Source organism: Xenia sp. Carnegie-2017, unplaced genomic scaffold (assembly GCF_021976095.1).
Source record: "Xenia sp. Carnegie-2017 unplaced genomic scaffold, XeniaSp_v1 HiC_scaffold_24, whole genome shotgun sequence".
In the NCBI taxonomy this organism is placed as follows: domain Eukaryota; kingdom Metazoa; phylum Cnidaria; class Anthozoa; order Malacalcyonacea; family Xeniidae; genus Xenia; species Xenia sp. Carnegie-2017.
In genome coordinates this window covers 12,559,987-12,670,648 of record NW_025813487.1, presented here as the reverse complement: position 1 = coordinate 12,670,648, position 110,662 = coordinate 12,559,987, and the positions used below count along the sequence as shown (strand labels likewise).

Genomic DNA, 110,662 nt, shown 5'->3' with positions numbered 1-110,662 from the left:
ATGAAATTATTGTCAAACGGGACATTTAATCACTAATAACCTGAAAGCATGGGGGTTTTTTTGCAAAAAGAATTAAATACAAATAATACAAAATTAATGTGTCGTAGCGTTCAAAAATCCTACATCTATGTTGGCAAAAGTTATAACTAGTGCTATATTTAGTTTAGCAGGGAGATATATTTAAAAAAATTGCAAAAAAAATATTAAAAGTTTCTTAGCAGTTTAATGCACTGAAATACATCAACGACTTGGACAACTTTAACGTGATTCACAAAATGGAAAATGTGCCACAATGATCAAAACCATCACTAGAATAAAAAGAGAATTTTTCTATAATTATCATATAGATTGAATTAACAACACGTAAAAAATTGACTTTCGAAACACAAAGATTAAAGTTTGTTGCACAGTTCCCTCATTCCCCTCCGCCGTGCATGAAGAAAGAAGAGCTTTATTATTTGCAGGATTATGTGAGTTGTTAGGTGAAAATGCAGTTCATGTTTACATGACCTTCACACAACAATGACAGATCCTTTGACTTCAGCAGTTCTTTTTAAACCTTCCGCTTGAGATAAAACTTCTGCGAAACCGGGATTACTGCTGTTAAAAAACAAGGAATGAGGTTAAGAACAAACTGCTCATTAACAACTTGATTGTCCTCAATTAAATTTAACCACCTTTACCTTTGTATGTAACAAAAGGATGTTTTTGACAATTGAGCTACCTGACATACATCTTTTATGTTTTGTAAAATCTTGTGTACTTGCTTTTACCCCATTTATTCTTCATCGTTTATCACTACAGCCGAACACTACGTTCCTAGCACTCCCGGTCAAATTGTGATGAAATTCAATAACTCGATCATTTTGAATGTTTAAAATGAATATTATCATGACGATAAGAAGGAAAAACAGGAAAGGACAAGAACAGCACCATTTTATTAATACTAACATAGTTGGTGACAAAGTCAACTCTATCCACTAAAACTCCCTGTTTCTCACGTCATGTAAATTCATGTGATAACAAATGTACGACTACATCACGAGGAATACTATCGAACGATTTACGCGTGTGGAAAATTTGAGTTATCATATCAGCCACTTTAGCTAAATAAACATATAATTTGTAAACACAACCGCAGTACTTGAGTTTTCTTATAGTGAATTAGAATATTCTATTGATTCTAAAATATAATCCTCGTCTACAATGCCAAATGATCAAATCGTACTTCTAGTGCCCACGTACAGGGGTCTCATATTGTGATATCATTGGTAATTAAAGAGAGAGCAGATTGAGTAAATGTATTATAAAAAGAAGTCGAGTAGCAATTTTCCTTTCTAAAAGCCAAGTTCTTTATTATTTCAATACATACAAACTTTCTAATAAAGTTTTATGTACAAAGCAAACGGTCATTAAACCAACCTATAGTAGGAAAATTGAAAGTGAGCAACCGCCGTGGAATGTTGGCTTTGAGCCTGTGATTAAATTAGAATTTAAATTTGAATTCAGAACTATTCACTCACGTCAAATGTTGTCAGTAGTCGACGTATAACTCCAATACGCATTTTACTGCACGCTCGTGTAGCAGAGTTTGAATTGATCCTAACAAAAAGAATAGCCAACACGACAAGAAAAATGACCAAAACACCAGCCACAATTGCACCAATAGTCAGGGGCGGATCTAGGCCATGGCGAAAGTGGCTTGAGCCACGGTCAGAATTCTGCCACTTAAGTTTTTCCAGGGTTGACTTTTTCATGATTAAAAATTTTGCTCAAATACAGCAAAATTCGATCAAAAGCAAAAATTGAATGAATTTTGTAATTTTTTGTCAAAAATTTGTGTTAACAGAACAAAAACTTCTTGTTAATAAATTAAACGTCTTGTTAAAATAGTATTATCATCCAGTTAAACTCTGAACTGTAAAATCACCGAAAGCGTCTCGAATCTTGCCGAATACGCCATGAATATGCTCGGAATATGTTCGTAAATTAGAGCCTGCAATCTCAGAATGAAAAGCCACGGTCAGCGTTCAAAAAATTTCGCAATATTTGCTAAATATAGTAACCTTCAGCCCATTGAGCTCTATAAGACCTGGAGGGGAAACGTCAACAAAATTACTATAAATTATCAGCGCGCGGCCGCGTGGTCAAAAACATGGCGGATTTTGGTTGTCAAAGTCAGCGGAAAGACGCGGGCTCATAAAATGAAATTTTTTTCGCCCACCCGGATTTGACAACCACAATAGCGATTATATAAAATATCAATGCCAAACACAAAAACTTTTAGAAATTTTATCTTTAAAACATGTTGCAAACTTGTTTGGTAGACGGATGCTGAAGTAATGCCAGAAAAGGAAACATTTCATGATACCGGTAAGCAACGTAAGATTGTTTACCATTTAAAGTGTTCAGTGTTTTGTTTTAAGTCAATACTTGAAGTGTGATTGTAAATATTTTGTGAATGTTTTTACTCCTAAGTTATAATTTAAGTTATGTTTATCCATTCTTATTTGTTCTTTACTTAATCGCTTGCTAGACGAGGCAAAGCAACCAGTTCTTATCGAGATATGCATATCTTAAAACTCCTTGTTTCAACTGAGTTGAAATGGAGGATTTTTTCATGATATTTTTCTGAAAATATGAAGCAAATATTAAGGACAGAGCTGTATTGAAATCAAATGCAGTGCAAGATTAATTAATGAGCTCTTTGGGACATGTCGTACAATAAAAAATACCTGTATTAAACAGCTAGCCTGGACAATTTGACAGATTATGGACAATCATGATGATGGTGTGTAATGGTTTGCTTTATGCTAAAAGTTTTATGAATGCCATCTGGTGTTTCTGTAAATAAATTGTTTGTTACACAGTGTAGTAAACAGGTTAGTACATCAAAATCAAGATAAAAACTACTTTGTTCAATAATGTGCCAAATTTTGCTCCTACCTTGAAATATTTGCTCAAGCAAAGCTTATCATGACATGCATGAAACATTAAATACAGTACTGCATCATCTGACAAAGTCCATATGTTTTTCAATTCCAGGTGATTAAAAATTCACATAAGATGCATTGGTTGCAATGAAGTTGAATGTGGAAGAAGCAAAAATTGATGACAAAGAACTTTTTATGTCTTTTGAAGAATTACGATATCATTTAAAAGAATAAGAGTAGCAATCTAGTCAAAGAAGCCACATCGGCCTTCAACATGAGACTTTTCCAATTATGTATAGTTATTTTGTACAAAATACTATTTTAGATAAACTTGATTTTTAAGTCATTTACTGATATTTTTACCAAAAGACAAAAAGAAAAATTCCAAGGCATAATGTAAAATTCAAAAATTTGTCAAGTTGTTTGAACCTAGAAAAAATTAGTATAGGTAACTGTAATTTGTAAGGACACAAGAGAAAAGTAGTGCAAGAAGGTTAGCATTTTTGAGAATTAATAAGTTCTTGACATACATTACACAAGGCCATAATATTATAAATAATGTCTGTATAATAACAATTATACAACATGCTAAATATCTTCACCTACATTATAATTATTTAAACAGGTTTGCCTTCATGCAGCAATAAGAAAAGTGTTATGTCAGAGAAACCAATGCACTTTAATTTAAAAAATCGTATTTTCAATGGGAAATTAATGTAGTTCTGTTCAATAGTAGATCCATGGTTGTCAATGACAATCCAGTTACTAATATCTTGGCTCAAAACAGAACCAGCAACATGATTATAGAATTTTTGAATTTTGTTCTTTTGCTCTCCTAGTTCGAGATATTTTCTTCATAAGTTCTCAGTAGATTTATCAGAATATCATAATACCTTATAAGACACCCAGAATCAATCCTACCAAAAAAAACTCAAAAAAAAATACATACCTACTTATAATATATTTCCAGTCGACTTAAGTCGTAGGGGTAAGCTAACTTTTTCTAACTCCTTTTGGACATTTTAACTAATATTTACCCATCTATTCAAGAAAGACAGTTGCACGAAGCTGTTAAAAATAGTCAAAACACAAGTATTGCGCATGGGATTATGCATTAAAGCTTAACGACACATTGACAGTGTAAAGAATGCCGTTTGATATTTATTTCTAACATAGCTAAAGCATTACTTGACAACATATACGCTATTATATTTGATTTACCTCATTTAAATGTGTGTGTCTATTTCACAAAATCTGAAGCATTATTTTCAATATTTTATGCTTACGGTATCGTGGTTGTTTTCGCTGGTTGTCATTGATATAAGCAGTAATAGAGTTCCGGATTCGGGAGGGAGCGAATGTTAAAAATTTTTCTCAAAGTGGAAGTTTTGACAACCAAAATCCGCCATTACCGCCATGTTTTTGACCACGGGGTCCAGGCCCCTTTGCCCCTCCAGTTCTTATAGAGCTCAATGCTTCAGCCACGGTGCAGCGTTGCAAAGAAATCACAGGAAACGTTTTGGTCATGTGCGCCACGGTGAGCCACGGTGAATGTATTTTGATTGCGCAATAAATACAAGTCATATGCAATAGCTCGATTCTTGTCGACTTGCAAAAACGCTACTTCTAGTTCTACTCAGTGATTAGGATCAATGGAAACTTCTAAAAAGATCGATTTTCTTGAAAAGCTCGTCCAAACCTTTCAGCAAGAGAACGCTTGCGAAATTATTTCTGGTGAATTGTCTAACTTGAGGCAACACTTTGGTAAAATAATCAACGAGGAAAGGCTTCGTCGTATAAATTCTACTGGCGATATTATGCTACGAACTTGTTCATTTTCAAAACTGCTGTTCCCTGAAAGCCAAATTGAAAGATCAGGACCCAATGTCCCTGTTAGGTAAGAATTTACATGTATTGGGGTATTAATTTATATTTTAATTTACGTTTGACATCTTGGCCTGAAATATATGATCAATCCGTTAATTTTCAGCTATTCATACTTAGTGTATCATGTAAAATATATGTCTAAAGCTGTCATTATTTTGCATACTCAGTCTGTCTAATGTACGGCCTAAATAATTTTAATTGTTACTGTCTGTTAAAAAAAAATGTTTTACTTCAATATTAGTCAAAGCTAGTCCTTTTTAAAACACAATCAATAATGTATTATCCTTGTCTTCCTGGCATTTTATGTTATCCCCTGGTTAAAGAAACTAACATATCATTTTGAATAACTGTTACTTTCTTTCGCGATTTATATAGAATATTGATGCTATAGTAGATGGAATAAATAAGTCGTCTGAATCCTGTTCGACATGCCTAGACTAGTTCCAAATCTTAGACTATCTGCCTGTGACTTTGACTCTATCATGATGTTACCAAATTAACATAAAGAGAAAATAACTTTCTCAATTTCAATATTATTAGTCTATCTTTAACAGTATTGGTTACCCTTATTTATTCTAATGTCAGAGTCAGTCTAGCAGATTTGTTTCCAGGTAGAACTTGGTATAACAAAGCAGCCATTGATACTTAAATACTAATTTTTCTTTTAGCACTTTAGCCAATGGGAATTGTCTGTTCAATGCATGTTCTATTGCATTAGTTGGGAATGAGACTCTCTCTATTTACTTGAGATTCCTAACTAGTTTTGAAATGTTTGAGAATGCAAATACTATTCTACCCATCCTCTCATCGAGTCCCAGCATAAAAATGGTGCATTCACTTCACTTAAAAATGCCTTTGCCATGTTTATATCCGATGCAGCTCTAACCTCTTTAGAAAATGTGAATGAAATTGCAGCAGTTTTACAAGAAGAAGTGGAAACAGCAAATAATTACACCTTTTCACCCTTGATGTGTATGTTTTCTTTGTCCACTGTAATCCAGTGTGCTATTCAGTGATACTACCCAATTACTAATGATGCTGAAGTGAAAGGAAATTGGGATTTGTTGGCTAAAATGTTCAATTGTACATTATAATCAAAGATTTTGTTGATGGAGTGCAATTGACTATGTCCATATCTTTCGTTGTGCTGCGATGCCACCTTCTTATTTGGTAGATCAAAAATCCCATCCACCAAAATCATTTTGTTACTTTGTTTTAGAGGACCACCTTTGAACATTGCTTTTATTAATCTTGCCATCTTTACGGTTCTTGGATAAACATCTTTGTTGCTGTTGGAAGAAGATCACCTTTGAACATTGCTTTTATTAATCTTGCCAACTTTAGATTATTGGATAAACATCTTTGCTGCTGTTGGAAGAAGACTGCCTTTGAACATTGCTTTTATTAATCTTGCAATCTTCGATTGTTGGATAAACATCTTTGCTGTTGTTGGAAGAAGACCACCTTTGAACATTGCATTCATTAGTCTTGCCATCTTTATGGCTGTTACAAAAGGCATCCTTGCTGCTTTTCGAAAAAGACCATTTGATGGGGCAACAAAGATGGGAAATTATTTTTTTTAGTAGTGAACTGTCTTTTGGTTATTCACTGCAAAAATTACATGCTTCATCTTTATCTCACTCCTGCGGCAACAATCCTGTGATTACAGAAAGGTACGGAAACTGCGTTGATTTTATATCAGACGCCACAAGGTAAGTAAAATTTTTATTCTTCTATCCGAACAGAATTAAAAAAATGGCGATATTAGAAATTTTTTTAGATGAGATTATATCGAAAGTATTGTTATATTCTACATTAAAAATGCCGGAATTCGCTTTTCCAAGAGTCTAGATTTCAAAATTTTCTGGGGGAGCATGCCCCCAAACCCCCATAGCGTTGGCTCGCGCCGAAGCTCGCTACAACACAGGTCAGCCAGAAGCTGGATCCGCCCCTGATAGTAGCTCCAGCATTTCCACTGTCTATACGATAAAAATGAATGACGAAGAAAAACATAAAAACATTAAGTATACAAATGATGAACAAAAAAAGTAACTCATGCTGCTCATCTATAAACAATACATGGGTACATAAAGGTATCAATAGGTTACTTGATAATACATAACGTGTGGAAATGTTTTACTTGGTGGTTAGTCTGTTTATTATCTTTACAACTAAAAACTTATACATTATAACTTATGCCTTCCATCATCACAATGAATGATTCCAAAAACATAAGCCGAGTTCTTTTAAATTATCTCACAAATAAATACGTGCAACGGCAAACCATTTGCCAGATTTGAGTCTTATGGAAACTTACAAGCAGAAATATAAATCTTTTGATAAAAAGCACCAAATGATGTTGAACTTTTAAATCCTGAAAAATGGATGGAGGGAATAGCAAACAAAGCCATCATTTGTTGTTCTGGACCACACCATTATTTTTGCTATTTCTAAAAATTTATTTTTTTAAATTGCTTTGTCAAAGTTATGATTAAGAATCCTGAACATTAAATTTTAATTTGCTTTTTTTTCAAAAGTCAATTTTGTGATTTTACACATCTCTTCAAATTTGAAAAGTTGTAAAGCCACAAAAATCCTTTTCTATCGGGGCAACATTTTTGTCCAACAAACCCTGCAGTTTTTTTACACAGTACGTGTTATAAGTCACATATAAGGTGTAAATTTTATAAACTGCATGTTGTTTGTCATAAATTTTCCTTTTTACAAAGTACGTGTTGTTATAGTTAAAGGGGAACTCCACCCTCACACAATGTTGGTCTTTAAACTTTGTCTGTCCCGTGAAAATGAATATGCGGCAATTTTTTTGTTTGTTTGATTCAATATTTTCACAAAAAATGAGTTGAAATGCTGCAGCTAGGGCATCCGGTGCGTGGGAGCGGAATATGTCAGCGGCTTGTATTTGACGTCATATCGTCAATTGCTGCTCAAAGCTCTATGTAAAGTCAATGCACAGACATAACAAACTTGCGTCAAAATGCTTCTAATCAAAAAATGTTTAGTCAGAATTTTTTATTCATAGGTATATACACAATCAACTTTTATAGCTTACATGCAAGTATTGAGCTAGTTATTTGTATTCTGTTTTAATAGAACGATTTCACATCTATAAAGGCCATTATCGCACAGTTTCCGCACTACATATAGATTTTGAATGTCGATTAATATTATTTTTTAAAAAAATACGAAGGATTATTAGTGTGGAAACTGTGCTGTAATGCCGTTTGCTTCGTTTGCTTGTCCTCCGAATTCAATCTTAACAACAGTTTCCACTGATGTGAAACCAGTCTATTGCCATGAATAACATTGAATAATAATAAAACATGGTTACGTAATTTAGATTCATTATGGTTAGAAAATAATCCTACATAAAACCATTGTAAAATCAGCCTTTCGTGCATAGAATTTAGGTGTAGTTTCCTTGACGTAAAGTATGAACTTATAGTTTCCTAATTATTTGTACATAATTTCCCTTTTTCAAGTCACATTTGGGACAAAAATTGCCAGTGCTATGAAAAACAAACACCCTCATATTGATGTGTGGCATTTGTCTAAATCTGTCACAAAAAAAAATAACAAAGTCTAACATTAAGGGAAATGATGAGTTGACCCATTGGATTAAGTCCATTTCTAATCATCTTTGGTGGTGCTCTGCAAGTTGTAACAAGAATGCAGAAGAATTGGTGGAAAATTAGAAGTCTATCTTTAACCAATAACAAGCATTTCTGGAGAGGGAACACATATTTTCATCAATGTTGCCACCAACAATTAACAGAAAGAGAAACAAGCAGAAAAAGTTGTTATCTCCTACTTCACAAGCATATATTGCTTCAGAGAAGGTGATTTGTGACAAGAGGCTTCTAAAAGACCTGTGGAAGCTATCTGAGTTTTGTCACACAGGAGAGTTGGAGGTTTACCATTCCCTTTACTGAAATACTGCCCAAAGCGAGGGCATTTTTCATTTCCTGGAATGGTAGCCCGCACTCAGTTAGCAGCATTAGATCACAACAACAATATTAACCGTGATAAAGCAGTCATTATTCAGGCACAAACTAAGGGCAAGACCGTTACAAAATGATTTTGCTAAAACAAAGAAGCAATGGGTTGTAAAAGCAATGAAAGAAAAGAAAGAGTACCAGTACGTTGATAAACTACTTGCCGAGGTTGTGAATGCATGCAAAACTGAGGAGATTGAACTTGTACATCATGGCGAGAATCTTCCAAAGAACATTTCTAAATCATGTCCAACCAGGAAAGAAGTACTTGTAAAGAAACATCAGTCTAGATTTGCATAAAATGTCAGTGGTAATGCAAGGTTTTGCCATGCCCATATAATATGATGTTGAATCAGGGAAGACAACTTTTGTACATTCATTCTTAAATATTAACATAGCAAAACCAACATAGTGGAAGCCTTCAAATTGAAATTCCTCTGCCGGGCCAGGTGGAGGAAATGTTTCTCTAATGCAAGTAACTGCACATGATAGCAAGACGACTCTTACTTCTCTACCCAAGATACCCCAGCACCATCTTGTCAACTGTCTATATGCAATATGGCGGTACAGTTTGTCTTCGGGCCATCATATGCTACCTCATATTGCTGCTTGTACAGGTACCAAGCTGTTTGTAAAACCCACCTGTTAAGACAAACCGACTCAAAACCAGGATGTTGTGTAATGCACAAAGGGATTTCGGTGGTCTCATTCGTTTCTACTGCCTCTACATTTTTGTCAACAAATATTGGAAATCTCTTTGCAGCATAAACATTTCTCGTTATTGTCCATTATTTGGCAGTTACCATATTGACACCTGAATATGTTAAAAGAAAGGATCTTGAAAAGTAATTGTCTAAATTTCAATAAAGATTGTATCTTACAATAAAAACTTAAAATCTGAAGTATTATGTGTGTGTGGACGTGGTCAACGTCAAAAACTGAAAACTTTCTTTCGAGATCTAAAGAATGGTCTAGAATAATATAACATTTTATTGCTCACCATTCAAGATCGTCGCGCCGAGGTTCATCCTCAATATACACAAATTCCTGTTCTTCGTTGTCCTTAAACTGGTGAGCTTCTTTGTGTTTATCAGCCGGCCATTCGGGCTCAAACTGACTGACCTGTTAAGACAAACCGACTCAAAACCAGGATGTTGTGTAATGCACAAAGGGATTTCGGTGGTTTCATTCGTTTCTACTGCCTCTACATTTTTGTCAACAAATATTGGAAATCTCTTTGCAGCATAAACATTTCTCGTTATTGTCCATTATTTGGCAGTTACCATATTGACACCAGAATATGTTAAAAGAAAGGATCTTGAAAAGTAAATGTCTAAATTTCAATAAAGATTGTATCTTACAATAAAAACTTAAAATCTGAAGTATTATGTGTGTGTGGACGTGGTCAACGTCAAAAACTGAAAACTTTCTTTCGAGATCTAAAGAATGGTCTAGAATAATATAACATTTTATTACTCACCATTCAAGATCGTCGCGCCGAGGTTCATCCTCAATATACACAAATTCCTGTTCTTCGTTGTCCTTAAACTGGTGAGCTTCTTTGTGTTTATCAGCCGGCCATTCGGGCTCAAACTGATATGGCCGAATATTGTTTGCTGGATTGTCTTCCATTTCACTATCGATTGGTGAATTAGGCCGAGGTTCTTCCAAAAAAGCCATTAAAAGCGATTATTTTTTGTGCAAGGCTGTGCGTTATTATTTTACTTTGTTGTTAACACAACTCCAAATCGGTTTGACGATATGACGTCAAAATAATTTCCGCTGACGCTTTCTTTGCCCACGCTGCTAAACCTCAAAACAGCTCAAATAGCGCACTTGAAGACGCGATTTTGTCAAAACTAAAATAGCTGATGTAAAAATTTCAAAATATAGTAACCTTTGCATAAAAATGGAACTTTTAAGACCAACATTATGTGAGGGTGGAGTTCCCCTTCAAAAATACCTATTTATCAAACAATTTCCGTAAACGGTAAACAACTTACATCCATTTATTTTTTTTTTTTATAAACACGAACAAAATACTTTGCATTTGCTTTTAAATAGTTTATATCTAAATGCTGTTCCTCGATGGTATAGTTCATTAAACACATTTCATTCTCGCAATGTGTAATACAAACAGTGTAACTGACTATCTTTCCGTTTCTTTTGTTCTTATGAGGTGGCTTCTACGAGACTATTAGAGAGTTTACGAAACTTCACATTTTGACGACGACGCCGGGAGTTAATGCTAGTGCGCATGCTTCTTAACATTTTGGCTGCTTCCTTTGGCGACGACGCCGTGAAATCGTCTTCTTTGGACGCGTCCTGCATGTTCAAGATGGCGGATGAACATCAAAACACAAAAAGGTAGGAATCGAACAGTTTTAATTGTTTAAAGCCTTTTTTAGCAATAAGTTATTGTTATGTTCAGTTTGTACTGAGATAAGGGTAAATTATTTAACACACAGAGTACTAAATCGATTGTTTTTCAAATATTACAACTCAACTAATATTTTATTATATTTTTATATACACGAAATATTATATATTTATAATTAGTTTATTTGTTTCGTTTCCTTTGCATTCTTAATTATTTTTGTAATTTTAGCAAAAAAGCAATGACTTGGACAAATGAATATAATGAAATTCTAGTTCGTGAAATGTATTTATTCCAACCATGGAACTTCAAAAAAGGATCACAGCAACGAGGTAATGCATGGGAAATGATCAGTGATTCCTTAAATGATATGGATAGCCCAAGGTTTAACGTGACGCAAAAGTCTGTTCGAGACCACTACACTTTACTTCAAAAGCAACAAAAGAAAAGATTAAGAGAGGAGGAAAAAGCTTCTGGGATCTCTCCAGAGCCATCTGCAGTAGAAACTTCCATTGACGAAATTATTCAATTGTTCAGAAATAGAGATGAAGAAGAGAAAATTTTGGAAAAGAAACAAAAACAAAACTCTGTTGCAGAAGTAGAAAAGGCTGTGGAAATGAGACAACAGTCAATGGAAACATTAGCTGAAACTTACAAAAGAAAATCTCAAAGTAAAGATGGTGAAAAACCTAAAGAAGAATGTCATCCAATGGAACTGAAATCATTGCCTATTTACAACAAAAGTCAAGAGTTGATGCAGAACTTAAAAGAGAAGAATTGATGTTGAAAAAAGCTGAAGCTGATGAAAGAAAACAACAACAAAACAACATCATTTCTCAACAGGAAGCTCTCACTAAAGCATCAACTGCAAATTCAAAACACTGCTTTACTAACATTGATGCAGAATATTGTTAAAAAAGACTGAAATGTTTTATTAAAACAGTGCATATATTTTTACTTGAGAGTAGACCAAACTTTTTTCACATACATAATTTACTGTTATTGATATTATAAATGAAACATTCATAAAGTTATCCATAACAAGAGTATATTTGAGAGATGTTAAAAAATGTTCCTGATGACTTAACTCTGTCCATTAAACAATTAGTCAACTTGATAAAATTGAATATTTTTGAACTTTTTACACAAAATATTCATGTATAGATGGAGGTTGAAGTTCAAAAAACTGTGAGGTTGTAGACCCATAAAAACAGCATCTTGCATTATGAAGTAAGGTACAACAAGTGTACATTTTCCCTACTGCACTAAGTTGTATTTTTAGGTTCTTTTTGAAGTCAAGAAATTTAAAATAATTAACTATGTCCCCAAAAATCCATTCGACAGACACTCTTACACTGCTCATTGCTTTGTTCCATTGTTGTTGTTGAGGAGTTATTCTTGCTCCTTTAAATGGGCATTGTAGTTGAGGTCGATGAGGATAAGCAGGGTCACCATAAATGCAAACAGGAGTTTCGTTGCTCAAATGATCCAGCTGCTGAAGCTTATTATATAAACTGGATTGGGCAAGCATTGCGCTGTCATGGCGTCTACCCTCCACAGGACCAAAGAGATTAGCCACAAGACCATTTGGAACAGCAACTGACTGAAATTTTATGGCATGAACTCTTTTATGGCCATTATAAAGAACTCTTTGATTTTGACCAGATTTAGAAATTGGACGTACTGTCCCATCGACAAAACCAAAATAATTTTCTAAGGCACCACTCTTCTGAAACACTGCATTACAAAATTCTTGAATGTTGCCTGAAGATAACCATGGTTGATCAAATGTTAACAGCAAGCGGTTCCACTCCATGTATAAAAAATTTATGACAGCATTACTGATCATACAGAGTTGAGGGACTGGTCTACCAAATCTTGGCAACATATCCAGGTATCGACAAGGGTAGGCAAAACGTTTCAAAAATATGCACAATGCCTCAACTCTATCAACCTTAAGGCCGTTGTAACATGTAATAAATTGTGGTAGCCTCAAAGCATCCACAAGAGTATAAATGTGTGATTTCATAAACCGAAATTCTGCTTTACACTCGTCGTCGCTTAATTTATCTAAATCAAACTCTTCGTATTTCCAATAAGGCAAATCCGGACTTTTAGCAGTATATAAGTTGAAAAGCAAAATAAAGTCTTCGTCGTCGATTGATTGATCCGAATAAGACATAAAAAGACGCTCTCGAATTGCTCTCCACTTCGGCATTTTTTGTTTTTGAATTTTTTTGAAAGCAATGTTTTCTGATTTTATTCCCGCCAATTATTTTTCCGCTGAGGCGACGTTGTAAATTTGCGTAAACTAAAAATACGCTTGCGCCGGCGTTGTGAAACACAAGACGTCGCCGTCGCGAAAAACAGTGGAACGTAAACTCTCTATTAACGAAGTAATGACGGGGACAATTTCAACATTTAAAGGTGGACCTTCGGGAACTAAACAAAAGTGAAAACGCATTTTTTATAGATTTATGCTAAACGGTCAACTTTAAATAGAAATTCTAGCCAGTGTACTCTATCATTGCTAATTTAATTAAAGGGACAGTATAGAAAAACATGATTGATACAAGTGCCGACCAGCACACGATTTGAGCTTTCAAGATTCGTCCACGACAAAAGTAGTTTCTTTCTTATAGCACAATTAATGCAATCACAGCCGTAATGAATACACATAAAGTAATATTAGCTCACCATATTCAGCAGTTCTAAAACTAGCTGTAGTTGATCTACCAACTCCTTCAGAGTTGCCAGCGGTTACATTTATCATATACGTTGTGTAAGGGAAAAGATTCTCTAATTTGTAAGTTTTTTTAGAGTTGCTTCCCAAGTTTTCTTAAAAACAACGACAGTATCCTTCAGCACTATTAATCGAACTTTAGTCAGAGGATTCAGGACATTTGTGCCAAGATTATCACCAGAGTTTGTGGGATCTTTTCAAGATATCTTGTGGTATCTTGATGAGACTTTGGTTGCAGTAAGATGTGTTGGTTTGTCTGGGAGCAAGTCTGTGTGATAACAAAAAAAGTATAAAATTTTATCCGATGTAGCCTTTATATGAAATCAGTATTCTTTTTTTTCTACATTAACAAGGGTTAAACTTAACTGTTGAAAAAATCTTGCTTAAATAAAGCTTTTTCAACAGAGAAAATAAGTAACACTGCAGCCGTTAGCGAATAAACGAATTTAAAAAAAGTTTTATTATAAAGGATTATTTAAATTGAAACGAAGCTTTCTTTACTTTCTTGTCCTCGCTGTTTTGTAAAAGTTGGCATTCACTTCTGTTTTCTTTTTGTTTTCAAAACTTTTGATGTTTGCTTTTCAATATTTGTTTAGATTTGTAAAATTACCCGTAATGAACCCCGGTTTCAATTGTTACTAATCAAAGACTGCATATGGTCATTGTCCACATTATGTCATTAACAGCATATGTAATAACATGGTTGCCACGAGATCTTTTGTTATCACATAGACGTTTACTGACGTATTTCCTCATCATAATATTCACTAGGGACGTTTAGACTAAATATCCCTAATGCATGAATAATAAAACAAAACGCCAATTCTTGGATTGCATCCAATCTTCAAGGAATTATGAAACAATGTGACCCACCCACGTCGGGTGGTGTCAACAATGGCTTTGATAATATGTTCTCTTGTATTTGACCATCAACATGGTGGCGTGACGTAACATGCAATCCACCTATATTATTTTCAAATTCTATGTCGTCATGTAAGATTTGCTTCGGATTGCATCTTCATTTTTCCACAGCTTGATCATTTTCAATTCTGCTCAATGAAAAAGGTTAACAGCTTGATATGTTAAGCATGTCCCGTGAAACCAAAATAATTCCAGGGCAAGTTTACTAAGTTGAAAGTCCTTTCGCTCGACTGTTTTTACGTCGTTAATTCTTCAGATTGAAACACGAGTAATTTTTCCATATTATTCAAAATCACTATACTTGAAGCATTACAAACCTTTGTGCCTCATAATTTATGTCGTTGAGTAAGAACAGAAATCGTCTTTCCCTTGCATCAGAAACTTTTTTGTTTCAAGCTAACAGTTAGCTCAGCTAACTTGGGCAAACCAGTGATCAAACATCAATAACTTTAACAATGATTAAACTACAGTATATGTAATTGCAAAGCAAATTGTACATAGCTTCACTCATCCAATTCAAAAACAGAATTCACAATTGAGTAGCTAGATGAATAGTTTATTCCATTGCTGACCATGAACAATGTATGCTTCAAACATCGATTATTGTCAATATTGGAAAAGGTGAGCTCAAAATTGGATATGTCATTGTCAAACATAAGAGTCTAATGAATTGATTATTCCCTTCGCAAGCTTGTTATAACAAAGTAAACGCATGCTTTCCTGGATATTAGTGATTAAATGTTCTCTTAAGCCTTAAGAGGCTTAGAAAAATTCCGTCAGGGTGCGCCGTTCTTTTCGGCTCGGCTTGTTGGACATTTCATAACTTATGTCCCTGAAAGCATGCGTTTAGAAAATAATAAAAAGCATTAAATACAAACAATACAAAATTAATATATTTCATATTGTATGAATTGATCCTACATAAGTTGGCAAAAGTTATAACTAGTGCTATAATTAGTTTAGCAGGGAGATATGTTTGAAAAGAGTTGCAAAAAAATATTAAAAATTGACTGAGTCAACTCCATTTACTACAACTCCTTATTTATTAAGTCAGTTAAATTCACGTGATGACAGTATGTACGACTATATCACGAGAAGTACTATGGAACGATTTTTGAGGTAGAAAAAAATTGTGTTGTTATATCATCTACTTTAGCTACCTAAACAGATCCTTGGTAAGAGCTACCATAGTAATTCAGTTTACTCATAGTAAGTTAGAATATTCTGATGATTCCAAAATACAATCCTCTTCTACAATGACAAATCGTACATCCAGTGCCTACGTATACACACAAGTCTAATATTGTGATACTCATTGATAATAACCAATTAGACAGATTGAGTAAACACATTGTAATATGAAGTTGAGTTGTGATTTTCCTTTCTAAAAGCTAAGTTCTTTATTACTTCTATACAATTTACAATCATTCTTAAATAAGTTTGATGAACAAAGCAAACGGTTGTTAAACTAACCTATAGATTGAGACATGAAAGTGAGTAGTTGCCATAGTGTGACTGCTTTGATCAAGTAATTAATTTAATATTGAATTTAAAATAAGAACTATTCTTGTCTTGCAACTAAGATTTACTTAAGAATTTTTCTCGCCCACATCGACTGGTGCCAACAATAACACTGATGAAATATTCTTTTCTATCATACCACCAACATGGCTGAATTGTAAGTCAAGAATTCACTCTTATTAAATGTTGTCAGTAGTCGTCGAACAACTTCAATACGCATTTTACCGCACGTTCGAGTACAAGAGTTTAGATTGATCCTAACGAAGAGCAAATACAGGGGCGGATCTAGAGTATGTCAAATCCGTCGCGCGACTGATGTTTGAAATTCAAAAATTACCTATTCATATTAATTAAAAATCATTAATTATTCTTATTTTCTTATCGCATTTACTTCGTGATAAAAATCCCGCATTATTTATTATTGAAAACTAATGACTAATCCAATGAATATCTCGTTGGTAACCAGATCAGTTGAATTTTAATTGACCTGGAATAACCGACTGATAAGCGGGGTGGCTTGACTGGTTCGACGGATAAAGGAGTCTATGAACGTCAAAAACGCTTATTTTATTGGTCAATAGCCAGATCAGTGGACAGTCTGGAATGGTCTCGACTGATAATAAGGGTGGCCGGACGTATAAGGGAGTCCAATTGCTATCTTACAATTGGTTCATTTGAATTTTGCTTTATTGTGATTGGTTTGACGGATTTCGACTGATAGCCAACTGAACTAACATAGTCAAGCTCACTGTCTGAATTGAATGTTTGATCGTTTTATAGTAATTTTATAAGCATGATAGAAACTAAACTACAATCAGATGGAATTTATGGAAATCTTTACAAATTCATATATTGACATGAATGCTGCTGTCCAAACTGTGAATTTTTCAAGAGGTGAAAAATTTATGGATAAATTTTAAATGCTTGGCAAAGACGATCTCGAGCGACATTTCAGTCATTGATGTTCAAAGAAAGCCAACATTGTTTTGAGTTTTATCAGCAGAAATTTACATCCAAAATCGTAAGTAAAGGACAAGTGAAGTGTATGCATGAATGTAATATATCAAAGTCAATTATGCGAGTGTGTGATGCGATTTATGTCAATATGGCGTATGGTAAGCAGATTGATGCTTCTAAAATTGTTGTTGACGAAGGACTTTTAGCTATGATTTCTTTAGTGCTTGGGAATCGTGGCCGTTATATGGCAGCGAAATCCTACATTCCTGCAAATATATTTCAATGGACAAAAATCTGTAGCCATAAGGCGCCATACTATTATTTACTTTATCATAAACAAATGTTTGGGGTTTTCAGTTTATGATCATTGATCATTCAATCATTGGACAGTTATACTACATATTGTTTAAGATTTGAGAAAACTAACATTGATTACATGAGAAGCTGTTTACTATAACCTGTGATTTTGAGTCTTCTGATCCATGAAGCTTTTATTTTGACAATTTGACTGGAATGGTATTAAACCTGAGTATTTCACATACATGAAATGTTGTCCCATGTCACATATTGTCCCCTTTTCTAACTGAACACCTCATGTAGAGATGTAAAGGTGTGTTAATCTACGGCTCATACCAGATTGTTTGCCATAAATTCCAAAGGGCTATTGATGTATGAAAAGCATTTTCTATAAAGTAAAAATGTCTTCTATGTATGCAGATAAACCTTGAAATTTGGCAAAACAGCAAAGTATTTTCATGATCACTAGGTAATTTTTCTGATGATCATTATAATTTCTAAACTAAATTATTTCAGATTTACATTTAAACAAGCTTTGATCATATGAAAAGATATTTATCATAACCAGTAAGCATGACACATGAACCAATTTTAACATTCATGTAATTATATAATTAAAGACATGTTGGTTACATTCTGTTTGTATTTGCAAATACAATGCTACTAGTGATTGCTATATAGCACACCTTGCATATACTTACAGGAGATAATAGTCTAGTGAAATGCCTAATAAACATTTATGGCATTAAGCTGTCCTTAACTGCAAATTTTCACTCTGATAATTTTGCTTAATCTTTGGCAGAAAAAAATTTTGAGTTTTTTCTCAAAGGTGAATTTGCTGGCACTGATGTGGAGATGGGTAAAGGGTTACAATAAACTTGCATGGTTTGAAGTCTGAGCTTTTCTATATCTATGAACTGTCACTTGTAGTACCAAATTTCTAACTAAACTCATTACATAGAGGTTTGAATGGGGGTCTCTAGGGGGGGCTATGCCTGACAACTTGGTAGAAATTTTAAAGACTATATCTGTTTTGAATAGCATTATTGTAAAATAAATTTTACGTTCCTAGACATGCTAATGAGCCATATATTTGGCATGATAATGAGCCTAAATATTTGGCAAAACATTCAAGTATTGTTCACTTCATTTTTTTTGAAAAAACGTAAGCAAAATGTGTTGTTTTACGCAAAAACGATGCCCACAAATACATTTTGTATTGCTCTAAAACGCTGAAAATGGCATTTTCAAGGCTCTGAAATTCAAAATTTCTCAGGGAGAATGCCTCAGACCCCCAGGTGCGGAGCGCCTTCGACGTTTATGACTGATGTTTGAAAATCCTAGATCCGCCCCTGAAATACGACAAGAATAAAATAACCAGGGCAACAACTTTACCAGTAAAAGCTCCATCATTTTTACCGCCTATAGTATAAAAATGAATGACAAAACAAACGTAATAAACAATAAGTCAACAGGAGGTGGAAAAAAAGCAGATGAACTATAAATAATTAACACGTGATTATTTGAAGACATCAATAGATTACTTGATATTACATGACGAAAACAAATTGTTTAACTCGGGTTCGTCTCCTCATATTCTTATGAAGTGAAAGCTCATATATCATAATCGTTGGTGTGTGTTACAACTAAAGAAAACTAATGAATCGGAGAAACTTGTGATATGGCAGGCTATATTTTTCATATCTAGAGTCTAGAGTCTCTGAATGATATTCTGTACTTCTGTATTTGTAACAAGTTGATATTTTACTCATAATTCAATCATAATTCGAACGCAAATATAAATTTTAACCGCGTTTAATGTTACGGAAGTTTGGTACCAACTACCGAGATCAATCTTTCGGTGGAAGTTCCAGGCATTGTTGAAAACAAGAGCGGTTAACAACAAACTATAGGAGAGAAGATGTGTTTGGCGATCATATGCATTTTTCTTGTAAAACCTTGTGTCGTTGCCTCTAACCCATTTCTTCTTTTTCGTTGATCTCTAGTCTACAGCCAAACACAATTCTCCTAGTACTCTTGCAATCAAATCATCTGAAAATTCAATTAACTCGATAACTTTGGATGAGTTTAAAATGAATATTATAATGGGGATAATAAGCAAAAACAGGAAAGGACAAGAACAGCAACATTATACTAACACTAACATAGTTGGTAACAAAGTAATCTCCATCGACTAAAAACTCCCTGTTTCCTACGTCAGGTAAATTAATGAGATGAAAGTGCGCACATTTCATACATATTCCACCAACTCCAAAACACATGAATGTATGAAATTCCCCCCCTCCCACTCTCATTAAAATAAATTACTGAGCATGCTACGCCAATGTTTGTTTGTAATTTAACTTTATTTCTTATTTAATGTATTTAGATGAAAAGTATTACAGCCGCTATCCTATTTCAAATATTGACTACATCCTTAGACTAAAAATTTGATGTTATGTTCCAAATTGTTTTCAAATACTGTTTAGAATCATTCACTCTCGTTCACTCTTATAGTTAAAAAGGAAATAAAATTTTATGCTTAATTATATTCTTTTATAGTACGCTAAATTTCAGAAAACGTCTAATAATTTCGCGAAAAAAATTCAACTTCCCCCATTTTTGAGAACTTTTAGTAGCCGTCGAATGACTACAATACGCAGTTCACTGCACGGTAGCAGAGTTTGAACTGATCCTAACAAAAAGAATGACCAATATGACAAGAATAATGACCAAAACAGCAGCTACAACTGCACCAGCAATAGCTCCAATGTTTCCAACGTCTACAAGATAAAAATGAATGACAAATCATAACATTACCAACAAATGTTGTCTTTCAGCGATCATTTTTGTAAAGCTGACGGTGTAACCGCTTTCACACCCCATGTATTCATCCCTGTTAACTATTCATGATTTATTTATGGTATAAATTAGGTTTGCAACGCAATAAAATTAGAGAAGAGGTACACAAAATTAATAAGACAGTTTTTTGTTGGAATTAAATCAGCTGTATTATTAAACAAAATCTATATTCATCCTTAAAAATTTTCAGGCATTTCACTCTACTGAAATTTGCAAAGATCTTGAATCATTGCACATGAGATATCGATAAAATTCCCTTATGCTATTGAAAGCAAACACAAACCTGAAGACTTGTGCTTTTGGGCAGTTGCTGCCACTGGACTCCAGTCAGTGGAATAATAATCACCCTGAAACAGAAGTTAACATTTATATTTGAATAAAAATTGCAACAATCAATGCTGATGAAAACGTAAATAAATGGTCGCACCTGATCATTTATGAAAACGCGCAGAAATATTTTGTAGCTAGTGCCAGGCTTTAGCGGGCCATTATAATAAGTTTCACCATTGGAACGCCGTGTTGTGTTTTCACCATCACCAAGTGTAAAATCAGGCTTAAAGTCTCTGCGAGAGACTACAACAGCAATATATGGCATTGGTTTTGTGGAAGATATGGCCTTAGAATAAGTCACTAAGTCTGTGTTGTTAAAGTTAAAAGGCAATCGCTTCTCTTCTGTGCCATTTTTCATCGCGACTACATAGAAATATCTGCAAATTGAAGGCAAAACATTTTTTAAAATACATGCATAATCTCTGCTTTTGTTAATCGTTAAAATATATGTTATGCATGTATCCGCACTGCCAGAGAAAAGCGACAAGTCATCAATTCTTTTCCAGAGAGATATTTAGACTACCTCGATCCCACATGAAACCAACTTTCCCATACTTAGCCATGAATCCGAAAAACTCAAAGAATACTTTTAAGTTCCTTTAAGTTTTTTTACAATAATTTGCTCTAGTAAAATACATAGTTACCGATATTCCAAAATTGGTTTTCGCAACAAATAAGTCAACGTATTTCCAATCTGTATGGTAGACAGTTCAGGTGCCACTAAATAAATAAACTTGAATAAATTTATCATCTTAAACAAAACCTGTGCATAAACCATAGACAACTTACATCCATTTGTAAATACCCATTTACCATTGCTGTAACATCCAGATCCCACTATTGTAGAAGCTAAAACACGAGCATAATATTTCCTCCCTGGTTTCACATTATTTATTTTCCAACGCAGTTCCTCGATCATATCCTTTTGGATCGTATACTTTGTTACACATTTGGAGATTTCATTCTCCAAATGTGTAATACAAACAGTGTAACTGACTATCTTTCCATTTGTTTTGTTCTTGTCTGGTGGCTCCCACGTAACTAATAACGATGTACTGCTTAAGGCGACAATTTGAACATTTAAAGGTGGACCTCCAGGAACTAAACAAAAATAAAACATATCTTTTAAAGATTTATGTAAACATTAAAAAGACTTTAGAAAGAAGTCCTAACAAGTGTACACTGTCATTGTTAACTTAAATATAATACAGTATAAGAAAAACATGATTGAAATAAATATCGACCAGAAAAGATTTGAGCTTTCAAAAGTCGTCTACGACAATAACACCATCAATGCAAATGGCAGTTGATATGTATACACAAAAACTGATATGAACTCACCATCTTCAGCAGTTCTAAAAGTAGCTGTAGTTGATCTACCAAAGCCTTCAGAATTGCCAGCAGTTACATTAACTTTATACGTTGCGTAAGGAACAAGATTCGTAATGTTGTACGGTTTTTTGTCAGTTACCTCCAAAGTTTTATCAAAAACAATCATAGTATCCTTCAGCAAAATCAATAGATAACTTGTAAGAGGATTCGAGATATTTGTACCAAGTTTTACACCAGTTTTTTTGGGATGTTTCCATGATATCTCAAGGTACGTCGATGCAGATTTGGTTGCAATGAGATCTGTTGGTTTGTCTGGGAGTAAGTCTGCACGATAAAAGAAAATTTACAAATTGAGCCATGTGTAGACCCTAAATGAAATCAGTGTTCTGCCTTTTCTTCAATAACACGTGTTAAACTTAATTGCATGTTGAAAAGGCTTGTTTCAATAAGTTTATTTCAACAGAGAAGGAAACTAACACTTCAGCTTTCATGGAAATTGTTCAGTTTTGTCAACTAACTAATGTTTAATTAATTTTCATAGAAAAAAACTTTATATATTGATTAATTAAGTGCTTACAGTGGGAAATAAACCTGGTATATTTTTTCCATCTCTTACCTCCCCCACAAACTTCAATTCGTAAACACGGTGCACCAACAAATTTCAATGGAAAGATTCGCAAAGCTTTGGATTTAAGGCCGCCAGAAATCTTTTCTATAGCGGCATCATTGTAACCAGTTTTGTTTCCTAGATAACTCTGGAATAAAACAAAAAAATTATTTTCGTGTATTTGCAGAGAAGGTTAGAGAAAAGCCAGGTTTGTTTAACGCAGTTCAGAGGAGAGTAGTTTATCCATTGTCTATGTATCTCTTCAAATCATGCACATAGCTACAATTTAAACTTTATAATCAAATTCAACAGTCCTTCGTAGTGCTATAGTGACCAAGACAATCAACACAGTGACGTATCTAGCCCACAAATTTGGTCGAGCTATACGTAAATTTCTCAGAGCTCACTTACTGTAAAAACTATAGATCTCTAAAGAAATGAATAAGTATAAGGATCTGAAATTTACACCACTGAATCAACATGTGCACACAAGCTTGTATATAAATAGCAGTTTAAAAGTTTGCTTAGTCTATAACTTCATTCCTTTTTTAAATTTCCCATTAAATTTATAATATATAAATTCGAAAATTCTACCGTTACCTTTTGGGATTTTTCAGATTTCCAGTTCACACCATCAATGTTTGTCTGCAAGTGATATTTAGTTACAAAGCTTGAACTTGAACTGTCTCCAAAGATTGCGATAACGTTAACTGTATAAAGACTTGGAAAATTCAGTTGAAGATAATGATTGTCATCAGCAGCAGGAGCACACCATGAACTACCACTTGATATTCTTGCTTTAGCAGCACTACGACTCTTTGGGAAGGCAGTAAACCAAGAATCTGGGAATTTTTCTGCGTTTTTTAATAGAGGATTATCACAAACATGACCTTAAATAGAAAAGGATTTTGTTGAAATGCATAACGCAATTAGAACTGGTTTGATTTGATAGAGAGCAATGGTGCGCTCCCATATTGTTCTCCATTCACGAAAAATTGGAAAAATTAAAAACTGTTTTCTGAAGAAAGAAAAAGAGCACAAGAAGTATTGGAGGAATACGACTGATTTTGCATGCTTTTATTAAATGAGATTAAATTCCAGTTGGAATCAAGCCAGCTATGACACGAAACCGTAAGTATCTTGTCAAATAACAACAATACGGTAGCGATTTGAATTCCATTAAAGAGTGAACGTCAATCATCGTGCAGAGCAATGACAATTGGACATTTTTTGAGCACGAAATGAAGTAGCAAGAGTAAAATTAATTTAATCCTCGGTATTCGCATTAATCCAGTTTTAATTATTTATTATTTAAGAATAGCAATCGTTATATTTTGTGAAGCTATATTTCTTTTGTTATGTAATAGAAGAATAGTGAAATTCTCCAAGTCAGCGTAAAATACACTGACACTACGATGTCAGATGTAAGTCTTGATGATAGAGGTAAGTCATGATGCTTAACAAAAGACATATGTAAGTTGAGAACACAAAAGTAGCACATTCATTCCTTAAATTCTTCGTTCAGAACTTTTTCTAACGTCATACAAATGTGTCCTGCGATACGTTAATACATTGAAAAAATTGAATGAGAATGCTTACAGGTAACGTACGAGTATTTAGAGCAATCATTCTTTTGAGTGATAGCACATTGGGATAAATCATTCACTCGAGCATCACATTTGACATTTCTAGGTATAAACGATTGATGCATCGAAGATGATAGTGACATTGAGCCTTCCACAGATGATGCGGTAGGATAACCAAGTTGTTTACAAATAGTTGTCTTTATTTTGTGCAAAAGACCTTTGTTGCAAATGGTGAAGTTTCGAAACTTGGTAATAACATTCACGACACCTTCATTAGGAAGATTCGAGTGAGACAGGCGTACATCCATAACTACACAAATCAAAATTATTTTTTCCTTTAAATATGATCATGGCGCATATCTTAAAATGAAATCTGTGTTTTTAGAAATGGTATAATCAACATAATTATGTCAAATCCCGTCAATGAATAAAATATATACACTTAGTTTGAATATCAGAAGAACACAGAAGGTGACATTACCTTAAAAAATTATAGTTTGAAAGCACTTAACCAGAAATGTTTTACACATTCTGATGGACACAGTGTCTTATAGATTTACACTTACAGTTCGTAAGCACTGTTTTGATTTTAATTTTAAAGTTGACAATGAACTACAGGCAAATAAGTTGAACTGAGAACTTTACTTTTGCGTTGTAAACACGAGTCACAACAAAATGTGTCTAAGTGATTATGTGAATCATTAATGAAACCAGAACAAATACCGTTTTTTTACAGGTGAGCGCTGTGTTTAGATTCCAAATTCCTATGTATTGTAATAAATATGTCTTTGTATGTATATGCAGTATATATGAAAATTCTGTAGTGGAAATTCATGAAAGTATGAATACAAATGCAATTGAAAATGTCACTTTTGGCCTACATAGAATAGCCAAAAGATTTTAAAAAAAATTGATTTGATAAATCAAATTGACTGGAATAAATAATTTTTCTAAGAACAATATTTGCATGAAGAAACTAAAAAGACAAAATTGTCCAAACCTTTAAACTTAAGCAAAATATTGAGAACACAAGTTTATATGTCACAATATATAAAGACACTAAATTAAACCATACGAAATAAAACTGCATAAACAAACCACACCTGGTGAAGACACCCGACGAAAATTCAAACTTGTTTCAATTTTTCTAAATTGATAACGTACATGGTAGAAAAATAAACACCATACCATTGTGCATTAAGGTCAAATTTTGTCCCGAAGCACTTATATCATAAGCAAAATATAATCTACCTATATATTACTTACGATTGCAAATTTTTCTGTATGGCATACTTGTGTTGTTACATTGATATTCAAAGTAGAGATATTTCTCCAAACCAGGACAAATATTTGAAGGAAAGTGAATATCATCAACCGTTATATTACAATTTCTTTCACCATCACAGTAATTTTTAAGGTCACATGTTACATCACTACAACTGTGGTCATAACTGGAGCCACAAGAGCTTCCTTTACTCAATCCACGATATTCTGCAACTTTTATCACCATATATTGATTATTAGAACAACTTACGTCCGATATATTTTTTCCAGCACATGTCACTGATCCTATAGAAGACACACAAAAAATAAGTAAATACAAAATTTATACAAGTTTATTTGTGAATTCCTATAAAATAAAAGTTGATTTGATAAAAATAAAGTGTGTGATGGCAGTGACTTCACTGGCGCCATTCCTATATCTGTGGCCTTGCAGTGACTTTTAATTAGAGTTTAAGTATATATACGCTAACTGGATGAATATTCTCACTTACCAAAATTGAATCGCTGACCTTTTTCATTTTTACAATTGGCCAGTGTCACGAAGAAATCTCGGTTATTTCTTGGTGCTGCCATACATTTATTATGGCGTGAAAATAATAGACCACCCCAAAATGTTTGGGTTATAGCATTGATGGCTTCGCATTCTCCAGTTATATTTCCATAAGGTGTCAACAAAAGTAATTCGTTGCTGAAACTCTTAAGACAAATTGTATTCAGCTTCATGATTGAGCCAGATTGTAGAAATTTAAATTTAGCATTTATGTCAAAACAATTCCATGAAAGCTTGAAAACAAGTCCTGAATAAATAACACACATTCCTGATTGAACATGTTTGATGAAAAATCCATTCGTATCTGAAAAAGGACAATGATACATGATAAAAATGATTAAAAATACACACTCTATGTAGGTGTATAAAAAATGTAGGTGTACAAAAAAATAGGACGTTTTTTTACAGGTGAGCGCTGTGTTTAGATTCCAAATTCCTATGTATTGTAATAAATATGTCTTTGTATGTATATGCAGTATATATGAAAATTCTGTAGTGGAAATTCATGAAAGTATGAATACAAATGCAATTGAAAATGTCACTTTTGGCCTACATAGAATAGCCAAAAGATTTTAAAAAAAATTGATTTGATAAATCAAATTGACTGGAATAAATAATTTTTCTAAGAACAATATTTGCATGAAGAAACTAAAAAGACAAAATTGTCCAAACCTTTAAACTTAAGCAAAATATTGAGAACACAAGTTTATATGTCACAATATATAAAGACACTAAATTAAACCATACGAAATAAAACTGCATAAACAAACCACACCTGGTGAAGACACCCGACGAAAATTCAAACTTGTTTCAATTTTCTAAATTGATAACGTACATGGTAGAAAAATAAACACCATACCATTGTGCATTAAGGTCAAATTTTGTCCCGAAGCACTTATATCATAAGCAAAATATAATCTACCTATATATTACTTACGATTGCAAATTTTTCTGTATGGCATACTTGTGTTGTTACATTGATATTCAAAGTAGAGATATTTCTCCAAACCAGGACAAATATTTGAAGGAAAGTGAATATCATCAACCGTTATATTACAATTTCTTTCACCATCACAGTAATTTTTAAGGTCACATGTTACATCAACACTACAATTGTGGTCATAACTGGAGCCACAAGAGCTTCCTTTACTCAATCCACGATATTCTGCAACTTTTATCACCATATATTGATTATTAGAACAACTTACGTCCGATATATTTTTTCCAGCACATGTCACTGATCCTATAGAAGACACACAAAAAATAAGTAAATACAAAATTTATACAAGTTTATTTGTGAATTCCTATAAAATAAAAGTTGATTTGATAAAAATAAAGTGTGTGATGGCAGTGACTTCACTGGCGCCATTCCTATATCTGTGGCCTTGCAGTGACTTTTAATTAGAGTTTAAGTATATATACGCTAACTGGATGAATATTCTCACTTACCAAATTGAATCGCTGACCTTTTTCATTTTTACAATTGGCCAGTGTCACGAAGAAATCTCGGTTATTTCTTGGTGCTGCCATACATTTATTATGGCGTGAAAATAATAGACCACCCCAAAATGTTTGGGTTATAGCATTGATGGCTTCGCATTCTCCAGTTATATTTCCATAAGGTGTCAACAAAAGTAATTCGTTGCTGAAACTCTTAAGACAATAAATTGTATTCAGCTTCATGATTGAGCCAGATTGTAGAAATTTAAAATTAGCATTTATGTCAAAACAATTCCATGAAAGCTTGAAAACAAGTCCTGAATAAATAACACACATTCCTGACTGAACATGTTTGATGAAAAATCCATTCGTATCTGAAAAAGGACAATGATACATGATAAAAATGATTAAAAATACACACTCTATGTAGGTGTATAAAAAATGTAGGTGTACAAAAAAATAGGACTTTATTAAAAATATTTTACCATACTGAATTCTATCAATATAGGAAAAAACACTCCAAAAAAAAGCTATCTTTAAATTCAACATTTCTAAAGAATTAAATAAACCAATTGCTGTGGAGAGTCATTTTAAAAATAATGGCGTATGCAATAATTTAAGGCATCCTGCATGGAGCATTGAACTAAAATACATGAAACGTACCTGTAATACAAAACCTAACAATTTTTTAAAGCCGTGATTAAACCCCAGACGCGCAAGACTTTACCCCAGACGCGAGTGTATAGTCAATCATATATTACTCCGTGAGAGAATCTCGAAACACTAAACACGCGTTTCTGATGTAAAATCTCGTGTGTGTGGTGTAGGATATGGCTTCAATTATTTGCTTGATGCAGCGTTCCATGTATTTTAGTTCAATGGCATGGAGACAAAAAATTTACAAACAAGTTGAAAAGTGTAAAAAATCAATTAATACAAATTTTACGTTGCACGGTCTGTTACGATGGAATGAAGAGTGTTATCGTTTGCTTAAACAATTTTAGTGACGTATCGGGTCACCTATAGAATCTGTTTCTTTTAAAATTTTTTATGATTGTCAGCTGAACCTGGTTTTCAACATTGCCATCTTATCTGTGAAGCTTAAACTGTATAAACTCCCATGACTTTCGTTTTTGATGAAAAGGAAGTTTATCTTAAACTGAATATAAATTTGTGCCCAGAAAAAGTTGATGATTTAGATCAGTATTATACAAACTTGAAGACATGGAATATGTAATTCAATGTAATGAATTGTGTACTCTGTAAGCTCTACACTCTTTTCTGGTGGAGTTCATTTAAGTTGTGCTGTGAAATAGTGCTCTTGATAATAAGAAAACCAGAGTTGCACAATTTAAAATTCCAAACACTTAAAATAAATATCATGCCCAGCGCTTATACAAAATTGTGAGGCTTTTTTTACAAGTTTATACAGGTTTATACATGCAGAGGAGAGATGTATACAAATATGTACAGGGATATTATATAGAGGGTTAATGTACAAAGAAATTTATTTCTGCTGAAGTGATATGTAAACATTCTCCTGTGAAAAATATTTAACAAATTTTGGATTAAGTTGAACATGATATTAAACAATATTCAGACCAAGGGCAATTAGATATCTACCGAAGCAAAGCTGAGGAAGATAGCGAGGACTGCAGTCTGATTGAAAAGTTTTTGCTGTTCGCTTTCGTCTATTTCCTGTAAAGACGCGATGAAAACACTCTGGACAGACAATTTAACCCTTCGGGGTATTTTTCGTCTTCATTCTCGATAATTTGAGCAAATTGAAACACTTGAAAGTCTCGATGAAGATTCTACTAAAATATTTCTTGTATATACAGTTGTCTCATAAAGAAAAATCGTTACCTACAAGTAATTTTTATTGCTTTTCAAGGTGATAGTGTATTGACAATTATTTGAAGGCTTTTAGCCAATCACAATCGAGATTGCATCACCGTTGCATTATAATAAGAAAGTTAACTAGCACAGATCAATATATGAACACCTTGACCCTGACCGTCTCACCCCTTAACAGACAACCAAAATCTTCCAACGTGATCGTTAATGAATAAAATCAATAAACCCAAAATAACCAAGACACGCTCTTGAATTGAGCTTTTACTCTTTTACAAGTTTACATTATAATATATGTATGACGAATTAAACATGTTTGGCTTTTCCGGGGTGTATTCTATTAGTTTTGCAACTGCAAAGAAATTCACTTAAGAGTATACGTACATGATGAATTGAATATAGGTAAAAGTGCCCTATGGATTTGAGCAAAGTTGAATATGAAGCATTATAATCACAATGGTGCACTATAAATTAAACTGACACAGGAGAAACAAGAATGTTGCGTCAATGCTGTGAAGCTAGTGCATCCAAGTCAGTTGAGTACTTTAACATGTACCTTACGGGTTCAAACTATTTAATTTATGAACCTTATATTAATGCACTTTCTAAGAACACGGTTCAATTACCGTTATTTAGATTAAACAGTACCTCAGTAATATAAGTGTTGTGATTGTTTGCCAAGTACATGGCCAGTTGATGCTCTGTACTTACTGTAAAATAAACTGTTGCTTATTTTACCTTCAAGTGGACATGTTTCACTAAACATTTTAAATCGCTCCAAAAGATATTTCTTCTCCTCAACACAACAACGTGTACGAGTATTGTTGCATTTCGAATCGATTTCAATTTTGTCCGCCACAAATTTCTTCCATTCTTTCTCACAAAACTCAAGTTCTTCATTCCACCCCATTTTCATTGTGTATCCTTGATGGAATGACAGCCACAATAACCACCATATCATTAAACTCATCATTGCATAGATCCAAGGATATACAGTAAAGCTCTAAATTATAATTGATTGTTGGATGTATGTACGTTATCACAGAAGACTTTAAATCTATATTTAGATCGACAATGACTACGTCACAATTACATCTGTGATGCAGGCAGATCACGATCAAAACGTATTTTTGAGCAATATATGAACATTATCGAAAAACATCATTTCAGCAAAATTGTGCAGCGATTAAACTGTTCAGAAATAGATCGAGTTAGTCTCATATGGCTGCATGTTGGCTCTCTCAATGTTAGCCATGGTAGCTATTACATAGTTAGGTGGTTATAGTTTTTAAAATAGTCAAACTTCGTTATCCTTCAATTTATGCTTTATTCTTCTTACTCGGTTCAATGTAAATTTCAACTGTTTGTGTTTCAAGAGATTTATTGAACGATGAAAAAAATGCTTTTTAGTGGATAGCGCTAAAGAAACGAAGAAAGCGAGATCAAATTAAAATCAATGTAAATCTTTTATTTTAGATACATTACAAAATGAGTTTTGGAAATAATTGCCTTAAGAACACCGGACGATGTTAAAATTCTTTCTCTGAATATGAAAATAACAATTGCCCATGCATAGCTTCCCATTAGTAAATTCATTTCAATTTCAATTTCCCGTTATGTCATGATACATGTAAAAAACCTATGAAATCATAAAGTACTTTACAATTTCTTGTAACGCAGCCTCTATAGCTGTATAGCTATACACGTATTTTCTCTATAGCTATACCCATATTGCATTTTCATTCGAATTTTTGATTCATCGAATTAAACACATTAGCAGCTATAAAACAGCTAAATTACTCAGTTGATAAATTCATAAAGTTACAGTTGAAAAATTAGCTAAATAAATTAAAAATTTCAAAAATAAATGACCAAAAAATAATGTTGAAACGAGTGTTAGATATGTACATTACATGCACAGCGGAACTTTTTTTCTATTGGGGAGGAAGTGCTCACAATATAAACGAACGTCGATATTAAGGGCTGCTGAGTAGTTTTGGATTTCAGCATTATCTTGAGATTGCTCAATCTCTTTTATAAAAATTTACAGAAACATCACAGAAAATCGTGGAAATATTTTGCAACTTTTTACATTTTTTCAAGCTTGTCGTTATTCCTTTGTTTGCAGTTATTCGTGGAGTACTACCTGACAATGAATACTCCATAAGAATGGAAAATCTCAAGCGGATTTCTTTTCAATTTTTCGCAGGTGCCGCTGAAGAACAAAATCATTTACAGAACAGTGGAATAGGGTTTGTTTTTGATGTAGTTGAGAGATTTGAGCGAAAATATAATAATATATAGGAATCAAAATATGAATGTAATAACCTGTCCCGAATCTTACATCAAGCATGGAGGTATTGTGGTAAATGAAACTCAGTGAAAGAAAAAATTTGCAGTATTAAATATTAACATAGCATCGACGATAAAGAAATTTCCTTTTCACTAGCAACTACATCACATCTTACCTTTGTTCTTTAATTGAAAAACGGACACAATAAGGCGGCTGCAGAAATAGACCTTACACAAGCAGAGAAAAATTAAGATACGTTCATGTCAGGCAAACAAAAGAGTTGCGGCTTTCGCAAGATTTTACTTGCAACTGCTGGTCAAGGCTGTCGGCTTCCTTAAATGTACAGTGCCATATTGAGTATATACAAACACTCATGCCATCTGCCCCAGTTATTCAACATTTTATAGAATTTGTTTTGCGTCACATCCTATTCATTACGAATCAACAATAATACTTTAAATGTTTGGAAATTTGGATGCTGTGGTTGGTTAACGAAGCAATGTTATAGAAGATAAAGTTTTTGATATTTTAGAGAATTACCTCTGTTTATAGCTACGAAGCAACGAAGCATAAATAATGCATCTAATGTGGGCGAACACGGCAAAACAGGTTAATGACTTCACGTGCTCAATGACGAAAAATTATACTGTTACAATACAAAACGTATTTTAAGTTTTTGACTATCTACTTTACCAACAGTAAATTCAATTTTGCTGACAGTCATCACCAAAATTTTAGGCCCCAAACACAGCAAATTGTGTCGGACCGAACTATACAGTAAAATTTACTATTTACTATCATAATAATAACGTTTAACTAGCACAGATATATATGAACACCTTAACCCTAACCCTCACATTCCTTAACAAACAACCAAAATCTTCCAACGTAATGAAGACTGAATAAAATTAATAAACGCAAAAATAACCAAGACGCGCTCTTGAATTGAGGTTTTTTCTTTTATAGGTTAACATTATAATAAATTTATGACGAATTGAACATGTTCAAATGTTCGGGGAGTATATTCTAATAGAGCTGATGTGTTGATGAGAAAGCGACGTGTCATTTGGTCTTATATGCGGGAAGGAAAACCGCTTTTGACGAGTAACTTTTTTGTAAATTAGAGTTCTATGTGGAAAAATTTTCGGAAGAAATTTGATGAAATACACAGGACCCTAAGTGAACGTTTGTAACTAAGTGTAATGAAGCTGTGGAAGTTAGCAAAGAGGTCAGTGAGGGTATAGGTTTGCGGTAAACGGAAGGAATGAATTTTCCATTTGTGTATTTATTCAAGTGTGGCAGCTGCAAAGCTCACAGGTAACTAATATCCCGCCCTACGTAATCGAGCAATTTTGCTCACATAAACACATGTGGAAACACCCCCAACCTTGACGACTGTAAAATAATTTTCTCTTCTCACGATCCATACAAACTCTCCATTTATGAGAGCATCCTAATCACAAGCCTTCACCTAACGTCCTAGAGTTCTATTCCACGCTATCCCTTTCATTTCAACTTATTGTAATTTATGTAATGTATTCGACATTGTCTTCTTTTGTATTCTAACACCTTATGTAAATAAGAATATTTACATATAAGTAACAAATCCTATTAAGAATGCAATAATATTCATTACTGTCTGAAGATTTCTTAAGTAAAGACAAAACGTTACAATAAATTTCATTTTTGAAACTGTTATACTTTTGGCTCAACTTAAAGCCTTATGTTGGGAATTAATTTTACCACCCAACTTCAATTTACCCTGTAGCAAAACGTTGGAATTTCATGTATTGCAGCCAAATTTAACTACCCGTTTTAAAATTTTCATTCAAATTATGAATTCATTTAATCAAAAAATTATAAGCAGCTATAAGACAGCTAAATTTCTCAGTTGACAAGTTCAAAAAGTTACAGTTGAAAAATTTGAAAAAATGAAAAATTTCAAAAGATAGCGATTTAGAAATAAATTTAAAAAGGGTTAGAGTAATATTGTTATTATTAACACTTAATAAAGTACAAAATAACGAAACGAAGCGAAACTCAGCGGAAAAAACTTTGCTGTATTAAAAGTTGAAAAGGCATCGATGTTAAATAATCATCCGTTTTATCATCAAATATATAGAATGAAATTTGCGTCTTACCTTTTATTGTTTTGTGATCTTCACGTCTTTTATTATATCGTGTACACAATACGGCAAACGCAAAAAAATTAAGATATTGCAGTTAAGATAAGGCAACTGCAGGAATACACCTTAAAAAACAGGGAAAAATTTAAGATACATACAAGTAAGACGAAGAATAGAGTCGTGGCTTTCGTAACTGTTAACCAAAGCTGTTTCCTCCAGTGTGCAGAGGTGTATTGAGTATTTATTAACACTCATGCCATCTTCCCCAGGTGTTCAATGAGTTTTTACGCGTCAAACTGTATCCTTTACGAATGTAGAGTAACATCCTTGCTTCATACGTATGATAGGAAACTAGGATGATGTGATTTGATTAACAAACCTTGTTAGAAAATAAAATTTTCAACAATTTAGAGAAATATGTTTATACGAAGTAAACAATACTAATGTATAAAAATATTAAGTGGGTAAGCACGCTAAAACAGATTGATGTGTTTAAAAACGAAAAATTATATCGTTCATGCATATATCTTAAGTTTTTAACTATGAATTTTACCAATACTACATTCATTCCTCTTACAATGAAGAATCTGTCCATTGGTATTATTAAGGCATCATAATGTGATAAAATTGTGCACTTAAAGGCTTCTTGACTTGTGTAATAAATTATTGAAATAGTTAAAAAACTTGATATGATAAAATGACTAATTGTACATGAAAGACAATTAAAATAACACCAACCCTTAGAATAAAATAATGCTGGCATGCAGTCACGAGCAAAATTTTCTGCCACAAATATTCAAATTTTAGGCAAAACAACAAAAACTTACGACATATTACAAGCTGTTTGTTTATTGTCTTCAAGTGCTTGTTTGCACCATGGACACAAAGACAGCCGCACGTCACAAATATAACGAGAAATGACGAGAAAAATAATGCTTCGCCTTAGCCGTTTTGGTAATTGAAGCGATACACAATTGAGTTCAGCATTGTATTTTAAAGAATTAAAAATAAAATGGTTTTGAAATTTACTGATCTTCAAGTTAAAAGTGTTTTATATAGTATTGTCTGCTATCAAAGTTAAAACCGTATCACCTTTTGTTGTCCTTTATTTCGACATAACTTTACTTTGGTGTAAGACAAACTTTATGTTCACCCATTTGGCTAGTAATTTATACACTTCTTAAAATATGCTAATTATTTTTAAAAAGTTGACTTTATGTCTCCATTCTGAAGTGAATAGGTGCACAGTTATGACGGGAGGTTTTGGGTCAAAGGTGTTGATGAGAAAGCGACGTGTCACATATATGCGGGAAGGAAAACCGCTTTTGGCGAGTAACTTCTTTTTTTGTAAATTAGAGTTCTATGTGGAAAAATTTTCAAGAGAGATTTGATGAAATACACATAAAGCTAGTGAACGTTTTTAATTAAGTGTAATGAAGCTGTGGAAGTTAGCAAAGAGGTCAGTGAGTGTATAGGTTTGCGGTAAACGGAAGGGGTGAGTTTTACATTTGTGTATATATTCAAGTGTGGCAGCTGCAACGCATCGTATGTGTGTCAAAGCAAACGCCATTTAGACACAAGATTTTTAAAGCATTTTGGAATATCTCTTCTCACAGGTAACCAATATCTCGCCCTACGTAATCGAGCAATTTTGCTCACAAAAACACATGTGGAAACACCACCATATTGACGACTTTAAAATAATTTTCTCTTCTCACGATCCATACAAACTCTCCATTCATGAGAACATCCTAAACACAAGCCTTCACCTAACGTCCTAGAGAGTTCTATTCCACGCTATCCCTTTTAATTGCAATTTATTATGCTTCCTAACTTCGTAATTTATGTAATGTATTCTACGCTGTCCCTTTTGTATTCTATTACCTGATGTAAATAAGATTATTTAAGTAGCATATCATATTAAGAATGCATAAATATTTATTACTGTCTAAAGATGTCTTAAGTAAAGACATAACGTTACAATAAATTCCATTTTTGAATCTGCTATACTTTTGGCTCAATTTAAAGCCTTATGTTGGGCATTAATTTTTATCACCCAAATTTGATTTACGCTGCACACGCCTCTCGCTACTATCCTAAAAAAAAAATCGTTTGAAATTATTTTGTCTAGATAATAAAACTCACTTTACAAGTGTTCTTTCTTCGACTCACATTCTTATATGGTTTTTGTTTTGTTTTTTTTTGGGTTTTGCTATTTGCTTCACGAAGTTTGTTTACGTTTATTTGAAAATATACATGTAATGGACTACTGGTGCATTATGAAAGAGTAAAGAACATGGAAAAATGTTTCTGAACCAATTAAAGTGCGTTGTTTCACCGGAAGTTACGCTTGCGATATTTCAATGTGATTTGTTGCATCTGAATTGACAAAGTTTGAAAAACGGGTTGCTGAATTGGAGATCTCATTGATGTAAGATTGTATGTAGTTTACATACGTAGACTAACAATTTCAATCTTTATCTACAACATTATGGAGAATCGTGTGATTGTAAAGAGTCATATTCTTGCTTGCATGCTGAAAAATTTACGCTTATATTTTTGCTATAAACGAGATTACTTACCGCTGATCCAGAGAGCAACGCAGCAATTAGATGCACTAAAATACATCAACCACTTGGACAGATTAACGTGATCTGCAAGATTAGAGATATCAAATACAACCACGACTGAAATAAAAAATAATTTTCATCATAATAACAGATCGAATTAAGAATACCTCAGTTTCAATTAAAATTGACTTTGAAAACATAAGGATTAAAGTTTGTTGCACAGTTCTCACCCTCCCCTCCCACGTACACGAAAAAAGGAAAGCTTCAATATCCGTGTGGTTATGTGAGACGTTAAATGAACGCGCACTCCATATACCTGACCTGCACACAACAATGACAGCTCATTTGACTTCAGCAGTTCTTTTTAACCTTCCACTTTAGGTAAAATTTCTGCCAAATCGTGATTAATTTTCGGTGGGGGCTATATTTTTCTGTGGCGCGTAGTTGATTACACGTCTCATCCACCCTTAATTGATGTCATTTAAAAATTATAAACATAAATGTATTATTAGTTATTAACATTTATTACTATTTCACTCGTTGTACATTTTATTATCAGGTTTTTATAATCTGTCATGATATAGAATCTTGAGTCCTTAAATAATCCATATAGAGTGATATCACTCGAAAGAATACAAACAAAATACGAAGTAATACGAACTAAAATCTACTATTTATGTCAGCCCGTCCACTTCATGCTTCCTACATCGACATTTTTAATCTACATAAACTAGGCAGCAAAAAAATGAATTTTATGATAACGATGTCATTTTTTGTCACGACTGAATCCAATAAACCTGTTTACCAAACCTGTTGCTTTTGGTTGTTTACATTGGTCAAATATTGGATATTTCCAAAAGATAAACGGGAAACTTATTACAGCAAGTATTTCTCGAAAGTTCAACGGCAACGGCCGCTATGAGGCAACGGCCGACATGGATTGTTTGTTTCGAACTCGCGATTAATCTTGATTTGCTTTTTGTTTAATATATTCAAGTTTTGTTCTTGGTACTAAGTTTAATATATTCAAATAAAAAAAAATTACTGATGTTGTACTATTTAAAATATTGACAAAATTCGTAGTCAGCCCTCAAATTTGATCGTGCTATGTAAATTTTAGATCATTATCATTATTCTTTTTTTAGAAATCTACAGTTTTTACAGTAAGTGAGCACTGAAAAATTTACATATAACGACCAAACTTGCGGGCTGGCTACGTCACTGCTATGTTATGTTCCAAATTGCTTTTAAATCCTAATCAGAATTATTCACTCTCACCAGGTTTCCGAACATCCTGGACTCTACATGTTTACACATGTTGATTATCCACTTTAGTAGAGTCCTGAGATGGACTGTTGTTGTTGATTTTAACTTACGTTTCGACAACCTTAGCGGTAGTCATCTTTACTACGGTGGCCCATAAGGGACACGACTTCTTTATCCAAAACGTACGTCCAGTTTCTACGGAGAAATCGACCTTCTCCGTAGAAATCGACCTTCTCGGTAGAAATCGACCTTCTCCGTAGAAATAGACCTCCGTAGAAATAGACCTTCTCCGTAGAAATCGACCTTCTCCGTAGAAATCGACCTTCCCGTAGAAATAGACCTTCTCCGTAGAAATCGACCTTCTCCGTAGAAATAGACCTTCTCCGTAGAAATCGACCTTCGCCGTAGAAATCGACCTTCCCGTAGAAATCGATCTTCTCCGTAGAAATTGACCTTCTCCGTAGAAATCGACCTTCCCCGTAGAAATCGATCTTCTCCGTAGAAATCGACCTTCTCCGTAGAAATCGACCTTCCCCGCAGAAATCGACCTTCTCCGTAGAAATAGACCTTCTCCGTAGAAATCGACCTTCTCCGTAGAAATCGATCTTCTCCGTAGAAATAGACCTTCTCCGTAGAAATGGCAAATACCGGCTCTAGATGTCAAATATATCAAATTCTAACAAGTCAAAATGGCGGCGGAAACCACAAAGTGAAACTTGTATAGCGAAAGTGAGGCCTTTAAATGGCGCGTTTTTGTAGCGAATGTGGCACGGAATTTGCTAATGAGGCAGCAAAATACTGTCATAATTGCGGGAAACCGACATCTGCAGGTAGTAAAACGTTTCTAGATGTCAAATATATCAAATTCTAACAAGTCAAAATGGCGGCGGAAACCACAAAGTGAAACTTGTATAGCGAAAGTGAGGCCTTTAAATGGCGCGTTTTTGTAGCGAATGTGGCACGGAATTTGCTAATGAGGCAGCAAAATACTGTCATAATTGCGGGAAACCGACATCTGCAGGTAGTAAAACGTTTCTTCTTAAATTTTTTGTATTATAGAATCAATAGAATCGTCAATTATGAATTGTGGATATTAATTGTGCGTAAATATTATTGTGGTTATGTAAAAGATTCTGAAAAACTTTATAATGTATTTTCATTTTACATGTTAATAGGGAAAATTTTGCGAAAGGCTAGTAATTTTAACATGCATTTATACACATATTTCTCTTTGATGCATTTACATTACATACCACCAATACTTCCTTTTCAAATTTTTCTAATCACGAAGATTTTAAAATTCAAGTTGGTGTCGTAGAAGCTGAAGAGAAAAGGTTAAAAAGGTTGAAGGGAAGAACACTACCCCTAATTGTCTCATCTCAATGTAATGCAGCTGACTTAATGAAGGCTGCAATAAATAAACATTCGAAGCATTTTAGACAGTTCAATAAGTATACTTCCTACACTCTTCTCTATCCAGACCATTCTATTGTACAGAAGTTACCTGGCAGTGCAGCACAGTTTGCATTGAGTGAGTACAAACAGGAATTAGGAAAACCCTACTCAAAAATATATTTTTATCTGTGTGCTACAATAGATTTGGACAGAGTCCAAGATTTTCCAGATTCAGACTCTGATGAGTATGACTATGATGCTCAAAATAATGAAAAAACAGAGATAATACAACTGGAAAGTTTAACTAAAATTTCTGATACTTGCAATGAAATGGTGGTCACTCAAGATAGTGAGAAAAAGGAAGCAACAAAATTAAAAAGCTTTATTGATATAAGTGATGATGATGACAAAAAATCTCCTCTGTCATCTGCAGAAACATCATGTCCAACTTGTTTTTGCATGTTTTCCTTTAATGAAATTGAGGCAAATGCAGACATTTGTGCTGACAAGTGGATAGACACAATTGGATCAATAAAAGATGATCCTTTTGATACATCTGTCGAAAATGATGATTTTTCTGAAACATGTGATGATAGTAATGTGAATCCGGTCGAAATGAAAAAGAAGATGAAAGATTTGATAGCTGAGCTTGCTGAACATGTGAACCCTATTAAAATCCGAATTAATGTGAGGCGAAAATCAGTTTTCAAAGACTATTTGGAAATTTCAAAGAAACAATGGTTCAATAACAAGCAGTTGCTGAAAGTAACATTTGTTGGAGAGCCTGCAATTGATGATGGCGGACCTCGTCGTGAATTTTTTCTGGTATACATGTTTCAGTTGCTTACCAGACCTGCAAATAAAATGAATCAATTTGCATATTCGTTGCTGTCAATATATTACTCACTAAAATTTTTGTTTTATATTTGTAGAGGTTCTTCAAATTATTCAACAACAACTGTTTGATAATGGGATGCCTTTACCTGACATGGCAGCGCTTGAGGGTGACAAGTTCAAAGTAGCAGGTCAACTGATGGCTAGTTCAATTGTGCAAGGTGGACCAGCACCGTGTTTCTTTTCAGACAAAGTTTATGCGTATATGACTGAAGGTATTTCAAGTATAACAACTGAAGGATGGACTCCAGAACTCAAGGATAGTACGCTTGTTGAAGCTATAGAGAAGGTAAAACTGAAAAGCATTCTCTCATGTTAAAACACAATGGTTATGATGGTCATGAATTCTAAGTGTTTTATGAAATTAATTTTTATTGGCGTACAGATAACAAATTGTTCAACCGACGAACATTTACAAAGTGTGTTGCAAGAAGACGCCATGTTGCATGTTTTGCAACAGATTCAGTACAGGGGAGTTCCATCAAGAGAATCATTACAATCTGCTAAAAACATCTTAAGGTACGCTATGTTTAAATCTTTAAAAACGAAATGAATTACAAATTCTGCATAATGTAAGTCATTAACCCTTTAAGGGCCAACTTCTTTTTGTTTGACTTTAACTTGGCTTAGTGATTGTGACAAATACGATCTCAAAGAGTTTTTCTCTTATATGATTTTTACTACCCTTTGAGCACGACAATCTCTATTAAGAATTTTAACTAAACGAAAGTAATTTTCAATTTCATATTTTTAATAAAGTACATATTAAACCATCCCAGACACTGTTAATAAATTGTATTTGATGTTTGACTTTTAAGTTAAGATAATACGTGGTCCCCGACACACTCACGAATTCTTGCCATTTTCTGTGTTTAGGAATAAGCATTAATTAGTGAAGTTTCTAATGCACTGTTGCCATTTTTAGAGCAATTGTAATGTATGATTTTCACGTTTCCTGCCTATGCTGGACCAGCTTATGATTGGATTAAGTTTGTTCAATGTGATGAAAGCAATGAAAGAAGAAAAGGCAGCAATGAAGGCACTATTTGTTGCGGACTGTTCTTTTTTTTTGCCTTCTGCCAATCAGCTGTTAGATGGGATGACACCTGAAATTAGTGAAGAAGGAAGCAATTGCAAAATGGCAGAAGTTGATGTTTATAAATTCTTTCTCGATTTCTTGCAGGATTCCAATGCTTTCCAAGGTATATCTGCTGTGTTGCAAATATAACATACTTGATGTATAATGTAAAAAAAGATCTTCCAATATTCTACTCCTGTTCACAACCTGAAAAAATTGCCATTTCATTCAAACTCTTAACTCAATATTAGACTTCCATGAATTGATCAATTTTATAATTGATAACTTGAGTGACATACTTGCCCGATTTCATTTAATACCACTGCCTGACGATTTTTGTAAGTTCAAAATGAGATTTGAAATTTGAATCGATTGAGTTTTTTTTTCTAGGGACGCATGCCACTAACACCTTGTGCATGTTGCACAAATTCATAACTGGATGCGAGCAACTTCCACCATTAGGATTACCAAAACCCATAACGGTTAAATTCAAGCATGGATGTACAGAAGGGTGCAAGTGTCGTTCAACTGCTTCAACTTGTGATCTAAGCATTACATTGCCTGTTCATTATAGAGATAGTTACAACCAAGTAAAAGAGGCAATTGACTCTGCACTTATCGAAGGAAAGGGATTTGGCTTCATTTAAAAATGATAATTGTATTTTATCATTTACAGGGGAATAGCAATCAACGGGAGTGTTAACCGTAAAAAAATTCATAATTTTTAATGGTAACAACCGCATTATTAGTTATTAGTTAAGTTCATATTTAATTGTTTTGTTCAAAAACGTTTTGAATTGTTAGAATTTGATATATTTGACATCTAGAGCCGGTATTTGCCATTTCTACGGAGAAGGTGTATTTCTACGGAGAAGGTCCATTTCTACGGAGAAGGTCCATTTCTACGGAGAAGGTCCATTTCTACGGAGAAGGTCCATTTCTACGGAGAAGGTCCATTTCTACGGAGAAAGTTGATTTCTACGGAGAATGTCGATTTCTACGGAGAAAGTCGATTTCTACGGAGAAGGTCGATTTTTACGGAGAAGGTCGATTTCTACGGAGAAAGTCGATTTCTACGGAGAAGGTCTATTTCTACGGAGAAGGTCGATTTCTACGGAGAAACTGGACGTACGTTTTGTATGAAGAAGTCGTGTCCCTTATGGGCCACCGTACTTTACAGTCAACGATGTCAAAATCTCAGTCAATATTAACACCAACAGTCTTTTTCAGGATTTTACTAACTTGGACGATCTACATCTACAAACATATAACGATACTTAACCTGGACTCTCCTTGTTAAAACTAAAGTAAATATTTAAAAGTTTTTTATATTGAATTCCATTTTTTCATGGAAGACAAAATTGAAGGACATGTAACATTCTAGCAAACATCTAAAAAATTTTTCCAGAAATTTGTACAGTATAAAAATTCAATTTCTACCTATTTCCGAGACATTTGAGTAGTCGTGGACAACTCCAATACGCAGTTCACTGCATGGTAGCATAGTTTGAATTGATCCTAAATAATAAAAATGTTATAGAAATAATCAAAAAACTAAGTACATCACCAAGTGTTGGTCGAGCTAAACAAAATTCAATGTGTATGTTTCCAGAAATATTCTGTTTCGAAACTATTGTTGATGTTTGACAAACGGCCATCAGACAGTGGCGCCGGCAGAATTCTTTTTTTTAAAGGGGGGGGGGGATACCTGGAATATGGTATTTACATAAATTACGCACCGTTTAAATTAAATAAACTTATCAAAACTCATATAAAAAGACCTTCAGTAAAATAAATATCAGAGGGGAGGTCGGCGCCTATCCATCCAGGCATAAGTTTATTATCAAACTAAAAACTTCTACTCTCAAAAAACAAACAAAAATCAGCAACGAAAACAGCCGAGCAGCCACTAGCAAAGCCAGCAGGCAAATTTGTACTGATATGTAAATAATGTTGACCAACTATTACACAACAGATTTCTAAAGAAATAAATATTGCTGATGATTTACATAGCACGACCTACATAGCAGGACCAAACATGCAGTTAGGCTACCATACTGATAGCAAAGTTCGTATACAAGCACAAATATAAAGTTGAAATTCGGCAATATCCATACAACATATGATGATTGTAAATGTGTCAAAGTGTTGATATATACAATGTCAAAACAACGAATTTTTTATGGTCTGTTTAGTAGAGGCTGCATAGTTCATAAATGAGAATAGCGCTCGGTGTTGGTGCAATTGGGGCTTCATAAGAATTAAAAAGACCAGCTTACCGCCGTTTCGACGAACTGCGGGCGTCTATTGCGGATCAGCTTGATACATTGGAACGAATTCATCGCTTGGACAATTATGACTCGGTCGACAAGATTTGAGACAGCAATATAGGTTCCATTACCGATAATAAATTTGGTAATCACAAATTAACTTTTAATTTGTCTAATTAAAAGTTAATACACTAGAAGTACTTCTTTTATTAATCTATTTTTCTTACGGTCAATAAACACAAAAATATTTGCCGCAACTGCGTAAAAACACTATTGATATTGTGCATTTATTAAATACGACGAGTTTTTTTAAAAGGATTTCACATTAACAAAACTAATCGTAATCGCAACGTTCACGTTTTTTGTTTTAACACTATATTCAGCCTGTAAATACACTCATAAATTAGTTCCAACCAGTATTTCATTGTAATATTTATTATCTACTGATAATTGTATAACTGCATCATATTACTCTTATATAAAATTATTATGCATATACGTAATATTCTTATTATACTGAAGATTCCATCATGAGATGTTTAAACACATTTATTGTAAAAAAACTCGTCGTATTTATTAAATGCGAAAAGTATTTGCATAGCGAGAGCAAAGTCGGGCTGGCTACGCTACTGAATAAACATATACATTAAAAACTTTGTATGAAAGAGAAGTGTAGTGATTTATTTGCAACAAATTATCTAAAGCAGAGATTTAAATATGTTTATACAATTTTTTTTTATCCGAATGATACTGACTTTTCTCATATAGAAACGCTTTGATTATAGACATGTGTTCCTGATTTTTCTATAAAAATAGTGAATATTTTATTATTTTTTTGCAGTTAATTCTAAGCCTTGTAATTGATTTTTTTAATGATGAGCAAATGGTGTATTAGTATGACAAAGAAGTATCAAAAGATCAGTTGCACAAAATACTATCCTCACACAATTATAAAAGTGAATATTATGGAATGAAGGCACTGAACTGGATTACTTGTGACTTTAATTTTTTTATATAGAGCTATACAACCATTGTAATTATACAAAAAATCACTCTACACGAAGACTGGAACACATAATGATATAAGTTTCAACATCAAATTACTTTTTGGAGGACACTAATCACAAGACAACAATATATTATTACTTTTACATAATTCATATCAGATAAAGGCGACTCGCAATTTTGATATCTGAAATTCAATTCTATGATTCACTTCTTGAAGACATCAAATATAAAACAACAGATCATAATACGAAAAACTTTTTGATCTACATATCAAATTGCCTATCATTTCTTTGTTTTTGAATGTATTCGTATAATTGTAATTTAGAGAAACTGCAACGTATAATTCTATGTTTAATTAGATACCGCTTCAGCAAAAAACAAAAGGAAGAATACGAATAGCACACAAACAAGTACAGACAAGGAGAATATTTTGCCGTCTGCTAAGCTTTTGTCAATCGGCTTTGTCTCAAACAAGTTGAGCAATTAATTTAAATTTCAAAAGGTCAAATTAACGCAAACGAAGTACAAAGTGAACAAAATTGCAATGAAATATTTAAGAACTGACAATTAATATTGAAAAGGAATTCAATACCTTTTTTATGACAAAATTTAGTCCGTAAACACAACAATATCCAATTTTTTACCGGCTGTTAGATCACGAGGTGCGCCATCTTTTAATCTCTTCGTCGTATTCTTAGGAGAAATTCTAGGCCGTTTTCTCTTTCTGTTTTTAAGATTTCCCATTTATTTTTGAAAATAAAATAAAAAAAAACAAATAGAATTTATATAGAAACTAAAACAGCTCTTTCTTAACGTGAAATGTAAGAGAAAACTAAGATTTTCGTAGATGGCTTTGAGAAGCGTGTATATGCGAACTGTTACATGGCAGACAAAGTCATAGCGTTGCCAAGGCCAACCAAGGCTAGAAAAAGCAACCAATCACGGAGCAACATTCATCAAAAGACTTGAAATTACATACGCCAAAAGGACAAACCAAAAAATAATGGTTAAAAATGGATTTTGGTCAAAATTTTTCACGATTTTGGTACCTAAATGCGCTGCTAAGGCGTTGCTAAGGGTTAATTTCTTTGATAAGGTATGTTTGAGGGCATTTTTCTCACGGAGTATTATTTTTTAAAGAAAATCAACACTGCAGACTTAAACTACAATACTTAAAGTGCCAAAAATGACCAAAAAAAATTTTCGGAAAAATTTTTAAAAATTCATCTGACAAGAGGGGGTGACCACCTTAATTTATTTCAATAATGGTCATTTGAAGAAACTGTAACGTATAGTTTTAATTAAATTGGTTGCCGCAACAGCAAAAAACAAAAGGAAGAATACGAATAGCACACAAATACAGACAAGGAGAATATTTTGCCGTCTGCTAAGCTTTTGTCAATTGGCTTTGTTACAAAACATGGTGAGCAATTATTTTAAATTTCAAAAGGTCAAATTAACGCAAACAAAGTACAAAGTGAACAAAAATAGAATGAAATATTTAAGAACTGACAATTAATATTGAAAAGGAATTCAATACCTTTTTTATGACAAAATTTAGTCCGTAAACACAACAATATCCAATTTTTTACGATCTGCCATATTACATGACATCAGTGAACCATTGAACTAAATATTTTAATAACTGGAATGAAAGCTGAAGCCAAAAATTGAAACCAGTTGGGCAATTGCGCCTCCCGATTTGTACATCTTGTAAAATCTTCTGTCATTGATTCTCAGCCATTTCTTCTTTTCCGTTGATCACCAATCTAAGCCGAAGCACAACGTTAACTAGCATTTGCAGTCAAATCACGACACTTGGTAAGAGCTACCGTAGTACTTGAGTTTTCTCATAGTGGGTTAGAATATTCTGATGATTCCAAAATACAAACCATCTTCTACAATGCAAAATCGTACATCCATTGCCTACGTATACACAGGAGTCTAATTTTGTGATACCCATTGATAATAACAAAGAGAACATATTGATAAACATATTGTAACAAGAAGTTGAGTTGTGATTTTCCTTTCTAAAAGCTAAGTTCTTTATTTTTTCTATAGAAATAACAATCATTCTAAAATAATTTGAATGAACAAAGCAAGCGGTTGTTAAACTAACCAATATATTGAGACATGAAAGTGAGCAGTCGTTACAGGGTGTTTCCTTTGAGCATTTGATAATTTTAACTTATATTTAAATTCAGAGCTATTCTTGACTTGCAACCATTCTCTTGGGATTTACCAAACAATGTTGCTCGCACAAGTCGGCTGGTGCCAACAATAACACTGATAAAATATTCTTTTCTATTATACCGCCAACATGGCTAAATGCAAGTCAAGAATTCGCTCTCATCAAATGCTGTCAGTAGTCGTCGAATAACTTCAATACGCATTTTACTGCACGTTCGAGTACAAGAGTTTAGATTGATCCTAACGAACAGCCAATACGACAAGAATAAAATCCAATCAGGAGATCAACTGCATCAGTAAAAGCTCCATCATTTCCACCGTCTATTAGAAAAAAATGAATGACAAAGACGAACGTAATAAACATTAAGTAAACAGGAGGTGGACATAAAAAGCAGCCCAACTATAAATAACACGTGATTACTTGAAAGTATCAATAGACTACTTGATATTACATGACGAGAAGAAACTGTTTTACTTGATGGTCTTCTGCTCATATTCTTATGAAGTGAAAGCTCGTACATCATAATCGTTGGTGTGTGTTCCAACTAATGAAAACTAATGAATCGGAGACACTCGTTATAGTGTTGGCTACGTTTTTCATATCTAGAGTCTAGAGTCTCTGAATGATATTCTGTATTTTTGTATTTGTAACAAGTTGATATTTTCCTTAAATCAAATCATAATTCGAACGAGATGTAAATGTTAACAGCGCTTAATGTTACAAAAGTTTGGTACCGACTACCTAGGTCAATCTTTTGGTGGGTGTTCCAGCCAGTGTTGAAAAACAAAGAGAAAGATTAACAACAAACTATAGTAGAGAAGGATGTGTTTGGCGATCATATGCATTTTTCTTGTTTTGTAAAATCTTGTGTCGTTGCTTCCAACCCATTTCTTTTTTTTTCGTTGATCTCTAGTCTACAGCCAAACACAATGCTCCTAGCACTCTCAACTATATGATTGGTTGATACACTAGGGTGATTATATGATTGGTTGATACACTATGGTGACTATATGATTGGTTCATACACTATGGTGATTATATGATTGGTTGATACACTATGGTGACTATATGATTGGTTGATACCACAGATCTAAAAATACACTAGATAGTGCAACGGATTACATTTAATAAGTAGTGGTTGAAGCCGGGCAAATTTACTTCCGGAGCCCCAAAGTAGTGAGAATCAATATGGCGTTGTATTAGAAAATATTTGGTCAAAGCTGATATCTTGCAATTACTTGCAAGTCACGACGGTTACATAAACTGGTTTACTCTATTAATGAAAAAAATCAATGTGACCATAGTTTTTCAAGAAAAAGATAGCAGAATACGCCAATACATCGCCGTAAAATTGATTTCAAGTGTAGCTCGATTTGAAAGCATCAGCAGCGACGAAGGCTTAAGATACTGGAATTTCCACATCTAAATATCATATAACAGCACAATCTGCCACAAAATATTCAATCGAACGTCGTGGAATTATCTTCCAATATTTATTGTCATATAAAACGAGTTGGAGATTACAGTTTGAAAGATTTTTCACGATTTATATAAAGTATATTGTTCACTGTATATAATTGAATATTGCACTGGATTATTGTACCAGAAATGCATTTTTCTGGTGTTTCTGGTCGGCAAACGAATAGCTATGTCAAGATGTGAGTAATTAATACGTTCAGAAATTTATTTACTGAAAAAATATGAAGAGTCTACCTCTGTTACACCAAATTTTTTGTGAAATATAATATAGCAGGTCACTTGTGAAACTATTGATACCACAGGTTGATACATAACACTCTGTCCAACACGGGCAAAATATTTACTTATTAAAGCAAGAAGAGTCCCCAGACTTGTAGTCTTGACTGTGTTTTACACATATATATAAGCAATGTATTGTCATAGTCTAAAGCAGTAGTATATATGGCCACTGCCCACAGTGCTTAATGTACTGTTATGGTGATGTTATGCTACTGTTTTGAACATTTTTATTGTCTTTTTTTACCATTCAGTCATGTATATGCATATAAAACTTTCTACACAGTGTTGTTATTGAAAATATCAAACCTAAATTATTTATTCTGAGCAAAATATTTAATTTGTGCTTGTAACCTGTGTCAATTTCTGACTGATTTTTGTAATATGCCTGTTCTATTAAAATATGTGAATAGTCTAAATTTTGTATTTAGAATAGAAAAATATGTTTCTTGCAAAAAAATTCCCAGGTTTTATAAATTACATTTGTAATTTCAGATGATCAGGTCAGTAATGACATAGCTGAAATCTGTTGGATAGTCTTGAAACTACCAATAAATTCTCTTGAATTAAAAATTGTTGATTTAAAGGTGTTTACATGCTACTTGAAGACGATAATTATTTTCACTATTGCTGCCTCTGGAGCTTGTGTATATACATAATTAGATGTATTTAACTGGTTTAAAGAAATACTCAATACATGCATCTAATAGCTACATAAAATCCACCTAAGCATACTTTTTATTGGACTAATCAAAAAGTTATAAATCAGTTTTAAAGCAGCGAAGACTGCTGGAATTTTTTACTTCTACAAAACTAATTTTTGGAAGTTATTATTTTCTTTAGAAAATTAATTCCATTCAATAATGTTTCAGTCAATGAACACAAAAATATTTGCATTGCAGACGTGCGAAACGACCTTGCTTCTTAAGAGCAGTTATGTATTACAACAGCAGTTATGTATTATATTATACGTTGTGTTACTTGTACAGTTTAGCTAACATCTTTATTTGAAACAGTGTAAATATTTAACGCAAAGTATAATGTAATTTTGACGGAACAATCAAACAGAATAATATATTGAAAAAGATTTCATACCGCTCATCGTTATGCTTGTTGTACATCAATCAGCACAATACATCCATAGATCGAGTATGATATCGCTGTATTTTCCAAACGAACTAAGCCACACTATCGCAGATTGTGCTGTGATATGATATTTAGATGTGCAAATTCCAGTATCTTAAGCCTTCGTCGCTGCTGATGCTTTCAAATCGAACTACACTTGAAATCAATTTAACGGCGATGTATTGGCGTATTCTGCAATTTTTTTCTAAAAACTATAGTCACAATGATTTATTTAATAAATAGTGCAAAAAAGTTGATGCAACCTTCGCGATTTGCTAATAATTGCGAGATATTAACTTGGACCACATATTTTCTAATACAACGCCATATTGATTCTCACTACTTTGGGGCTCCGGAAGTAAATTTGCCCGGCTTCAACTTGAATGTCAGTTGCACTATGTAGTGTATTATTAGATCTGTGGTTGATACACTATGGTGACTATATGATTGGTTGATACCCTATAGTGACTATATGATTGGTTGGCACACTATGGTGACTATATGATTGGTTATATGAATGTTTTGTGCAGTGCGGTGTTTGAAATTAAATGAGATATGATCTTCGCACTTAGCTGGACAATTTAAGCAATCGTCTCAGGACCTGAAAAAATCAGGTGACTCAACGGGATTCGAGCCCATGACCTCTGCGGTGCCGGTGCAGTGCTCTGACCACTGAGCTATGAAGTCACACAGTGGTGAGCAGGTCAATATTGTTGGGCTCATGTTTTCTCGTGAAATGACTTCATAGCTCAGTGGTCAGAGCACTGCACCGGCACCGCAGAGGTCATGGGTTCGAATCCCGTTGAGTCACCTGATTTTTTCAGGTCCTGAGACGATTGCTTAAATTGTCCAGCTAAGTGCGAAGATCATATCTCATTTAATTTCAAACACCGCACTGCACAAAACATTCATATGACATTCATTTCACGAGAAAACATGAGCCCAACAATATTGACCTGCTCACCACTGTGTGACTTCATAGCTCAGTGGTCAGAGCATTGCACCGGCACGGCAGAGGTCATGGGTTCGAATCCCGTTGAGTCACCTGATTTTTTCAGGTCCTGAGACGATTGCTTAAATTGTCCAGCTAAGTGCGAAGATCATATCTCATTTAATTATATGATTGGTTGATACACTAGGGTGACTATATGATTGGTTGATACACTATGGTGACTATATGATTGGCTGATACACTATAGTGACTATATGATTGTTTCATACACTATGGTGACTATATGATTGGTTGATACACTATGGTGACTATATGATTGGTTGATACACTATAGTGACTATATGATTGTTTCATACACTATGGTGACTATATGATTGGTTGATAAACTAGGGTGACTATATGATTGGTTGATACACTATGGTGACTATATGATTGGTTGATACACTATAGTGACTATACCTGGAGAGTTATGTTTCCCGGTGGTAAGATTCTCACAAGAATCGCATTCAGCCTTCCGGACACGTGATCCTGTGAACGCGTTTTAAAGCTGTAGAAATCAGTCAGTCGACAAAAAATCTCAAAATGCATATTTTTTCACGAACCTCGACTACACTGAACTCCACTTCAACGGAAAAGTTAAGTTCTTGTTCCTATGGAAAACAAAACAGCAACTGCATCACGACAAGCAATAACTTCGAGACGATCATGCACTAACTGATAAGGCTTTAAAGTAAATGATTTGAGCCCGGTAGTATCGTTGCATGTCTGTAGATGTAGATCGTCCACGTTCGGGAGATCCTGAGAAGGATTATTGTTGTTGATGTTGACTGATGTTTCGACAACCTTAGTGGTAGCCATCTACAGAGTGAAGCCGACAGCGAAGGTTGTCAATACTCTGGTTATACGGCTGACAGTCAACACCAACACCAACAGTCCTTCTCAGAACTTCACTAAACCTGGACGATCTTCATCTACAAACATTTAAAGATACTTTAAACTAACATCAGCAAAGCTACTTTCTCCATCGATTTATCTTGAAATACTTTAACTGGCACATATCGAGCTTTACGTAGCAAACGCTGTTCTAACGTGGTTAGAACAGTGAACTCTACAACAACTGGAAGGCTAACTCATTATAAACAAACCTACACTTTTTTGAAGCCAAATAGAAGCTGATTTGCCGCTTCGCGTGTATCTCGCGTGGACTGTTTTATTTGCGTGACGGATTGTTTTGCAAAAACTGCTAACTTGGGAATAGAATGCTCGCCTAAATGCTTTATTTTTTTCAAAACCGTTAGCAAAATTTTGTTATTAATGTGTTAAGATGCATTGTGGACGTTCCAAGACATGTTTTGTATACGTAACGCTGTATTATATAAAACATAAAAGGGAGAACACACTTCGAAATATGAATTTCTCATTTGTCGTCGAAAGACCAAAAATTTAAGATAAAACTGATAACAGGTAGTCTGTATCTTTGAATGCTGTGCAGAATACACACAATCCACTTAATATAACATGTTTCATAACAATTTTATTGCTTTCAAAGTTAGACTTGCTTTGTAAGAATTTCACATGCTCTTTTTGTAATGTGTGAAAGTGATGATTTGAAATTTTGAATTGTGAGTGATTGTTGGTTCTTGTCATTTACTTCTCTCACTTCTTAAGAACTGGTGGAAGATTTGACATGCATTCATATTTGTGTATTGAGCATTTTATCAGCAAGTTCATGCTTATAAATAAATAGCCAAGTGCACACTATGACAAATATTGCTAATATAACCTGCTCTACATAAATGTCAAAAAGCAACCCTCATCCTCAGTGGTTTGAAACAGGGTTTTAAAATGATTATAAAGCAAGCAAAGCTATATCCTGTATCAAAATTTTATAGTATATCATATTGATTGTAAAATTAGTTTTTTCTTGTAATACAAATGATGATAAATGTATATGTAATATATTAAATTTTAGGATGTGTGTTTAAAATGTTTGGTCATATTTGTGAAAATATATGATTCTATAATATTAGACTAATAATCTTTTTCATACTTGTATTACATTACAATTTTTATATAAGTGTTTCAACAGTTATGAATATGGAGTGTCAATTGTGTTTTTGTCTTTTTTTTAAGTGAGTATTGACCCTTTTGACTCTTTAATGGTGCAATTAATGATAACACAATAATATGGCATAACAGTTTTTTTTAAAATGAACTCAAAATATTTTTTTGCTAACTTTTTGAAATATTTTGCAAAGTGTTTTCTTTTGTTTATGCTCTGAACTTTCAAAAAGGACTGGGGCGAGCTAATTTTGCTCGGAAACACTAAAATTACCGAAAAACAGCGTTTTTTGCCCTGACAGCTTCATTTTCAAAGATTCAAACAATATTATAAGGATAGACAAGTGTATTTTACATCCTTCTAATGAAAAAAAACGAGGGGTGTCAGTTTTGTATTCAAGTTATAAGGCATGTTTTCACGTGCCAAAACAAAGTTCGCTTTTCATCCTTCTAAAAAGAAGCTTAAACATGCACAAATGCCGTTCAAACTTGTTTTATATTAAAGTCCAAACATTGTTTAAGGTTTTTAGACATTAAGCTGGCTCGAAGACCACTGTTTTTTGCAAAAAATCCGGCAATTTCGAAGTGATGTATTTCGCCTCCGTACCCTCAATGGCGGCGCTCATGCAGGCTTCAAAGATGGCGTCCAAGTTAGCCTTCCAGTTGTTATGCAGTTCATTGGGTTAGAATAGGTTGATTTGAAAGGTTTTTTGCTTACGATTGCCATAATAACAAAACTCACCGCATCAATAAACTCGCTGAAATGAAAGAATAGTCTTGTATCCCTATCGAAACATTGAATGAAGCCATAGCCGTATTTCAAAGACGAAACAAGCCCCTAGCAAGAAACAAAATATCATTCATTTAATGTATCTCTATCGCAACACTGAATGAAGCCATAGTCGTCTTTCAAACCCGAAACAAATCCCTAACAAGAAACAAAAAATCATGAATTTAAATTATCCCTATCACAACACTGAATGAAGCTATAGCCGTCTTTCAAAGACGAAACAAATCCCTAACAAGAAACAAAAAATCATGCATTTAATTTATCCCTATCACAACACTGAATGAAGCCATAGCCGTCTTTCAAAGCCGAAACAAATCCCTAACAAGAAACAAAAAATCATGCATTTAATGTATCCCTATCACAACACTGAATGAATCCATAGTCGTCTTTCAAAGCCGAAACAGATCCCTAACAAGGAACAAAAAATCATACATTCAATGAATCCCTATCACAACACTGAATGAAGACATAGTCGTCTTTCAAAGCCGAAACAAATCCCTAACAAGAAACAAAAAATCATGCATTTCATGTATCCCTATCACAACACTGAATGAATCCATAGTCGTCTTTCAAAGCCGAAACAGATCCCTAACAAGGAACAAAAAATCATACATTCAATGAATCCCTATCACAACACTGAATGAAGACATAGTCGTCTTTCAAAGCCGAAACAAATCCCTAACAAGAAAGAAAAAATCATGCATTTAATGTATCCCTATCACAACACTGAATGAAGCCATAGACGTCTTTCAAAGCCGAAACAAGCCCCTAGCAAGAAACAAAATATCATTCATTTAATGTATCTCTATCGCAACACTGAATGAAGCCATAGTCGTCTTTCAAACCCGAAACAAATCCCTAACAAGAAACAAAAAATCATGAATTTAAATTATCCCTATCACAACACTGAATGAAGCTATAGCCGTCTTTCAAAGACGAAACAAATCCCTAACAAGAAACAAAAAATCATGCATTTAATTTATCCCTATCACAACACTGAATGAAGCCATAGCCGTCTTTCAAAGCCGAAACAAACAAACCCCTAACAAGAAACAAAAAATCATGCATTTAATGTATCCCTATCACAACACTGAATGAAGCCATAGCCGTCTTTCAAAGCCGAAACAAATCCCTAACAAGAAACAAAAATCATGCATTTAATGTATCCCTATCACAACACTGAATGAAGCCATAGCCGTCTTTCAAAGCCGAAACAAATCCCTAACAAGAAACAAAAAATCATGCATTTAATGTATCCCTATCACAACACTGAATGAAGCCATAGCCGTCTTTCAAAGACGAAACAAATCCCTAACAAGAAACAAAAAATCATGCATTTAATGTATCCCTATCACAACACTGAATGAAGCCATAGCCATCTTTCAAAGACGAAACAAATCCCTAACAAGAAACAAAAAATCATGCATTTAATGTATCCCTATCACAACACTGAATGAAGCCATAGACGTCTTTCAAAGACGAAACAAATCCCTAACAAGAAACAAAAAATCATGCATTTAATGTATCCCTATCACAACACTGAATGAATCCATAGTCGTCTTTCAAAGCCGAAACAGATCCCTAACAAGGAACAAAAAATCATACATTCAATGAATCCCTATCACAACACTGAATGAAGACATAGTCGTCTTTCAAAGCCGAAACAAATCCCTAACAAGAAACAAAAAATCATGCATTTAATGTATCCCTATCACAACACTGAATGAAGCCATAGACGTCTTTCAAAGCCGAAACAAGCCCTAGCAAGAAACAAAATATCATTCATTTAATGTATCTCTATCGCAACACTGAATGAAGCCATAGTCGTCTTTCAAACCCGAAACAAATCCCTAACAAGAAACAAAAAATCATGAATTTAAATTATCCCTATCACAACACTGAATGAAGCTATAGCCGTCTTTCAAAGACGAAACAAATCCTAACAAGAAACAAAAATCATGCATTTAATTTATCCCTATCACAACACTGAATGAAGCCATAGCCGTCTTTCAAAGCCGAAAGAAACAAACCCTAACAAGAAACAAAAAATCATGCATTTAATGTATCCCTATCACAACACTGAATGAAGCCATAGCCGTCTTTCAAAGCCGAAACAAATCCCTAACAAGAAACAAAAATCATGCATTTAATGTATCCCTATCACAACACTGAATGAAGCCATAGCCGTCTTTCAAAGCCGAAACAAATCCTAACAAGAAACAAAAACCATGCATTTAATGTATCCCTATCACAACACTGAATGAAGCCATAGCCGTCTTTCAAAGACGAAACAAATCCCTAACAAGAAACAAAAATCATGCATTTAATGTATCCCTATCACAACACTGAATGAAGCCATAGCCATCTTTCAAAGACGAAACAAATCCCTAACAAGAAACAAAAAATCATGCATTTAATGTATCCCTATCACAACACTGAATGAAGCCATAGCCGTCTTTCAAAGACGAAACAAATCCCTAACAAGAAACAAAAAATCATGCATTTAATGTATCCCTATCACAACACTGAATGAAGCCATAGCCGTCTTTCAAAGACGAAACAAATCCCTAACAAGAAACAAAAAATCATGCATTTAATTTATCCCTATCACAACACTGAATGAAGCCATAGCCGTCTTTCAAAGACGAAACAAATCCCTAACAAGAAACAAAAACTCATGCATTTAATGTATCCCTATCACAACACTGAATGAAGCCATAGCCGTCTTTCAAAGACGAAACAAATCCCTAACAAGAAACAAAAATCATGCATTTAATTTATCCCTATCACAACACTGAATGAAGCCATAGCCGTCTTTCAAAGCCGAAACAAATCCCTAACAAGAAACAAAAAATCATGCATTTAATGTATCCCTATTACAACACTGAATGAAGCCATAGCCGTCTTTCAAAGCCGAAACAAATCCCTAACAAGAAACAAAAAATCATGCATTTAATGTATCCCTATCACAACACTGAATGAAGCCATAGCCGTCTTTCAAAGCCGAAACAGATCCCTAACAAGGAACAAAAAATCATACATTCAATGAATCCCTATCAACAAATCCCTAACAAGAAAAAAATCATGTATTTAATGCATCCCTATCACAACACTGAATGAAGCCATAGTCGTCTTTCAAAAAGGAAACAAATCCCTAACAAGAAACAAAAAATCATGCATTTATATTATCCCTATCACAACACTGAATGAATCCATAGCCGTCTTTCAAAGACGAAACAATTCCCTAACAAGAAACAAAACATCATGCATTTAATGTATCCCTATCACAACACTGAATGAAGCCATAGCCGTCTTTCAAAGCCGAAATAAATCCCTAACATGAAACAAAAAATCATGCATTTAATGTATCCCTATCACAACACTGAATAAAGCCATAGCCGTCTTTCAAAGCCGAAAGAAACCCCTAATATAGAGCAAAAATCATGCATTTAATGTGTCCCTATCACAACACTGAATGAAGCCATAGCCGTCTTTCAAAGCCGAAACAGATCCCTAACAAGGAACAAAAAATCATGCAATTAATGTATCCCTATCACAACGCTGAATGAAGCCATAGCCGTCTTTCAAAGCCGAAATAAATCCCTAACATGAAACAAAAAATCATGCATTTAATGTATCCCTATCACAACACTGAATAAAGCCATAGCCGTCTTTCAAAGCCGAAAGAAACCCCTAATATAGAGCAAAAAATCATGCATTTAATGTGTCCCTATCACAACACTGAATGAAGCCATAGCTGTCTTTCAAAGCCGAAACAAATCCCTAACAAGAAACAAAAAATCATGCATTTAATGTATCCCTATTACAACACTGAATGAAGCCATAGCCGTCTTTCAAAGCCGAAACAAATCCCTAACAAGAAACAAAAAATCATGCATTTAATGTATCCCTATCACAACACTGAATGAAGCCATAGCCGTCTTTCAAAGCCGAAACAAATCCCTAACAAGAAACAAAAAATCGTGCATTTAATGTATCCCTATCACAACACTGAATGAATCCATAGTCGTCTTTCAAAGCCGAAACAGATCCCTAACAAGGAACAAAAAATCATACATTCAATGAATCCCTATCACAACACTGAATGAAGACATAGTCGTCTTTCAAAGACGAAACAAATCCCTAACAAGAAAAAAATCATGTATTTAATGCATCCCTATCACAACACTGAATGTAGCCATAGTCGTCTTTCAAAAAGGAAACAATTCCCTAACAAGAAACAAAAAATCATACATTTCAAATGTATCCCTATCACAACACTGAATGAATCCATAGCCGTCTTTCAAAGACGAAACAATTCCCTAACAAGAAACAAAAAATCATGCATTTAATGTATCCCTATCACAACACTGAATGAAGCCATAGCCGTCTTTCAAAGCCGAAACAAATCCCTAACAAGAAACAAAAAATCGTGCATTTAATGTATCCCTATCACAACACTGAATGAATCCATAGTCGTCTTTCAAAGCCGAAACAGATCCCTAACAAGGAACAAAAAATCATACATTCAATGAATCCCTATCACAACACTGAATGAAGACATAGTCGTCTTTCAAAGACGAAACAAATCCCTAACAATAAAAAAATCATGTATTTAATGCATCCCTATCACAACACTGAATGTAGCCATAGTCGTCTTTCAAAAAGGAAACAATTCCCTAACAAGAAACAAAAAATCATACATTTCAAATGTATCCCTATCACAACACTGAATGAATCCATAGCCGTCTTTCAAAGACGAAACAATTCCCTAACAAGAAACAAAAATCATGCATTTAATGTATCCCTATCACAACACTGAATGAAGCCATAGCCCTCTTTCAAAGCCGAAACAAACCCCTAACAAGAAACAAAAAATCATGCATTTAATGAATCCCTATCACAACACCGAATGAAGCCATAGCCGTCTTTCAAAGCCGAAATAAATCCCTAACAAGAAACAAAAAATCATGCAATTAATGTATCCCTATCACAACACTGAATGAAGCCATAGCCGTCTTTCAAAGACGAAACAAATCCCTAAGAAGAAACAAAAAATCATGCATTTAATGAATCCCTATCACAACACCGAATGAAGCCATAGCCGTCTTTCAAAGCCGAAATAAATCCCTAACAAGAAACAAAAAATCATGCATTTAATGTATCCCTATCACAACACTGAATAAAGCCATAGCCGTCTTTCAAAGCCGAAAGAAACCCCTAATATAGAGCAAAAAATCATGCATTTAATGTGTCCCTATCACAACACTGAATGAAGCCATAGCTGTCTTTCAAAGCAGAAACAAATCCCTAACAAGAACAAAAAATTATACATCTAATCACATTACATGCCAATGCCCATTGAGCACAATGTTAGCGTTGTCGAAAATAAAATATCTCCCAACAAAATATGAGAGATTGAAGACAGTAAAATACTTTGGTCAAACCTTATTTTCAACGAAATATTGTGTAATTTTGAATGCTTCGAGAGCAAGTATAGCTTTTTAGGGAGGTACAATTTGAGGAGGACTAAATTTTTTTTGAGGGGGGGTGGACAAAATACTTATATACGGGGAAGGGAAAAGTTCAAGCAATAACTCCATGCATTTAACATTTGCCATCACAGTGATAAAGGTCAACAATATCCGCAAAATTTGGAGAAATGGCTTCCTTATGACGCAGTCTAAACAATAGCACATGTAAATGAGAATTAAAAACTTACTCTTTCTCTGACATTGCATCCATTGCTGCTTTCTATTTCCTTGATGAGATGAATTTCCGTTGCTCTTCTTAAAGAATCACGCCGATCTGCACGAAAAGAAAAGAGATGTATTGCTTGACTGAGCGGCTAAAAGATGGAAGTGTGCTTTATATTCCCGATATCATGGGGAAAATTTGTTAATTTCTTTCATTGTATGGACATGTTGCCATATCCAACTGGAAGCACTCAAAGGAAAACTATAGTTTGGAAGCTTGGTTATTCTGTAAGGTACAAACACGTATGTTATTTTCTTCAAATGTTCAGACATGCACGTTAAACCCCACACCAAAACATTCAATCAACACTAAGGAAGACAACTCACTAGTTTAAAACAAAATGTTACGTCTAAACATGGTAATGCCTAAGCAAAGAAATACTAGTTGAAGTTTTAATGAATTATGTTGATGGAGCAATCCTCACCCATTATTACAGTAACGAAATTATTTTTAACTAAGATTAGATATGAGGATGAAGTAGGGAGTAAAGTAAAGTTTCGCATATAAGAGCCTAGATTTTAACAACCTATTAGGCTAATATTTCAGAAGGAGACTTAAACTGATCTAGCTTTATTTATACTTGGTATCTCTGTCCCTTCTGAACAGTTGTTACTGTAAAGAACATCTCTTATTGATCCAATGTTACTACTAAAGGAAACCTAAACTAAAGTAACTTTATTTTTACTAAATATCTATATCAGTCCTAAACATTTCTTTCTTATGATCCTGTTAAGATCATATCTTGTTGATCCATTGTTACTACAAAAACAAACCTAAACTAAACCAATTTTATTTATGTTAGATATCTCAATCAGTTCTAAACTCTTCTTCCTAAAGATCAAGTAAAGATAAGCTTTTATTTCTCCTGTGTTACTACAGAAGGAAACCTAGACTAAACTAACTTAGTAATTTATTATTTATATTTTGTGTACGATTCCTGCCTGGTTTATCGATCGTAACTTTATCTATATATACTAGATATCTCGATCAGGTTTAAACTGTTCATCCCCTAGATCAACAAAATCATCTCTCATTGATCCTGCACATGTTGAAATAATAACAACAGTAACAACAAACCATATTTACCTGTAGCAATTTTAAAACCAACAACATCCCCAATCAAGACGTTGAACTCCCCCAAGACATCTTTCTCCCAATATGGCAGCTGTGAACTACCATCGCTTGTGTTGTACAATATCACACCATTTAACGTTTCCTGTCTTTTTGTCCAACAATGTACTTTCTCGATGGTGCCTTGAAATTTGTCTTTGCTAACATCATCAAACTTCACTGTACCTTCTGGTAGACGCTCCACTGAGACTGCAACTTCTTTACCCTGTGAGTATATGATTGACATAAGTACAGACGGGAGGGTAGAGAATGTCCGACATTGAGCAATGGCTACATAATACATAACCAACGTACATATCTATTTTGTACAACAAACTGGACATCATCTCCTATCAACAAATCACCAATTTCCCCAAGAAACTCACTGTAATGGAAAAATATCTAAAAGAAAAATAAAGTATAAAACTTCCGTAGACTTTTTGCGCGAATTGCAATAAGATATACAGAAATAATTTCTTTGTTTCAAGGTGAACCTTTCTCGATTTATCTGAGTAAAATACGAGACTTCACAAAGAGGAAAAGGCAAGTCTTTAATTTTCACCATGATTTAAGGTGAAGGCTAAAGTTTTAAGCCCGGGAGCATTATTACATGTTTCTGCGTACGTAGATGTACCGTCGTGATAATTGGCCAAGTTTTTATAAAACAAACTTTTCGAATGTTACATGTTTGTGCATACGTAGATGTAGCGTCGTAATAATTGGCGAAGTTTTTACAAACAAGCTTTACGAATGTTACATGTTTGTGCGCAAAATTAATGCATCTAAACTGGGCAAACACGGCAAAACAAGTTAATGACTTCAAGTGCTAATGACAAAAAATGATATAGTTCCCATCGCGTATTTTAAGTTCTTAAATATCAACTTTGGCGACACTAAATTTAATTTTTGCTAACAGTCATTGGTAAAAACTTGTAAACCCAAATACACCAATTTGTGTCGAACAGAACTATACAGTAAAATTTACAACATGAAACCAGCTTTTTTTTATTGCTTGCAAGTGTCTGTTTAAAACAGTAACACAATAAGACAGCTGCACAAATACAATGAAAAAATGGCAAAAAAAGAATGCATACAAGAATAATGACTTATGAATGAAGAATGTTTAAGTGATTGGGTTCAGAGGTAAAGAATTAAGAACAAAAATTTAACATTTCGTTATTCAATTTAATTGGTGTATGACAAACTTCTCGTTTTTGCATTAGACAGCCACTTTGTATATTATCAAAATATACTACAACGAGAAAGAATTATTTTGATTAAGGCAATTTTTACAATTTTCTTCGTAAATCAGCTATGTTAATTAGCTGTAAAGTGTTGTTCTTAAGTCTACGTTCTGATGTGAACATGTGGAAGGAAAAGCATGTAGAAAACACATAAATTTCGAAAAACCGCATTAAAAATAGTTGTATTATAAGGTCCTTACTAAGCAATCGCGAATTCTTCAAAGAAAAATATCGGATTAGATCTTTCTTTATGTACAGACCGCGCAGGCTGGAGAGCGGGTAAGCAAAGTTAAGAAAAGGTTTATTATAAACCATTATTTAAACTGAGACAAAGTTTTCTTTACTTTTTTGTCCTCGCTGTTTTGGAAAAGCCGGCATTCACTTCTGTTTACTTCTTGTTTTCAAAACTCTTGTTATTTGCTTTAAGAAATTTGATTCCATTTATTTGTAAAACTACAAGTAATGAAACCCTGGTTTGAATTGTTATAGGTCTGAGAGACTGTATATGGTCATTGTCAACATTAAGTCATTAACAGCATTTAACTACGTAATAACATGGTGGCCTCTTGTTATCACAAGGACGTTTACTGACGTATTTCCTCGTCATAATATTCATTAGGGACGTCTGGACTAAATATTCCTCGTCAATAACAAAACAATTCACCATATATTGATTATTAGAACAACTAACGTCGGATATATTTTCCCCAGAACATGTTACTGAGCCTATTGAAGACACACAAAAAATAAGTAAATACTCATGCAAGCTTATCTTTAAATTCCTGTGAAGTAATAATTGATTTCATAAAAATGAAGTGTGTGATGGCAGTGACTTCACTGGCGCCATTCCTATATCTGTGGCCTTGCAGGGGCTTTTAATCAGAGTTTAAGTATATATACACTAACAGAATGAATATTCTAACTTGCCAAAATTGAATCGCTGATTTTCTTCTTTTTTACAATTGGCCAGTCCCACGTCGAAATGATCTTCTGAAGCTACTATACATTAATTATAGCGTGAAAAGAATAGACCACCCCAAAATGTTTGGGTTATGGCATTGATGGCTCCGCATTCTCCACTAAAATTTACATTAGGTAACTCTGAATCATATCCGTTGCGTCCTCCCACATAGCAAGTTGTTCTATAGCTAGTTGTTCTATCTTGTAAGCCACACATATGGAACATATCCAATTTCTTTGTAAGAATAACAAAAACAAAATCTTGACAGAACATTTTTGATGAAAAATCCACTCATATCTGAAAAAGGACAATGATACATGATAAAAATTATTGAAAATACCACACTCTACAAAATATATATATAAAAATAATAGGACTTTATCAAAAATAATTTAGCATACTGAATTCTATCAATATAGGAAAAAACACTCCAAAATAAGCCATCTTGAAATTCAACTTTTCTAAAGAATTCAATAAGCCAATTGCTGTTGAGGGTCATTTTAAAAATAATGGCGTATAAAACAATTTAAGGCTTTCAGCATGGGACATTGAACTAAAATACAAAGAACGCTAACTGTAATACAAAACCCTAATAATTTTTAAAGCCGTGATTTTACCCTAGACACCCGAGACTTTTCCCAGACACGAGTGTGTAGTCAATCACTTATTGCTTCGCGAAAGAATTTGAAACACTAAGCGCGCGTGTCTTGGGTAAAATCTCGCGTGTGTGGCGTAAGATATGGCTTCAATTATTGGCCTGAGGTAGCGTTCCACGTATTTTAGTTCAATGGCATGGAGAGAGAAAACTTTTACAAACAATTTGAAAAGTGTAAAAAATTAATTAATACAAATTTTACGGCGCACGGTCTGTTACGATGGAAAAAGGAGAGTTATGGTTTGTTTACGCATTTTTAGTGATTTATCAGGCCACCTATGGAATCTGTTTCTCTTGAATTTTTTTAAGATTGTTGGCTGAAAGCTGGTTTTTCAACTTTGCCAACTAATCTGTGAAGCTTAAACTGTATAAACTCCCATGTCTTTCGTTTTTGATGAAAAGGAAGTTTAACTGAACACTAAATACAAATTTCTGCCGAGAAAAAAATGATGATTTAGGTCAGTATTATACAAACATGAAGACAAGGAATATATAATTCTGAGTTATGAACTTTGTAAGCTGTACACTCTTTTTTGGTTGAGTTTGGTTTTTAGGTTGTGCTGTGAGATAGTGCTCTTGATTATAAAATACCAAAGTTGCACAATTTAAAATTACAAACACTTTAAATAAATATCATGCCCAAGGCTTATAAAAAATCGTGAGGCTTTTTTACTGGTTTATACAGGTTTATAGATGCAGAGAAGAGATGCATACAGATATGTGCAGAGATATTGTACAGAGGGTTAATAAACAACGAAATTTATTTCTACTGAAGTGAAATGTAAACATTCTCCTGTAAAAAATATTTAACAATTTTTGGATGAAGTTGAGCATGATGTTAGACAATATTCAGACCGAGGTCAATTGAAAATCTACTGAAACAAAGCTGAAGGGGATAGCGCTGACTGCAGTCTGATTAAAAAATTTTTGCGGTTCGCTTTTTTCTTTTTCATGTAAATACGCGATGAAAACTCTCTGGACTGACAGTTTAACTCTTTTGGTGATATAGGTCAAAGTGTCGTATGGATTTGACCAAAGTTGAATATGAAGCACTATAATCACAATGGTGCACTATAAATTAAACTGACACTGGAGAAACTAAAATGAACTTTGTATGTACCTGGATCACGTCTTTTGTTCACGTTGATGACAACATAACAGGTGTGATTTTTTACACCGTATAAAACATACTTATAAGGGATTCTGTGTTGTCCAAGTCCAAACCAACCATACCGTTTATACCGTTTTTCTATTGTTTCAGTTATGTACTTATGTGAACACGTGAAGTCTTCTGGCTCTTTCCGTTTTGCCCATCCAAAATAACCATCATGGAATAACATAGCAGTAACGTTCAAAATAATCTAGCTACATCCACATGTCCCTAAAAAAAAAGTTATCTTTAACTGGTTGTCCAGAGAAAAAGAACAAGTAGAAAGTGACACTCATTTGTCCACAAAATGTTACAAACTATCCTTATTGAATCGAAGGTCTTTGTTAAACCCAAATAGACAATAACTGTACAGACTATATAATATAACTGAGTGAATTACTATTTTTGACTCTACTGTCATACTTTACTTTGCTTTTGTAACTAGACAGAGGAACAATGAACGAGAGATTATGCCGCGTCAATGCTCTGAAGCTAGTGTATCCAAATCAGTTGAGTACTTTAACATGTACCTTACGGGTTCAAACCATTTATTTATGTACCTTACTTTAATGCAATTTCTAAGAACACGGTTTCAATTAACGTTATTTAAATTAAACAGTACCTCAGTAATATAAGTGTTGTGATTGTTTTTGCCAAATACATTTCCAGTTGATGTTCTGTACTTATTGTAAACTGAACTGTTGTTTACTTTACCTTCAAGTGGACATATTTTACTAAACATTTTAAATCGCTCCAAAAGATATTTCTTCTCCTCAAAACAACCACGTGTTCGATTATTGTTGCATTTTGAATCGATTTCAATTTTGTCCGCGACAAATTTCTTCCATTCTTCCTCACAAAACTCAAGCTCTTCATTCCAACACATTTTCATTGTGAATCCTTGACCAAATAACAGCCACAATAACCACCATATCATTAAACTCGTCATTGCATAGATCCAAGGATATAGACTAAAGTTCTAAATTATAATTGATTGTTGGATGTATGTACGTTATCACAGAAGACTTTAAATTTATCTTTAGACCGACAATGACTACGTCATAATTACATCTGTGATGCAAGTAGATCACAATCAAAACGCATTTTTGAGCAATATATGAGCATTATCTAAAAAATTCATTTCAGGAAACTTTGTAGCGAGAAAAACTGTTCAGAATTAGATCAAGTTAGTCTCATATGGCTGCATGATGGCTCTCTTAATGGTAGCCACTGTAGCTATTATATATGTACGTGGTTATAATTTTTTTTAAAATAATGAAACTTGGTTATCTTTCAATTTATGCTTTATTCTTCTTACTCAATTCAATCTAAATTTCAACTTTTTGTGTTTCAAGAGATTTATTAAACGATCAAAAAAAATGCTTTTTAGTGGATAGCGCTAAGGAAACGAAGAAAGCGAGATCAAATTAAAATTAATGCAGATCATTTATTTCAGATACAATAGATTAAGAACACCGGACGATGTTAAAATTCTTTCTCTTAATTTGAAAATAACAATTGTCAATGCAGAGCTTCCCATTAGTAATCTCATTTCAATTTCCCGTTACGTCATGATACATGTAAAAAACCTATGAAATCATAAAGTACTTTACAATTTCTTGTAACGCAGCCTCTATAGCTGTATAGTTATACCCGTATTGTCTCTATAGCTATACCCGTATTGGATTTTCATTCGAATTTTTAATTTATCAAATTAAACACATTAGGAGCAATAAAATAGCTGAATTGCTCAGTTGAATAATTCAAAAAATTAACTAAATAAATTAAAAATTCCAAAAGATAATGATCAAAAAATAATGTTGAAAAGAGTGTTAGATATTTACATTACATGCACCCCGGAGCTTTTTTTCTATTGAGGAGGATGAGCTTACGAAATAAACGTCGATATTAAGGGCAGCTAAGTAGTTTTGGGTTTTAGCGTTATCTTGAGATTGCTCAAATTCTCTTTTATATATAAATTTACAGAAATACCACAGAAAATCTTGGAAATAATTTGCAACTTTTTACATTTTTTCAAGCTTGTCGTTATTCCTTTGTTTGCAGTTGTTCGTGGAGTACTTGATGACAATGAATATTCCATAAGAATTGAAAATCTCAAGCGGACTTCTTTATAATTTGTTTTCGATGTAGTTGAGAGATGTAAGGGGAAAATATGATAATATATAAATATATGAATCAAATACTAATGTGAAACCTGTCCCCAATCCTTCATCAAGCATGGACGTATTGTGGTAAATGAAAAAATCTCTCCATTTACTATAAGAATAAAATCATTGGAGGGCAGAAGTTGTGCGGTGTTTGTATTAACACTTATTTGCCAAACTCAGTCGAAGAAAAAATTTGCAGTATTAAATATTAACATAGCATCGAAGATAAAGAAACTTCCGTTTTATTATCAACTACATCACATCTTACCTTTGTTCTTTTATTAATTGACAAACAGACACAATAAGGTGACTGCAGAAATACACCTTAAACAAACAGAGAAAAATTAAGATACATACAAGTCAAACAAACAATAGAGTTGTGGCTTACGCAAGGTTTTACTTGCAACTGCTGGCTAGGGCTGTGTCTTCGAGTGTGTAGTGCCATATTGAGTATATACAAACACTAATGCCATCTGCCCCAGTTATTCAACACTTTATAGAATTTGTTTGCGTCAAATCCTGTCCTTTACGAACCAACATGTTGATTCGTAAAAACTTTATGTTCTATAACATTGCTTCGTCAAATTTCCTAACATAGTTAAAGGATTATTGCAATAAGATCCTGGCTGCCTGACTAAAAGTGACACTCATTTGGCAACAAAATATCGCAAACTATTCACATTAAATCGAAAATCTTCCGTAAACCCGAATAGGCATGCAATAACTACAAAGTATATTATATTATGATATAACCATAAGAATTTGAGCAATTTCATTAGTCGAGAGTTATGATCTATAAAAGGACATACTCACGGAATTGACGTCACAGAAGATTTCATGTTTATAAAAACAAACAAATGGCGAATATGTTTGAAAATTTATCGCAATACCTCCCTGAATGGGAAAACAAAGATATTCACACAGACCTAGTTGAGGCAATTAACGTATATGAGCAAAAAGAAAAGAAAAAACCCTTTTTTCAAATTATAATTTGAGCTTCGTCTTCGATAACAAAATTTCAACAACTCGGCCCGACCAAATGACAGCCACAATAACCACCATATCATTAAGCTCATCATTGCTTAGATCCAAGAATATGCAGTAAAGTTCTAAATTATAATTGATTGTTGGATGTATGTATGTTGTCACAGAAGACTTTGAATTTAATTTAGATCGACAATGACTACGTCACAATTTCATCTGTATTTCAAGCAGACTACGATTAAAACATATTTTTGTGCAGTATATGAACATTATCTAAAAAATCCAGTCTAAAAAAAGTGTGTAATGAAAAAAAATTGTACAAAGATGGATTGTGTTGATCTCAGATGGCTCCAGTGGCGGATTTATGGTAAGTTAAAATTAATTACACAACACAATTTCGAATATTAATATATTTCCATTTCTAAGCACCTTAGAGACAAGTCCATTGGTAAAATTATATTCTTTAGAAATTCAAAACCAATAGCATTTTTCAAAAAAAACTTTTAATTCAATATTCACCAGCTATGATTTATTTTGACGAATGCTGAATCCGCTACTGGATGGCTCTGTAAATGGTATAGTGGCTCTTTCAAAGTCCCTGTACCTTTTGTAAAGTTACGTGGTAATAATTTTCTTAATATAATGAAACTTAGTTATCTTTTAATTTATGTTTTCTTATTCTTACTGTTCAGTTGAAACTTCAACTTCTTACTTTTCAAGAGATGTATTGAACGATCAAAAAAATGCTTTTTTTCGACAGCGCTAAGGGAGTGAATGGAAGCAGGAGTAATACATTACAAAATAATCAATATTCTAGATTAAAGTAAAATATAAAATATTTCTACATGGTAAATTAAATGAATATCATTTAATTTAGATATGATGGATTAGAGACATTGAACGATGTTAGAGTAATAATAATTCTCACTCTGAATCATAAAATAACAATCCTACACAGTTTTCCATTATTTTATTTCAATTTTCCGTTATGTCATGAGACATGACAAAGTCCAGTAAAATCTTTGAAGTACGTTAGAATTTCATGTATTGTAGCAAGTTTAGCTACCTACAAAATATTCATTTGAATTTTGAATTCATTTAATTAAAAGTTATCAGCAGTTACAAGACAGCTGAATTTCTCAGTTGACAATTTCAAAAATTTGTAGCTGAAAAATTTGAAAAAATAAAAAACTTTAACTGATAACGAAATAGAAATATACGTAAGAAGGGTGTGAGTAATACTTTTATTAACACTTAGTACAATACAAAATAACGAAACGAAATGAAACTCAGTGGAAGAAAAACTTTGCGGTATTAATAGGCGACAAGGTATCGATGTTAAATAATCATCTGTTTTATCATCAACTACAGAATAAAATTAACATCTTACCTTTTGTTTTTTTTGTGGTCTTCACGTCTTTGATTATATTGCGCTCACAATAACGCAACTGCAAAAAAATTAAGATACATACAAGTATGACGAACAATAGAGTTGTAAATTTCGCAAAATTTACTCGTAATTGCTAGCCAAATTTGTTTCCTCTAGTGTGCAGAGGTGTATCGAGTATTTATGAGCACTTATGCTTGCTGCCCCAGTTATTCAACGTGTTTTTACGCGTCAAATCCTATCCTTTAAGAATCTAGAGTAACATCCTTGTTTTATATGTATGATAGGAAATTAGGATGCTAAGATTTGGTTAACAAAGCCTTGTTAGAAAATAAAATTTTTAATAATTTAGAGAATTATATTCATACGAAGTAAATAATATAAATGCATAACAATATTAAGTGGATGAAAAAGGCAAAACAGAATGATGTACTCAAAGGCGAAAAATCATATGTTTCATGCATATATTTCATGTTTAAAATAATTTATTTTCCCAACACTCAATTCATTTCTCTCCTATTTAAGTTTACTGTCCATGAGTATCAATTATTAAGGCATAATAATGTGATAAAATTTTACACTTGAGTTGTGTAATAAATTCGTGAAGTATTTGAAAAATTTGCACTGACAAATTGCGCCATTAACTGGAAACAATTAAAATAACACATCATGCATATATTTCATGTTTAAAATAATTTATTTTCTCAACACTCAATTCATTTCTCTCCTATTTAAGTTTACTGTCCATGAGTATTAATTATTAAGGCATAATAATGTGATAAAATTTTACACTTGAGTTGTGTAATAAATTCGTGAAGTATTTGAAAAATTTGCACTGACAAATTGCGCCATTAACTGAAAACAATTAAAATAACACCAACACATACAAAAAAACAGTTTGTGCTGGCATGCAGTCATGAGCAAAAATTTCTGTCAAAAATATACCAATTTTCGTCAAAACAACAAAAATTTAAGACATATTACCAATTGTTCAATTACTGTCTACGAGTGTTTATTGAGACCATGGATACAAGAAGACAGCAGCACAAATACAACGAGAAATGGCGAGAAAAATAATGCTTCGACTCAACGGTTTTGGTAATTGAAGCAATAAGCAATTGATCTCAGCATGTTCTTTTAAAGAATTAAAAATAAAATGGTCACAATGTTCTGTATTGTCTGCTATCAAAGTTAAACCTGTATCACATTGTTATGTCCATTAATACGACATCACTTTTAATTTGGTGTAAGACAAACTTTTAGTTCATCCATTCGGCTGGTAATTTTTATAGTTTGTACATTATGTTAATTAACTTATGAAGTGACTCCATTCTGAGGTGAACAGGTGCACAGAAAACACGTAGAAAAACATAAAATGAAACTCAACATCCGCTGCATTATAGGGCCTTATTTAACAAATCGGAAGTTCCGGAAGCATTGCATGCTTCATAGGATGTAATGAGAAATAATCATATTTACATAAGGTGTTAGAATACAAAAGGAGACGGTGCCAAATAGATTACATAAATTTTGAAGTTATGAAGCAAAATATAGTGAAATGAAAAGAGTTGAATAGAACTGACTTGGACGGATGTTAAGTCATAGTAAAGGAAACATACCAAAGGTCCACTTTGCTGAGAAACTTGCTACTGTACATATAATTAGATAACAGGCTGCCGTTAACCAGCTCAGCACTCCTATTAGTAAAAAACAACCATTTTACTAGCTGCCAATATAGTAATCATATGCGCAATGAGATATACGTGGCACAAAAAATTCAATGGACTTGCTCTACTGTATTTTTACTATACTGTCGATAAGTGAAGACTTGTAGCTATTGATTGAGGCTCTCATTAAGGGAGAGTTTGTATGAATCGTGACAAGAGGAAATTCTTTCAAAGTCGTCCATGTTGGGGATATCTCCAGATATGTTTATGTTACGAAAAATGCTCGATAACGCAAGACGTGACGTTTGGTTACCTTCAAATGGAGATATTCTCATATGCTACGAAAATCCGATGTGTAAATGACGTGTGATTTGACCCACATACAATACATACAGCTACAACACTTTAATGAATACACAACATCCAATCTCTGAGGTTTGAGAATTATTTCCTTAAAGGGGAAGAAAGAGAATATACGTTAAGAAAGGTGGAAAACAAATTTAATTAGTACATGCGGAAAAGCGGCAGCACTAAGGCGACTTTTTGTGTGTGTATTTGAGGAGAGTGCATACCTGAGAAAAAAGGACAGTAGTAGATGGATTTGTTGTGAGCATTCATGACGGAAGGTTTTGAGTTAATGGTGTTGTCGAGGAAGCGACGTGTTATTTGGTCAAATACGCGGGACAGAAAGCCGTTTTTGATGAGTAACTATCTCGTAGATTCGAGTAAAACAAAATTTTCAAAGGAAAAACAAAAGTTTATAAAACATTTTAAGGTTTTGAAGACTTGTAAAAAACTTTAAAAGGTTTGAAAAAGATTTTTGAAAACAAAGATTTGATGAAATATGCACACGTGAAGCTAGTGAACGTTTGCGGTAAACGGAACGCAGCAGCAATGCCTCGTACGTGGGTTAAGCCACACGTCCTTACAGACCAGATTTTCGAAGCATTTGGGAATATTTTCCCTTGCAGGTAACCAAATGTCAAGCCCTGCGACGAAAACGAACGAGCAGCAACGAAAACAACCGAGCACAATTAGCATAGACAGCCTGCAAATTTGTCTTGCTATGTAAATAATCTTTACTAACTGTATTAAAACAACAGATTTCTAATGAAATAAACAATGCAGATGAATTACAAAGCACTACCAAATATGAGGATATGATACGTTACAGATAGCAAAGTTCGAATACAAGCACGATATTTAAAGTAGAAATTCGATAACTTCCATACAACATACGATGATCATAAATAGCGTTGGACGATTATCAAAAAATCAGCTCATGATTATTTTTTAGGAAATTATCACGATATTCGATAATATCGCGATAAATACGATAACAAAATGCACCACATTATTTTTAAATTTTGATCAATAAAATGAACTAAACATAAACAACAAAGTAACTAAAGTTTTATGATAGTTACTCAATATTCAATAACAGTTACCGGATGACACAAATGCAGCGGGCACACAGCGCAAGCAAATCATGCAATTTCATTGTTCAGCGGATCAATGCATAACTATCAGTGATTTAGTCTAGCTTTTGTACTTTACTATATCGTATTAATTTGGTAAATTTATGTTTGAGCTACGTTTTCCTGAAATAAAAATAATCATCCGGTTTCTATAAAGCTTAATGTACATACAGGCAATGCAATATCATGATAGTCATCAAGCATGACAATAGCTTCGATAAATCAATTTATCAAAAAATCACTCGACCTAATCATAAATGTGTCAAAGTGTTGGTAAACATCACAATACCTTTTCAAACATGAAGTCAATAACAGTAAAATTTTATATGGTCTATTTTGAAGAGGCTGCATAGTCCATTTATGAAAATAACGCTGGTTGCTGGTGCAGTTGGGGCTTCAAGAGAGTAATAAAGACATGTGTACCGCTGTTTCAACGAACTGCGGCGTCTATTCTGGATCTGCTTAATGCATTGGAATGCATTAATCGCTTAGACAGTTTTGACTTGGTCCACAAGATTTGATATAGCAATATAGGTACCAGAGTGACGTGCTCCGTAACTGGATTAAAAAAATATTTTCGTGTTTGTTGCAAAATTCTTGTAGAGATCTTCACTCAAACCCTAAGCCGCCGAATTAAAACCACGAGAGCGACGGGGTTAATCAATTGCTAATATTTGAGTCACACGTGTTTTACCTGTTCATAACAATGACAGGTCCATTTACATCAGCAGCTCTCTGTGAACCTTCAACTTCAGATAAAATTTCCACCATACTGTGAACATCTTTAGAAACGTCATGAACCGGCCACGATAACTAGTGAATCGCGCGGACCATACGACGTTTTTTAATATGAAGCAAAAATAAATAAATGTAACAAATCATTTAATCATAAAGACATTCTTTAGAAATCTATCGTTCTTATGGTAAGTAAACACAAAAATATTTGCCGCAACTGTGTAAAACACTATTGATATTGGGCATTTAATAAATACGACGAGTATTTTTAAAAGAAGCATTTCGCATTAAAAAAACTAATCGTAATCTCAACATTCACGTTTTTTCATTTTAACACTATATCCAGCGTGTAAATACACTCATAAATTAGTTCCAACCAGCATTTCATTGTAATATTTATAATCTACTGATAATTGTATCACTGCATCATATTACTCTTGTATAAAATTATCATACATATACATAATATTCTTATTATACTGAAGATGCCATCCTGAGATGTTGAAACACATTTATTTAAAAAAAAACTCGTCGTATTTATAAATGCGAAAAATATTTGCATAGCGAGAGTAAAGTCGGGCTGGCTACGCTACTGAATAAACATATACATATGAACATTGTATGAAAGAGAAATGTAGTGATTTATTTGCGACAAATTATCAAAAGCAGAGATTTACATATGTTTATACAAATTTCTTTTTATCCGAATGATTCTGACTTTTCTCTTATAGAAACGCTATTGATTGTAGACATGTGTTTCTGATTTTTCTATAAAGATAATGAATGTTTTATTGTTTTATTACAGTTAAGTCGAAGCCTTGTAATTGAATGTTCAATTTTCTTTAATGAGGAGCAAATGGTGTAAAAGCATAACAAAGAAGTATCAAAAGACCAGTTGCTAATAATACTATCTTCACACATTTATAAAAGTGAATTGTATAGAATGAAGACACTGAACTGGATTACTTTGACTTTAATTTTTATATACAGCTATACAACCATTGTAATTATACAAAAAATCACTCTACACAAAGACTGGAACACATAATGACTTAAGTTTCAACATCAGATCACTTTTTAAAGGACACTAATCACCAGACAAAAATATATTAAAACTTTTTACATTGATCATATCAGATAAGGCGACTCACAATTTTGATATCTAAAATTCAACTCTAAGATTCACTTCTTGAAGACATCAAATATAAAACCACAGTTTTGATCTACATATCAAATTGCCTGTGATTCTTGGTTTTTGAATTTATTCGTATAATTGTAATTTGGAGAAAGAACAACGTATAATTCTAATTTAATTCGATGCCGCATTAGCAAAAATAAAAGGAAGAATACGAATAGCACACAAATATAGGCAAGGAGAATATTTTGCCGTCTGCTGAGTCTTTGTTATTCGGCTTTGTCTCAAAACATGGTGACAAATGATTGTCAATTTCAAAAGAACAACTTAACGCCAACGAAGTACAAAGTGAAAAAAAATGTAATGAAATATTTAAGAACTGACAATTAATATTGAAAAGGAATTCAATACTTTTTCGATGTGATTGAAATTCATGTGATGGACGACTATATCACGAGGAATATTATCGAAAGATTTGTGGGGTAGAAAATTGGAGTTATTATATCAGCTACTTTAGCTAACTAAACAGACACTTGGTAAGAGCTACCATAGTACTTAAGTTTTCTCATAGGGGTTAGAACATTCTGATGATTCCAAAATACAATCCTCTTCCACAATGCCAAATCGTACATCCAGTGCCTACGTATACCCAGGAGGCTTACATTGTGATATCCATTGCTGATATCCATTGCTAATAACCAAGAGGACAGACTGAGTAAACATATTGTAACATGAAGTTGAGTTGTAATTTTCCTTTCTAAAAGGTAAGTTCTTTATTACTTCTATACAAATTACAATCATTCTTAAATAATTTTGATGAACAAAGAAAGGGTTGTTAAACTAACCTGTAGATTAAAACATGAAAGTGAGCAGTCGCCGCAGAGTGTTTGGCTTGAGCATTTGATAATTTAAATTTCAATCCAGAACTATTTCTGACTTGCAACCATTTTCTTGAGATTTACCAAACAATGTTGCTCGAACTACGTCGGCTAGTGCCAACAATAACACTAATAAAATATTCATTTCTATCAAACCGCCAACATGGCTGAATTGCAAGTGAAGAATTCACTCTCATCAAATGTTGTCAGTAGATGTCAAAAAACTTCAACACGCATTTTACTGCACGTTCGAGTACAAGAGTTTATATTAATCCTAACGAACAGCGAATACGACAAGAATAGAAACGAACCAGGAACTACAACTTCACCAGTAAAAGTACCATAATTTCTACTGTTTATAGGATATAAATGAATGGCAAAGATGAACTTAATAAACATTAAGAGAGCAGGAGGTGGACAAAAAAAGCGACTGAGCTATAAATAACACGTGATTACTTGAAGATATCAATAGACTATTTGATATTACATGACGAGAAGAAACTATTTTACTTGGGGTTCGTCTGCTCATATTCTTAGGAAGTGAAAGCTCATACATCATAAACGTTGGTGTGTGTTCCAACTGATAGAAACTAATGATTCGGAGAAACTCGTGATAGGGTTAGCTATATTTTTCATATCTGGAGTCGAGAGTCTCTGAATGATATTCTGTATTTCTGTATTTGTAAAAAGTTAATATTTTACTCATAATTCAATCATAATTCGAACGCAAATATAAATTTTAAACGCGTTTAATGTTGCGGAAGTTTAGTACCGACTACCTAGATCAGTCTTTCGGTGGGTGTTCCGGCCAGTGTTGAAAAACAAGGAGAGGGGTTGACAAAAAACTATAGGAGAGAAGGACGTGTTGGGCGATCATATGCATTTTTCTTTTTTTGTAAAATCTTGTCTGGTAGCTTCAAACCCATTCTTTTTTTTTCGTTGATCTCTAGTCTACAACCAAACACAATGCTCCTAGCACTCTAGCAATCAAATTATCAGAAAATTCAATGAACTCGATAACTTTGGATGAGTTTAAAATGAATATTATAATGGGGATAATAAGCGAAGACACGAAAGGACAAAAACAGCAACATTATACTAACACTAACATAGTTGGTAACAAAGTAAACTCCATCCACTAAAACTCCCTGTCTCTTACGTCAGGTAAATTAATGAGATGACAGTGTATAGATATTCGTATGTATTCCATTGACTCCAAAATTATGAATGAATGAAAATCCCGTTCCCACCAACTTATTTAAATAAATTACTGAGTATGCTACGCCACTGTTTGTTTGTAATTTAACTTTATTTCTTATTTAATGTACTTAGATAAAAAGTATAACAACTATTATCCTATTTCAAATATTGACTATATCCTTAGCCAAAAAATTTGATGTTATATTCCAAATTGTTTTCAAATTTTGTTCAGAATCATTCACTCTCGTTCACTCTTATTGTTAAAAAGGAAATAAAGGTTTTATGTTTAATTATATTCTTTTATAATACGCTAAATTTCAGAAAACGTCTAATAACTTCGCGAAAAAATTAGACTTCCCCCATTTTTGAGAACTTTCACTGCACTGTAGCAGAGTTTGAATTGATCCTAACAAAAAGAATGACCAATATGACAAGAATAATGACCAAAACGGCAGCTACAACTGCACCAGCAATAGCTCCAGTGTTTCCACCGTCTACAAGATAAAAATGAATGACAAATCATAACATTACCAACAAATGTTGTCTTTCAGCGATCATTTTTCTAAAGCTGAAGGTGTAACCGCTCTCACACCCCATGTATTCATCCCTGTTAATTATTCATGATTTATTTATGGTATAAATTAGGCTTAGAACGCAGTGAAATTAGAGAAGTTGTACATAAAATCAATAAGGCAGTTATTTGTTGGAATTAAATCAGCTGTATCATCAAACAAATTTATATTCATCGTTAAAAAATTAAAGGCATTTCGCTATACTGAAATTTGCAAAGATCTTGAATCATTGCACTTTAGACATCGATAAACTTCCTTATGCTATTGAAAGCAAACACAAACCTGAAGACTTGTGCATTTGGGCAGTTGCTGCCACTGGACTCCAGTCAGTGGAATAATAATCACCCTGAAACGAAGAGAACATTATATTTGAATAAAAATTGCTGCAATCAATGCTGATGAAAACGTAAATAAATGGGCGCACCTGATCATTTATGAAAACGCGCTGAAATATTTTGTAGCTAGTGCCAGGCTTTAGCGGGCCATTATAATAATTTTCACCATTGGAACGCCGTGTTGTGTTTTCACCATCACCAAGTGTAAAATCAGGCTTAAAGTCTTTGCGAGAGACTACAGTAGCAATATACGGCATTGGTTTTGTGGAAGATTCGGCCTTAGAATAAGTCCCTAAGTCTGTGTCTTTAAAGTTAGAAGGTAGTCGACTCTCTTCAGTGCCATTTTTCATCGCAACTACATAGAAATATCTGCAAATTGAAGGCAAAACATTTTTTAAAATACATACATAACCTCTGCTTTTGTTAATCGTTAAAATATATGTTATGCATGCATCCGCACTGCCAGAGAAAAGCGACGAGTCATCAAACGTTTTCCCATAGAGATATTTAGACTACCTTGATCCCACATGAAACCAACTGTCGTATACTTAGCCATGGATACGAAAAACTCAAAAAATACTTTTAAGTTCCTTTAAGTTTTTTTACAATAATTTGCTCTATTAAAATAAATAGTTACCGGTATTCCAAATTAGGATTTTGCAACAAATATATCAACGTATTTCCAATCTGCTTGGTGGACAGTTCAGGTGCCACTAAATAAATAAACTTGAATAAATTTATCATTTAAACAAACCTGTGCATAAACCATAGACAACTTACATCCATTTGTAAATACCCATGTAGCATTGCCGTAACATCCAGATCCAACTATTGTAGAAGCTAAAACACGAACATAATATTTTGTCCCTGGTTTCACATTATTTATGTCCAAACGCTGTTCCTCGATCATATACTTCATTGAACAGGTTTCATTCTCCAAATGTGTAATACAAACAGTGTAACTGACTATCTTTCCATTTGTTTCTTTCTTGTCTGGTGGCTCCCACGTAACTGATAACGACGAGCTGCTTAAGACGAAAATTTGAACATTTAAAGGTGTACCTTCGGGAACTAAACAAAAATATAAACATATGTTTTAAAGACTTATGTAAAACATTAAAAACACTTTAGAAAGAAGTCATAACAAGTGTACACTGTCATTGCTAACTTAAATATAATACAGTATAAGAAAAACAAGATTGAAATAAATGTCGACCAGAAAAGATTTGAGCTTTCGAAAGTCGTTTATGGCAATAACACCATCAATGCAATAACAGCCGATATGTATACACAAAAACTGATATGAACTCACCATCTTCAGCAGTTCTAAAAGTAGCTGTAGTTGATCTACCAAAGCCTTCAGAATTGCCAGCAGTTACATTAACTTTATACGTTGCGTAAGGAACAAGATTCGTAATGTTGTACGGTTTTTTGTCAGTTACCTCCAAAGTTTTATTGAAAACAATCATAGTATCCTTCATCATAATCAATAGATATCTTGTAAGAGGATTCGAGATATTCGTACCAAGTTTTACACCAGTGTTTTGGGGATGTTTCCATGATATCTCGAGGTACGTCGATGCAGATTTGGTTGCAATGAGATCTGTTGGTTTGTCTGGGAGTAAGTCTGCACGATAAAAGAAAAATCTACAATTTGAACTATGTGTAGCCCCTAAATGAAGTCAGTGTTCTGCTTTTTATTCAATAACACGTGTTAAAATTAACTGCATGTTGAAAAGGCTTGTTTCAAAAAGTTTATTTCAACAGAGAAAGAAACTAACACTTCAGTCTTCATGGAAAATTGTTCAGTTTTGTCAACTAACACATGTTCAATTAATTCTCAGAGAAAAAATCTGTATATATTGAGTAATTAAGTACTTACAGTGCAAAGTAAACATGGTATAATTTTTCCACCTCTTACCTCCACCACAAATTTCAATTCGTAAACACGGTGCACCAACAAATTTCAAAGGGAAGATTCGCAAAGCTTTTGATTTAAGGCCACCAGAAAACTTTTCAATAGCCGCATCATTGTAATTATTCTTGTTTCCTAGATAAATCTGGAATAAAACGAAAAAAAAGATTTTCGTGTATTTGCAGAGCAAGGTAAGAGAAAAGCCAGGTTTGTTTAACGCAGTCCAGAGGAGAGTAGTTTATGCATTGCCTATGTATCTCTTCAAATCATGCACATAGCTACAATTTAAACTTTATAATCAAATTTAAGATTCTTCGCTAGTGCTGGAGTAACCAAGACAATCAACACAGTGACGTAGCTAGCCCACAAATTTGGTCGTGCTATATGTAAATTTTTCAGTGCTCACTTACTGTAAAAACTATAGATCTCTAAAGAAATGAATAATGATAATGATCTGAAATTTACATAGAACCAGCAATTTTGCGTGCCGGCTACACCACTGAATCAACATCTGCACACAAGCTTGTATATAAATAGCAATTTAAAAGTTTACTTAGTTTATAACTTCATTCCTTTTTTAAATTTCCCATTAAATTTATAATATACAAATTTGAAAATTCTACCGTTACCTTCTGGGATTTTTCAGATTTCCAGTTCACACCATCAATGTTTGTCTGCAAGTGATATTTAGTTACAAAGCTTGAACTTGAACTGTCACCAAAGATTGCAATAACGTTAACTGTATAAAGACTCGGGAAATTCAGTTGAAGATAATGATTGCCATCTGCAGTAGGAGCACACCATGAACTACCACTGGATATTCTTGCTTTAGATGCACTACGACTCTTTGGGAAGGCAGTAAACAAGGAATCTGGGAATTTTTCTGCGTTTTTTAATAGAGGATTATCACAAACATGACCTTAAATAGAAAAGGTTTGGTTGAAATGCATTACAACATTAGAACTGGTTTGATTTGATACAGAGCAATGATGCAATCCCATGTTTTTCTCCATTCACGACAAATCGCAAAAATTAAAAATTGTTGTCTGAAGAAAGAGAAAGAGAGAGAGAGAGAGCACAAGAAGTGTTTGAGGAATACAACTGATTATGCATGCTTTTATTAAAATTATGGTTAAATTCCAGTTTGAATCAAGCCAGCTATGACAAGAAACCGTAAGTATCTTGTCAAATAACAGCAATACGGTAGCGATATAAAGTCCATTAAAGAGTGAACGTTAATCATCGTGCAGATCAATGACAATTGGACATTTTTTGAAGCACGAATCGAACTAGCAAGAATAAAATTAATTTAATCGCCAGTATTCGCAGCAACCCTGTCTGAATTATTCATTATCCAAGAGTAGCAATCGTTTATATTTTGATATATTTGTAGAAGACTAATTGTGAAATTCTCCAAGTCAGCGTAAAATACAGTGACACTACGATGACAGATGTAAGTCTTGATGATAGAGCTAAGTCATGATGCTTAACAAAAGACAGATGTAAGTTGAGAACACAAAAGTAAGACATTTATTCCTTAAATTCTTCGCTCAAAACTTTTTTTAACGTCATACAAATGTGTTCTACAATACGTTAACACATTCAAAAAATTGAACAAGAATGCTTACATGTAACGTACGAGTATTGAGAGCAATCATTATTTTGAATGATAGCACATTGAGATAAATCATTCACTCGAGCATCACATTTGACATTTCCAGGTATAAACGATTGATGCGTCAAAGATGATAGTGACATTGAGCCTTCCCAAGGTGCTGCGGTAGGATAACCAAGATGTTTACAGATAATCGTCTTCATTTTATGCAAAAGACTGTTGTTGCATATGGTGAAGTTTCGAAACTTGGTAATAACATTCACGACACCTTCATTGGGAAGATTCGATTGAGACAGGCGTACATCCATAACTACACAAATCAAAATTATTTTTTCCTTTAAATATGATCATGGCGCATATCTGAAAATGAAATCTGTGTTTATAAGAAATGGTTTTATGAACATAAATATGTCAAATCCCGTCAATGAATAAAATTTATACACGGAGTTAGAATATCAGAAAAACACAGTAGGTGAAAATAACTTAAAAAAAAATTATCGTCAGAAAGCACTTAACCAGAAATCTTTTACGCATTATGATGGACACAGTATCTTATAGATTTACAGTTAAAGTTGGTATGCACTGTTTTGATTTTAATTTTTAAGTCGACAATGAACTGCAGACAAATAAGTTGAACAGAGAACTTTACTTATGTGTTGTAAACACGAATCACAACAAAATGTGTCCAAGTGAGTATTTGAATCATTAATGAAACCATAACAAATACTCTTCTTTTGTAGGTGAGTGGTGCGTTTAGCTTCCCAATTCATATGAATTGTAATGAATATGTCTTTGTATATATATGCAGTATATATGAAAATTCTGTGGTGGGAATTCATGAAAATACGAATACAAATCCAATTGTAAATGTCCCTTTTGGCCTACATAGAATCACCAAAATATCTTAAAAAAGAAATAGATTTGGTAAATCAAAGTGACTGGAATAAGTGATGTTTCCTTGAACAAAGTTTGCATTGACAAACTAAAACACAAAATTGACCAAATACTTTTAAAAGATCAATAATAAAATAGAGAAGGATTTATTAATAACGTTTCGTCTTTAACTTAAGACATCTTTCGTCTTTAACTTAAGACATCTTCAGATTAATTGAGTTAATTAACTCAATTATTCTGAAGATGTCTTAAGTTAAAGACGAAACGTTATTAATAAATCCTTCTCTATTTTATTAACTTTAAAAGTATTATGTTGGGCTATTATGTTCATATTGAAAATTCGCTTTCCGCCTGGCAAATCTCTGGCCACGATTTTAAATTGACCAAACCTTTAAACTGAAGCAAAATATTGAGGACACAAGTTTAAATGTCACATTATATAAAGACACTAAATTAAACCATACGAGATAAAACAGCATAAACAAACCACGCCTGGTGAAGACACCCGACGAAAATTCAAATTTGTTTCAATTTTTCTAAATTGATAACGTACATATTATAAAAATGAACACCATATCATTGCGCATTAAAGTCAAAACTTGTCCAGAAGCACTTATATCAAAAGCAAAATATAATTTGCCTGTATAATACTTACGATTGCAAATTTCTTTGTATGGCATTCTTGTGTAGTTACATTGATATTCAAAGTAAAGATATTTCACCAAACCAGGACAAATACTTGAAGGAAAGTGATTATCATCAACAGTTATATTACAATTTCTTTCACCATCACAGTAATTTTTAAGGTCACATGTTACATCAACACTACAATTATGGTCATAACTGGAGCCACAAATGCTTCCTTTTCTCAATCCACGATATTTCGCAACTTTTATCACCATATATTGATTATTAGGACATCCAACGTTTGTTATATTTTGTCCAGCACATGTCACTGATCCTATACAAAACACACAAAAAGACCATACAAACGTATTTGTTCATTCCTGCAAAATAAAGTGATTTGATAAAAATGAAAAGTGTTATGGCAGTGACTTTACTGGCGCCTTTCTTATATCTGTGGCCTTGCAGTGGCTTTTAATCAGAGTCTAAGTATATATACGCTAACTGAATGAATATTCTCATTTGCCAAAATTGAATCGCTGATTTTCTTCATTTTTACAACTGACAAGTTTTAACAAGGGATGTCCTTCTATACAATTATGATAGCGTGAAAAGAAAAGACCATCCCAAAATGTTTGGGATATGGCATTGATGGCTCCGCATTCTCCATTAAAATTTCTATAAAATAACCCCAAACGAATTCCGTTGAATAGTCTCACAATACAATTCTTCGTAATTAGCTTCATGATTGAGCCAGATTGTAAAAATTTAAAATTTAATTGTCACATCAAAATAATTCAATTTTAAAAAATATTAAAAACTTCAAAAATATGATAAAAATATCAACTCATATGAATTGTAATATATATATATTTGAATATATATGCAGTGTATATGAAAATTCTGTAGTGTGAATTCATGAAAATATGAATACAAATTCAATTGTAAATGTCACTTTTGGCCTACATAGAATGGCCAAAAGTTTTAAAAAAAGAAACAAATTTGATAAATCAAAGTGACTGGAAAAAGAGATGCTTCCTTGAAAAAAGTTTGCATTAACAAACTAAAAACACAAAATTGACCAAACATTTAAACTGAAGCAAATATTGAGGACACAAGTTTAAATGTCATATTATATAAAGACACTAAATTAAACCAAACGAGATGAAAAAGCATAAACAAACCGCGCCTGGTGAGGACACAAGTTTCGAAAATTCAAATTTGTTTCAATATTTCTTAATTGATAACGTATATAGTATAATATGAACACAATGCCAATGCGCATTAAGGTCAAAACAAGTCCCAAAGCACTTAAATCATCAGCAAAATATAATCTGTATGGCATACTTGTGTAGTTACATTGATATTCAAAGTAAAGATATTTTTCCAAGCCAGGACTAATATTTGAAGGAAAATGATTATCATCAACCGTTATATTACAATTTCTTTCACCATCACAGTAATTTTTAAGGTAACAGGTTACATCGACCCTACAATTGTAATCAAAACTTAAACCACAAATGCTTCCTTTTCGCAATCCACGATATTCTGCAACTTTTATCACCATATATTGATTATTAGAACAACTAACGTCCGATATATTTTTTCCAGCACATGTTACTGAGCCTATTAAAGACATACAAAAAATAAGTAAATTAAAATCTATACAAGCTTATCTTTAAATTCCTGAAAAGTAAAAGTATATTTGATAAAAATGAAGTGTGTGATGGCAGTGACTTAACTGGCGCCATTCCTATATCTGTGGCTTAGCAGTGGCTTTTAATCAAATTTTAAGTATATATACGCTAACTGGATGAATATTCTCACTTGCCAAAATTAAATCGCTGATCTTCTCCATTTTTACAACTGACAAGTCTCATGGCGCGAGGTCCTGCCATACATTTATTATAGCGTGAAAAGAATAGACCACCCCAAAATGTTTGGGTCATGGCATTTATGGCTCCGCACTCACTATAAGATAACCCCAAACGAATTCCGTTGCCTAATCTCTCTGGACAACGATTAGAATTCAGGTTCAAGATTGAGCCAGAAGGTAAAAATTTAAAATTAGCTGTCACGTCAAAACATCTCCATGAAAGGTACAAGGAAAATACTTGAAAATTATGAACACACAATCCTGACAGAACATGTTTCATGAAAAATCCAGTCGTATCTGAAAAAGTCAATGATACATGATAAAAATGATTAAAAATATCGCACCCTGAAAAATGTATGTATATAAGAAAAATAGGACTTTATCAAAAATAATTTAGCATACTGAATTCTATCAACATAGGAAAAAACACTACAAAAAAAGTCATCTTGAAATTCAACCTTTCTAAAGAATTAAATAAACCAATTGCTGTTGAGAGTCATTTTAAAAATAATGGCGTATGCAAGACTTTAAGGCATCCAGCATGGAGCATTGAGCTGAAATACATGAAACGCTACCTGTAATACAAAACCCTAATAATTTTTTGAAGCTGCGATTTTACCCCAGACACGCGAGACTTTACCCCCGACACGAGTGTGTAGTCAATTAACTATTACTCCGCGAAAGAATCTCGAAACACTAAACGCGCGTGTCTTGGGTAAAATCCCGCGTGTGTGGCGTAAAATATGGCTTCAATTATTTCCTTGATGTAGCGTTCCATGTATTTTAGTTCATTGGCATGGAGAAAGAAAAATTTTACGAACAAGTTGAAAAGTGTAAAAAATCCATTAATACAGCTTTTACGGCGCACGGTCTGTTCCTACGGAAGGAGGAGAGTTATTGTTTGCTTACACAATTTTAGTGATTTATCAGGCAAAATATGGAATCTGTTTCTTTTAAAATTTTTTAAGATTGTTGGCCGAAAGCTGGTTTTTCAACTTCACCAACTCATCTGTGAAGCTTAAACTGTATAAACTCCCATATCTTTCGTTTTTGATGAAAATGAAGTTTATCTGAACACTGAATACAAATATGTGCCAAGAAAAAGTTGATGATTAAGGTCAGTATTATAGAAACATGAAGACAAGAAATATATAATTCAATGCAAAACTGAATTGTGAACTTTGTAAGCTGTACACTCTTTTCTGGTGGAGTTCATTTAAGTTGGGCTGTGAAATAGTGCTCTTAATAATAAAAATACCTGAATTGAGCTTTTACTCTTTTACAGGTTTACATTATAGTATATGTATGACGAATTAAACATGTTTGGCTGTTCCGGGGTGTATTCTATTAGTTTTGCAACTGCAAAGAAATTCACTTAAGAGTATACGTACATGATGAATTGAATATAGGTCAAAGTGCCGTATGGATTTGAGCAAAGTTGAATATATAGCACTATAATCACATTGGTGCACTATAAATTAAACTGACACAGGAGAAACTAAAATAAACTGCCCTTGCATGTACCTGGTTTTATTTTCACGTTGAAGACAACATAACAAGTGTGACTTTTTCCACCGTATAAAACATACTTGTAAGGGATTTTCTGTTGTCCGACCCAAAATCTAACAATGTGGTAGCGTCTTGATTTTTCTGTTCTTTCATTTATGTACTTATGTGAACATGTAAAGTCTTTTGGTTGTATCATATAACGATACAAACGTAAAAAACGATAGTGACGATGAGATTTCGTTATGACATATGACCCAACAGTAAAGTTCAAAATAATCGGGCTGCATCCACATGTCCCTAAATAAATAAAGTTATCTTTAACTGGTTGTCAGGAGAAAAAGAACAAGTAGAAAGTGACACTGATTTCGCCACAAAATGTTGCAAACTATTCATATTGAATCGAAAGTCTTCCTTAAACCCAAATAGACAATAACTATACAGACTGCATCATATAATTGCATATATTACTATTTTTGACTCTACTCTCATAATACTTTGCTTTTGTAACTAGACAGATGAACAATGAACGAAAGATTATGCTGCGTCAATGTTGACTACTTTAACATGTACCTTACGGGCTCAAACCATTTACTTTAGGTACCTTACTTTATTGCAATTTCTAAGAACACCGTTTCAATTACCGTTATTTAAATTAAACAGTACCTCAGTAATATAAGTGCTGTGATTGTTTACCAAGTACATTTCTAGTTGATGTTCTGTACTTATTGTAAACTGAACTGCTGTTTACATTACCTTCAAGAGGACATATTTCACTAAACATTTTAAATCGCTCCAAAAGATATTTCTTCTCCTCAACACAACAACGTGTACGAGTATTGTTGCATTTCGAATCGATTTCAATTTTGTCCGCCACAAATTTCTTCCATTCTTCCTCACAAAACTCAAGTTCTTCATTCCAACCCATTTTCATTGTGAATCCTTGACGGAATGACAGCCAAAATAACCACCATATCATTAAACTCATCATTGCATAGATCCAAGGATATACAGTAAAGCTCTAAAGTATAATTGTTTGTTGGATGTATGTACGTTATCACCGAAGACTTTAAATTTACATATAGATCAACAATGTCTACGTCACAATTACATCTTTGATGCAAGCAGATCACGATCAAAACGTATTTTTGAGCAATATGTGAGCAATATCTAAAAAAGTCATATCAGCAAAATTGTGCAGCGAGAAAAACTGTTCAGAAATAGATCGAGTTAGTCTCATATGGCTGCATGATGACTCTCTTAATGGTAGCCACTGTAGCTATTATATATGTACGTGGTTATAATTTTTTTAAAATAATGAAACTTGGTTATCTTTCAATTTATGCTTTATTCGTCTTACTCGGTTCAATATAAATTTCAACTTTTTGTGTTTCAAGATATTTAGTGAACGATGAAAAAATGCCTTTTAGTGGATAGCGCTAAGGAAGCGAAGAAAGCGAGATCAAATTAAAATCAAAGGAAATAATTTATTTTAGATACAATAGATTAAAACCCAGGACGATGTTAAAATTCTTTATCTGAATATGAAAATAACAATTTTGCATGCAGAGCTTCCCATTAGCTATTTCATTTCAATTTCCTGTTATGTCATGATACATGTAGAAAACCTATGAAATCATAAAGTACTTTACAATTTCTTGTAACCTAGCCTCTATAGCTGTATAGTTATACCCGTATTGTCTCTAATGCTATACCCGTATTGTATTTTCATTCGAATTTTTAGTTCATCGAATTCAACACATTAGCAGCTATAAAACAGCTAAATTGCTCAGTTGACAAATTCAAAAAGTTACAGTTGAAAAGTTAACCAAATAAATTAAAAATTTCAAAAGATAATGACCAAAAAATAATTTTGAAAGGGTGTTAGATATTTACATTACATGCACCGCGGATCTTTTTCTCTATTGAGGAGGAAGACCTTACAAAATAAACGAACGTCGATACTAAGGGCAGCTAAGTAGTTTTGGGTTTCACCGTTATCTTGAGATTGCTCAAATTCTTTTATAAAAATTTACAGAAATATCACAGAAAATCTTTGAAATATTTTGCAACTTTTTCATTTTTCGAAGCTTGTCGTTCATCCTTTGTTTGCAGTTATTCGTGGAGTACTAACTGACAATGAATACTCCATAAGAATTGAAAATCTCAAGCGGATTTCTTTTTAATTTTTTGCAGGTTCCGCTGAAGAACGAATATATTTACAGAACAGTGGAATAGGGTTTGTTTTTGATGTAGTTGAGAGATTTGAGCGAAAAATGTGATAATATATAAATATACGAATCAAAATATTAATGTGAAACCTGTCCCCAATCCTACATCAAGCATGGAGATATTGTGGTAAATGAAAAAATCCCTTCATTTACAATAATAATCAAATCATCGGGGGGCGGAATTTGTGCGGTTTTCGTATTAACACTTATTTGCCAAACTAAGTCAAAGAAAAATTTTGCAATATTAAATGTTAACAGAGCATCGAAGATATAGAATCTTCCGTTTTACTATCAACTACATCACAACTTACCTTTGTTCTTTTACTAATTGAAAAATGGACACAATAAAGCGACTGAAGAAATACACCTTAAACAAACAGAGAAAAATTAAGATACATACAAGTCAGACGAACAAAAGAGTTGTGGCTTTCGCAACGTTTTACTTGCAACTGCTGGCCAAGGCTGTTTCCTAGAGTGTGCAGTGGCGTTTTGAGTATATACAAACACTCATGCCATCTGCCCCAGTTAGTCAACATTTTATAGAATTTATTTTGCGTCAAATCCTATCCTTTACAAATCAACAATAATACTTTATATGTTAGGAAATTTGGATGCTGTGGTTGGTTGACGAAGCAATGTTATAATAGATAAAGTTTTTGACATTGTAAGAATTACCTCTGTTTATAGCTACGAAGCAACGAAGCACAAATAATGCATCTAAAGTGGGCAAACATGGCAAAACCGGTTAATGGCTTTAAGTGCTCAATGACGAAGAATATTGTATTGTTCCCATAACGCATTTTAAGTTTTTGACTATCAACTTTACCAACAGTAAATTCAATTTTGCTGACAGTCATTAACAAAATTTCAAGCCCTAAATACAACAAATTGTGTAGGACTGAACTATACAGTAAATTTTTACTACGTAATACTAGCTGTACCTTTATTGCCTTCAGGTGTTTGTTTTAACGATGGACACAATACGACAGCGGCGCAAATAAAGTGAAAAATGACAAGAAAAACAATGCTTCAAGCAATACTGACTTAATTATTAAATAGTGTTCAATCGATTGGGCTCAGCATAAACAATCAAAAAACATCATTTCGATATTAATTATAATTTTTTAAATTACAAACTTTTAGTTTATGCATTGGACGGCCACTTTGTGAGATATTATATCAAACTATATTAAAACTTGATAGGATGATTTTAATTTAGGCAATTTTTACAAATTTTTTTGCAATATATTTCTTAATTAGCTCTTAAGTATTGTGGAGAGAGGTGGAGAGAGAACATGTAGAAATACATAAATTTCGAAATACCACATTAAAATTAGTTGCAATATAAGGCCTTTAGTAATTGGGAAGTCTTTTAAGATAAATATCGGATCATTTAATTCTTTATATGCAGACCTCGCAGGCTCGAAGAGCGAATAAACGAAGTTAATAAAAGGTTTATTATACAGGATTATTTGAACTTAAGCGAGGCTTTCTTTACTTTTTTGTCCTCGCTGTTTTGTAAAAGTTGGCATTCACTCCTGTTTTCTTTTTGTTTTCAAATTTTTTGCTTTTCGCTTTTCGAAACTTGTTTAGATTTGTTTGTAAAATTAGCTGTAATGGACCGCCGATATGAATTGTTATTGATCAGAGACTGTATATGGTCATTGCCCACATTAAGTCATTAGCAGCATATGTAATAACATGGTTGCCTCGAGATCTTTTGTTATCAAATAGACGTTTGCTGACGTATTTCCCTAATGCTCTTGACCTCATAATGCTCTTGACCTCAAGACATCAACTTTGTTGCATATTTTCAAAATACAATACAACGATAAAGGATCATTTTAATTTAGGCATTTTTACAATTTTCTTCGTAAGCGAATTAAGAAAAGGTTTATCATAAAGCATTATTTAAACTGAGACAAAGCTTTCTTATTTAAAGTGCTACTGAAGTGAAATTTTGGGTATCGATTTTTTTCTATAATCAAATAGTTCTATCTTTCCTGATCACTTTGGTATAATTTTTATGCATATTGAAGCACGGGATCATCAATAAATTTTTGCTCAAAGTTGGGTTACGCGTGCGAATTTTTACTACTGAAATATTATACGGATGTGACGTAATTAAAAGGACGGAAGTCGAAGTATGAGCATTGATTTACTAGTATTTTGTTAGATTTTTAACACATATACACAATAAAATATGAGTTCTTCAAGCAGTGAAAGCGAACGCAGTTCGGATACTGAAAACTCAGATATGGCAAATGAAAATTTACTTTCGAATTCCGGCGATGAGGATACAATTGTGGCTAATTCAGTGGTAAATCCTTACGAAAATGAACCTCTTGCGAACAGAGTCGGAGAGAATTTAGTGTCGGTCGAAGAAGACGCAGATGGCTTAGAACCTCGAACATTGGAAGCGAGGTTCGAAGGAACCGTTCAGTTAGATAAGTGGTAAGTTGATAAATGTTATTAGAACTCTAGAAGAAATTAAACCATGAATTAAACATGGTATTTTGTCCCTTATGTCGTGGTGCATAAATATGATAACAAACCACTTTTTTATAGGTGTGCATGTAGCTTGTGTCGTACTCAACTGCTGACAGATGCCATTGAATACCGTTGTTGTCAAGAGGTTGGGCCTACTTTACATAAACTGGTATTCGATGGTAGCATTGAAAAAATTAGCTGTGTTACTCTTCACGAAGAGTACACGATTATGACACATGCTACAGTCTTGAAGAATGTTGGCTCACTTCTAAGAGACCAAGATGGAAGGTCATACAAGCGTCGTAGAATACATGAAAATGAGTTAGTACATTTTGATTTCTAATTTTGTTTTGTAACAAATGATTAATATCTTGCCATGTATCTCTACTTTTACCTTTATGTGGTTCATTATTGTGCTGTGATGCTTCACAATTTTGTTGTGTGAAGTCAAAATAAATAATCAAATAGAAATTACTATTTTGAATTTCTCATAGATACTTGAGAGCAGTTGCATACCGTTGGGTCATTCGATGGCTGTGTGGATGCCTTGGTTGGGAAAATTCTAGACCATTACCTGCATGTATCTACACAGACATCCAAAACGATTTCCATTACGAAATCCCTAGGCCAAGAACATGCTGGCTACAAGTCAGCACAGGAAAGAAACTGATAGAAGTAGGAAACATTTTTGTAGCATAGTATATTATTTTATAACTAACTTTAAAGTTGGCCTGCTAAGAATATTTGTCAAGTAATTCTTGTGGACAATGACTTTTGATGTCCTTTCATTGGCTGTCCACAATTTTTGCATAAGCGCTTTTTGGATCTGAAGGACCTGTTGAAGCAGCTTGTTTTTCTTTGTCTAAACCTTTTGCTTGCAGTACATCTTGCTGTTGATCTATAAATAACAATTTAATGTGTTTACTTTTAGAATGCACTGGCCATACCTATTATACATGGTAGCATGAACAACTTACATGTGGGAAACAATGGTGTTGAAGATAGTTGTTTCCTATCCAAATGCCATTGGATTGCCTCAATTTTGGAAATTCGATCCGAGAACGTTTTGTTTAAGGCTTCTGGGACTTTTTCCTTATACTTCCTAAATATGTTGTCCATGGATTCCTCACAACTAAGAACCATGACATTTTTGATTTCATTAACATAGTCTGGAAAAATGACAAGTGGTTAGATGTGTAAGTCAAGAGTACCAATGCATACATGCTAAACTTACAATATGATGGTGCTGAAGAAACAGTTCTTACTACTTCATCCCTGATTTAAATTTTGGGTATGTCACAGAATAATATGGTGTTCCATTTTTTTTTTTTGGCTGTCTGTGAAGGTTTTCATTGAAATGAAGTACTGCCAGTACGTGCCTAAACAGAACAAACCATTTACTATGTAATTTTTTTTCTTGACTAGGAACAAGTAAAAAAGCCTTGGCAGATAGAGAACGGTGATTACAAGTTACCTGCAATATGTACCAAGCCAAGAAAAGTGGGTCATCTTTGGATGCCAACCATTTAATGTTGAATGAAAACCTTCGAGACAACTAGTTTGTGCTTCTGAAGATAGTTTTTTAACATCTTTGAGAACAGATTTTTTCAACAGCATGGAGGAAAGTCGCTGATATGATTTAGTTCCTTAAAAAGAATACAATCCCATCTGAAAAGTGGTAAATAACATTTTAGACATTTTAACAATCTCAATTCTGTCTTGCTGCCTAAGGGGGTGTTTACATGAATCCGGAATGACTTTCGATCCGGAACGAACTCATTCCACTTTAAAAGAAATTCTATTGTATGTTTACATAAGTCCGGAATGAGTCACAACTCGATCCGGATCGAGTTCATTCCTAATTTCATTCCGGATCGAAATTTACTTTAAATCTCATGTAAACGCGAATTGAGTTTCATTCTGGAATGATATTGTGATTAATGACGAAGCACGCATGTGCCATGGGTATTGCCTTCTGGCAAATTGAAGCTCGTAAGCAAATAAAGAGGCTAAATGGGTTAAAATAAGTGCGAAGAAAAACAACAATTAGTTTCATGCAAGTGTTAAGCTGTATTAACGCAGGAACAACAGAAAAAAAAAGGGTTGCTATAATGTTTTTGTTCTCCATCTTCAAATTTCAAAATTCCCGCAAAATGTCAATCCTTGTGTTGATTTCCCATGTAAACACGGATTGACATCACGTTTCGATCGGGATTAAAAGTCATTCCGGATTCATGTAAACACCCCCTAAATGTGTGCATGCTCATACCAACTTGAAGCCATAGACGTTCATCTAGCTCTCCATGAGCACATTTAGGAAACAACTAATCTGGATGGTTTTCATGCTTGTTTGTAATGTGCCTAGCAATGGATTTCCATTTTGCCACAATCATATCTCCATATCCCATCTTAGTAGACATAGCCGACCAATATAAGTGGTTGCGGATACCTTTAATCCAAAACACCAGCAACTCACAGCCTTTTTCTTTACTAGCCTTTAATATTGTTTTGGAAAGTCCTTTGCAAACATGCCACAAATCATTGAAGTGCTGGGTTTCCTTCTCAGATGTTCGAATCCACTTTGCAATCCCTTTGTGACGATCGCTAATAAATATTGGAATTTGTAGTCCACTATCTTGAAGAAACTTGAAGCATCTTTGAGCTCCATCCAACTCCATGGCATTGCTACTACCAGACTGATTTGACTATACGAAAGGTAATGAAGTTTATGTAAAACTATAATATTATTTTGAGGTCTTGTTCAAGTAAAATGAACTGATTATCTTAAATGTACATGAAAATATTTGTTTATTAGTTGAAAAAAATATTATGACTACCTGTCTGATGTCAAAATGAACTATTTTGGAAATACTGTTACAAAACATGGAGTAAGAACAGTACTTAGCACTGTGGCCCATCGAATCAAATCTGCCATCACCAGACCAAGTAGCATTTTCTATATTTTTCACATTTTCAATCAGGGCTTTTTGATACTTCTCCCAGTGCAATAACACTGAGGGGACCAGGAACTTGTTTTGATGTAAATAATATGCTCTGCTGGTGATTGAACAAAGGCCCAAATGCTTGAATAGTAAAAACACTTTACTTATGCTGACACCTGACATCAGAATGGCAAAACTTGTCATGAGATTTCCAGCCGTGCCTTCCCAATACATATGGCTGACTGTTCCATTGAAAATTTCTAGTTGGTCCACAAATAGAACAACATTGAGTTACAACAGCCATTGAACCTTTCTTTTTGATTTCCACCTGAGGATTTGGACTTTTGCAATTGAAGCAAAACATGCTGAACAGTGATATGAGCATGCCATAAAAGACAATGAATTTGGGTTCGTCACATGGCAGGGTACCAGGTTCCATGCTAAACAGAATTAAGCACATATTCATACAAGTTGAACTTCGTTTTCTACGACATTTATGCTGTAACTCACCTAACAGTGTTTTTCGACTGGGAATCTTCAGCTTCATCTTGTGATGAAAACGGTTCGTCTTCATATTGCCAATCCATAGCTGTAATGTCAGGATCACCAATAATATCCTGGACATCGCCGATATTAAAAAATTCATTTGGCTCATTACTTCACTTTCCTAAAACGTAGAATAGGTAACAGTGCGTAAATTTCCAATGGTCGATGACAAACGTTGTATAAAATGTATTTACACCAACGGGTCAAGTTCTGACTATTTCGTAAAGAACCTGTTATTTCAAAAAAAAAAAAATTTTATACAAAGCACCTTATTCTCAATACATTTATTTACCACCTATTTCAAGAAGTAAATACGTACCATGATTAAACTGTCGCTCAGCCTTTTTTTTGATTTTTTTAACCAACTGAGTTTCTTTTGTAGTTTTGTAACTTTTTTGGCAAGTATGTCACATCTACTGCACATTTCAACTTGCTCTTGTTTTGGCAGCGGTTCTGGTGAATCCTCTCTAACTGGTTCACTATCAACGCTTTCTGTCGTGTTACACTCGTCAGAATTCCCATCATCATCAGTATGTTTAACAGCGGGTTCAACATCTTTTACACTTCGTGTTACTTCACGCAACACCTGTTGAAGATAATAAGACACATTTACATGCATTTCCAGGTTGTGCATACAAACTAGTGTAATTTAACTTGTATAATTTTGTACTTACAACTCTGCGGTCGCGATTGCTCTTATCACCTTGGATTGAAATGCCTTTTACAGAGTCTATGGTTGGAACAGCATCAGAGCGCAATTGTCGTCTCATGTTTAGCGATTTTGCAACTGTTGCGTTCACGGTGAATGCATAATCTGCGAAACGCATTGAACATAGCACAGAGTACTGCTGAGGAACGAATTTTGGCCTATGTCTCCTAACAAATTTTGTCCATTTACTCAGCCTCTCCTTGTCATTCATGGGGAAACGATGTACTGAGACACCCTCTGTGTGTTGACTGTTTGTACAACTTTTTCCGTTGGGCCAACCAACAACACAATATTGTCCTCCTTGACGATTTTTTGCAGAATTTTGCCTACTCGCCATATTTTAACTTGCGGTGTATCGTTACGTTTGACTAACTTAATAAAAAATTATTCTCCTTATATTATGTGCGTTGTGATAATATTGCATGGGTTTTAAAACCACAGACTACGTCAAGGATGCGACACCCATATGATAAGAATGATAAGTCTAATCCAGAAGTTTATAAAAGTAGTATACATTGGATGATTGGAAATAAGCGCGGTACAGTTAGTTTCTGATAACATTGCGTGTGTGTTAAAACCGCAGACTTCGTGAAGGATGCGGCACCCAGTTTATTGAGAAATATAAGTTAATTCAAGAAGTTTATAAAACTCTAATCGATTGTAAATGTTGCTTACCTATGCGTGTTGCTCATTTGTCACTAAATATACGCAATTTTTGCGAAGAGAAGTTATAAAATATGTAAAATTCCAGTTGGAAATATGCTTGTTCGTATATAATTTTTATATACTAAGAGCTTTAAAATTGAACTTCCGTCCTTTAAATGACGTCACGCACTCAAAGTCAAATTCGCATCAAAACAAGCAAATATGCCATGTTTGAACGCAAAGTTCCATGCGTTCCCATCGACTATATTCAGTGGGCGATAGCTCAAAATGATCAGTAAAATACAGAGAAAACGTTTGTATCGAAAAACGAAATATGAAAATTTCACTTCAGTAGCACTTTAATCCATTCTTTGTAATTTTACTTTCCTTCCTCATCTCATTTCATTGTTGATGGTGTATCTATCTAATGCATTTCACCATTTATTGTCATCAATTTTTTTCACACTTACATAAGACAAATCGTTATCATCCTCCATTAAAGATTGATAATCATCTTCTCTATTCATTTCTTAATACCTTGGATTAGCAAATACTGTTAATGACTCATTATCATTTCTTAATTCATGTTTGACAAAGCTGATTGTTCATTAACTCTATCGCTTCTATAAATAGTGAAGAGATTAAAAAAAAGAGAGCAATTTGTGCAGTTAGCATAGCGAAAAGAACGTACCATTTTTGTAAATGCTAGCTAGGCTTTTTAGAACAGTGGAAACATGAGACCTTCGCTAATTTAAAGCTGGTGATACATGTCTTTGACACTTAACATAAGTTACATGCCATATAAAAGTTCACTTTTATTATTTTTCATTCATTACATGAGAAATGGTACATATGTGAACTTTCTTCAGTCTTGATACGTTTTATCTTTGATATTGACGTAAGGCATATCCATTAAAGACTGATAATTTTCTTCCCTGTCCATTTTTGATACGTCTAGTATTTGATAATTTAAGTCATCACGGTCTGTCAAAGCCTCATTATCGTTTCTTTTAGATATGTCAGATAACTTTATTTCTTCATAGGCTCCATTGTTTACGTCTGTGCTCTCTATACCAGGGGACTGAAGTTGATCATTTTGTTTATTTTTGTTGTTCAATACAAAACGTCGACGATAAATTAGAATAATTGAACAGAAAACAATGATGAGAATGATTCCTGAAATGACGGCAACCAAAATGATGTACCATTTTGTCGTGGCTGGGATGTCTAAAACAGTGGAAAAACATAGAGGCGCCGTTATTAAAGTAAAAAATTTAGGACAAAAAGACTTATCACCAGTGGAACGTAAAAAAAAGTCAATTTCAAAGTTTAAGGTTTTATAAAACAAATAAGAAATAAATAACATAAGACAAGTGATTACAAATGACATAAGAATAACAAGACAAAGCATGATGTCAAGAATTATTCAGACGAAAACCAATGTTATCTTCTCAAGACATAATTGATATAATACTAAAAACAAGAGAATTGAAGGCATGAATGACATAAAATTAAGTACAAGACAAGTAAATACATGAATGACACATAAGTAAGACAAGTGAAAACAAATTGACAGACATTAAACAAAGCAATGCACAAAACATTGCATTGCTTTGTTTACGAATTACGAATAGAGGGCTCTGATAGCTACGCTATGGACCAATATCCTTGCCTATGCAATACTAAATACATCTTGCCCACGCAATGTCACACGCACGTTTCAGCTGTTGCATTTATCTGCTTTATTCAAGTTCTCAGAAACTGTGTTCCTACTCTTTTTTGACATCGTACTTTATAAATTTTGTTAATTTTCGGCAGAAGAAACTTTACAACATACAATCCAAACAGAATATATGAAAGATACACTGCAAAGCTATACACAACTCAAACTTTAATCTCGGCCTTATATTGATCTGCTCTCGAGTTCTCCCAAAGGTCTCCTCGGTTTACGCAAGCCTGTCAGCCAGAGCAAACACATGCATCATTTAATAAGCATCTTTTAATGCAACCTTTTTTTCGCATATCAAGCATGTTTGATATTTTTGGACAAGCTGGGCAAAAAACTCACCGTTTGCGCTGAATGTGAGCTTAGATGCTCACATATAACTAATTAAAGAAACAGTAGCGACGCGTTCTTTTAACTGATGACCAAACATCAAAATGTAGGCAACAACTATGAATGAATTGATGAGTGCGTACTTGTTAGACAAATCTAAGTCATTGACAAACTCGTAAGACAATTTCCATTAAGGTCGCTTTGCCCGCGCGCGCGGAACTGGCACTTCCCATAATTCGTTCGCGCGTTCAAAAACAAATCTCCATTAAGCTTTTTTGCACGCGCTGATTTAAAAACCAGTCAAAGATAGCAGCTTTAAGAAGACTGTTGATACTGATATTATTAAGACGGCGATTAGAAAGAAGGAAATACAGAAAACGATTTTGGGTGAGGCGAATCTATCTAGATGGAAAAAGTAAAGGCGAATATCACACAATATCGTCCAATTGATCATCGTCATACTGTTCTTCGAAATCATGCTGTTGTGGCACGATAAATTTGGTGTTGCTAGCGTCATTAGAGTTGGATGTGTTATTTGTATTTGTTCTACTGAAGGTGGTTGTCACAAATGCCCTGATTTTGGTTCAAAAGATTGTGTACTAGCCATTGAGTTCTATAATAACTGGAGCGGCTATCTCAAGCGCGGCCTTAGATATCTGATGATGCCAAAAAATGGCGGATTTCGTCGTTTGCCGCTGAGATTTACCGAAATTGACCGCTTTTCCGAAAATTTCACAATTTCCCAATCCCTCCTGAGAAAAGAGTGAGGAAAATATTGTGTGTATTTGGGATTCGGCAAGCAATTTTTTGATGAAAATCAAGGTAAAAACCTTAAATTCATAACAGCGAGTCAACAAAGGTTGTCAGTTATCTGCTCCTACAAGGATGCATTTCTAACTATCGACGAAAGACCTATATGTCGGCTGCACATGTATGAATGCAGATGTGCGTCGTTTTCTTAACAGCGTCAATATTGTTTAATCGATTAAACTCTTTAGTCTATACAAAAAAGGATAATAATAATTCATCTCCACGGTTCACGAGAGAGAAGTTAGCTTAATTGTTATCATTGCTATTTTGCTTCTTTTCATGCAATGGGCAATGGCTTTTTTCGCCACAATTGTAGGATTTTTACTTGTTTCTTTAAAAAAGTACATATTAAATCTCTGGATATTTATGGATTTTCTGTAATTGAGTTTCATAAGAAATTTCAAAAAGACTCAAGTCTGCATAGGTTTGGTAAATGAAAACAAACAATATTGTATAGAAATTACTTTAAGTAACCTTTTTGTGATGTTCTGAAGTGCAACTGCATCAAATATTTGTAAAGTTGTAGCACATTTTGATTTTGTTGTATTGATATATGAATTGGGCAAAATGCAAATAATCATCAAAACACTTATGCTTCCAATGGTGTTTATAATTCATTTGTAGTTTTAATACTTCTACCCTTCTTTTTCACTTTGTTTTGTTTTTCCTATATTTGCAATATAAGTACACAATTTGAATGATTAACACATTTTTCACCTCAATAATAAATTTCATAAGCAGTTAGTAGTGCATTTTGTTCTCTGAGCAATCACATCTGGTGTTTTGTTCATACAAGAATGATGAAGTGCAAGTAGATATGTCATAGCAAGGCAATAAAACCAAATGAATTACATACCTATAGTGTACTTTTATGCTAGAAGCTTAAAAGCTTTTTAGAAATTAGAAAGTTATTGGATTATATTACCTCTATATCATCAATTTCATGATAAGAAATAAGAAGCAAAAAATTTGTAGAAAAGCTTTGAAAAGTGAAAAACTTTTCTTTAAAAAAGCAGCAATAATGCATATGATAAATCTCCATTCTGTACTCTAATAGGTAAATAAGCTCAAATTTTTCTTAAAGAAATATAAGAAATATATAAGAAATATACAGTACAGTAACTTTAAAGGTTTCATCACTGAATCTTTAATGCTTCAGTATAGTGCAATAGATATTAGTAACATTCAAACAACACTCGACTAAAATATTTTGATAAAGATATGACATGATTTAAACATTAAGTTACATAAAACCCAATGGCTTATACAGTTTGAAGCTTCACATCTGCATCGAGTCATCATCAATCTCAGTACAAATGTTTACATAGACACAAACTTTATGGCCTTACATTTTACATGTTTGTGAATTGACATTTCATTAAGCATCAAAACACACACAACCTTCTTGCCATCTTTCTTTGGATCATGAACTTTAACTTCAAAGCATTCAAGGCATCCTTAGTGAATCCATTGTCTCCATCCATAGAATTTGACCACAATCAAATTAAATAACTCTGGATACGGCAGACAATAAATCAATTATCTTTACAGCATTGTCATTTTTTAAGACTCTGCCTGGTCAATAACATCTTCCAGTCATTTTTACTCCTTGATCTTCCCTGCATGTTGTCAGCAAATAGAACATAACAAGCTCGCCTCCAAATCATGGGTACCGTTGGGGCTGATCATTTCTTTTTGATACTTACTCACAGAGAAAAATGTGTGCAGGGTCTTTTTTGCTTTAGGGAAACTATTTTGCAAATAAATGGGTAAATTTACGATTTCATGCATTAACAAATGACGGAAAAGTATGCAGAATTTTATAGACAAAAACAGGAAAACATCAGTATATTTGGCGTTCAAGTCAGTCTTAAAAAATACGACCTTTAATATGTATTTTATGGCTTTTCAAGTGCATGTATAATTGCTTTTCAATCGTTGACGGACTAACAAAAGAAACAACTACCTCACCTGTGAGAAGCGATATGTTCCTTTTTGTGGAAACTACGACATCCAACAATTGAACGATTGAAGTGATGGCATTATAAAAGAAATGCCAAAAAAGATATCGTCACAGAATATGGAACTAACGATATCCATATTCTGTGATATCGTGTTTGTTTTTGAAAATTCTTTATAATTTACTATAGACACCAGGGGGAGGTCGAGAATATTATTTTTCTGCAAAGCGATCATTTCAGTGGAAATACGTCCGTTGGCCGCCATTTTTTTGGCATCTTCGCCCCAGTAAAGTTAGCCCCTCCAGTTATTATAGAACTCAATGGTACTAGCATGTGACTTGTCTGCCATGATTTTGTTTTCCACAGTATAGTGACTCGGTGCGATTGGTATATTTTAATCACGTGCACCTTGGTTCACGCGACATCGCTAAGAATGTCGAAAACTTTCAATTTTCAAAACGTTTGCACCAGTGTCCGCAGCGTCCGAGAGAAGACGTGACGTAGTTTATAGCGCATGCTCAAAACTTTACGACATAAGAATAAGAACAAAACAATTGAAGACATGGATGACATAAAAATAAGAACAAGACAAATGAAGACATGAATGACATAAGAAAAAGAACAAAACAACTAATAACATGAAACTGCATAAAATAAGAACATAACAAGTGATGACATAAGCCTTTTGTAATAGAAGTCTGTGTAAACTGTGTTTTATTTTGTAAAACTTTTCAAAAATATTTTTCAAATCTGCAAAGACTATTCACGCGATCTTTGAGCAAGGCAAAACTCACATATGTAATTCTGTTGTTAATAAATTGTTAACAGTGAGAACAGAATTTCCAAATACAGTAAAGATTATAAAATGTTTGAATGTGAATAGAGATAGTGCTGAACTTCAGACCGAGCTTTGTAAATGATGCTAAGCTTTGGTAACACACTGGTAACGGATCTTTTAAACGACAGACCGTAAGTGATTATTTTGAATTTTGTGATTAATTTAGACAATGTTTGTCTACCGCGTTTATTCTTAGTATCAAATTTTATGTATATAAATATGTAAATAATCTGAATTGTTGCATCTCCAAAAAGTCTTTCAAATAATGACTAAACCTAAACTGAATATTTTTACACCCCAATAATATGAAATATTATATCACTAGCTTTAGTTATGTTAATAATAATGTAATTAATACAATTAATTCTTCGTGTTGAGCTATATTCTTTCACAAGGCACTACATTTCTTAACCTGTATCGTTTAAAAATACGTATGACAGTTTTTTGATAGTTTTTACTTTTTAAAAATTCAACTTTCCTTCATTTCCGTGAAATTTGAGCAATCATCCCACGACTGCAATGCACAAAGCCACTGCCCGGTAGCAGAATTTAAACTGATCCTAAAAAATGCGCAAAACATTTGTAAATAAATAAGACAATGTACTAATAAGTGAATGTTGAACACCAGTTTAAAATCATCAAATTTAAAAAATTTCATTGCAAGATCATTTAAAACAGTTTTAGTTTTTTATTACTACTATAACTACTTTCTCTTACGCACAATGGTAACGCACGAAATAAAGTTGCAAATTATCTTTACACGTTACATTTAGAATGTTTGTGAAGTGTACTTTGCATATACCTTTTTACTGTCTTAAAAATATTCAGATAATTGCAAGCAATTTGACGTATTTATGTCCACTTTTAAGTAGAAGTTTACAAATTTCAACTTCAAATCCTTGCTTGCAAACTTTTTTTCACTGCCATCTTTGCTCTCTTTTGCAGTAAATCTATTCTTAGTGAAAACGCTTTAGTTTAAAATGTGGTGATATAAAAACGTCTAAAAAGGAATAGTTATTACCGCCTTTTTGAGATTGAAGAGAATATTCCTCTTTATAGTAGACGTCACTTTGCATTTTCCCTTTTTCACCATTTTTAACTATTTTATAAGCTTTCTTTTCATCAAGAAAATTTTGTTTATGACTGGAAGAAACTGAAAACCAAATAAACCAGTTAATTTCACAATTTTTATTTGTTTGAAGTAAGTAAGTTAACTTCAACGCATTCTAATAATTAAATAAAATGTGATGACAAAATACCATTAATTATAATAATACTTCGCTTAACAAAGCATTTTGTCATATTTAAAATACTGGAAAAAAATTAAGAAATTCTCTGATAAACACACCATTTACTAAGTATGTTGATTTCTTGCCACTAAGATTTAAGAGAAATGAATGAGTGAACATTTTTGAACAGCTTCTCGCATCTGAAATGATTACAAACCATTTGTTAATAACTCATTATCCCATCAACAATATAATATAGAAGATCTCTTACGTCACCTGCTTGTTTAGAGCACAGTGAAAGAGGAATATAAGCAATCCTTGAGCGGAATCAAAAATGGCAAAAAGATAACGGAAGAATACAGTCTCGTCATTGATGGCTATCAAGCCAAACACCCAGGTCAATCCAAGAATAGGTAAGAGAACAATTGTAGCTCTTACTCCTTTCTTTACTTTCTCAATATTTTCTTGTTGTCTGACTTTGTGTGAGTTCATCACTTTTCTGATTACCATGATGAGTACGATTGTGTTGGCCTGAAAGTGAATTATAGATTGGTTTGATTGTATGCTTTTGTAAATGTGCAATATGAAGCTCCAATAAACAAAAAATGGTTTATAAATCAAGTTTATCTTATTGATAAACTTGCCATCATACAAAAAAATTCATTAGCCATGGTGGTATTTGGACTTGGAGTACGTTCATCACTAAAAGACGAGCAAAATACACGAGACGTTTCAAGTTGTGCACAAATGCATAAAATTAGCACACGATTGTATATTAGCATCACAATTAATAAATACTTTTATTTTTGAAATGTCCTTTTTATAGATTGCAGGCAAAGAATTTCATTTTATATAGTTGAACTGTATCACAAAAAATAATATACGTTCATTATAATATTTTCATGTCTCGCAAATACTTATAAACGAACATTTAAATATAATTTCCTACGGTTCTATGTGATTGGCAGCTTATTTGACCAACTAAATAGAGTCTCAACTCAGTACAATGTTTGGAGCACACTCGAAACAAAGCTGGAAATCATCTTACTTCTAAATTTATTAAGTTTACAAAGTGGCTTCGTAATTCATATGCCCGTATTTTTAGAACAACCGGTCAGCTACGGTAGCCATCGTGTAAAAAATTGATTTAAAACATTGGCAGTATGGCAACATACAAAAATCACAAGGCATGCCGGTAGAACAAACGCCAAATTCAATTCATTTTTGGCACTCAGCCAACAGTAATAGTCGGTGCCATATCCTTCGCTTTGAGTAACGGCAAGTGATATGGTGACAGTAATCAACGGAATCCCTAAAAAGAATTGCTTATCTATATCAGGGATTTTTTGACACTATTTGAATACCAAATTACAATGTTACCCCAGCCAATAAAACTGAAGATCTTGATATGCTTTCCATGAACGCAATAAAAAATTCGAATGAGCAAGATGTAAAGTAGAATTCCTTCGCACAGCATCCAGCCAAACGCTGACAACAGGAAGAAATGCAAGAAAACAGCAATTGCTTTACAGAAATCCTGTAAAAGATACGAATGTTTTCAATTGTATCTAATCCTAGTCAAATGAATTTACATTGCAAGTCAAATGTACTATACAAAGTTAATATGTCAAGCAAAGAAAATTATACTATCATGTGGGTTTCATTTTGCATACTCTCTTTTTAAAGTGTTTATATCATGATCTTAATCTTTTATCACTTAGAGAGCTTAGACGATTTGATACACTTTTGCAATATATTTTATAGTTAAAAAAATTTAACTTTGTGGACGCTGCACTATATTTTACATAGGATCGTGTAGAAAACCACCTATATAAACAGATTTTTGATATGATTGCCTTATCTCACATCTTCGCCTTGTGTAACTGGTGGATACCAGTTATCAGAGCATCACCTAAAACTACAGAGCATCATCCTCAACTACTACTACAGAGCATCATCTTTAACTTCCATCTCATTTTCAATCAAAAAATTAGTCTCGGATTCAGTTTGAATATCGTTAGAATCAATAGAATGTGAAGACATTCTTATTTTTCAAATTTAAACAAATGAAAACAAATTGCGATGTAAAATGCGACAAAACAACTATTTGTTAGTAATGATTTCTAAACGCGTGTTCCCAATTTAACGTCAGTCCAGTCTCTCCCCCTATTTTTTTGGCATAACGGCCAAGCAAAAAGCTATCAAATTTGAAGGAGTAAAAATCCACGATGATCAAATTTTTGAGTTACAAAACATATTGCAAAAATGTTCAAAATCATCTGAGCTATCTAAAAGACCTGACTTCAAAAACATGATAAAGGCACTTTAAAAACTTATACACGTATAAGCTAAATGATGTTTACGAGGAAGAAATCAGGCTACACCAAAAGTTGTGAATATAAAACATAAGAACCACTGGAAAAAATCAAATTCATCGTGTAAGTCATGTTGAGAGAGCATAGTTTTTTATGTGAATGCGTAATGCTAATTGTATTTTAACAGCTGCTTTTTGTTATATCTTCTTTATAAATCTAAAAAAGCTATTTACTTCGATATAATTACCGGATTACTTCTGGCAACTCCTTCCACTATTGAGAAGATATTGGTAAAACCAATGGCGATGCAAAGATTAATCAAAACTATACATCGTGGTGATTTTACATGTTTCCAAAAATACACGTGCATGATGAGTGTAAAAATTATTGCCAAAAGTGATACTGAACATCCAATGATTGAGATGTATTCTAAAACTTTTAGATGTTTTTTTGTTAACTGAAAAAAGAGAATAAAAGGCATTCTTTGCAATTCTATAATACTCCACTCTCTAAAAATCTGTCAGCAAGTTTTAAGCTATATCAGAAAGGAAAAATGCTGTACCTTTACTGATGTCACGTATGTAAGAATGACATTACTATTATTACAGCTAAGTACAGAAACCTGTAAACTGGACTGCAGGATTAATACCTGAACATCTGAGAAATGCATCAAGATTGCAAACGCTGTGTTATGATCACAATCACAAGTAACTTTTTCTTTCGAAGATTGTGCTTCGTTTAGTTCACATCCTTCACGGCTCCACTTGCTATCGTTTACACTGGGCTCGATAAACACGCATTCCCATACAGGGTCTAAAAAACTGCTCTATATCAATGTAAAAGAGTGTACGTAATAATTGACTTTACAAAGTAAAATAAAGCAACAATAATATACAGGTGCTAAGAGTTGTTAGTTAAACACAAACCTGATTATTTTGTAGAACAATTTTGATATGTCGAGTAACATTTAGAAATTTTGGTGTCGTTGTAAAAGAGATTATAGTGCTCTGGATAGTGAGATTCTTGTTGGCCTGTATAGTGTGATCCACAGATTTTTGTAATTCCTCGAAGGATAATATGTCCTTAATTGACGAATATTTGACAACAGTAGCTTGTTTTATACCGTGAGTTACTAGTCCACGAAACTGAACACCTTCACCCTCAGATACGAGATTAATATCTTCATTTTCAGGTAGCTTTACACAAAGTATTTTAATATTGTCGCTGGAGAATGCAAACACCTTTCCAGGTTTTCCATTTTCTTCGATCATTTTTTTTGCAACTAGATCTGCACCTTTGATGATTTGTTTCGCTAAGGCATTTCTATTCTGGTGAACAATCAAAGAATACCGGACTCAATAGAGGACAATTAAAAAATTAATTGATGCACACCATTACAATCATTATAAATGAATCTATAATACTTGTTCTGATAACATCTTAGCTATTAGCTTGAATGAAATATACATGAACTATATATTTAAGCCTACGTGTACATTAAGTGTACATTACAATAAAGGAGATCCAGGATTTTATTCTGTAAAGGGTGTATAATTCGGAGAAGTCCGTAATACAACAACTTGCAATAACAACTTGCAACACTAATTTCACCAACGTGCTCATTACATTTCCATATAACAACTCAAGATTGTTGCATATAACAGTAAGAGGAAATATAAACTAGTGTATAGAAAACACAGCAATACAAATTTTAATCTTTCTCACTTTAATTACCTGTATTTGCCCCCATACTTCTTTCCTCTCACTGCCAACAATGTTACTAGACAATTGAATAAAGTTCTCATGATCACTTTGTGTCATTTTTTTTGTTTGTATTCTCTTTAAAATGAACACAATGTTCCTGATGTCTTGTTTGACTAGTCCCCCTTCTTTCGTAACAACTTTTGTCTGTCGTATGATTTCTGAAACATCTTTCGATGAAAGGTTTTCGTCGCGCACCTGTATGGATATATTTTGCTTAGCCATGCCAATGTTTAAGCTTAAAAACAGAGGTTTTAAAAACCTACCTTATCTACCAAGCGATCCACTACTTTTGATAAACATTTTGACTCATCAACACCACGGCAGGTCTGAGTGCCACCAACCTTTGAGCAGCATTCTTAAGATAAGGCATGAAACAAAATAATGTTAATTTAGTTTATAAGCTATTTTGCATTTTTTTCTTGCATATAATGAAAATATCAAACTGTAAATCCTACATAATGAATATGTTTATGTCAACGAATTTAAGAAGATTTAACTCCGCAGAAGTTATTTCTCAATCTAAAATCACAAACACTAGTCGTTCATTTGCCGTCGCTTTTCCAGTTTTTTTAACAGATGTTAATTAAGCATTTGATATCAAAGAACATTGTCTACAACACCAGAAAAGAATCCAGAAGGAGCTCCGTGGACCGGAATTTCTTAATGCAATTCCTTCATCTTTTTGCATTAAATTATGAAGATTGACCCAAGCTCCCACTTATAAACGGTAAGCGAAACATTCATGTTTTTAAATTATGCCCACGACGGTTTCCAATTAAAAAATACATATAAGAGTCACAATCACGCCTTGAATAGGGCAAAAATAAAACATTGCACTCCAAAATTCATTGCTATGGTGTTTTTTTTTAATGTAGATTATTATTACAAGTGGGACTGTTCAATATGGCGGCGCATCTAATTATTTCTGTCTACATCCGGCTTCAAATTTTTGCCCTCACCAATTATTGGGAACTCGCGATCCATGTAATATAAATATCAATGAGCCAGGACCACCATATTGGAAGGTCCTACTTGATACGAAAAAGTGATCATAATATTAATCATAATAACAATTCCATGAAATCTACTATGTTTATACATGCCTTAAATTCCAAAAATTGCAGAAATACGTCGTTATTAAAGCTATGTCGTATATTAAAATTGGATTTCACTCCTCGAGTGGGACCTACTAATCGGGTGATAACAATGTAAGCACCCCATTATTTTGGCTTCAACTTTTGATAGGGCACTATACTGCAATGCACTATCTAGTTTATTATACATATCTATGTTGAAAACAAAGAATACTGAGCATTTTCATTCCATGAAATGTCATGAAAAGGAAGAACGTATAATAACTAATCTCAACAGTTGCAAAAAAAGCAATCTTTGTATTTTAACGTCTTTCTCAACAGAAATATCAGAGTTAATCATCCTTTCAATGAAATATTTTTAACCACGTATAGAGCTGATGCGAAATAGGTTTTCTGTTTTTGTCTATTTATGCATGTGTGAAAACTCTAAATCGTTTGAAAAGATTTGTTTTAATTAATTTTTTTTCTGTCTACGTATGTATATTAAGAGTGTCTTTTGCTTCTTACCTCCACCACACACTTCAATTCGTAAACACGGTTTACCAACAAACTTCACTGGAATGATTCGCAAACTTTTGGCTTTCATACCTCCAGAGAATTTCTGTATAGCTGCATCACTGTAACCATTCTTGTTCCCTTTCAAATTCTCAATTATTATAAAGGAAATAATTCATGTGTTGACCAAGATCATGAAAATGTAGTAATGCAGACTCATAAGAGAGACGTGTATTAGAAACCTCAGAACATGCAGTTAGCACAGTCGGCTGTATAATCGTTTTTTAGAAACTTCCTTGTCCAATGAAAAATCTGCAATTTCCATGTCCAATGAATTCTAGGTAATTTGACAAAAGTTTTATTTTGTGCAATAAATACATCAACTTTATCGAAAATTCCCTGATAAAACCAGGGCTTCGTTTAACAAAACATTTGCTTAAACGAAGACATTTGCATTTTGGAGTAAAAAGTACCTAGCAACAGCTTTTTTAAACTCCTGGATATATCAAGCTTTATCAGTCATATTTTTCAAGCAAAGGTGAGGATTTTTGTCAAAACTAATGACACTAAAACTTTCTTTAAGCTGTTTTTTTAAAAACGATGAACAAAGTATAGGAAATTTTTTTTCTACTTTAAGAGAAAGTCCTGTTCGCATAATTCAGGATCTTTACTCATAACTGATGCAAATTGTACAGTAAAGTTGAAATTTACCACCAATTTTCCTATAACTTTGTAGTAGCACAATTGTCATAAAACATTTAAAATACACGAAAAAATTTTTTGTTAAGGCAAACATGTTTTGGCATACTTTATACCATCTTCAGTGCGAAGAGAATAGGAAGCTTACAAAGACACTTAAAAATATGTATAGGGCTATGTGATAAATTGATCACCACTAATTACACCAAAATTCTATTATGTGCGCATCTTCATTGATAATACAAAAGCAATCAAAAATTTCTAGTGTTACCTTTCTCAACTTCCCGCTTACGCTGTCAATGCTTGTATTCAAATGATATTCGGTTACATGGTTCGAAGTTGAACTGTCTCCAAAGATTGCGATAGCGTTAACTGTATAAAGACTCGGGAAATTCAGTTGAAGATAATGATTGACATCAGCAGCAGGAGCACATCATAAACTTCCACTTGATATTCTTGCAGCTTTTGCACAATGGTTCTGGGTTGAGGCTGAGGCAGTAAACGAGGAGTCTGGGAAGTTTTTTGTGTTTTTTAATACAGGGTCATCACATACACGACCTTAAGTAGAAGAGATTTTAATAGAAACACTGAACAGTTGGAATGATAAGATGTATAGGTAATAATATAGCTTTGATTGCAATTACGGATATTTATGTTTGTACAAGTGAGTAACGAAAAATTACTATAATAGAAAGAAGTATACAAAAATTATTTTATGAACCATAACATTAACTCACTGAACGATTCTACTAAATAACTTAAGACAATGCTGGGGTTTATACAACCCAATACATAATGGTAATGTACGTAATAGTTGAAATGCCATCATTTTCACAAAATGCCTCTTCATCCATAGCTACTGAAAATGTTTTAATGGTTTTTGAGTTGGAAGGCTTGATACAAACAGGCAAAAATGCCATGGGAAAATGACATGCACGAAGCAAAAGCAGACGATAGGTTGATCCATGCTTTTTCTACTAATTCGAACAACTTTTCCAAAGTTTATGATCTGGCTACATGTGGAAGTGTAAGCTATAAAGTGATCGTTTCATGAACCAGTCACTAAACTGATACTACAATGTATAGTAATACACTGATACTATTCGTCACTACACTGATACTAATAGGTATTCTTTTCCCTGGAAAAATATGCATAATTATATATAAAACTTACATTTCAAATATGAATATATGGAACAACCATTATTTGGCGTAATGGTACATTGAGTTAAAGTCGCTGCATTAACTTCACAGCTAACATTTCCAGCTTTAAATACTGAAATATTAATAGCCGGCTTCCATCTTTCTTTTTGGTCAGCTTTGGGGTAGCCAAGCCAACGGCAAACATTATCTTTCAGGCTATTCAAAGAACCATCTTCACAAACAGAAAAATTTTCATGCTGGGTAAAAAGTTGCACAACGCCTTCGTTTGGCAATGTACACTGGGATAACTGTGCATCTGTGACTAAAAAAAAGGTACAACAAATTTAATTGATAGACATGCATTGCTTACGCATTATTTTCAACTATTCAGGTATTGTTATAGCTTGATTCATCTCTTATTTGCAGATGAAGTGCGGCTGAATTGTTGCATTGATAGTGATTATAGAAATATTAAGGTATAAATGTGTCGACATCAAGTTAAAATCAATCAATAGCACGTGTTCATGTACACATTACTTACCCCAATTCTCTTTGAATAACGACATTGTGTCGTTACACTGATATTCAAAGTAAAGATACTTGTCCAAACCAGGACAAGTATTGGAAGGAAAGATATTTTTATCGACTGTTATATTACACTCGTGCAAGCCATCACAATGTCTTTTTAGATAACGTCTAACATTAGTATTACAACTGTAATTATAACTCGAACCACAAATGCTTCCTTCGCTCAATCCACGATATTAAGCAGTCTTTACTATCATATATTGATTTTTATTACAGTTGGCGTTCGTTATCTTTTGTCCGGCACATGTCACAGACCCTATTGGAAACATACAAAATGTGATACATGGGCTAAAATGTATTGGATTTTATGTTTCAAGAACTGATCAAAGTAGCAATCAAGAGATATCAAAGGAAACTCTTTCATGCCATTAACGTATAAAATTTATTCTTATGGTATAAAAATAGCCGATTTGCCATGCTACTGTACCAAAATGAAATCGTTTGTTTTCTTCATCTTTACAAACTGCTAATCGTAGGTATGGATCAATACCAAGAGTATCTTTCAGCCCTTGAGATGTACCATGTAATACACACGAACTACTTTTTACTGGACGGTAAGACCGTGTTATTAGACCTCCCCAAGAGGTTTGGCGACAGCCTCGTTGTCAGCACAAGCACCATCACTAATAATACTTGTATCAGTGACGATACCTAACATATAAAGATCACAATCTGTTGCACTTTCTACTTCTTCAAGACAACCTGGCACATTCAATTTCAATACGGCGCCATTCTCTAGAAATTTGAGCTGAGATGCTGGATCAAGGCAGTTGTCTGAAAGTTCCAAATAACGAAGATCAAGCGTTTCACTAATTGGTTGTGTTAAATTAGCATCGTATATACACATTCCAGACTTTATATGCTTCAGGAAAAAAGTGGTTCCTACGATCAAAGAAAAATAGAGATTGAGCGTTACACACACAACTCTTACATATACTCAACAATATAAATTTTATTGATAACATGTATTTGCAAATACAAACTATATATATA

At 33.5% G+C, this 110,662-nt stretch overlaps 6 protein-coding genes and 4 long non-coding RNA genes across 12 annotated transcripts; 3 read left to right on the top strand and 7 right to left on the bottom strand.

Moving 5' to 3' along the window:
- Positions 1-6,251: 6,251 nt before the first annotated feature.
- Positions 6,252-12,327, top strand: LOC124450453. 2 transcript variants are annotated; one of them, XM_047001147.1, is made up of 3 exons: positions 6,252-6,532; positions 11,013-11,200; positions 11,442-12,327. In XM_047001147.1, the coding sequence occupies exons 2-3, from the start codon at positions 11,079-11,081 to the stop codon at positions 11,989-11,991; spliced, it is 672 nt and encodes a 223-aa protein (XP_046857103.1). In that variant the 5' UTR covers positions 6,252-6,532; positions 11,013-11,078; the 3' UTR covers positions 11,992-12,327. The 2 variants fall into 2 exon arrangements, with proteins under 2 accessions (XP_046857103.1, XP_046857101.1); XM_047001145.1 differs by lacking the exon at positions 6,252-6,532 and having other exon boundaries at positions 10,764-11,200.
- A 1,194-nt stretch (positions 12,328-13,521) lies between these two features.
- On the bottom strand, positions 13,522-83,602 carry LOC124452167. The gene is made up of 8 exons (XM_047002753.1): positions 83,560-83,602; positions 83,067-83,358; positions 81,764-81,777; positions 80,228-80,524; positions 23,381-23,670; positions 22,790-22,928; positions 22,183-22,497; positions 13,522-13,652 (listed from the first exon to the last, which is right to left on the bottom strand). The coding sequence occupies exons 1-8, from the start codon at positions 83,588-83,590 to the stop codon at positions 13,522-13,524; spliced, it is 1,509 nt and encodes a 502-aa protein (XP_046858709.1). The 5' UTR covers positions 83,591-83,602.
- On the top strand, positions 41,034-41,850 carry LOC124450480. The gene is made up of 2 exons (XR_006949995.1): positions 41,034-41,240; positions 41,708-41,850. It is a non-coding gene; the product is annotated as an uncharacterized LOC124450480 (long non-coding RNA).
- On the bottom strand, positions 42,188-45,271 carry LOC124450478. Its single transcript, XR_006949993.1, has 4 exons — positions 44,987-45,271; positions 43,396-44,190; positions 42,557-42,634; positions 42,188-42,373 (listed from the first exon to the last, which is right to left on the bottom strand). It is a non-coding gene; the product is annotated as an uncharacterized LOC124450478 (long non-coding RNA).
- LOC124450463 lies at positions 75,656-76,945 on the bottom strand. Its single transcript, XM_047001160.1, has 3 exons — positions 76,774-76,945; positions 76,632-76,695; positions 75,656-76,271 (listed from the first exon to the last, which is right to left on the bottom strand). The coding sequence occupies exons 1-3, from the start codon at positions 76,939-76,941 to the stop codon at positions 76,153-76,155; spliced, it is 351 nt and encodes a 116-aa protein (XP_046857116.1). The 5' UTR covers positions 76,942-76,945; the 3' UTR covers positions 75,656-76,152.
- A 1,717-nt stretch (positions 83,603-85,319) lies between the features above and the next one.
- Positions 85,320-87,674, bottom strand: LOC124450476. The gene is made up of 3 exons (XR_006949991.1): positions 87,657-87,674; positions 85,871-86,135; positions 85,320-85,414 (listed from the first exon to the last, which is right to left on the bottom strand). It is a non-coding gene; the product is annotated as an uncharacterized LOC124450476 (long non-coding RNA).
- A 1,611-nt stretch (positions 87,675-89,285) lies between these two features.
- On the top strand, positions 89,286-91,051 carry LOC124450459. 2 transcript variants are annotated; one of them, XM_047001156.1, is made up of 3 exons: positions 89,286-89,799; positions 89,914-90,156; positions 90,767-91,051. In XM_047001156.1, exons 1-3 carry the CDS (start codon positions 89,549-89,551, stop codon positions 90,801-90,803), a joined length of 531 nt encoding a protein of 176 aa, XP_046857112.1. In that variant the 5' UTR covers positions 89,286-89,548; the 3' UTR covers positions 90,804-91,051. The 2 variants fall into 2 exon arrangements, 1 of the variants encoding a protein (XP_046857112.1); XR_006949982.1 differs by lacking the exons at positions 89,286-89,799; positions 90,767-91,051 and adding an exon at positions 90,330-90,426 and having other exon boundaries at positions 89,813-90,156.
- LOC124450470 lies at positions 90,653-90,917 on the bottom strand. Its single transcript, XR_006949984.1, has 2 exons — positions 90,813-90,917; positions 90,653-90,733 (listed from the first exon to the last, which is right to left on the bottom strand). It is a non-coding gene; the product is annotated as an uncharacterized LOC124450470 (long non-coding RNA).
- Positions 91,052-91,474: 423 nt separating the features above from the next.
- LOC124450458 (THAP domain-containing protein 5-like) lies at positions 91,475-94,872 on the bottom strand. The gene is made up of 3 exons (XM_047001154.1): positions 93,998-94,872; positions 93,746-93,909; positions 91,475-91,481 (listed from the first exon to the last, which is right to left on the bottom strand). Exons 1-3 carry the CDS (start codon positions 94,367-94,369, stop codon positions 91,475-91,477), a joined length of 543 nt encoding a protein of 180 aa, XP_046857110.1. The 5' UTR covers positions 94,370-94,872.
- Positions 94,873-101,354: 6,482 nt separating this feature from the next.
- On the bottom strand, positions 101,355-106,370 carry LOC124452166 (adhesion G-protein coupled receptor D1-like). Its single transcript, XM_047002752.1, has 10 exons — positions 105,914-106,370; positions 105,621-105,845; positions 104,813-105,209; positions 104,536-104,712; positions 104,134-104,343; positions 102,952-103,108; positions 102,747-102,883; positions 101,848-102,102; positions 101,691-101,771; positions 101,355-101,495 (listed from the first exon to the last, which is right to left on the bottom strand). The coding sequence occupies exons 2-9, from the start codon at positions 105,689-105,691 to the stop codon at positions 101,727-101,729; spliced, it is 1,449 nt and encodes a 482-aa protein (XP_046858708.1). The 5' UTR covers positions 105,692-105,845; positions 105,914-106,370; the 3' UTR covers positions 101,355-101,495; positions 101,691-101,726.
- Between the last annotated feature and the right edge of the window lie 4,292 nt (positions 106,371-110,662).

Coding starts and splice junctions, on each gene's coding strand:
- LOC124450453 (XM_047001147.1), top strand. CDS start 11,079: ATGCTAGTGCGCATGCTTCTTAACATTTTGGCTGCTTCCTTTGGCGAC. Junction 11,201..11,441: donor GAACATCAAAACACAAAAAG/GTAGGAATCGAA, acceptor TTGTAATTTTAG/CAAAAAAGCAATGACTTGGA.
- LOC124450463 (XM_047001160.1), bottom strand. CDS start 76,941: ATGCCGTATATTGCTACTGTAGTCTCTCGCAAAGACTTTAAGCCTGAT. Junction 76,696..76,773: donor GCGTTTTCATAAATGATCAG/GTGCGCCCATTT, acceptor TCTTCGTTTCAG/GGTGATTATTATTCCACTGA. Junction 76,272..76,631: donor CCAAATGCACAAGTCTTCAG/GTTTGTGTTTGC, acceptor TTTATCTTGTAG/ACGGTGGAAACACTGGAGCT.
- LOC124452167 (XM_047002753.1), bottom strand. CDS start 83,590: ATGGAGAAGATCAGCGATTTAATTTTGGCAA. Junction 83,359..83,559: donor CAGCGATTTAATTTTGGCAA/GTGAGAATATTC, acceptor TGTCTTTAATAG/GCTCAGTAACATGTGCTGGA. Junction 13,653..22,182: donor TTTTAGAACTGCTGAAGATG/GTGAGTTCATAT, acceptor ACTTTTGTTTAG/TTCCCGAAGGTCCACCTTTA.
- LOC124450459 (XM_047001156.1), top strand. CDS start 89,549: ATGAGTTCTTCAAGCAGTGAAAGCGAACGCAGTTCGGATACTGAAAAC. Junction 89,800..89,913: donor ACCGTTCAGTTAGATAAGTG/GTAAGTTGATAA, acceptor ACTTTTTTATAG/GTGTGCATGTAGCTTGTGTC. Junction 90,157..90,766: donor CGTAGAATACATGAAAATGA/GTTAGTACATTT, acceptor GTTTACTTTTAG/AATGCACTGGCCATACCTAT.
- LOC124450458 (XM_047001154.1), bottom strand. CDS start 94,369: ATGGCGAGTAGGCAAAATTCTGCAAAAAATCGTCAAGGAGGACAATAT. Junction 93,910..93,997: donor GCAATCGCGACCGCAGAGTT/GTAAGTACAAAA, acceptor TATCTTCAACAG/GTGTTGCGTGAAGTAACACG.
- LOC124452166 (XM_047002752.1), bottom strand. CDS start 105,691: ATGAGAACTTTATTCAATTGTCTAGTAACATTGTTGGCAGTGAGAGGA. Junction 103,109..104,133: donor GAGTTGCCAGAAGTAATCCG/GTAATTATATCG, acceptor TATCTTTTACAG/GATTTCTGTAAAGCAATTGC. Junction 101,772..101,847: donor ACTGTGCTCTAAACAAGCAG/GTGACGTAAGAG, acceptor TAATCATTTCAG/ATGCGAGAAGCTGTTCAAAA.